This window comes from Amblyraja radiata, chromosome 9, assembly GCF_010909765.2.
Source record: "Amblyraja radiata isolate CabotCenter1 chromosome 9, sAmbRad1.1.pri, whole genome shotgun sequence".
Classification (NCBI taxonomy): domain Eukaryota; kingdom Metazoa; phylum Chordata; class Chondrichthyes; order Rajiformes; family Rajidae; genus Amblyraja; species Amblyraja radiata.
The window spans coordinates 64,528,100-64,657,984 of NC_045964.1; the positions used below are offsets into that span (position 1 = coordinate 64,528,100).

The 129,885-nt window shown below is 42.0% G+C and overlaps 1 protein-coding gene and 2 long non-coding RNA genes across 4 annotated transcripts; 2 read left to right on the plus strand and 1 right to left on the minus strand.

Annotated features, from left to right (window-relative positions):
• The first annotated feature begins 20,870 nt into the window (after positions 1–20,870).
• Positions 20,871–88,080, plus strand: ylpm1 (YLP motif containing 1). Of its 2 annotated transcripts, none has more exons than XM_033027656.1 (22): positions 20,871–21,492; positions 30,716–30,796; positions 31,990–32,262; positions 36,490–36,675; positions 37,745–38,760; positions 40,036–43,629; positions 45,852–45,966; positions 46,610–46,835; positions 48,300–48,389; positions 49,412–49,586; positions 53,655–53,806; positions 55,232–55,377; positions 56,533–56,595; positions 57,300–57,419; positions 58,916–59,092; positions 59,437–59,520; positions 63,596–63,679; positions 64,458–64,568; positions 66,923–66,974; positions 83,493–83,626; positions 84,856–85,033; positions 86,375–88,080. In XM_033027656.1, exons 1-21 carry the CDS (start codon positions 21,070–21,072, stop codon positions 85,000–85,002), a joined length of 7,449 nt encoding a protein of 2,482 aa, XP_032883547.1. In that variant the 5' UTR covers positions 20,871–21,069; the 3' UTR covers positions 85,003–85,033; positions 86,375–88,080. The 2 variants fall into 2 exon arrangements, with proteins under 2 accessions (XP_032883547.1, XP_032883548.1); XM_033027657.1 differs by having other exon boundaries at positions 40,039–43,629.
• A 1,918-nt stretch (positions 88,081–89,998) lies between these two features.
• On the plus strand, positions 89,999–91,144 carry LOC116977228. The gene is made up of 2 exons (XR_004413149.1): positions 89,999–90,219; positions 90,333–91,144. It is a non-coding gene; the product is annotated as an uncharacterized LOC116977228 (long non-coding RNA).
• A 25,084-nt stretch (positions 91,145–116,228) lies between these two features.
• On the minus strand, positions 116,229–128,888 carry LOC116977229. Its single transcript, XR_004413150.1, has 3 exons — positions 128,878–128,888; positions 119,387–119,388; positions 116,229–116,552 (listed from the first exon to the last, which is right to left on the minus strand). It is a non-coding gene; the product is annotated as an uncharacterized LOC116977229 (long non-coding RNA).
• Between the last annotated feature and the right edge of the window lie 997 nt (positions 128,889–129,885).

Sequence of the window (129,885 nt, forward strand, 5' to 3'; positions counted from 1 at the left end):
TTCTGAGGCAATGATCTCTAGTTCTAGACTCTCACTAAATGACCTTAAACAAATTGAATTAAATATTGAAATAGATAAAGATCATTTGATTACTTAATCTGTTAGACCAAATATTTTATTGATTTAAACACTCTACATCAATAATTTTCCAGTCAATTTCCCATACAAGTGCACAACTTTAAAAAAAAAAAAACCTTTCTCAAGGATATGCCTTTAAGATTGATATCAACAATATGTACAGTGCACTCCATAATGTTTGAGACAAAGACTCCTAATTTATTTATTTGCCTCTGTACTCCACAATTTGAGATTTGTAATAGAAAAAAATCACAATGTTTGGGACACATAAGAAAGCTCTCAGCACCCAGTCTTTCCTCCAGTCTTTCCATCACCTTCAGAAACTGTTATTGCTGTTGATCAACATGAGGACCAAAGTTGTGCCAATGAAGGTCAAAGAAGCCAGTATGAGACTGAGAAACAGGAATAAAAATGTTAGAGAGACTGGAGGAAAGACTAGGTGCTGAGAGCTCTCTTATACCTGCATTAAGGCGGCATTTAAACACACCTGAGCAATTACAAAAACCTGTGAAGCCATGTGTCCCAAACATTATGGTGCCCTGAAATGGGGGGACTATGTATAAACACTGCTGTAATTTCTACATGGTGAAAACAAAATGTATTAATATGGCCTTTATTAAAATCTGACAATGAGCACTTTAACCACATGTGATTTCTTTCTATTACAAATCTCAAATTGTGGAGTACAGAGGCAAATAAATAAATGATGGGTCTTTATCTACAGTGCTCTCCATAATGATGGGGCATTATGGACAGCACTGTATGAGGGCTAATCATACCCTGTCATATGCACCTCTGAGATTAACGTGACATTAGATTTGGCATGGTCAGGAGAAGTAGTCACCATTAGGAGATCCCAATGACAGACTGGCACAAGACCACCTCTTGTATTTAAAGTATCTGGGATTAAGTTAAAGCTCTGGGCACATTGCCAAGTTGTGTTTCTTAATGTTTATGTGCTTTTAAAACAAAGTGGTAATTAGTTAAATGTTTCTTATTTTTATTCACCTAGTTTCAAGAATCAAGAGTGTTTTATTGTCATGTGTCCCAGTTAGGACAATTAAATTCTTGCTTGCTGCAGCACAACAGAATATTGTAAGCATAATACAGAACAGTTCAGTGTGTCTATATACCATAGACCATATATATACACACACATAAATAAACAGATAAAGTGCAATAGGCTGTTATTGTTCAGAGTTTGTTTGATGGTGTGTTTAATAGCCTGGTGGCTGTGGGGAAGAAGCTGTTCCTGAACCTGGATGTTCCAGATTTCAAGCTCCTGTACCTTCTTCCCGATGGCAACGGAGAGATGAATGTGTGGCCAGGATGGTGTGGGTCTTTGATGATGTTGGCAGCCTTTGAGGCAGCGACTGCGATAGATCCCTTCGATGGTGGGGAGGTCAGAGCCGATGATGGACTGGACAGTGGTCACAACTGTAGATTGGTTATTGCATGTGAACCAATCAGAGTAATGTGATACCACTAATCCACCTTATTGAACACTTCATATTAACACTCACTTCCTATATTACGTAGTCGCACTAGTGGTAGAGTGGAACTAACATGTATTGTACTGTGACACTATGACCGATGATTAAAGCCGACTTAAACACCATACAGTGTCCGTACACTTGTTTACATTGTGTCGGAAAGCTGAAAACTACCCACTGCGTCCGTTTATTGGGTTTTATTTGTATTTTATTGATTTGACCTTTTGCTACGATGGCTCACTTGTGCCGACAGCCAGCCCAGCTAATCTTTGATACAGACAGACGCGAGCGATGGAGGCTCTTCGAGATCGACCACGAGCACTACATCAATATCGCCCATCGCAACGACCCAGACGAGGTCAAGGCATCTCTCTTGCTCGACCTGGCTGGACCAGAGGCCATGATTCGCGCGCAGACCTTCGACTTTGCGCCACCTGTACTAGACGTGAATGGCCAGGTGCTAGTCCAAGCTGAGACGAAGCGCAACACTATTGTGCTGCTACGAAAATTCCGTGAGTTATGTGACATACCAGTTAACCGCATTCTAGAAAGAGCTAAGTTTTTTGCACGGCACCAGCTTCCAGATGAGCCTGTGGAACGTTTCATGTGTGATTTAAAGTACATGGCCCCGCGATGTCGCTTTGGTGAGATAACCAATGAGTTAATACGCGATAAGATCGTTAGCGGCATGTTTGATCGTAAATTAAAGACAGAGCTGCTACGAAATGCAGACCTGACTCTAGAACAGGCTGTACACGCCTGCTGCATGTCAGAGGTCGAGGCCCCGCTAAGTGATCAGCTTGACTCTCAGCCTGTTGCTCAGAAACATTTTATTTATTTATTTTTTATTTATTAGAAGCAAATGTACAAGAATAAAACGATCGGCATATAAAATTATACAGTTATACTGCTTCAATTTTAACTTTTTAACTTTAAAATAGAGGAAAAGAAAAGAGAAAGTACAAGAGAGAGAAAAAGTGAGAGGTGCAAAGATAGGACCCCTAGACGACCAAAGTAGTGTAGCCAAAGATAGGACCCCTAGACGACCAACGTAGTGTAGCCAAAGATAGGACCCCTAGACGACCAACGTAGTTTAGCCAAAGAGTTGGTAAAAGAAAGAAAGAAAAGAAGGAAAAAAAAGAGAGAAAAAAGTGGTGATATACCTGCCTCTCGTCCCTCCCCACCCACCTCACCCAACCCATAGTTGGATTTAAATCCAAAGTTGTGTTGCGCCATACTATCCTTGTAAGAATTCGGTGAAGGGTATCCATGTCTTGGAAAAATTATCTGGTTTTTCTGCCAAGATAAGTCTAATATTTTCAAGATGTAATGTCTCGGATATGTTTGTAATCCACATCTTTACAGGCGGGACTGATGTGTGTTTCCAAAATTTATGTATTCGTTTTTTCGCCATTATCTGGCCATAATTAAGGAAACGTCTTTGAAATAGTGTTAGCTCAGAACAGGCTTCTGACGTACCTATAGTGATCAGTTCAGTGTCGGGGTCCAATTATATTTTTAAGTGTTCTAGAAAAAAATTTCAAAAATTCCTCTCCAGATATTATGTAACTTTATACAAGAGGCAAAGGAATGGGTTATAGTTGCTTCCTGCAGGAGACATTTATCACAAATAGGAGAAACATTTTGGAAGATCTTATTCAGTTTAGACTTTGAATAATAGTCTGTGTAGTATTTTAAATTGTATTAGCAAATGCCTAACGTTAAGAGAACAGTTGTGTATGTATAGAAGGCTTTCCTCCCATCTGCCTTTTAAAATTGTTAGGCCAAGTTCATCTTCCCAAGCTCGTCTAATTACTTCTGATGATGGGATTTGTATATTTAAAAGGGTATTATAAAGGTATGATATTAACTTGTTTGAATCCGAGTTTCTATTCATACATTCGTCTAGTGTCTGGAACCATATATTGATAGTCTTGGGTATATGATTTTAGATAGTCTCGTATTTGAAGATATCTAAAGTATTGGCTACCTTTCAGATGATATTTCGACTGTAATTCTTGAAATGAGAGAAGAGTTCCCATCTCATAAAGATCTCCCAGTTTTTAAATTCCTAGTCTTTCCCAGTGTGTGAACGTCTTGTCTAAGATAGACGGCTTGAACGAAGGGTTATTGGCAATTGGTGAGAGAAGAGATAAATTTCTCAGTTTAAGGGTTGACTTCACTTGTTTCCAGATTCGTAGGGTACTATGGATAATCGGATTTTTCTCATATGGTGTTTTCTTCAAATTTATTGGAGAGAGAAGAATCGCGCCTATATTAAAAGGCGAACAATCTTCTCTCTCCATTATTAACCATTTTACCTGTTGGCATGTGTTGTCCATCCAATAGATTACATTTTTGATATTCGTTGCCCAGTAATAGTACAAAAAATTGGGGAGAGCCAATACGCCAATTTCTTTGGGTTTACATAGATGTCGTTTATGGATTCTGTGTGTTTTATAATCCCAAATAAAGTTTGTGATCAGAGAGTCAAGTAGTTTTTTTTAATTTTAGGGTGATAAATTGGTATTGATTGAAATAAGTACAGGATTTGTGGAAGAAAGATCATCTTTATGGCATTTATTCTGCCTATGAGAGACATCGGAAGCATTTTCCAAAATTGAATAAGGGCATTCAGTTTGGTAATTAATGGAGGAAAGTTTGCTTGAAATAGAGAAGTGTATTTTCTAGTTACGTGAACTCCAAGATATTTAAATTTTTCGGTAGCAATTCTAAAAGGTAATTTTAGAAGGTGTGTCGGATCTTGAGGCTTTATTGACATAATTTCACTTTTGTTCCAGTTTATTCTATATCCTGAAAAGGAACCAGATTCCTCTATAAGATTCAATATGTTTGTAATGCTAACTTGGAAATTGGTGATATATAATACATCATCTGCATATAATGATATTTTATTATTAGAATATTTAGTATTATAGCTGTGAATATTCGGATGTACTCTTATACTTTTTGCTAAAGGTTCAATCGCAAGGGCAAATAACAGGGGTGATAATGCACACCCCTGTCTATTGCCCCTGGATAGCTGAAATTTAGGTGAGTGTATTTGATTAGTCAGTATTCTGGCAGTCGGCTTGTCATATAGCAACTTTATCCATGAAATAAAATTTTCTCCTAACTGGAATTTTTCCAATACTGTAAAAATATATTTCCATTCTACTTGGTCAAATGCTTTTCCTGCAAATAATTGATAAGTCTTCCTTTATCGTTCTATGTGAGTACATTATATTAAACAGACATCTCAAATTGTTAAACCAATGTCTCTTGGGTATAAACCCAGTTTGATCAGAATATATTAATTTATTAACATATTTACTTAGTCTTCTTGCCAGGGTTTTAGCTAATATTTTCTGATCTGTATTTAACAGGGCAATTGCTCTGTATGATCCCGGCTCTTCCAGATTTTATCTTTTTTGTGTATCAGTGTAATAGTTGATTCGGCTAAGGTTTGTGGTAGCGTCTGTCTTTAAATGCGTGTATATAAAGGTTTTGTAAACGTGGCGAGATTAAGTCATAAATGTTTTAATAAAATTCATTACTAAACCCATCTGGGCCTGGGGTTTTGCCATTCTTCAATGAATTAATAGTCTCTTCGATTTATTTCATTGTAATCTGTGCTCCTAATTCTTCACGTTCCGCCACGTTGAGTGACGGAAGATTACAGTTATCAAGGAAGTTTTTTAATATTTATCGTTTCTGCTGAAGTATTGGATGTATATAAATTTTGATAGAATTAGACAAATCTTTCATTAATATCTTTTGGAAGTGTGAACAGTTCACCTTTTTCTGATCTAATTTTTTGAATAGTATGATCCTTTTCCACTTTTCTCAACTGACGTGCTAGATGTTTATGCGGTTTGTCGTCGAATTCAAAATGTTCCTGTTTAGTAATTTGAAATAGCCTAATAACTCTTGCGGAGAGAATTCGATTTAGCTTGAATTTTAATAATGCTATCTTATTATGTTTATCCATAGAAGGATCTATCGCATTTTCTTAATCCAGCTGTCTGATCTGTTCTTCTAATACCAGTTGTTCCATCCTGTTCTTTTCATTTTGATATGCTTGATATGAAATGATAGAACCTCTAATAAAGGCCTTAAAAGATTCCCATAATAAAGAAGCCGAAATACCTGGAGTATCATTTGTCTCATAAAAGAATTCCATCTGTTGTTTTAGATATTCACAGCAAGCTGGGTTAGTTAGTATTTGGGGATTAAACCTCCAAAACGTTTTTTTATTGTACATTCCTTCCAGTTTTAGGGAGAAGGTTAGAGGGGAATGATCGGAAATAATACTATTATGATATTTGGGATTAGTTGTAAAAGGTATTAATTTTGTGTCCACCAGAAAATAGTCAATACGTTTATATGTTTTTTGTATGGATGAATAAAAGCAATATTCTCTTCCGGATGGATTTGCAATCCTCCATACATCTGTTATATTTATATTTTATATATATATATATATTTAGGAGTTCGCTGGCTTTTGATTTTGTGTTATATCTCTTTTGTTGTGAGGATTTATCCAAATATTGATCCAGAACACAGTTGAAATCTCCTCCAATTATCAGGTTTTGCTGGGTGGATTCTGAGATTATATTAAATATTTTATTAAAAAATTGTGGATTATCAAAATTGGGAGCATAGATATTCACCATAGTATGTGGGGTAGAATATATCTCCCCAGATACTATGACGTACCTACCCTCCTTATCTGCTATGGTGGCTTTATGTTTAAATGGTATACCTTTACGAATTATAATTGCAGTACCTCTAGCTTTGGAGAGAAAGGTAGAATTATATATTTGACCAATCCAGTTAGCCTTCAGCCTGTTATGAGCTTGATCTTTGAGGTGCGTCTCCTGTAAAAATATTATATCAGCATTAATTGAATTTAATTGGGCTAGAACCTTACCCCTTTTAATTGGCTTATTAACGCCCCTAATATTTCAACTATAAAATGTGATTCGTCCAGTTTTCTTCAGAGGGTCGTCTTGCATTAGAGCTTACATGGTTTCCCTTGTTTCAGATGGGGCAACACAATATATAGAATCAACCTTCTGGTTACTGGGTGGGTGAGCCCAATTTCAAAGCCCTGCAGGTATATCACAAAAAAAAGTTCCTTGAGAAGAGTAAGTGAAAAATGTGCTAAATAAAGTAAATAATTATAAAAACAGCATTTAAAGACACTGTGCGTGAAGCCCACCCCCTGGTGGGATATTTCTTGTGAGCTTCCGTGGATGTTGATTATTTAGCTCCGCCCCTTACAGAATAATATTTTTTTAAAAGGAACTGAACAAGATATTATGTAAAAAAAAAACAGAAAGCAGACTGAATAATTTCATCTGAGCTAAATTTCTTCTGATAACTTGCATCTAAGTGGGTATTTACTATTTAAATTGAAATATAGAGATATAAAAATTCTTAACTTGCTTATTGAAATTAGTATGTTAAATACATAGCCGGTTGAAAATCGTTAGGCTTGAAGAGGTTAATTAGAACCTCCAGCAGTCTCACAGGCAGAACAAGAACTCTCCCTCTCCCTCTCTCTCTCTCTCTCTCTCTCCTCCCCTATCAACAGCCCCACCGTTTTCCCCATCAATCTAATACTCTTTCTAAACATCCTCACTTCTTGCTACAACTTGCCCAATACCCATCTTCACATGCTTGACCCCTCTTCCTCTATTCCTTCTACCTGATCTTTCGACTTGCTCTCTTCTCTAACTGTCTTGCCCTACCCAAGTTCCCATTAGTCCACACGGAATCCAGCTTCCAATAACCTACTGTGTCCCCGTCCCACATCTCCTTCCTCTACCCCCTGCCCCCCTTAATCATGATTACCTTACCCCTCCTCGACCAACTTTCTAACATGTTCCCTCTCGCTCTGACCTGCCAACTGAGGTAAAGAGTAGGAGTAAACGGGTCCTTTTCACAATGGCAGGCAGTGACTAGTGGGGTACCGCAAGGCTCAGTGCTGGGACCCCAGCTATTTACAATATATATTAATGATCTGGATGAGGGAATTGAAGGCAATATCTCCAAGTTTGCGGATGACACTAAGCTGGGGGGCAGTGTTAGCTGTGAGGAGAATGCTAGGAGACTGCAAGGTGACTTGGATAGGCTGGGTGAGTGGGCAAATGTTTGGCAGATGCAGTATAATGTGGATAAATGTGAGGTTATCCATTTTGGTGGCAAAAACAGGAAAGCAGACTATTATCTAAATGGTGGCCGACTAGGAAAAGGGGAGATGCAGCGAGACCTGGGTGTCATGGTACACCAGTCATTGAAAGTAGGCATGCAGGTGCAGCAGGCAGTGAAGAAAGTGAATGGTATGTTAGCTTTCATAGCAAAAAGATTTGAGTATAGGAGCAGGGAGGTTCTACTGCAGTTGTACAGGGTCTTGGTGAGACCACACCTGGAGTATTGCGTACAGTTTTGGTCTCCAAATCTAAGGAAGGACGCTTAGAGAGGGAGTGCAGAGAAGGTTCACCAGACTGATTCCTGGGATGTCAGGACTGTCTTATGAAGAAAGACTGGATAGACTTGGTTTATACTCTCTAGAATTTAGGAGATTGAGAGGGGATCTTATAGAAACTTATAAAATTCTTAAGGGGTTGGACAGGCTAGATGCAGGAAGATTGCTCCCGATGTTGGGGAAGTCCAGGACAAGGGGTCACAGCTTAAGGATAAGGGGGAAATCCTTTAAAACCGAGATGAGAAGAACTTTTTTCACACAGAGAGTGGTGAATCTCTGGAACTCTCTGCCACAGAGGGTAGTCGAGGCCAGTTCATTGGCTATATTTAAGAGGGAGTTAGATGTGGCCCTTGTGGCTAAGGGGATCAGAGGGTATGGAGAGAAGGCAGGTACGGGATACTGAGTTGGATGATCAGCCATGATCATATTGAATGGCGGTACAGGCTCGAAGGGCCGAATGGCCTACTCCTGCACCTAATTTCTATGTTTCTAACTGCTGGGAATTCCAACCCCCCCAATCGGATAGATATTAACCATATTTTAAATATAAACAGATTCATTGATCGTTACCTAGATTTAGTAAATCTCATAACTATTAGGTAAAAATAAATGGCTTGGTACGTTTGTTAGTATTTTATGTGATTATCATAGATTGCTCTCTCCTAAATTATATAATTTGTTTGTGTATTATATAATTACCATAAGTTTAAATTGTTTTCAAAGCTGAGTTGTTCAAGAGATCTTGAACAATCTCCTCGTAAACAAGGGGACCTTGAACAGTCTCCCCGCATACATTCCAATCTATCTCTGATAAGTAAGTCTAAACTTAACTGCCTATGAACCTGTCGGCCATCTTATATGCACATTTTTATATATATTTTTTAAAACACATATCACTCTACCCCCTTATAAATACATATAAAAGGGGTAAATTAAACACACAATATAACACACAGGTTTAGTGAAGGTTCAGTAAGCCATAGCCCTGCTAGTAATCAGTTGGAATCAATTCATTTTCATACAGAGCTATGCCAAATATTACTTATCTACTTGTCCTGTGTTATATCCTTTTTTAAATCTTGCGCATATTTAAATGCATCTTCTGGGTCGATGAAGAAATGCTCTGATTCTCTGTATGTGACCTTTAATTTGGCAGGATACATTAATCCATATCTTAAGTCTGGAATGTCTCTGAGGATAGCAGGCGACTTGGTGAAAAGTGTCGCTTCTTGACAACCTCTGCTAAATAGTCTCTGAAGATTCTTATATTTTCTCCTTCAAACATCAGGTTTCTTGCGCTTGCAACTTTCATCATGATATCTTCAAGAACTGATGGGTCATGTAGTTTAAGAATAATTTGTCTTGGTGGAGCTCCAGCTCCTGGTCGGGCTCTCTGAACTCGATGTGCCTGGTCAATTTTAGATCTCTCAGGCAGTTTAAATACCTGTTGAAGTAAGTCAGCAGTGAAGACCCGAGAATCTTTTCCATTTTCCTTCCCTTCCTTCACTCCAACAATTATTAAGTTTTGGCGCCTGGACCGAGCTTCGAGATCTAGGCATTTGTCGGTCATTCTGGCCAATTGCCCAGAAACACGGTCTAGATCTTTCTTCAGTCTTTGCGTTGTCTGAGAAATGTCCGTAGTAACAGCCCCGAGTTCTCTGATAGCGTTGTTTTGTTTTTTTTTGAGGTGAGGAGAATGGGTTCCAACTTGTTGCTGATGTCTTCTTCGACCTTTTTAATTTCTTCTTTCAAAGAGGAATTTACCTCTTCAATTCGAGCTTGTAGAATGTCAATTTATCTGCAGATTTCTGTTTTCCCAGCATTAAGTTTAACATCAAGTTTTGATTCTAAATTTCCAAGCTTTTCAGTCAGAATTTCTCCAAAGTCTTTTACCATAGCCAGTCTTAAGGCTTGTTCTTGTACTTGCACTTCCATGGTAGAAATAAGGCCGCCTTCCTCAGATTCTTCAGAAGTTTCTTTCTCTTGCATAACCTGCCTTCGGGTTCTGTATCTGCTCTGAGGTGGAGTAGGCAGATTCCTACTGTGAGTCCGTTTTGACATTAAAAAATGTCGGTATTTGTGTCGATTTCTGATGACGTCACTTACGTGACGTCGGGCATCTGCCGGTGAGTGTTTTTCATTCGGTCCGTTTTTCTTTTTCAGTTGTTTTAACGCGTTTTTCGGAGTGGAGCTAAATGGAGCGCCTCTTACTGCTCCATGGCGCCACCGGAAGTCCGTTGCTCAGAAACGTAATGTCAATCTGACCAGTTTCAGTAATTGCACCGAGTCGGCCGCAAATAAAAGATCCGTGAATGAGCCACCACAGTGGTGCGCAAATTGCAACTATTTCCATATTAAAGGTCGACAATTCTGTCCAGCAAACGGAAAGCCTTGCAATTACTGCAAGAAACTTAACCACTTCGCTGCCTGCTGCTGTTCCCGTTCCTGTGGGAACCGTAATGCAAAGTCAGAGTCTAATCTACACCTGCTGCAGCAAGACCCTACATTCTTTGATTCCCTTGAACGGTTTGAAGCTGTCCACGACACCGAGACAATTAGCTCACAAGACGAGTCTACTGTTCACACTCTCCTACGCACATCTGGGAAGCTTCTGGACCCTTCTGTTACTGTGCACATTAATAACAAGTCTCTACAAGCTAAATTGGACATGGGGGCGCGTGTGAATGTGATGTCCCTGAAAGTCTACAAGATAAGGAATAATGAGACCTTGGCTAAGGATTCCTCCACCTTGCACGCCTGCGCGGGGGGCGGGGGGGGGGGGGGGGGAGAGGGAGAGTAGAGAGGTTCTGCACCCTCTCGGAAAAGCTGATTTCAAGTTTGTAGTGGACAATAGCGCTAAAAACCTGATTTTTTAATGTTGTGAAATCAAACTCTGAGACTTGTTAGGCATCCATGCATGCCAAGACCTGGGACTGGTTTCCTTTGGACGTGCTGTTCACAAGCTGCGCCTATCTGACGAACCGACACAAATGTATCAGGATTTGTTTGACGACAAACTGGGCAAATTGCCAATAACGTACAAGATCATTATTGACCACGATGTTGTCCGAGCAATTCGTGCTCCTCACCGCGTACCCCATGCTATGCGTGACAGAATTCAAGCCGAACTTAGACACATGGTGTCCATGGGGATATTGGCTGAAATAAGTGAACCCACAGACTGGGTCTCCACCATGGTTGTTACAAAAAAGAAAGACAAAGACGAGCTCCATGTGTGCATTAACCCAAGGGACCCGAACACAGCTATTAAACGACCACACTACCCGATGAGGACCATCGAAGACGTTGCAGCCCAAATCGGTCGCGCAACAGTGTTCTCGGTACTAGACGCCAAAAGCTAGTTTTGGCAGATTCCTCTGGACGACGCATCCTCAAAACTTACCACATTTGCCACACCATTAGGCAGATTCAGGTTTCTCAGGATGCCATTTGGAATCAACTCAGCCAGTGAGGTTTTCCAAAGAGCTATGGAACAGCTGTTCACAGGCTACCCATGTGCCATCATCGTTGACGACATTCTCATGTACGGTCATGACCTAGTGGAGCACGACTCAAATTTTAAAATGATTCTAGACCGGGCACGTGAGATCAATCTAAAGTTCAACCCAAAGAAGTGCAAGTTCCTTGTCTCAGAGGTTACCTATGTCGGATATGTGTTCACCAGCGAAGGGTTAAAACCAGACCCCAAAAAGACTGCAGCCATCAACAAACTGCCTGCTCCCACTGACGTGAACAGCCTTCAGCGTTTTCTGGGTATGGTTAACTATCTGGGGAAGTTCATACCCAATCTCAGCGAACTAGTCTCGCCACTAAGACAACTCACTCACAAGGGCACAGCCTGGGCCTGGTACCAGCAACACCAGCAAGTGGCTGACTCTTTAAAACTGCAGCTGGCCAGCGCCCCCACCCTAACGTATTTCGACCTCTTGCGGCCGGTCACCATCACCTGTGACGCCTCGCAATACAGTTTAGGCGCAGCCTGCCTGCAAACAACAACCGACGGTACCTTGCTACCCGCATCGTATGCCTCTCGAACCATGACAGAGACCGAGCAGCGTTATGCCCAGATCGAAAAGGAGCTGCTAGCTGTCGTTTTTGCATTATCCAAGTTCAGAGACTTTATCTTCGGGAATACTTTTACAATTGAAACCGACCACCAACTGGTCACCATCCTGAATAAGCCTATTCATGCAGCGCCTGCACGATTGCAGCGCATGATGATGCAGCTCCAGCGCTATGATTTCCAAATTGTCTACAAAAAGGGCAAAGATATGCTCATCGCTGACACTCTCTCTCGAGCGCCACGGGCGTCCTGTGAACAACACCCCTTTGATTCTGACGAGCTCGCCGTGCTTAAAGTCGATTTCGTCCCAACGGAACGTCTGCATCGCCTTGCAGAGCACACAGCTGCTGACAGAACGCTGCAGCTGCTCTCCTCCATTATCAAAAGGGGCTGGCCTACGAAATGATCCAGCACGCCACTGGCTGGTGGTACAGCCATTCTTCTTAGTTTGCGATGAACTGGTAATACAAGGCGGGATCATCGTCAAGGGCCACAAAGTTGTGATTCCCTCATCCCTGCAGGAGGAATACTACAAAAACGTCTACAACGGCCACCCATGTACTGAGGCCACGCTCGCCCATGCCCAAAGCATGTTTTATTGGCCAGGAATGGTCAAATACATACGTGAAAAAACAGCATCCTGCTCCACTTGCAACAGCTTGGCACCCCACCAACAGAAACAGCCTCTCCTGCAACAACCCGCTCCAGCGCTACCCTGGACTTCCCTCGCTGCGGACATTTTCGAATGGCACAACAAACACTACCTAGTTCTAGTCGATTCCTATTCCAATTGGTTTGAACTTGATCTGCTACCTACCATTACGTCTGAGAAGGTGATACAAAAGCTTCAGAGACATTTTTCTGTATTCGTGTACCGGTTCGATTGCAAACTGACAACGGAAGACAATTCACCAGCCAAGCATTTAAATACTTTGCGAGACAATGGAACTTTCAGCATGTCACCAGCAACCCCGAATACCCTCAATCCAACGGCCTCGCGGAGCGTGCTGTCAGGTGTGCAAAGCAGCTAATGGAACATTCACATCTTGCCAAATCCAATGTCTACCTGGATCTGTTAAACCTAAGAAACATCTCCAGGGATTGTGTCCTGGGCTCTCCCGCCCAGCGCCTGATGTCTCGTACGACAAGGCCCCAGCTCCCGTTTGTTCAACAACAGCTGAAGCCACAGGTGCTCAAACCAGCTGCGGTCCAGAAGCGTATTCAGGAAAAACATGATGTCCAGAAGCGCTCCTATGACAAGTCGAGCAAACCACTTAATCCGTTGCTGCAAGGTCAAGTGGTTCGCCTGCAAACGGCAGTTGGACATACCAGACTGGGTTTCTTTGAGGGACTATCCAAGGAACCTCGTTCCTACCTTGTCAACGCCGATGGTGCTCTGTACCGGCGCAGCCGCCAACATCTTCTGCCTGTGACTGAGCCACGACCCGGTCCTCATGCCCCGCCGTTGGTTTTCAAGACGCCTGCTGCTGTTGTCCATCCACGACCCCCCTGATCCCAGCATGCATTCCCCACGACGCTCGGCTCCCCCACTCCCCAGTGCCCCGGGTCCTGCATGCTCGCCCTACCGTTCATCTCCAGGTTCCCCGGCTGCATTCTCATTCTCGAGAACGGAGGGGGAGGAGCTTGTCCGCACGCGCTCGGGTCAGGTTAGTAGACCGCCGGACAGATACAGCGAGTATGTTTAACCGCATGTATTCTAACAACCGACTAACAACTCTTTCCTCTACGGGGAAGGATGTAGATTGGTTATTGCATGTGATCCAATCAGAGTAATGTACTACCACTAACTCCACCTTATTGAACACTTCATATTAACACTCACTTCCTATATTATGTAGTCGCACTAGTGGTAGAGTAGAACTAACATGTATTGTACTGTGGCACTATGACTGGTGATTAAAGCTGACTTAAACACCATACAGTGTCCATACACTTGTTTACAACAATCTTCTGCATTCTTTTCCGCTCCTGGACGTTCAAGTTGCCGAACCAAGCCATGATGCAACCAGCAGCATGCTCTCTACTGTGCACCTGTAGAAGTTCAGGAGAGTCCTCCTTGACATACCGACTCTCCATAATTATCTCAGGCAGTAGAGGCGCTGATGTGCCTTCTTTATGATTGCATCAGTGTGCTGGGACCAGGAAAGATCTTCGGAAATATGCACGCCCAGCAATTTGAAGTTCTTGACCCTTTCCCCCATCGTCCCGTTGATGTAAACGGGATTGTGGGTCCCTATCCTACCCCTTCCAAAGTCCACAATCAGTTCCTTGGTTTTGCTGGTGTTGAGAGCCAGGTTGTTGTGCTGGCACAATTTGGTTAATCGGTCGATCTTACTTCTGTACTCTGACTCGTCCCCATCAGTGATTTGTCCCACAACAGTGGTGTCGTCGGCGAACTTCGAGTTCGCACTATGTCCGGCTACGCAGTCATGAGTATAGAGTGAGTACAGCAGGGGGCTGAGCGCGCAGCCTTGAGGTGCTCCCGTGCTGATTGTTATCGAGGATGATACATTTCCACCAATACGGACAGACTGTGGTCTGTGGATGAGGAAGCCGAGGACCCAATTGCAGAGGGATGCGCAGAGACCCAGATCCGTGAGCTAGGTAACCAGCTTGGGGGGGATGATGGTATTAAACGCCGAGCTGTAGTCTATGAACAACAGCCTGACGTACGTGTTTTTGTTGTCCAAGTGGTCCAGAGCGGAGTGGAGAGCCAGTGAGCAGAGAACTGGCTCGCAAACAGGAAGCAAAGAGTAGGAGTAAACGGGTCCTTTTCAGAATGGCAGGGAGTGACTAGTGAGGTACCGCAAGGCTCAGTGCTGGGACCCCAGCTATTTACAATTTATATTAATGATTTAGACGAAGGAATTGAATGCAACATCTCCAAGTTTGCGGATGACAAAGCTGGGGGGCAGTGTTAGCTGTGAGGAGGATGCTAGGAGGCTGCAAGGTGACTTGGATAGGCTGGGTGAGTGGGCAAATGCATGGCAGATGCAGTATAATGTGGATAAATGTGAGGTTATCCACTTTGGTGGCAAAAACAGGAAAGTAGACTATTATCTAAATGATGGCCGATTAGGAAAAGGGGAGATGCAACGAGACCTGGGTGTCACGGTACACCAGTCATTGAAAGTAGGCATGTAGTTGCAGCAGGCAGTAAAGAAAGTGAATGATATGTTAGCATTCATAGCAAAAGGATTTGAGTATAGGAACAGGGAGGTTCTACTGCAGTTGTACAGGGTATTGGTGAGACCACACCTGGAGTATTGTGTACATTTTTGGTCTCCAAATCTGAGGAAAGGCATTCTTGCCATAGAGGGAGTACAGAGAAGGTTCACCAGACTGATTCCTGGGATGGCAGGACTTTCATTTGAAGAAAGACTGGATAGACTCGGCTTGTACTCACTAGAATTTAGAAGATTGAGGGGGGATCTTATAGAAACTTACAAAATTCTTAAGGGGTTGGACAGGCTAGATGCAGGAATATTGTTCCCGATGTTGGGGAAGTCCAGGACAAGGGGTCACAGTTTAAGGATAAAGGGGAAATCCTTTAGGACCGAGATGAGAAAAACATTTTTCACACAGAGAGTGGTGAATCTCTGGAACTCTCTGGCACAGAAGGTAGTTGAGGCCAGTTCATTGGCTATATTTAAGAGGGAGTTAGATGTGGCCCTTGTGGCTAAAGGAATCAGGGGGTATGGAGAGAAGGCAGGTACAGGATACTGAGTTGGATGATCAGCCATGATCATATTGAATGGCAGTGCAGGTTCGAAGGGCCGAATGGCCTACTCCTACTCCACCTATTTTCTATGTTTCTATGCATCCACCGTTGATCTGTTGTGGCAGTAACCGAACCGCAGTGGGTTGAGGTTCTTGTCGAGGTAGGAGTTGATATGCGCCATAATCTCAAAGCACTTCATCACCACATACATTAGTGCCACTGGTCGATAGTCATTGAGGCACATCACCTTGCTCTTCTTGGGAAACAGTATTATTGATGCCCTTTTAAAGCAGGTGGGAACCTCAGACCTCAGAAGTGAGAGTTTGAAAATGTCCGTAAAAACACCAGCCAGTTGGTCCGCACAGGGTTTTTGAACACGGCCGGGTATACCATCAGGTCCAGGCGCTTTCCGAGGGTTCACCCCCCGAAGGATTTTCTGACGTCAGCCTCTGTGACTGACTGAAATACCATCATGGCGAATGGGGGCTTGAGAAGGCACATCAGTATTCTCCCTATCATAGCGTGCATAGAACGTATTGAGCTCGTCAGGGAGTGATGCTTCGCTGACATTTGAGCTGCCTCCTGATTTTGCCTTGTAGGCGAAATTAGTTTTATAGAATATAGTTTTATAGAATATAGGCCATAGTACTACATCACTACATTACATTTTCATTTTTAAACATTTCTTTAGACAAAAGAAAATGCATAATTGAACACTGCTTAGCCCACGTACTTAAATGTTTCTAATTCTTATTTCCTGACATTTTGTTCCCTCCTGTTTTGAGTTTCATCCTCTAATAACATTTACCTAAACATTTTGTGTTTTGGAGTCTTTTTCTTGAGTAGATGTGCACTCTGCTCTCGGCAAATGAATATTTTCTGTGTTGGCCTGAACTTTATCAGCTCTTTTTTTGGTGGTCCATTTTTGTATTCATGTCTGGCAATTTTGGTGTATTGAGGTTTTTTTCCCCCCCATCTTTGGGCAATTAATTCGGCTGTTTCTCAGAAATCACAGATGAAGTTACTGAAAGAGGAAGCTTTGCATAATTTAACAATGCAGTGACATCATCGATAAAGCATAGAAAACAGGGAAATAAAAATAAAGTAATATTCAGAGTATTTATTATTTTTTTACATAGACTGGTTTTTTTCCCCCGCAAGACCATAACGCAGGAATTCATCCGTCCCTATGGTATTTGTCAGAACAGGAGTTTGGTAAGGTCACCAAGCTGTTACTGAGCCCCATGTTCCTCTCCAGTAAGAAACTAGTGGTAGATCATTCACCATCCAACAATATGGGGAGGAGGAAAGTGGCAGGTTGTTTGAAAGAATTCCTTTTTTTTTTTTTTAAACTTTAACAAAAACAAAACATGCAAACACATATGCAATATAACATATAGCAATTACAGCACGGAAACAGGCCATCTCGCCCCTTCTAGTCCGTGCCGGACACTTACTCTCACCTAGTCCCATCTACCTGCACTCAGACCATAACCCTCCATTCCTTCCTCATCCATATACCTATCCAATTTATTTTTAAATGATAAAAATGAACCTGCCTTCACCATTTCCACTGGAAGCTCATTCCACACAGCTACCACCCTCTGAGTAAAGAAGTTCCCCCTCATGTTGCCCCTAAACCTTTGTCCCTTAATTCTCAAATATTTAGCACTATACGGCCTATATCAAGTCATGTTAATAACTCACATCTTGTCTGCAAATATAAACATGTTTTGCTTTTTACTCTTTCATTCACCTAAACATCAAGTGTTCATTTTACAAGGAAAGTAAAATAGAGCAAATGTAGTCCATTTGAAATTAAAATGGAATTGCTGATGGATAAAGAAATAATAATGCTTTTAGATTAACTTTGTAAGAATAAAATATAAGCAAAGAATGATGGAAACATTCAGGACGGCATCAATGGAGAAAATACTTTTTTCATTGGAACTGGAAAAGCACAAAAAAGCCTGAATATTAAAAAAAAAAGCAATACAAATGTTGAAAGAAAACCCAAAATGTTGGAAACAATCAAGTCCAGCAACACCTGCAGAAAGAGTTAACATTTTACATTTGAGATTCTTATCAATTATGACTTACCATGACAGTCATTTTCGTTGGATGAAATTGTTTTATTAAATATTTATAACTGATATATCCATAGTTTTAAGTTTATGTGGGACGGTGCTGGGATGGGGAGAGTAAAAGAGATTGCCTGTGATAGAAGGAATGGGTGACGTCTCAACTCAAAAGGTCACTCATTCCTTCTATCCAGAGATGCTGCCTGTCCTGCTGAGTTACTCCAACATTTTGTGTTCATCTTTGCTGTAAACCAGCATCTGCGGTTCCTTCCCATACATGTTGCCTGTGATAGTATGCAGAATCTCACTGGTGCCATTTATGGGAGAATGCTTTCAATGAAAGCAGATCTGTTCAGTGCCACGTCTAGGTTCAGGTGCAATTTCTTCCCAACAACCATCAGGCTGTTGAACACTGGGAACTCCAACTAAACTACAGACAGTAGACACAAAATGCTTCGCTCATTCCTTCTATCTGAAGATGCTGTCTGTTCCGCTGAATTATTCCAGCATTTTACATCAATCTTTGGTGTAAACCAACATCTGCAGTTCCTTCCTAAACTACAGACTGCCTTGGGAGCAATGGTGACTTGGGACTTTGTTTTTGCCATTGTATTGTTATTTATTTATATATTTAACTTTTATTGTTTATTCTGGTGTCTACTGTGTACTATGTTTACACATCTGTTGTGCTGCTGCAAGTTAAGAATTTCCGTGTTCCTTTTTGGGACATATGCCAAAACACTGGAGATGCTGACTGACCCGCTGAGTTACTCCAGTGATAGAAAATGCTGGAATAACTCAGCGGGACAGGCAGCATCTCCGGAGAGATGGGATTTAAAATTCCATTTGGAATATTTTGGAGGACCAAGAATGGGTGATGTTCCGGGTCGAGACCCTTCTTCAGACTGATATTCAGGGGAGAGGGAGACACCGAGATATGGACGGGTGTACACAAAAATGCTGGAGAAACTCAGCGGGTGCAGCAGCATCTATGGAGCGAAGGAAATAGGCAACGTTTCGGGCCGAAACCCTTCTTCAGACTGATAGGGGGTGGCGGGGAGAAGGAAGGGAAAAGGAGGAGGAGGAGCCCGGGGGCTGAGGGATGGGAGGAGACAGCCCGAGGGCTGAGGAAGGGGAGGAGACAGCAAGGGCTAACAAAATTGGGAGAATTCAATGTTCATGCCCGCAGGATGCAGACTCCCCAAGCGGAATATGAGGTGCTGTTCCTCCAATTTCTGGTGCTGCTCACTCTGGCCATGGAGGAGACCCAGGACAGAGGTCGGACGGGGAGTGGGAGGGGGAGTTGAAGTGCTGAGCCACCGGGAGGTCAGGTAGGTTCTTGCGGACCGAGCGGAGGTGTTCGGCGAAACGATCGCCCAACCTCCGCTTAGTCTCACCAATGTAGATCAGCTGATATCTAGAGCAGCGGATACAGTAGATGAGGTTGGAGGAGATACAGGTGAACCTCTGTCGCACCTGGAACGACTGTTTGGGTCCTTGAATGGAGTCGAGGGGGGAGGTAAAGGGACAGGTGTTGCATATCTTGCGGTTGCAACGGAAAGTGCCCGGGGAGGGGGTGGTACGGGAGAGAAGGGAAGAATTGACAAGGGAGTTGCGGAGGGAGCGGTCTTTGCGGAAGGCAGACATGGGGGGAGATGGGAAGATGTGGTGAGTGGTGGGGTCACATTGGAGGTGGCGAAACTGACGGAGGAAACTTGTTGTATGTGACGGCTGGTGGAGTGAAAGGTGAGGACTAGGGGAACTCTGCCCTTGTTGCGAGTGGGGGGGATGGGGAGAGAGAGCAGTGTTGCAGGGTATGGAAGAGACCCTGGTGTGAGCCTCATCTATGGTGGAGGAAGGGAACCCCCGTTCCCTGAAGAATTAGGACATTTCAGATGCCCTGGTGTGGAACGCCTCATCCTGGGAGCAGATGCGGCGTAGACGGAGGAATTGGGAGTAGGGGATGGAGTCCTTACAGGAAGCAGGGTGGGAAGAAGTGTAGTCCAGATAGCCATGGGAGTCAGTGGGTTTATAGTGGATGTTGGTCAGAAGTCTATCACCTGCGATGGAGATAGTGAGGTCAAGGAATGGTAGGGAAGTGTCGGAAATAGTCCAGGTGTATTTGAGTGCCGGATGGAAATTGGTGGTGAAGTGGATGTCAGTCAGTTGTGTGTGGGTGCAAGAGGTGGCACCAAAGCAGTCGTCGATGTAACGGAGGTAGAGGTCGGGGATGGGGCCCTGGTACGTATTGAACAAGGATTGTTCGATGTACCCGACAAAGAGGCAGGCATAGCTGGGGCCCATGCGTGTGCCCATAGCTACGCCTTGTATTTGGAGGAAATGGGAGGAGTCAAATGTGAAGTTATTAAAGGTAAGGACCAGCTCCGCTAGGCGGAGGAGAGTGTCAGTGGCCGGGTATAGTTTGCTTCTCTGGTCGAGGAAGAACCGGAGGGCTTTGAGACCATCCTGGTAGGGGGTGGAGGTGTAGAGTGACTGGACGTCTATGGTGAAGATGAGGGGGTGTGGGCCTAGAGAATGGAATGTGCTGGACGGGTATGGCGTGAAAGGGACAGATCAACGCAGACTACGCAAGGTGTGATAACGACAGATCAAAGCAGACTCTGCAGATCACAGTCTGAAACAGGGTCTCGACCCGAAACGTCACCCATTCCTTCAATGAGGAGATGCTGTCTGTCCCACTGAGTTACTCCAGCATTTTGTATCTATCTTCAGGTGTAAACCAGAATCTGCAGTTCCTTCCTACACGAGTTACTGGACCAGCACTTTGTATCCATTCGCATGGAGTGTGGGGGGGGACCGCCCCGCCTACATTACGACGTCAGAGCTACCCACCCCCCCAACCGACGTGTGACGCAGGCGCGTGCGTGACGCGATGACGTTTCAGCGTCTGTTGTAATTGTAATGGCGCCGGTCGCAGACAGAAGATTGAAGGAGAGAGTCTGAAATACTGACCGCTGGTTGTGGACGTTTCGGCTCTAGTTTCGCTGGGGCACCCTGTCAGAAGCGTAACCATATCCGTCCCATTTTACGCCCCTCGGGTTATTTTCGCTGGTGGAGAGTGTTTTGGCTGAAGGCAGATGTACCCGTCGTGGGGTCGCTACGGTGGGGGAGGGGCGCACATCCCGTATTATGGCGGAGCTGCTCAGCCTCCAATGCTTCCCGCGCCGCGGGTCCCGGCCCCGGGGCTGGTCGTCGGCCCCACCACCGTGCCCCCGCCTGTCCCCAGCACCGGCCTGGGCTCGAACTTCCAGACCCTGAGGGAACAGCACCTCCAGCAGATGCAGCAGCTGCAACAGATGCACCAGCAGCAGTTGCAGTCAGTGCTACAGCATCCTTCCCACCAGCATCAACCACCACCGTCAATACCGCCACCACCTTTGCCACCTCATCTGCAGCAGCCTCCACCAAACATTTGGGACACCACCAATACCCAGAGCCCACTCACTCAGACCAATCAATCCACTCAGCAACATCCTGATTTCTCCTCCGTGGCTTTACAGGTGAGGCGTAGAGCGTGAGGGGGGGTAAAAAGCATTTATACTATTGTAAATACGTGCTTATACGCGTATTGTCAAAAAAGGCAGGGCTACAATATGAGTTTTTTTTAAATCAGGTATCACATAATAATTATTCTGATTTTATAAATTGGACATGGCTTTTAAAATGCATTTGGACAAATATATGGATAAGAAGGATATAGAAGGATAAAGACGGATAAGGGCCAAATGCAGACAATGGGATTAGCCCAGTACACTAACTTGGGAGGCATAGACAAACGTGCCCGAAGGTCTTGTGATCATTCTTACAGCCCTATGACATGGATATTACCTGGAGACTATGTTCTCCTGTTTGAACAGTTGAAAATTGTTGAGGACACAATATGTGGTGGCACTAAGCAATGGGCAATCAGTGAAAGGACTTTGCATGTTGCTGAGTTCTTTCCAGCTCGGCAATTTGCAGTTTTGTTTTGGAGCTATGATAATGCTGTAATGCTCGCTTCTTCACCCTGGTAGTTGTGATGGAAGATAAAGTATAAAGTAAACTGGTGTCCAAATTGCCTTTACTTGCAATTGTTTCAATTCCAAAGGATTTCCTGATAGTAATGTGTCGCAATTCTGTTTTAAGGCCATTTATGTGAAGAGGGACATCAGATAACTCTTTGGAGAGAGTCTGATCTGTTGCTGCACAGTGATGGCATTGTTGAGATAAGAAACTCCTATGTGAAACTGTAACTAGGTCTACTATTTCATTTCATCGTTACAGATACATTAAGATTTTCTTTAGCCACCAGTTTGATTTGGAAAGGACTGAATTGTTACACTACTGTAAAAATGTGATTATACTGGGAAGCATGGTTTTCTTACTGTACACAGAATGCAATTTATTCTAAATGAATACTTGGATTAATTTGTGGTAGAAATTGCAGTTAATGTCAGTCATTTAAGAAGCACGAGCAATCATATGATAATGGATCTGCATATATTTCGTATCGGATATATTTTTGCAATCATTAGACTCCAGAATCGAATAAAGAATATTCTGATTGGTGAACCGATCCAGAAAAGATGTTAGATAAACACTGTAAGTGCAAATGAACGCTAATTAGACATGTGGCCGATGATTGGAATCTAAATCGATTATTTTTCCTTTATGTGGGCAACTTGTGATCAAATTTGGCATAAAAGATGTCTTCTGACCTCTTGTATCCATTGTTAGTCCAATTAAATGTTTGTTCATATCCTTGCTAAGTATCCAAACCAATGTCACTAAATGTTTTTTTGCGTAGATTGTTAGACCCTCTCTTGTTGCACAAGACTTGTGCTGGAAGTAATACTTGTCACATATCAGCCCATAGCTGAATGATAATCAAATCTTGCTGAGTGCTCGTTTACTAAAGAGAAGCTAATAGATTTAACATTGTGCTAACATCTGAAAACATCCCAATTTCTTACCTTTAAGGTGTAAGCCAAGTCTCTGATGAAGCAATTGCTTTAGCCTAGGACAATGTTTCTAGCTATATGCTCTGAATGCCTTCAAAGAATAATCGTCTTCTTCACATGCTGCTCTATCCATCTTTCAGCGTGGAGGTGCTTTTTCCTTCCATTAACTATTTACTTGTTCATCATCATTCATGGCCCATTGCCAGACTTCAGATCTTTGATCTGATGTTTTTATTTTTGCTTGATCTTTAGTCAATCTTTAGACAAATTTATTTGTCACATGCACCCGAAGGTGCGGTGAAATGAATTTGCCAGCAGCAATACACTTAAAAAAAGAACACACAATACACAATAGAATTTAACACAAGCATCCACCAGAAACGACATGGAAAAAGTTGCCTTTCCGTCGAGGGTGACCGAAAAACGGCTTCCCAACCCCCCCACACCAGATACACCGAGAAACATCCAAACAACACACATTGCAAGTGGTGGGTGGCTGGAACAGGAGTAATGGTGGAGGCAGGTACGATTGTGGCGTTTAAGGGGCTTTTAAAAGGCACATGGAAGTGCAGAGAATTGAGGGATATGGATCATGTGCAGGCAGCTGAGATTAGTTTATTTTAGCATCATGTTCGGCATAGACATTGTGTGCCGAAAGGCTTATTCCTATGCTGTACTGTTCTATAATCTATGTTTGGTTGCTTGTCGATTGCGTGCTCTTTTTGCTGCTCATCAAATTTGTAGCACTATGCTGTGCCATCACCAGGCTATAACATTAGTTTTATGTGTGTCGAATGCTATTCCAGATAGATTCTTAATTGAACTGGGGTTGATCCCTTGGGTCGATGATAATGGTAGACTGAGATTTGCCAGAGTATGAAGTTACAAATTTTGATGGGGTACATTTCTGTTGCTGCTGATGACCGCAGGTGTTGTAAATACTTATGTTTAAACACAGTTTGTAGTGGTAGTTACTCTGTGAAATTCGGCCATGTACAAATCTGTAGTCGTATGAGCTCAAATAATTTTCCAGTTATATCCTTAAGGTTATCTCGGGTACTGGTTATAATATTGAGAAACTTGGTGATGTGACATTGAAGTCCTCCATCCAGAGTTCTTAGGCCCTTGCAGCTTATACTACTACTTTCAAATGTCCTTTGACATTGGCGAGACAGAGGTGGTCTTCAACACTACTGTGTCTACATTTAAACTGATGCCATATGATGCTATGGAGTTTGAAGAAAATGGTTGAGCTAATTTATCCTTATGTATAGCATAGCAGTCATTTCTGGCCAACTTGTTATGGCTGTGGGACAAGGTGCACCTGCGGCTTGTCTGTAACATGAAACACAGGTCCTACTCCAGAGACCTGAGCACAACAATCCTCACTAACATTAAACAATATTGAAGCAGGGAAAAAGTGCTGGAGGTGGCATATTTTGGATGAGAATCCACTTCTGCCCTGGCCATTATTTATGAAGAAGGGTCTCCACCCGAACGTCACCCATTACTTCTCTCCAGAAATGCTGCCTGTCCCGCTGTTACTCCAGCATTCTGTGTCTTATCTTCTTATTTATGGTTCAATGGTTCTAAATTATCACATGTACCTAGGTACAGTGAAATTCCTTTTTGCATGCAGTTCAGTAAAAATCTTACTGTACATTGGCACAATCATACTTGAGTATAAAAGTGTGGGTTTCGTAGATTACACTGATCAACATCACAAAAACAAGATTATCTGGTCACTGTGACATTGCCATCTGTAAAAGTTACTGCTGATAAACTGGCTCAGGGATTTTCCACATTTCAGTAACAATTAGCTTTTTGAAGTAGTGATATTGGTATTGATTTATTATTGTCAGGTGTACTGAGCTACATTGAAAAACTTTGCATGTTATCCAGTCAAATCATTACTATGAGTATAATCAAGCACAGCAAGTATAAGAGAAAAAGACCAGAACGCAGTGTGATAGTTTCAGAGAACGTGCAGGTAAAACAAAGTGCAAGATCTGTAATGTCAAATAGTGCGATCGGAACTACATCCTAGCTTATGAGGGAACTGTTGAATAGACTGATGACAGAGTGAATCTGGTGATATGTGCTTTCAAGCTTTCATATCTTCTGGGTGAAAGGGAGAAGTGGGAATGAAGGGTGAATCTTTTGTCTGTGAATTATAAAATAATCTACATGTCTGTGGTTATCCTGGGACCCTAATTTGGGCTAGAATTTGCTTTTGAATATATCTTCAAATGAAGTATTTAATTTGCTGAAAAGCTCTTTACAATACCTTGAAAGTTATGTTTCTGTGTTACATGAAAGTCTGTCTTTATAGGATTTCACAGGATGAATTGTGAAATAAAAGATAATTTAATGGAGCTGGATGATCTCAGGATCGTTTGGGTGAATGAGAGCTTCATAGATATGAGTTATAGCAAAGTGGTCATGCCTAAGATACAGGACGAGAGTAGACGGGTGTCCACGAGGAAAGGGAGTAGGCAGAGAGTGCAGGTGACTTCTGTTTTGAAGGGGAAAGGGGAACCATTCCCCATCAAAACAGATATACCCTTTTGGACATAGTGAAGGGATGGCCCATCAGGGGTGAGCAACTGTGGGAGTTGGGTCCGTGGCACTGTGCCTGGCTCGGAGGCACTGTCAGGCAGAGCCATAGTGGTAGGAGACTCATTAGTTGGGGACAGACAGGAGATTCTGTGGCAGTAATCGAGACTCCGGAATGATATGTTGCCTCCCTGGTGCCAGGGCCCACCCAGAATGTCTCTGAATGGATGCACAACATTTTCAAGAGGGAGGGTGAGCAGCCAGAAGTCATTGTGCATGTTTGCACAAATGACATGGGTTGGAAAAGGGATGAGATCCTGCAAAATGAATATATGGAGTTAGGCAAAAAGTTAAAAAGAAAGACCTCCAGGGTAATGATCTACAGATAACTCCCTGGCTGGTGAGTGTGGGAACAGGAAGATATGATAGATTAATGCATGGCTAAAGAGAACGGGAAAGCAAACATTTATTTCAAGAGGGCTTGTATATCAAAACAGGGGTATAATGTTGAGGCTCTATAAGGCGCTGATAAGGCCGCAATTGGAATATTGTAAGCCATTTTGGGCATCATATCTGAGGAAGGATGTGCTGGCTCTGGAGAGAGTCCAGAGGAGGCTTACAAGAATGATCCCGGGAATGAGTAGGTTAACCCAGTTTATCGGCATTGGGCCTGTACTCGCTGGAGTTTAGAAAAATGAGGGGGGATCTAATTGAAAAATGGAATAGTGAAAGGCTTGGATAGAGTGGATGTGGAGAGGATGTCTCCCACTGGTGAGAGAGTCTAGGATTAGAGGTCATAGCCTCAGAATTATATTCTTTTAGGAAGGAGAAATTTCTTTAGTCGCAAGGTTGGTGAATCTGTGTAATTCTTTGCCACAGAAGGCTGTGGAAGCCAAGTCAGTGGACATTTTGAAGGCATAGATAGATTCTTGATTAGTACAGGTGTCAGAGGTTATGGAGAGAAGGCAGGAGAATGGGGTTAGGAGGGAGAGATAGATCAGCCATGATTAAAACATGGAGTAGAGTTGATGTGCCGAATGGCTTCATTCTACTATTCCTTATGACCTTATGACAGGGCTTCAGATTTTTGGACCATTGGGATCCCAGTATCCTGGCAGGTAGATAGTGCTACTTAGCTGGATTTAAACGAGATTGGCTGGCAGTGGGGGGGGGAAGATCTATTGGATTGAATTGTATTCAACACGAGAGGCCTGATGGGTAAGGGGGTTGAGCCCTGGGCATATATAGGCATACATAGGTGTGCAACTGGGACGTATTGGCTGTAAATTATTTATGGATCAGGACAGGAGTCTCCAACAAGCTAAAATTCTGAACTGGGACACGGCTAACTTTGATGGTATTAGACAGGAACTTGCTAAAGTTGATTGTTGTAGGTTGTTTGCTGGCAAAGGGATGCCCAGAAAGTGGGATGCTTTTGAAAGTGTAATGACAGGAGCTTGTTTTTGTTAGAGGTGTGAGTAAGGAAGCCTGGATGATTAGAGAAATTGAGGCTCTTCTCAGGAAAAAGAGAGAGGCATCCCATAGACAGCTGGGATTAAGTGTATTCCTGAGGATTTTCAGGGTCTGGAAAGCATACTTAAGAAAGAGTCGAGTCAAGAGTGTTTTATTGTCATATGTCCCAGATAGAACAATGAAATTCTAACTTGCTGCAGCCACAACAGAATATGTAAACATAGTACACTGTAAACAATATGATAAACGAGAGAGAAAAAAAAGTTCAGTGTGTATATATGCACATACTCACAAGCACACACACACACACACACACACACACACACACACACACACACACACACACACACACACACACTAAAAAACAAACAATAGTAGTGCAATAATAATAATAGTTTATTGTGGTTCAGAGCTTATTTGAGGTTGTAGTGTTTAATAGCCTGGTGGCTGTAGGGAATGTTACAATTTTCAGGCTCCTGTACCTTCTTCCCGATGGCAGTGGTGAAATGAGTATGTGGCCAGGATGGTGGGGTCTCTGATGATGCTGGCTGCCTTTTTGAGGCAGCGACTCCGATAAAAGTGTGCAGTGTTCACAATTTTTTGCAGTCTTTTCCACTCATGTTGCCGAACCGGATCATGATGCAACCAGTCAATATGCTCTACTGTACACCTGTAGGAGTTCAAGAGAATCCTCTTTGACATACCGAATCTCCGTAATCTTCTCAGGAAGTAGAGGCGTTGATGTGCTTTATCTATAATTGCATCAGTGTGCTGGGTCCAGGAAAGATCTTCGGAAATATGCACGCCCAGGAATTTGAAGTTTTTGACTCTCTCCACCATGGTTGAGATAAACAGGATTGTGGATCCTCATCCTTCCTCTTCCTAAGTCCACAATCAGTTCATTGGTTTTATTGATATTGAGAGCCAGGTTGTTGTGCTGGCACCGTTTGATCAATCAGTCGATCTGACTTCTATACTCTTACTCATCACCATCTGTAATTCATCAGCGGTGGTGTCGTCAGCGAACTTGAAGAAGGAGTTCACACTATGTCCAGCTACACAGTCATGAGTATAGAATGAGTAGAGCAGGGGGCTGAGCACGCAGCCTTGAGGTGCTCCCGTTCTGATTGTTCATGAGGAAGAAGTATTTCTGCCAATTCGAACAGACTGGTCTGTGGATGTGGAAGTCAAGGATCCAATTGCAGAGGGATGCGCAGAGACCCAGTTCCGTGAGCTTGGTAACCAGCTTGGAGGGAATGATGGTATTGAATGCCGAGCTGTAATATATAAACAATAGCCTGACGTAAGTGTTTTTATTTTCCAAGTGGTCCAGTAAGGAGTGGAGAGCCAGTGAGATCGCATCCTCCTTTTCTTCCATCGAACGTGTCCAAAGACAGGCAGCTCGATTTGTTACTAACACCTATGAGAGAGAGAAGCGAGTGTCACCAAACTTTTGAATTCTCTGGGGTGGAACCCTCTCCAAGACAGACGTGAAGCTCACCGTTTGACCTGTTTTTACAAAATGTTAAATGGTCAGCTCGACATAGACTACAAGACCTACACCAAACCCAAACCAATTAGGAGCAGACGAGGGCATTCAATCCAATTTGTGATCCCAGCTACAAAGACAGATGTATACAGCAATTTGTTCTTCAACAAGTTACTGAAAATAATTTATAAGTTAGTTTGAAGATGACACTAAAGTGGGTGGTATCATAGGTAGTGAAGATGGTTAGCAAATATTTCTGCAGGATCTTGACACGCTGGGTTAATAGAGTTTAATGCAGGTAATTGCGAGATTATACAATTTGGGAAGTCAAGCCAAGCAGAACCAGGGATGGCAGTGCCCTGGGGAGTGTTCTAGTTCCCTGAAAGTGCTGTCACGGGTAAGGAGGGCGGTTAAGAAGGCTTTTGGTACATTGGCTGTCAACGGTCATGGTATTGAGTATCGATGTTGAGATGTTATGTTACAGTTCTACAATATGTTGGTGAGGCCGCATTCAGAGTATATTTTCAGTTTGAAGAATGTTGTAAAGCTGGAAAGAGTGCAGTGAAGATTCACAAGGATGTTGCCTGGACTTGGAGGCCTAAGCTATAAGGAGAGGTTGCCTGGACTTGGAGGCCTGAGCTATAGGGAGAGGTTATTCATTGGAGCGCAGGAGGCTGAGGGGGTGATCTTATAGAGAGAATAGACAGTCTTTTACCCAGACTGAGAGGTACCAAGAACCAGAGCACATAGGTTTAAGTTGAAAGGGGGAACATTTTAATAGTAACCTGAAGGGCAACAATTATCACAAGGAGGTGGGTATGTGGATCAGCTGGCAGCAGAAGTAGTTGAGGCAGGTACTGTAACAACATTTAAAATACATTTAGGCAGTTACATGGATAGGAAAGGTTTAGAGTGATAAGGGCCAAACGCAGGCAGGTTGGGTTAGTGTAGTTGGGGCACCATGGTCAACATTGGCAAGTTGGGTCAAAGGGCCTGATTCTGAACTGAGGATTCCGTGCATGACCCTATGTCATGAATGGTTGCTTTTCACAGAGCAAAGTGGGGCTGAAGGAACTTCGGTATAATAACACATATGCTGCGTTGCTGGGATTACTATTGTTAGAGGTTTGAACGTCTATTAGACTTTCATTGGATTATGAATTTTTATCTGTTTTTTCGTTCAGAGGATTCTACATTTCTTTGCCATTTAGAGTAAAAATGAGATTTGAGGACGTTACCTTTACCAAGAGTATTGTGTATTTTTAGGAATCTCAGTAAAAGACAAAATAAAGAGAAAATGCATTGTGAAAGATAATTAAGTGTTAAATATTTTGTATATAATGGTTATGTTTGAAGCATACATAGTTTTTATAATGTTTTTGTAATGTTCCAGACATTTTGTGAGAAATAAATGATTTATTTCTTTCATCTTTAATGGCATTATAAAGCCATTATTTGTTAAACAATGTTAAACAATTTGTTAAACAACATGGAGATTTTGAATCGCATATTCAGATGTTTTGATTAGGTTGGACAAGGCAGAGAATACAATTTATTTGTTGTCATTTGAACCTCATTGAGGTTCAAACGGAATTTGGTTTGTGCAGTCATACACACAAGAAAAAGAACCAAGACACAACACAATTTACACAAACATCCATCACAGTGAATTTCCTCCTCACTGTAATGGAAGGCAAAGTCTTATCGCTCCCCTGCACTCCTCATTCTCCTCCCGATGTCAGAGTCAAAGACCCCGGCGGGCGATGGTAAGCAAGTCCCGCGGCCATTAAAGCCGCGCCGGGTGATGCAAGGCCGCGCTCCGGGTCTTGATGTTGGAGCCCCCAGCGGGCGCTAGCAAGTCCCGCGGCCATTTAAAGCCGCGCCGGGCGATGTAAGGTCCCGCTCCAGGTACTTTTCAACCCCGCAACTCGGGCGGGAGAAGTCGCCGTTGCGGAAGCCCCGAAAAGCAGTCTCCCACCAGGGACCCGCGGGCTCCCGGTGTTACTGTCCACCAGACCTGCGACTAGAAATTGTATGATTATATTGATGCATTGATTATAGTTTCCACAAAGAGAGAACGTGTATTAAGTGTTTTGAATATATTCTGTTCAAAATATTGTTTGACTTCCAAACAGAATAATGTATTTAAAGTCTTTAAAAATTAAATTTAAAAAAACCATGTTGGAATGTACACCATGAGAAAATCTGTTTATTCTAAAATTAAAGTCTCATATATTGACCGTTCTGGCTTTACATCTATTTCAGTCAACATCAGCAAGCACTGTGGCAGCATCTGGTGACAAAAAGGCGAATGATTACGCATTAGCAATGAATGGATCTTATCAAGTAAGTATGAGGCATCTGTGGGAAATCATTGTTTTTGATAAAGTGTTTGCATGTTCCTACTTAGAACGAGACACCTGGCCAATTTAATGTTAGAGCCCATTTACCTATCAGCACAGCTTGGCGTGCAGGAGGAAACTGGAGCGCCTAAAGGAAACCCATGTAGTCACAGGAAGAAATTGTCATCTCCCCGCAGGCAGCACTACATTTCGGGATCGAATATTGATCTGTGGAACTGCGAGGCAGCAGTGCTAATAGCTGCACCTCAGTTGAGGAATTCATGAACACAATATGTGATAATTTAGGTTTTTATAATGTTAAACATAGGCCCAAATAGTTGCAGACATACCATACAAGACTCAAAGACAATATTTGCGTCGTAGGGTTGTATAGCACTTCGGCCCACTATGTCTATACTGCCCATTGCACCTGCCTACACTAATCGCATTTACCCACACTAGGTCCGTCTCCTATATCTTGACGATTTAAATACATGTCTTGATGCTTCTTAAATGACAGGAAAGTATTTGCTTTCAACACCTCTTCAAGAAGCGCAACCCAAACTCCAATTTATGTGTCCAAAAAATTCGCCTTCAAATCATATGATGTCTAAAACCTTTGCCCTCTTGTTTTAGATTCCCCCACAATGGGATGAGGATCCACCTTATTCCCCCTTATAATTTTGTGTACCTCCATCAGGTCTCCCCTCAGTCATGTCCTTTCTAGGAAAAGCAAATCAAGCCTATCTCATTTCTTCTTACAATTTAAATGCTTCTGTCTACGCAACATCCTGGTGAATCTTCTATGTACCCTCCCCAGTGGCATTTCATCCTTCCTATATTGCAATGACCAGAACTGCACACAGTATTCCAGATATGGCCTATCCAATGTTTTGTAAAGTTGTAATATGGCGACCCAGCCCTTACATTCTTTGACGCAGGCGATGAAGGCAAGCATCCCATGTGCCTTCTTCAACATGTCTGACACTCCAGTGCCTCTCCATTAGTTTAGATATATAATGTGAAAATTGGCCCTTCTGCCCATTGAGTCCGCGCCGAACAACGATCACTGGTACACTAGTTCTATTCCACACGCTAGACAATTTATAGAAGCCAATTAACTTACAAACCTGCACGTCTTTGAAATGTGGGAGGAAACCAGAACACAGATTAATGTGACTCCTCTGCATTCTGCAGCAGCAACAACAACAATATTGGTATCAACAGCATCTGCAGAACCTACAGAAGCATGGAAGCAAACAGTATGGAGATCAGCAAGAACAGAGCCAGAGTGCAGAAATGAATCAGGTTAGCGATTCAGCACAGCAGACACCTGCAGAGGACAAGGATTGTTATGCTACACAGCCACCATTGCCACCAGCTCCACCTTATGAAGTAACCAAAACGCAGCCACCACCTCCACCTCCCAAAGAAGAGATGCCCCCACCTCCGCCACCTGAAGAAGCAAAGGTAGACAAATCACTTTTGTTTGTTTCATGGAATTTTGCATGTGCTGTGACATACAAGCTTGTAGGAAATATTTAAAGCTGTTAGATTTAGAAAAAGTAGATTTCTTGTTCCAGCTGATAAAACTCAAGGAAATAAGTAATATTTGATTGTGTGGGACCCATTGGGCCCTTGTCACACAGGAGGCGTGGTCCCACAATGCATTATTCCAAGCCCCCAACTGCACAGGCGCAGCTCATGCCCCTCATCCCTAGCACTCTTTCCCCCACCTCTTCACCCTCCCTATTCTTTCCCCTCAACTCTCCCTCTCCTTTCCCCTACCTTCAGTCACTCCCTCCCTCCATAACTCCTCTCCCCTCCCTACCCCTCCCATCCCTCTATCCCCCACCTCCCCACTCCTCACCTCCCCTATCCCCCCCAACTATCCCTCCTCACCTCCCCCACTGCCCTCCTCTCCCACTATTCCCCACCTCTCCCACTATTCCCCACCCCCTACTTCCCCTCCTCTACTCACCCCTCATCTCCCTCTATTCCCACTCTCCTCACCTCCTTTTCCCCCTCCTCATACCCTCCCCCAATCCCTCCCTCACCTCTCCTTTTCCCTACCCTCAGTCACTCCCTCCCTCCCTCCATAACTCCTCTCCCTTCCCTACTCCCCTCCTCTCCCTCTATCCCCTCTCCTCCCCCACATTCCCGCCTCACCTCCCCAGGATCTCGAGGTTGCCGCTCCTCTCCCCTCTTGCGTGTCCCGGAGGAGCATCAGCCATCGGTGCCCTTAGAGCCAGGCCTCGGATCCTCAGCTCGATCCGGAAGCACCAGCAGCTACGGCCGCGCCGGCGGGGGTGGGGTGTAGAGAGCTCGGAGAAAAGGTGGGGGTGGGGGGGAGAGAGCTCGGAGAAAAGGCGGGTGTAGAGCCAGCGAGGGGGACCATAGGGGAATGGGCTTGAGCTACGGGGCGTTGCGATGGCGGTGTGTTTGGGACTCACAGCGGGCGCTGGATGCTCTCCTCTGCCGGGATAAGACTCTCCTCTTTCCGTTTGACGACATCTCCGACTCCGCGCTGGGCCGGGCCGCTTCCGGCCCATCCAAAAATTGTGTCCGGTTGGAGACCTAGGCCAGCCATCCTCAGCGTCCCTCAGCTCCAGTAAAGATTCGATCGCGCAGGAAGGGGCGGACCGTCCCGGGGAGTGACAGGAGAAGAGACCAATCCGCGCAGCACTGACTGGCAGGAGAGGAGATCGATCTGCGCACGTGCGGTTTTTAAGATTTTTAAAAACCTTGCTAACTTTTACAATATACTACCGACCGAAACAAAATTTGTTGCACTCGCAGCACATGAGAACGACGAGTGAGCTGACAAAAAAAATGTAGCGCTATCGGTTAAGTTGATTGAATTGAATCTTTACTTCATCTGCATGTTGCATGTACAGGTAGCCTGCTTGTCTTAATGTTCTGCTCTCTTGATTGAGAACACCAGGTTTTACTATGCCATCGGGTGGCGCTGCAAGCTGTCCTTTCGACTTTTTTGTTATTTTTATATCTAAATGTATGTTTTCTCGGTGTGTCTGATGTGGGGGGGGGGAGGGGATAGGGGGAAACCGTTTCCAGTCACTTACCTCGACGGAGATGCGACTTTTTTCCTTGTCGCACTTCGCCCCCCCTCGCGGCCTAACAACTGGTTTGGTGCGGTCTCTCCAGACCGGAGACCGGCCCAGAGCTTCCACAGCGCGAACTTACCATCGTGGAGCCTGTGATCCTTTGCCGAGGGTCGCCAGTGTTGTAGCTCCGTCCGCAGGGGCCTGCGGACTGCAGCGGGTTTCGGAGCTTCTAGCCGCAGGCGCGGTGCGGACTTACCATCGCGGAGCCTGGGATCCCTTGCCGGGGATCGCCAGAAGAAGTGCTCCGACCGCTGGTCCGTGGTCTTTTATCATCGTGAAGCAGCGGTCTCCGGTAAGAAGCGGCCGATTCGGGAACTCCAGTATGGGCGGAAATCCTGATTGGCTGTCTCCCCCATGTTTTGAGAGGTGAGGGACAATCCCCCCAATGTTTTGTGAAACATGTTGCAGTAAAACTGCCCAGGAATGGCTGTAGCGCCCAGATCAGCTCGCTTTCCCCGGGACTGGCTGTAGCGCCCAGGTCAGCTCGCCTGCCCCGGGACTAGCTGTAACGCCCAGGTCGGATAACTTGCCCCGAGACTGGCTGTGGCACGCACGTCAGCTCGCCTGCCCCGGGACTGGCTGTAGTGCCCAGGTCGGCTCGCCTGCCCCAGGACTGGCTGTAGCGCCCAGGTTGGCTGGCAGCTCTGGCTGTAACACCCAGTTCTGCTCGCTTGCCCCAGGTCTGGCTGTAGCGCCCAGGTCAGCTCGCATGCCCCGGGACTGGCTGTAGCGCCCAGGTTGCCTGCGTGCCCCGGGACTGGCTGCAGTTCCCAGGTCGCGAAAACTAATTGGAAAAAAAAAGCCAGTGGGCCGGATGATTTCGGGTTAAGGGCCGGATCTGGGCCGTAGGTTCCTCACTCCTGTCCTGGATGTCAGGCCTCATTGTGTCCACCCCCCCATGTTTTAAAAGCTATTTCCGCTCCTGCCGCGGAGTGTGCTGATCCGTCCCGACGTCGGAGGTTTGATCATCCCGACAAGAGGGCTTGTACATCGGGCCTCCGTGGCGGTGACTTCGGAGGGTTCAAGGCCCTGATCACAGGTGAACAAATAGAGGAAGATTGACTGAACTTTATCGCCTTCCATCACAATGAGGAATGTTGATTCCACTGTGATGGATGTTTATGTTAAACTATCGTATATTGTGTTCTTTTTACTAGTATGGCTGTATGGTAACTCAAATATCACTGTAACTTAATTGGTGCATGTGATGATAAATGTGAACTTGAACTTTAAATATTTTTGAGATGAACCAAAGATCAAACCCACTGCTCTGCTGTCTCTTTGTGGGCAACAGAGAAAATAGAACTGAGATGTTCATGATCTTAAAAAACTAGTAAATCTCCATGGTGTCCTTGGGATGAAATAGACCCAGGCTTAAATTGTACCTATGTATTGACAAATGGATGAGAAATAGGAGAGACCAACAATGGGATCTTTGGTGTAACAGTGCTGGCAGGGGCTGGGAAGCCTTTGCAAGTAATTCTCTAGTTAAAATTTGGATAATGAAAAATAGATCTCAGTGTGTGGAAGCCATTTGTCTCCCTTCCAACGGCGTGATGAACCACAATCTGTCACAGTCGTAGATCCATCCCCGGTGAGCACAGTGGTGCAGGTTTTGTTTGTAAATGACAGGAGGATCAGCAGTCAGAAAGATTCCCATTGCAGCTTGTTGGATGTTTCTGCTTTGGCCAACCCTGTCAAAAACGGCATCTAGTTGAGAAGAATGAAAAGGGTTAGATTATTTTTATCTCCGTCACATTGACGCATGGTGACGCAGCGATTGATTTGCTGCCTTACAGCACCAGAGACCTGGGTTCGATCCCGACTGCGGGTGCTATCTGTACAGAGTTTGTACGTTCTCCCCGTGACCTGCGTGGGTTTTCTCCGAGATCTTCGGCTTCCTCCCACACTCCAAAGACGCATAGGTTTGTAGGTTAATTGGCTTGGTGTATGTGTAAATTGTCCCTGGTGTGTGTATGATAATGTTAACGTGCGGGGATCACTGGTCGGTGCGGACTTGGTGGGCCGAATGGCCTGTTTCCGCGTTGTATCTCTAAACTAAACATTGGATGCCGTTTGTGACTGAGATGAGGGCAGTTTTGGTACTGTAGCAATTTAAACAAGGATTTCCAGAATGATGAGCTCATCCTGGGGGGTGACAACACACAAAACTAAAATTGAAAATGCATTTTCAGAATTTTGGAATGAAAGGTTATAGATAAGGTAGAAGTTAGAAAAGGTGAGCAGGTCAAGTTTATGAGTATTGATAACGTTGGCTTTTTAAGATTTTGAGGAAAGAATAGTTTTCTTATTTTAAAGTGAGAATATTTGTAGCACATTAAAACTTAATCTCTGCCATATTGTCTGAGTTCTCTTACATTGTGATATTTGAGTTGTATCATTTGGGGGCATATCAAGCTTTTTGTCCAACAATTTAATAGATTTACAAGCATATAAGAACTTAGCATATATGACAAAAAAAAATGTGATGGTCATTTGCTTTAACTAAGTAATGTACAATCTCATAAGACTTATTTCAGATTTTTGTAATCATATTGTGAATTTTTCTTAGCCTACCATTCAACCACCAGAAAATCCAGAGGAAGCAGAGAGATTGAAAATGTTGCAAGCAGCAGCCGCTCAATGGCAGCAACAACGCATTGAGTATCAGCAGCAAACCATGATGCAACAACATAATCAACTTCAACAACTGCTGCAACAGTACCAGCTTCTAATGCAGCAAATCCATCACATACAGGTTAGTGCCCACCTGCTGTTTGGGAATATTGTGGAGAGTTTTTGTGTGTCAGCCTAACTTTTATCCAGGCAAGCACAGTGATGCTTTGGTCACCTTGCTTTCGGAAAGATGTTGCCAAGCTTGAAAGGTTTCAGAGAAGAATTACCAGGATGTTGCTAGGACTTGAGGGATTGAGCTATAGGGAGAGGTTGAGCGGACTAGGGCTTTATTCCTTGGAGCGCAGGAGGATGAGGGGTGATCTTCTAGAGGTATAAAAAAATCATGGGAGGAATAGATCGCACAGAGTCTTTAGCCCAGAGTAGGAGAATTGAGAACGAGAGGACGTGGGTTTAAGGTGAGTTAATGGGAATCTGAGGAGTGGCTTTTTTACACAAAGGGTGGTGGGTGTATGGAACAAGCTGTTGATGAGGTAGTGACGCAGGTTTAAGAAACATTTAGACGGGTACATGGATCAGATAGGTTAAGATGGATACGGGCCAAAGGCAGGCATGTGTGACAAGTGCAGATAGGGCATATTGGTCGGTGTAAGCAAGTTGGGCCAAAGGGCCTGATTTCACGCTGTAGGACTATATCTCAGTGTGATGTAAAGGAAATTGGGTAGTTCGGAAAATATAGTAATATTTTAATTTGGTAGAAATACCAGGTTTAATCCTGAACATTACTAATTGATATTAATGGCTCACTTAGTAGTCATACAGCACTGAATTGGCCCTTTTTGCCCAGCTTGTCCATGCTGACCAAAGTGCTTAACAGAGAAAGTCCCATTTGCCTGCATTAGCCTATCTTTCACACATGCAAATTGACTTTTAAATGTTGTTATATTACTCACCTACACCAATTCCTCTGGCAGCTTGTTCCAGATACTTTTGCCATACAAATTGTTGCCGTACAAATGTCTTTACTTTTGCATGTTATCTTGGTTTTGGATTTCTTGCATTCGCCAACGGTTATAATCTAGACTACCTTTCAAATGGCAACATGGTTTTTAAGTGAAGACGCGAAATCAGCATTGTTAAGTGAACATGAAAGTAATGCAAGGATATGCTATAATGGGTTTCTTTTTCTTTAGTCATTGCCTCTGGAAATGCAGCTGAGACACTTAGAGATGCAGCAACAGCAGTTCATCCCTCTGTATCAAGAATGGCAGCGACAGTTCCAGATTTGGAAGGCCCAGCTGCAAGTCTATCCTAACAAGGATCAACTCCAACAGTATGAAACTCAGTGGAACCAGTGGCAAGAGCAAATGGTATCAACGAACCAGCACTTCCAAGAAAGAATGGATGCTCTAAGAAATGTTCAACAGCAGTACATGAGCACTCAACCCCCAAATTACCTGGAAAATACATCAAGAGGATTGATGTCTCAAACTCTGCCGATGCCTCCAGTGCCACCCATGGGGATGCCACCTACACCACCATTAACTGGTTCTTCTACTCAAGGAACAACAAGTTCACCCGCAATCTCAGTTTCTTCAGATGAGAAAAGTCCACCAATTTCCCAAACCCCTACAACGGTGTCTCAGGCTCCTCCTTCCATGTCTCAGGCTCCTCCTTCCATGTCTCAGGCTCCTCCTCCTCTCATGTCTCAGGCCCCTCCACTGGTATCTCAAGCCCCACCACCAGCAACTCGGATGCCTCTGCCAATGTCTCTAATGCCTCCACTGATGTCAGGCCCACCACCGCCGTTGACTCTGCCGCCTTCCTTAATGGCTCTGCTGCCCCCGCCAATGAGCATGCCACCTCCCCCTCTGGCTCCTCCACCAATGACTATGGCACCACCGCCGATTTCTCAAGCCCCCCCTCTGCTGACCACTCCACCACCATCGCAGGCTCCTCCACTGATGACTCGGCCCCCTCCACCTATGACTCTGACCACTTCTTCAATGTCGCAAGCGTCTACACCATTATCTCAAAGTTCACCTGCTGTTGCAGAACAGAAGAGACCCTTGATTCCAACACCACATGACGAAGTCAAAGTGTCATCTTCAGTTTCAACACCACGCTATAGTCGATTTGGGCAATACGGGATAAAGCCACCAGAACAGTCCCAAAGTGGGCTGCAATTTGAAGACCTTGGAGCTCCAAGGTAATTAAAAACAATAACGATATGTTAAAACATGCTGTTGTGTTATGTATGGAGGCGTGCCGTCCAATTTGTACCTTCTTTCTTCCCTTTTGTTCTGTATTCATCCACACTTTATTAGCTGTTGATCTGAAAATACTACTTAGCTCAATAATTGATTGTTTCTGGGTTTTTTTGACAAAATGGGGGGAAATATCCAATTATAGAGCAACTCTTGTGTTCTATCAGGTTTGAAAGCAATTTAAGCATTTAGGTTGCTCCTGAATTTCAACTACATTTATTTTTTTTATTTTCATAAGGCAACATTTCATAGTGCCTGTAATATTGTGACTGAATACTTTCGTGATGTAATTTGCGAGGCAATCAAAGATGTATACTTTAGCTTTCATTCAGGGACGTGCAGTTGTAGAGTGGCCAGGCAGTATCTCTGGAGAAGTCAATGATTCATCCCTTCTCTCCAGAGATGCTGCCCGTCCCGCTGAGTTGCTCCCGCATTTTGTGTCTACCTTCGATTTAAACCAGCATCTGCAGGTCTTTCCTACAGATTATTTCTTAAAACTGGTTTGGAGTGAACTAGTTTGGTATCCAAAGATTAATTTCATAATTGGCTTTTGTTTTTTGTAATCACCAATTGCTGGTGTTTGGAGAGTAACCTGTATAAAACGCTTTTTAACTCGGGAACATTTTTTATTTAGCAAATTTGAGAAATTGGAATATATTTTAATATATTACATATTTTATTGGTTATGGGAAGCAAAAAGCACTCTGGTAGACATTTGCAGAAGTTTTGTTTTGTGATGATATTCAACATGCAGGCATTTCTAGGTTATGAATGCCCAACCAATGGATGTTCCATACATACGAACGAACTTTCATGAATATTATTAAATTCAAACAAGAACGTCTTGGGAGAAAAGACGGTTTACCTCTAACTACCATGCAGTAATCAGATACCATTGACTGTTCAGAAATGTGCAACACTAGAGGGTGCGAGTGGAAACGTTTAATGCATGGATTTTTACATGGAGTAGTGGGGGCCTGGAACACATTGCCAGGGGTGGTTCTGGAGGCAGCTATGATAGTGGCGTTTAAGAGGCTTTTAGATAGGCACATGGAAGTGTAGGGAATAGAGGGATATGGATTATGTACAGGCAGATAAGATCGCTTTTTTTCCCACCAAAGGAGAAACTAGTTTCATAGATTGTGTCATGTTGTTATTAAATACAAAACATCTTAAAGATCTTTAGGTCTTATGATCAAATATTTCCTTTTCTTCTGTAGGTTTGATGGACCCCGTGGAAGAGGAAAACGCAAATTTGAAGAGCCAGGAGCAAGAGAAGGTTCTCGGTCACGTTTTGATTCAAGAGGTCCTGCATTTCAAGGTTATCGCTATGAGGGACTCCAAGCAAAATTTGAAGGGCAGGGTGTAGGCCTGCAGGTTGAGAGTGAGGTTGCTACACAATGCACCAAGAATGAGGCTGCAGATCATCATGTTAAGGGTGAAATTAGAGTTGACAGTATTAAAGATTCGTCTGGTGGGGCACAGGATAAAAAACAAACTCCAGGTCATCAACCTGCGGCCAAGCCATCGAGGCAGGCTCCAGATAATGAACTAAAAACTCAGGATCCAAGTAGCTTCCTTGAAAAACAAGGGTTGCTTAACTGTCCTGGGGAGCAAGTGTCTGGAAGTCAACTTGAGAATGCTGAGAAGCAAGTTCTTGAAAAGCAGGATAGTTTCCGTCAGATTAAGGGAAATTCCTTTGAAACACAGAGTCCTATTAATTGTCTGGAAAAACAGAGTGCTGGTAAACAACTTGAGAAGCAGGGTGATAGTTTTGAGGGCCAAGGTCCCAATCGTTGTTTTGACATGCAGGGTGTAAGTAATCGCATTGAAAGCCATGGTCCTGGTCTTCACTTTGAGACCCAAGGTCCTGGCAAAGTCATTGAAGGCCAAAAGCCTAGCAATCAATTTGAAGGGCAGGTTCCTGGCAACAACATTAAGAGTGAGGGTCCCAGCAGTCGTCTGGAAGGTCCAGGTCCTGGCAGTTGTCCTGAAGGTCTAGCTCCCAGCATTGGCTCTGAGGGATATGGACCCAGCCATCACTTTAAAGGGCAAGGGCAAAGGGGTCACGTTAAGGGCCATGGACCTGGCAATCGTTTTGATGCCCAGTGGCCTGATGGTCACTATGAGGGACAGGGCCGGGGTGGCCGCTTTGAACGCCAAGGTCCGGGTACCTGCTTTAGCAACTTTGAGGGTCCAAGAGGCCATTTTGAAGGCCAGGGGATGGACAGTGGCTTTCAGGGTCCCGGTGGTCGGTTTGACAACCAGGGGAGAGGCCATTTTGAGGGCCCTGGTGGCGGCTTTGTGGGTCCAAGTGGTCCCTTTAAGGATCCCGACGGACACTTCGAGGGTCAGGGCGGGATCTTCGAGAGTTCTGGCAGATTGTATGACGGCCCCGGAGGGAGATTTGAGAGTCGGGGTGGACGATTTGAGGGACACGGCAGCCACTATGAGGGTCGAGGTGGGCGGTTTGAGGGTGCAGATGCTAATTTTGATGCACCAGGAGGCCATTTTGATGTCCCGGGAGTGCGATTTGATAGCCTGGGTTCTGGTGGGTTTGAGAGTCCAGGTGGCCAATTTGAAGGCCAGGGTCAGGGAGGTCACTCTGAGGGCCTAGGGCGTGGCGGTCACTTCGAGGGCCAGGGCAGGGGCGGTCGTTTTGAAGGGCATGGGAGGGGCAGCCGCTTTGTAGGCCAAGTTAGGGGTGGTCGCTTCGAGGGCCCGGGGAGAGGCAGCCACTTTGAGGGCCAGGGAAGGGGTGGGCGCTTGGACGGCCAGGGACATGGCAGTTGCATTGATGGCCTTGGGCGCGGTGGCCGCCACAAGAATCATGGACGTGGCAGTCTTTTGGAGGGCCCGGGTTCAGGCAATAGATTTGAAGATCAGGGTCCTGGTGGTCGCTTTGGGGGCCAAGGTCCTGGGAAATACTTTGAGGAACCGAATCCTGATAACTGCTTTGAGAATCAAGTTTACTTGGAAGGACAAGATTCAGACAATCGTTTTGAGAATCAGGGTTCAGGAGTTAATCGCTTTGATGTGCCAAAGGCCGGTCGATTTGATGGTCCAAGAGGTGGATACTTTGAAGGACCAGGAGGCAATTGCCTTGAGGGACAGGGTAAAGGCACCCGCTTTGAAGGGCAGGCTAAAGGCAATCGCTTTGAGAAGCATGGCCCAGGGCACCGTTTTGAGGGGTCAGGGCCACACTTTGAAGGACCAGGTGCAGCACAGCGATTTGATAGGCAGGTTCTAGGACAGCAATTTGAGGGACCTGGACAACGGATTGAGGGTTCTGCTGGACGACTTCAAGTGCCTGGATCACGGTTTGATGGACCACAGGGTCCAAGATCAAGTGATCCTCAAGGGCCATCTCCCAGTGGATCTTCCATACCTATCTCAAGATCAAAAGGACCTCAAGTTTCAGCTGGGCAAATCGGAAAAGATTTGAAAGGACTCCAATCTTCTCAGCCATCTTCAAAGCAAGATTCAGGACAGGTAAAACCTATTGGAGATGTGAAGCTGGAAAATACAGTAGAAGATAAAAATGTAACACAAAGTATTGGTACTGTACCACAGCCTTTATCTACCACAGTGCCGGTAGATGAAAATAATCCAGCCCACGGAATATTTGCTGCCACAGATCCCAAAGGTTCTGACTCTTTAGCTGGTAAAGATTTGTTGAAAACAAATGCTAATTTATCTAAATCACATGAAATTCAGAAGAAAATGGACGGTTCTGACGTTCCTTCAGTCACTGTAGGTCACGTCCAAAAAGATCCAGTGACAATGTTGCCTTCAAATTCAGCATCTACCACAAAGATCATATTTGAAAAACATGGACTAAAAACTGTAGAAACTGGAAAGAGATTTGAATCCACATCATTGTGTCAGATTAATGACCGAGAGAAAGGTCCAGAACACAGGCCACAGATTGGCACGGAGTACATGTCTATGCGCAAGGGGGACATTCCCATTGATGGTCCAGAGATGAGACCATATCAAAAGACAGAAATGCAAGCATCTTGGCATCAAGAAGGAGGGAGACAAATGGATGATCGTTTCTCTGGACCTAGAGGAGGTCCAGGGTATGAAAGAGAAAGAGCCGCATCCTGGGAAAGGAATAATTGGAGAGACACAGGCCCAGACATCTGGGATGAGCGAGATCCATTTAGGAGAGATGAACGGCCGCTTCTTCGCACCCCCATGAATCAGGAAATATCAAATCAAAGGGAAAACCGAGCACCTCCTGCAAATGAAACTTTTGACAGAGGATTTGACCAAGACTTTGACAAGAGTGGAAAATCACAAGAATATGGGTTTAACAGAGACAATGAGCGCAACAGGGAGTACTTCCACAGACCAGACGAATGGGAACATCATGGTCGTGGACGAGAATTCTCTCCTTTGCATCCACGACCAGACAGGTGGAGAGAAGAGCAGTGGAGGATTGAACCTGAAAGAGGCTATCAGCAAGAGCAACAACGGGAGTTGTGGGGGCGGGACTATCCAGAAAGGCAAGAGTGGAGGAGAGACGAACGAATTTATCCTCCGGACAGGCTTGCCTGGCAGAGAGAACGAATTGATGAAAGAAGGTATCCTGAAGCAGACAACAGGAGATTACCCTTTGACAATTTGCGTGAAATTCCATCCCAGACCGGTCCTGCTCATGTGTCCGCTTTACCTGAAGAAGCACCGCTGCCTTTCTCAGACAAACCTATGGTGGACCAACCACCCGGTGGGCAAAATATTGTAGCTTTGTCTGAGCGAGAACATGAAATCATTTTGAAGGCAGCACAGGAATTGAAGTTATTACGGTAAGTGACTTTATACTGCAGATATGTTCTTAAAGTCTGCTTATGTAAATATGTGGTCAAGTCAAATTTAATGTTTTGAATAAGTACCCTGAACAAGTATAATGACAAACTTTCTTACAGCAGCATCTCATGCACATAGAGCAGGACAAACGCAAAAATAAATGATATGGAAATGGTACAAATTATACATAAGTTATATACATAAATTACACAACATTTCTGAAAGAAAGAAGACTACAAAAAATAAGACATAAGCAAGAAAACATAGTACAAATACATAATTAATGAAACAACATGCCCATGGTAGTGCAAGAGGTGAATTGTAGAAGGGAACTGCAGATGCTGGTTTACACCGAAGATATACACAAAATGCTGGAGTAACTCAGCGGGACAGGCAACATCTCTGGATGGAAAGAATGGGTGGCATTTTAGGCTGAGATCCTTCTTTTGAATTTTGTGTCTATCTTCGGTATAAATTACCATCAGTGGTTCCTTCCTACACACTCTTCAGCCTCTTGTGTTCCTTTCCGTTGGAATTGCCGTGTCAGGTCTTGATGCAATCAATCAGGATACTATCTGCAGTACATGTGTAAAAGTTTATTAGAGTATTTAAAGATATATTTAGATAATAGAAGTCATTGAGAAAAGACCTTCACATTTGCATTCAACCATCAAAATAATCCACTAGGTTGGCTTGTCTCTATCCTAGTATAGTTTAATACTTAGTGCTGTATATAGTTTAGTTATGGGCATCATTTCCAATGTCACAGTATTGCCATCCCTTTTAAGCGCACGCCATTTTGCTTTTTAAACATAAAGTACTATTTTTGGCAATTGGTCCACTCCTTTAACTATTATTATTTTTGGCTTATTTTTGTACTGCTTTTGAACATTCCACTCACCATTCACCAATTTAAAGTCCTATTCATGTTAAAGTCCAACTCATTCAGTCTCAGTTCAAGTACAATAGCGGTATTGCTTCTTTGTACTTCTATGCTGGTGCCATTGTCCATGAAATAAAATGTCCCTTTTCCACATCACTCCATTAGCCATGTATTCACCTCCCTAATGTTATCCCTCTGCCAGTTTTCATCTGGTCCTTTAACTGTACCAGATTATAACTCTTGTAAAACCATTTAATAATTGCATTTAATGCTTTCCAAATAAGACCTGGCCTGCACAGGTTCCTCCCCCTTCCTTCTCCAAAATTTTTTCAGACATTTAAAAAGTCCTATAAAGCTAGCATCAGGCGGAGTGCATATCAAATTGGGACTCTTGATCCTGCTAACAAAGCTTGCCTTCAAAGGATGACATTTGTCTCCATAATTATGAATATTTCCTTATTTCCAACGGGAACAGCCAGTTTTCTGACTGTTCCCATGTCTGACTGGCTCATGCCAGTTTTCTGACCTTGTTGAGGAAGTATGATTTATGAGATACTTTTCCAATGTGTCTTCCTCTTGTCCTCATTCTTCCATTTTCAAGGGAATTGGCTAATTCGGCACTGCTTTGTACGCAGCAAGTCATGTCTCACTAACTTGATTGAGCTTTTTGAGGAGATGATGAAGGTGATCAATGGGGGTAGTGTGATGGATGTTTACTGCATGCTTTTAATAAGGCATTTGATAAAGACCTGCATGGTAGCCTGATTCAGAAGATTAAGATGATGGGATTCACAGTGACTTGGTCGTATGGGTTCAGAACTGGCTTCCTCATAGGAGACAGAGGGTCATGGTAGAAGGGCGTTATTCTTGCTGGAAGTCTATGACCGGTGGAGTTCTGCAGGGATTTGTGCTATTGTTTGTCATCTATATAAATGAAATGGATGTAAATGTAGGGGGGGTTGGTAAGTTTGCAGAGAAAATGAAGATTGGTGGAGTGCAGACTGTGAGGAAGGTAGTCAACGTATACAGTGGGATTTTTCTTGCGAAAATAGTCAAACCCCCCCCCCCCCCCCCAAAATGTTAAATCTGTGCCCCCTTTCTTGTGCTTGAAGCAGAGCAGGTAGTTTAACTAGGACATAAAACTTAAGCATTCTAGGTCACTGGGATCAAGCATTGTGTCTGTGATGCTGTTTGGAGGACTTGCAGCTTTCTGATTATAGACAATAGGTGCAGGAGTAGGCCATTTGGCCCTTCGAGCCAGCACCGCCATTCAATGTGATCATGGCTGTTCTATTATGTCTGTCTCCTTCATGATGGAACTAATGTTTTGCTTTTCAGAGAGTTGCAGGAGATTGAAAGAGTACCTCTACTTCCCAACAAAACAGATTCCACTGGAATTCCTCCAGTAATTCAAGATTATCAAAACTCTAAGACTGGTAAAGACTTCTACAAGGTGAGTAATGAACAATAGTGGATTTGAGTTAGCTGCAGCTATTCCATGAAAAAGTTCTGCACATTTGATGAAAGAGTTGCTTGTCACTTTCTTTTCTTCTTCGCTGTTTACATTAGGTCAAGCAATAAGGCATTTAAATCAAACCACCTGAGAAATATTAATATTCCACAACTTATTCTTATTTGTTTTCTGGTTTCCTTTCATCTTTGACATGATCTTATTTTTTAAACTGACCACTTTGCATTGTAAATTGCAGCATGAATTAAACTTGTGTGACCAGATTTGGTAATGACATGATTTTATTTCTTCAGGAGTTTTTTTGTAGTTATTGGACTTTTTTGACTTGCTTCACAGTTCTTCTCCCAACAATTTTCTGGTACAAGACAGCAAGTGACCACAGCGTTTAGTTTAGCTGTGGAATTTGAGTTCATGACGATTTGATTTATAATTCAATATCAGACTTAAATGAACAATAAATGTTCTATTATTCTGAAACAGTTTATTTGTGTTTTCTTGCATAAGGTAGTATAAATAAAATGCTTCTTAATTGGCATGGTGTTTCTAATACGTTGAGAATTGTGGTGATTATGTTCTGCCCAACTATCTTCTTCGTCTCATCATCTATTTGTAAATGTCATTGCAGGATATGGCGAGCACTGACAACTCATTACTTGGTCCTGGACCATCAGATGCTCCCGTTCAATCAGAGCGTTGGGACACTGACACATTCCATGGATTGTGGGATTCTGCATCTGATCCCAAAAATCCTGATTCTAATTATGGCTTTCATGAATCTTCACCAATCTCAACTACTCCTCTGAACAAGCCACCGCCAATTCAAAAAACCGTTGATTATGGACATGGGCGTGGTAAGCGAGAAATCTGGAACTACTTGCATGTATAAATGTTAAAAGTAGTAAAATATCCCAAGCCGCCTTACTAAAATATAGCAGCCAAGAGGCTATTCAGCATATATGGTGTACAACCTGAAGCATGGGGACAGACTTCTTGCAAGCTCCTTAGTGGAATGGAAAGAGGCAGAGCATGTGGGACCACTGTGATTTGGAGTATGGCCAATCATGGAACAATGAATGTAAGCAATCACAAGTGGCTGGCATAGTAAGATTGCAGGAAATGGATTGAACAGTTGCCATGAAGGCTGAGAAATCAGGACAAGTAATCAGACTACGCAGAAACACAAACCAGTGAGCACAATTGCAATTGGTGAGCAAAATTTGGTGAGATTTTAAAAAGCGCAATAGAATTTTGAATATCCAGATTTATGGAGAGTGAAAGATGGCAGGTGGATTTCAAGTCCACAGGTAACTTTTGAATGCGCAAGAAAGCAGATTCATGTGTCCCTTGATTAGGTCAACCTTTTGTTCCGGGTTTCTTTAGGGCACAGAATGTGTGCATTTCTTTCTCAAAGTTGTATTTGGCTAGGTTGACAGTTTAGACCAGGGGTGGGGAACCTTTTCATGTTGGAAGGCCGCACATTAAGTTAGCTGTAATCTAATAAGGCCGCATCCAAGAAACTTCAATTAGATATCGGATTGTTTCGTTGAATCTTCTTTTACTCTTTGGTATTTTAAATACGTTCATGTTGAGATTAAAATTAAAATAATATAAGACAAACAAAAACATATTAATAAAAATAAAAGGATTTGTTCTACAAAATTTGGATTCATTCAAAAGGCCGCACTTAATGGCCTTAAGGCCGCAGGTTCTCCACCCCTGGTTTAGACACTTGCACGGCTATAAGTTCAGTGTTTTTCTTTTAACAGTTTTTTTCCTTCTATTGGTACTATCTTCCAATAGCACCTTTTTTCAAAAATAAAATTCAATTTATACAAGCTGCTCTGTTGAGATTGTCCAGAGATTTGATTTAATCAAAAATTGCAAAATTCTCTGATTAGAATAACATTTGGGGCATGGGTAAAGTGAAAGTATGCAGTCTCTGCCCTGAATTAGGGATTCAAGAACTAGAGGGCATAGATTGAAAGTGAGATGGGTAAGGTTTAATAGGAACCTAAGTCGCAACTTTTTCACATGGAGGGTGGTACGTGGATAGAATGAGCTGTCAGAGAAGTGGTTAAGGCAGATACAATAATGCCATTTAAAAGTAATTTGTGACAGGTACATAGTTGGGGAAAGGTTTGGAGGGATGTCGAGCAAGCACGGGCAAATGGGACTAACAGAAGGAGTACCTTGGTTGACATGGACGAGTTAGCCGAAGGCCCACATGATTCTGTGACTATGAAAACGTAGCAGTATACACATTGAAAACATTACTTTTAAGTGTATTCTTCTTAAATTCGGTTACTTTTTTTCAGATTCAGGATCAGGAAGAATTGAACAGATCCCTTATGGAGAACGAGTTTCACTCGGTCCTGAGCCAATACGGGAAAGGATATTCGATAAAGGTAGGTTCACATAGTGAAGATGGTTGTGACAGATAGTGAAGATGGTTGTGAAAAATTGCAGCAGGTTCTTGATCAATTGGCCAGGTGGGCTGAGGAATGGTTGATGGAATTTAATACGAGAAATGTGAGGTGTTGCATTTTGGGAAGTCTAACATGGGCAGTGAATGGAAGGGCTCTTGGGGGTATTGTAGAGCAGAGGGATCTAGGAGTGGAGGTGCATGGTTCCTTGAAGGTCAGGTCACAGGTAAATAAGGTGGTAAAAAGGGCTTTTGGCCTTCATCAGTCAGAGTATTGAGTATAGAAGTTGGGAGGTCATGTTGCAGTTGTACAAGATGTTGGTGAGAACACATTTAGAGTATTGTGTTCAGTTCTGGGCACCATTTTATAGGAAAGATATTGGCAAGTTGGAAAGGGTACAGAGAAGACTTACGGGGATGTTGCCAGGACTAAAGGGTCTGAGCTATAGGAAGAGGTTGAGTTGGCTAGGACTCTATTCCCTGGAGCACAGGAGTATGAGGGGTGATCTTATAGAGGTGTATAACATCATCAGGTAGATGCACAGAGTCTCTTGCCCAGAGTATGAATCGAGGACAAGAGGGCATAGGTTTAAGGTGAAGGGGAAAAAATTTAATAGGAATCTGAGGGGTAACATTTTCACATAAATCGTGGTGGGTGTATGGAACGAGCTGCCAGAGGCGGTAGTTGAGGCTGGGACTATCCCAACATTTAAGGAACAGTTAGGTACATGGAAAGAACAGGTTTGGATGGATATGGACCAGACGCAGGCAGGTGGGCCTAATGTAGCTGGGGCATGTTGGCTGGTGTGGGCAAGTTGGGCCGAAGGGCCTGTTTTCATCTTATATCATTCTATGACAACCATGAAAAGTACCAAAACATTTTATGGCATAGGGAATAATAGGTTAATTATTATTTTGCCATTCAATTTTGCTAGCACATTACTACATGCAGCTAATTGCTCCAAATAGCAGACTTTTATATTTAACTGTTTCTCTTTCATTTAGATTTAATAGGTCCCCGAGATCGTTACGGAGACAGAGATCCATTTTTAGAACGAAGGGGAGATCCTTTTTTGGATCGCAGAGATTTTGATAGAGAGCATGATCTCTACAGGGATAGATCGATCGGTGATTATGAAAGGGAAGGATTTGATCGTGAAAGATTTGGACGTGAAGAAAGGTAAGCATAATATTTATTTTGATATATCAAAACAAATTCAAGATGAATGATGCTGGGTAGAAATTTTTGCTTCACATCAAATAAATATTTGTTAACCCAAGTATGTGGCAACGTTCATCAATTTTTCGTGTTTGAAACACAAAGTGATGACTTCCAGTAGATGCAGAAATTATGCCTTCTTTGGTACGATGTTGTAGATTCAGAGATGGTATTTCCCTTTGCTGGAGTGTCTAGTATCAAGTGTCCAAGGAGACAAGAAGATATTTCTTCATTGACATGGGTGTATATCTTTGGAATAGTCTACCCAAGAGAGCTGTGGAGCTTCAATGACTGAGCATATTTGCACATTCAAGAAATCAAATCAAGGAATGGAATTAGTACATGAAAGTGACAAAATATTCCACTTGATCTCATTGACTGGCAGAGCAGACAGGGCTAATTCCTGCTTCTATTTCTTAATTACTATGGCAAAGGTGGAGGTTTTTTTACACCGTGAGTGGTGAGTGCCTGGAACGCGCTATTAGTGGTAATGATGGAGGCAGATGCGGTAGTGGTATTTAAGAGACTTTTAGACGGGCACATGGATATGCAGTGAAGTGCGGGATATGGATCACATGCAGGCAGAAGACATTAGTTTACCTTAACATCATGTTCGACAATGGACATCGTTGGCTGTAGGGCCTGTTCCTGTGCTGTACTATTCTAGTGTTCTAAGACCCTCATTCTGGTGAAGCACAGTATCATTAATCCAAGTTCATCTTGACCAACTGCAGATAATTTTATTTTTTATTTTTTATTATCATCATTGAAAACGTTAGCGATGCAGTGGTGCTGGTTTCCGACAGGAACAGTGACGGACGCACCACACATCTGTCCTCCTGTTCCTGCGGACTTCCGCCGCTGGAAGTATAGGATTCCGGTGTGTGTGCTTTATCATATAACCATATAACAATTACAGCACGGAAACAGGCCATCTCGGCCCTTCTAGTCCGTGCCAAACACGTATTCTCCCCTAGTCCCATCTACCTGCACTCAGACCATAACCCTCCATTCCTTTCCCGTCCATATAACTATCCAATTTATTTTTAAATTATAAAATCGAATCTGCCTCCACCACCTTCACTGGAAGCTCATTCCACACAGCTACCACTCTCTGAGTAAAGAAGTTCCCCCTCATGTTACCCCTAAACTTCTGTCCCTTAATTCTCAAGTCATGTCATCTTGTTTGAATCTTCCCTACTCTCAGTGGGAAAAGCTTATCCACGTCAGCTCTGTCTATCCCTCTCATCATTTTAAAGACCTCTATCAAGTCCCCCCTTAACCTTCTGCGCTCCAAAGAATAAAGACCTAACTTGTTCAACCTTTCTCTGTAACTTAGTTGCTGAAACCCAGGCAACATTCTAGTAAATCTCCTCTGTACTCTCTCTATTTTGTTGACATCCTTCCTATAATTAGGCGACCAAAATTGTACCCCATACTCCAGAATTGGCCTCACCAATGCCTTGTACAATTTTAACATTACATCCCAACTTCTATACTCAATGCTCTGATTTATAAAGGCCAGCACACCAAAAGCTTTCTTTACCACCCTATCTACATGAGATTCCACCTTCAGGGAACTGTGCACAGTTATCCCCAGATCCCTCTGTTCACCTGCATTCTTCAATTCCCTACCATTTACCATGTACGTCCTATTTTGATTTGTCCTGCCAAGATGTAGCACCTCACACTTATCAGCATTAAACTCCATCTGCCATCTTTCAGCCCACTCTTCCAACTGGCATAAATCTCTCTGTAGACTTTGAAAATCTACTTCATTATCCACAACACCACCTATCTTAGTATCATCTGCATACTTACTAATCCAATTTGCCACACCATCATCCAGATCATTGATGTACATGACAAACAACAGTGGACCCAACACAGATCCCTGTGGCACCCCACTAGTCACTGGCCTCCAACCTGACAAACAGCCATCCACCATTACTCTCTGGCATCTCCCATTCAGCCACTGTTGAATCCATCTTACTACTCCACCATTAATACCCAACAATTGAACCTTCTTAACCAACCTTCCATGAGGAACCTTGTCAAAGGCGTTACTGAAATCCATATATACAACATCCACTGCTTTACCCTCATCAATTTCCCGAGTAACCTCTTCAAAAAATTCAAGAAGATTAGTCAAACATGACCTTCCAGGCACAAATCCATGTTGACTGTTCCTAATCAGACCCTGTTTGCGCAGTACGCCAATCCTCCGGCACTATTCCCGTTTCTAATGACATTTGAAATATTTCTGTCATAGCCCCTGCTATTTCTACACTAACTTCTCTCAATGTCCTAGGGAATATCCTGTCCGGACCTGGAGACTTATCCACTTTTATATTTCTCAAAAGTGTCAGTACTTCCTCTTCTTTGAATCTCATAGTTTCCATAGCTACTCTACTTGTTTCCCTTACCTCACATAATTCAATATCCTTCTCCTTGGTGAATACCGAAGAAAATAAATTGTTCAATATCTCCCCCATCTCTTTTGGCTCTGCAGATAGCTGTCCACTCTGACTCTCTAATGGACCAATTTTATCCCTCGTTATCCTTTTGCTATTAATATAGCTGTAGAAACCCTTTGGATTTACTTTCACCTTACTTGCCAAAGCAACCTCATATCTTCTTTTAGCTTTTCTAATTTATTTCTTAAGATTCTTTTTACATTCTTTATATTCCTCAAGCACCTCATTTACTCCATGCTGCCTATAATCATTATAGATCTCTCTCTTTTTCCGAACCAAGTGTCCAATTTCCCTTGAAAACCATGGCTCTTTCCAATTTTTACTATTTCCTTTCAACCGAACAGGGACATAAAGATTCTGTACTCTTAAAATTTCACCTTTAAATGTCCTCCATTTCTCTTCCACATCTTTCCCATAAAACAAAATGTCCCAATTTACTCCTTTTAAATCCTTTCGCATCTCCTCAAAGTTACCCTTTCTCCAATCAAAAATCTCAACCCTAGGTCCAGTTCTGACCCTCTCCATAATTATATTGAAACTAATGGTATTGTGATCACTGGACCCGAACTGTTCCCCAACGCATACCTCTGCCACCTGACCCGTCTCATTTCCTAACAGGAGGTCCAGCACCACCCCTTCTCTAGTAGGTACCTCTATGTATTGCTGCAAAAAACTATCCTGCACACATTTTACAAACTCCAAACCATCCAGCCCATTTACAGAATGCGTTTCCCAGTCTATGTGTGGAATATTGAAATCTACCACAATCACTACCTTGTGCTTACTACTAATATCTGCGATCTCCTTACATATTTGCTCTTCCAATTCTCGCTCCCCATTTGGCGGTCTATAATACACCCCTATAAGTGTTGCTACCCCTTTCCCATTTCTCAGTTCCACCCAAATAGCCTCCCTAGACGAGCCCTCTAATCTATCCTGCCAAAGCACTGCTGTAATATCTTCCCTGATAAGCAATGCAACACCTCCACCTCTTGCCCCTCCAATTCTATCACACCTGAAGCAACGAAATCCTGGAATATTTAGTTTCCAATCACAGCCCTCCTGCAACCATGTTTCTATGATCGCCACAACATCATACTTCCAGGTGTCAATCCCGGATCTAAGTTCATCCACCTTTCCTTACAATGCTATGTACGACAGTGATCGCAACTTCTTCTGAAGTGTGGATGGCTGTTGGCTCGCTAGAAGCTCATCCGCCCTTTGACAGGTCTTGTTTTTGCTCCTGCTCGGGGTCCACAGCCCCCTCCTCACCTGGCAAACCATGTGGGGGAGACAGTTTAGTCGCCGACTATCTGACCAAGGAGCAGATAGCACGGGATTACATGGTACCCGTGGCGAGGGGAACTCTCCACAACCTAAAATCCATATATAGGTGTATTTAAAATTTTAACCGTTGTGTCAAATTATAGTTTAATTTCTGTAATCAAAACCAGTTGGTGAATCTCTGCTGAGAACATGTCAGATAGGCAATGCCTTTTATTTGATATTTTAAAATATTTTCTCAATTTGTTTTTGCATGCTTCACTTGCAGAATGTCTCACAGTCAACCTGGTAGGTCAGGTGGATATCACAACTATCAGGATAATAAAGACCCTTTCAACCGAGGGGGATTTGACAGGCCACCACAGTTTGATCGCTTATCCGATCGACCACCATTTGATCATGCACCCACTGGTTTTGGAGGTAACTTTATATTGTGGATATCATTATCTGCCAGATTTCTATACATTTATAAATTGCCGTTTGTTTTTTGCAATATTGAAGTGGCAACTCACCTGTTTATCAATCAGATGGTTGCATCTAATCAAAGCTACATCAAATGGGGCATCACATGTTTTTTATACACATTGGTGGTTTAAATTCCACATGCTGCTAAATTAAGCTCAATAGCATGCTTAGACATTCACGTATTGTTGATCGATTCTATTATGTTGGGGCCATCTCTAAATAGGTGTAAAACTCAGAATGAATTCATCCACTTTTTGGAGACATTCATCAGCTTTTATAACTGGGTTATGTTTCTGATTTTTAATCATGCTTAAACATTATCAGCATTGTACTTTTCTCATTGTTTATTCATTTTACCTTCTGGAGCCATGCTTAGCCGCATCAGCCATGACTCTTTAAAATAGATTAACTTTAGTATTGCTAAATTAATTTCCATGAGTGCAACTCTGTTTTGATTTAGCTTTCATTACAGCCTATCTTTCTAATTCCAAGACCCTTTCTATTGGTTTTCTCAGTAATCTCAATTGATCATTTAATATGTGTTTGCAAAGATAGCAGTTGATAATAAATATATATATTTATTATCAAGGTTAGTCGGGAAGTGTTAGGTAAATAGAATGGATTAAAGATAAATCCCCAGGGCCAGATAGGCTGCATCCCAGAGTGCTTAAGGAAGTAGCCCCAGAAATAGTGGATGCATTAGTGATAATTTTTCAAAACTCTTTAGATCCTGGAGTAGTTCCTGAGGATTGGAGGGTAGCTAATGTAACCCCACTTTTTAAAAAGGGAGGGAGAGAGAAAACGGGGAATTACAGACAAGTTAGTCTAACATCGGTAGTGGGGAAAATGCTGGAGTCAGTTATTAAAGATGGGATAGCAGCACATTTGGAAAGTGGTGAAATCATTGGACAAAGTCAGCATGGATTTATGAAAGGTAAATCATGTCTGACGAATCTTACAAAATTCTTAAGGGGTTGGACAGGCTAGATGAAGGAAGATTGTTTCTGATGGTGGGGAAGTCCAGAACAAGGGGTCACAGTTTAAGGATAAGGGGGAAGTCTTTTAGGACCGAGATGAGAAAAACATTTAAGAGGGAGTTAGATGTTGCCCTTGTGGCTAAAGGGATCAGGGGGTATGGAAAGAAGGCAGGTACAGGATACTGAGTTGGATGATCAGCCATGATCATATTGAATGGCGGTGCAGGTTCAAAGGGCCGAATGGCCTACTCCAGCACCTATTTTCTATGTTTCTATATATTTTTTTAGCAAAATTACTTTGTTCACTTTGAATGCGTGCACATTTTTGGATTTTTCTATCTTTACTGGAAATCTGATTGTTCAATTTGAGACTCTTCCAATCTCACAACATCAAATGTTCCAGGTGAAAGAAGGGGATTTTCTGATGAGAGGATACCTGCAGCAGCCCCTCATCCACCACATCCGCCTCCACGTGTTGAAAAGAAGCCAGAAAGTAAAAATGTTGATGATATTCTAAAAGTGCCTGGCAGACAAAGCCGGCCTGATAGGGTTAGTAAGTTAAATTGTTTCATGTCTTTTGTAGTCGTATGTACCCTGTATGGAACTTTATTTAAGTAATTAAAAGACACGTGAACAGGTACATGGATAGGAAAGGTTTATAGGGATATGGGCCAAATGCAGGCAGGTGGAACTAGTGCAGATGGGGCATCTTCGTCGGCATGGGCAAGTTGAGCTAAAGGGCCTGTTTCCGTGCTGTATGAATCTATAATTGTATGTAATGCTTGAGAGAAATTTTAAAACTAGGTAGCAATTGTGAAATAGATTGCAGTGTAACCCTCCCTGCTGATTTAATGAAGTCAGGGTTCAAGCCCTTGCAAATCTCTAAGATTACAGTCTAGACTGACGCAGCTACACTATGGAAGTACTGTCTTCCACATAGCACATTAAACTAAATCTTTGATGGCACCAATGGAAGAGCAGTGGAAGTTTCTGGCTGTCCTGGCATATACTAATTTCTCAAATAAGGTTACAAAACCAGATTATTGCATGACAACTCTGAAGCTGTGAGACCTTTATGCACAAATTGGTTTTAATTCCTACATTCAGGCTACCCTTCTTCCTATTACAACCCCACCAAACCTTTTAGATCTTACACAATATTATAATTAATTGTTCACTGAACCTGGGGTGGTAAACAAAGGTAGAGAATTCCAAAGAATCACAACCATCTGTGAGAATAAATTTCTCCTCATTTCCTTCCTAAATGAGCCACCTCTAACTTTGGGATTGACCCTTAATTCTAGGTTCCTCATCTTGAGAAAACATTTTCCCCTGTATCGACCCTATAGAGCCGTCTGAAGAAATTTGTATATTTGAATCATGCCACCTCTCTAGAAATTAGTGGCCTTGCCTCCTATATCTCTCCTCATAATACAACCTTCCATTCCAGAAGCCAGTCTGATGAGCTTTTGATGCTCTCCCTCTTTGGTAAGTGTCTCCTTTTTTTAGGTAAGGAGACCAGAATTGTACACAGTAGTATTCCAGGTGTAGTTTAATACCCTATAAATCTATTGTTAGATATATCTCTTGCATTCATATTATCTAGCAATAACATTGCAAATGTTTTCTTTACAACATGCTGCATCTGCATTTATGTATAGTGACTGGGAGCATTGGTTCATTTTTTTCTCCGATTTCTTACAGATTGTAGTTATTATGCGAGGACTCCCTGGCAGTGGGAAGACGCATGTTGCAAAACTCATTCGTGTGAGTATAATCATTTGACGTCATTTGGGAATTTGATACGATGATTAGAATTGTATCCACTGTAAAATAATTGAGTTGGAGCTCCCTTCCTATTTGTGAGACTGAATAATTTAAGTGATACAAGACAAGTAGCGTCATGTTGGAGTTCAGAATTTACCTTTGGAGAAGGAAATATTGGGGACAATAGTTACCTTTTGCTTTCTGGCAGATCCTGCTTGCGTATCTCCAATGCAATGTATCATCATTAACTAAATTTAACCTGTTACGCTACAAGCTGCGATGCATGAAGTATGAGATCCCAGCTGAAATTTGCTGGAGAGCAGTCAGTTCCAACACAGAGTCAATGCCTAAGTAATAGTGATATTAATCTGACAGGATATTTGCCTTGAAAATCAAAGCAGTTAGAAGATTTTGCATGTCTGATTCTGCACATAATTGCATTTTAAAGTAATATGTAGGCGTATAATGTGTTTGTTCTGCCGAGGTTTAATGAACTCGTGTTCTAATTCATGTGACTAAATAATTTCAAGTTGTTAAATAAGTTTGTTTTGTTAAGACATGGTTGCATTTTGCTATGTAAAGACGAAAGATTAATTCGTTCTCGAGTATAATCCTATCAGCTAAGAAGTGGAATCCTTTTTGCACAGACTCTGCATTAGCTTGTCATCCATCCGTATTTATGTTTGTTGTGCTGGTACTTTCAGGATAAGGAGGTAGAGTATGGAGGAGCTGCACCACGGGTTCTCAGCTTGGATGATTACTTCATGACTGAGGTAGAAAAAGTGGTGAAGGACCCAGACAGTGGCAAACGAGTTAAAAAGAAGGTATGTGGTAAAATTAAAAACAAATGATCTTGCATTATACAGAGGATTTCATGGTTACATGTAGGAACATGTTATATTCTCTGATCATTCAAGCTTGCCGAGTATATAGCTGTAGGCGTCTGAGACTGATTTAATATATGTGTAGCTATCCTTCATTCTCAGCATTTTACTGGAGAAAGTATCCTGCTGTTATTGGGAGGGATCTCAATAGTTTGTTTCCTTTGCTCTTTAAAAAGGCCATTTGCTTGATAATCTAACATTGTTACCCACTGATGATTTATTGGGAGTCATGTGTCCATCCTTGTTCTAATTCATTGACTGGTGCAACAGTGGGGATAGGTACTGTATAATGTCACTGCATAATGCGTGTCCATTTTGGGTAACAACATGACCATTTGGCTCTAGACCTCATATCAGCCTTGATCCAGCCATGGACCAAATGGCTGAATTTTTAGAGGTGAGGTAAGAGCGACTGTCCTTAGTCATAAATCTGTCAGGCAAGGACCATTTTCAACAGGAGAGCATCCAAGCCAGGGGTTCCCAACCTTTTTCGTCCCGTTTACCCCAGGCAACTTTAATAGCACATAACAATGTTCTTTCACTTATTTATGAACAACTAATGATGAACAGATACCGGCATACCAGAACCAAACACAGTCAGTCAATGAAAAAAAATATGTACAAATCCAGAATCAACAAATTTACCCCCTGGATAGGTGAAATTTACCCCCTGGGGGTAAATTTACCCCAGGTTGGGAACCCTGGGTCTGAGCTCTTTAATTGGCATGCAATTACATAAATATCCTGTGGGTCACAAATGGGGATCTCAACTGGTCCAACCACATAAATGATAAAAGGATATTAAGCCTCTGGTCAGAAAAAAAGGCATGAGTCGGGTACATGCAGCTCACGTGAATTCCTGGAGCAGTATAGGAGATAAGAGTACAGAGAAGGAAATCCGTTGGGCAAAAAGGAGGCATGACGTAGCTTTAGCATTAAAGATTAAGTACAATCTAAAGGCATTTTATGTCATTGTATGTCATGTTGTCACTTGTGGGCGGAGCACCAAAGCAAATTCCTCGTATGTGAATACTTGGCCAATAAACCTATTCATTCATTCATTCATTCATTTTATAAGCATATTTTTATTTCAGAATTAGTTTTTTCCCCCCCCCCCACCTTTTTGACTTATGCTCTCTTCTTGGTCCCGAATATGATTCAGAAGCACCTCTGGCAGTGCTATGTGTACTGTTTTTTCAACTTATGTTTGACTGATCAGTTGCCAGTGCCCTTCCCCACCTCTGGGAATATATACAGTTTGTGTAATTTGAGACAACTTTCAAGCCTTATGTTTGGGCTGTGGGATGGATAGTTCTTCAAGTGCAGTGAGTTATCAAAATCGCAGATATTTGAAAGAAACTGGTTACCTGTTCTTCGTCTAATCAATGGTTTGTCTTTTATTTCCATCACATTCTCTACTACTGTCTGTCCATTAGGTTTTGGAGTATGAATATGAGCCAGAAATGGAGGACACATACAGAAGCAGCATGTTCAAAACATTCCGCAAGACGCTGGATGATGGCTTTTTCCCCTTCATCATTGTGGATGCCATTAATAGCAGAATCAAACATTTTGAGCAGTTATGGAGCGCAGCCAAAACTAAAGGCTTTGAGGTAAGTTAACTTTGTGCATTAAGGTGCTTCACAGAGTTGGTTTGGGAACCCAAAGGAAGGATAATAAATTCCTGGTCAAAGTCACAATTTCTAAGCATCGTCTTAAAGAAGGAGAGATTGGGAGGAAGTTTTAAGAAGGAAGTTACGGACACTGAATGCATATGGACCTAGTAGTAAAATTCATGGTCGTTTAGATTATGGATTATAAAAGAGAAAAAAATTTGAGTGAGCATTTCAGGAACGAATTAAAAATTAAATACAGTTTGGCATTTTTCCATTCTTGTTTTGAAGTCGCTGCAATTGAAATGTGAAATTATTAATAAGATTTCTGTCCCTTGGTCCAGGTTTATATTGCAGAAATGAGTGCAGATAATCAAACCTGTGTCAAGAGGAACATCCATGGTCGCAAATTGAAGGAAATCAATAAGGTGAATAATCTGAATTTTAATTTCTTAAAGTCCCAGAAAATGATTTATTTTTATTTTTATTTATATCTTTTTAATTAGAAGTAAGTACAATAATATAGCACATAAGTATCTAATACATAATGAGATATTACAGTTCATGTACAACTTCTTGTTTCAAATTTAACAGAATAGAACAGAAAATGAGACAAGCCAAGATAGAGAAGAAAATAATATCATAAGCCGTGATGATAGTGTTAGTTCGTGAGATAGTAAAGAAAGCCCAAAGAAAAGGTAGAAGGGGATAGAGTGGAAAAAAGAGAGGAGAAAAAAAAAGAGATAGAGGGAAAGAAAGGAAATCAAAATAAAGAAATTGAAAGAGATATACCTATTTAATATCTTTATCCACCCTTCACCCGATTCTGAAACATTTAATTTCTAAGGTTGTGTTGCACCATATGCTTGTAAAAAGTCGATAAAAGAGGACCAAATCATTAAGAATTGGTCTGTTTTGCCTAAAAGGAGGAGTCTCATTTCTTCAAGATGTAACATTTCAGACATATTTATAATCCACATTTTGAGCGTTGGTGTGGCTGCATTTTTCCAAAATTTAAGTATACGGTTTTTTGCCGTTATTAAGCCATAGTTAAGAAGAGATTTTTGAGACATAGTTAGTTTACATCCGTCTTCCATTGATCCGAAGATAATCAGTTCTATATTGGGGTTCAGTTTTGTGTTAAATAGTTTTGTAAAAGTTCCAAAAATTTCATTCCAGAATTTATGAAGTTTTGTACAGGAGACAAAAGAGTGTGTTATTGTGGCGTTTCGAGATGCACATTTGTCACAGATGGGGGAGACATTTGAAATTTTTTTATTCAGTCTAGTTTTCGAGTACAGAAAATGATACAGGTGCACAACCTTTTATCCGAAAGCCTTGGGACCAGACACTTCTCGGATTTCGGAATTTTTCGGATTTCCGAATGGAAGATTTTAGCGTAGATTAGGTAGGTAGCGCGGGCGGCTTGAAAAGTCTGGAGCGGCTGCCTCCTCCCCGGAGACCGGGGAATCATTGTAAATCATTGCTTAAATGTTAGTCGGTTAGTTTGGAGGGATTTTATGTGGTGGGGGGGGTGAAGGGGGAAACTTTAATTCTTAGTTCCCTACCTGGTCGGAGAGGCGGGGAGCGGGCAATGCCTTACCGGGTCGCCGTGCAGTAAGCTCCGGATCGCTGTGGCCGCCGACTCCCAACATCGCGGAGCTGGGGCTGCGGGCGTCCGGCCGCGGGCGGCGCCGGTTGGAGCTCCGACCTCGGCAACTCTACCCCAGGCTGCGCGGCGCTCCAAATCCAGCGCCGCCCGCGGCCGGACGCCCGCAGCCCCAGCTCCGCGATGTTGGGAGTCGGCGGCGTTGCAGCGCTGGGATACCAGCGGTGAGCGGGCAATGCCTTACCGGGTCGCCGTGCAGTAAGCTCCGGAGCGCTGTGGCCGCCGACTCACAACATCGCGGAGCTGGGGCTGCGGGAGTCCGGCCGCGGGCCGCGCTGGATTTGGAGCGCCGCGCAGCCAGGGGTAGAATTTCCGGGGTCGGAGCTACAACCGGCGCCACCCGTGGCCGGACGCCCGCAGCCCCAGCTCCGCGATGTTGGGACTCGGCGGCCACAGCGCTCCGGAGCTTACTGCACGGCGACCCGGTAAGGCATTGCCCGCTCCCCACCTCTCCGACCAGGTAGGGGACTAAGAATTAAAGTTTCCCCCTTCACCCCCCCCCCCCCTTTCACATAAAAGCCCTCCAAACTAACTGACTAACATTTAAGCAACGATTTACAAATGTTTAAGTGTCTCCCCGGTCTCCGGGGAGGAGGCAGCCGCTACAGTAGTACAGACCTGGGTTGACCGTGGGTCGTTTCGGGTCAAGTTTGGCGCCAAACGCGAGCTTTGGTGTGCAGACGACATCCTGGAAAAAATGTCCGGTTTTCGGAGCTTTTTGGTTTCCGGAACTCCGGATAAAAGGTTGTGCACCTGTATTTGTTCATGGTTTAACAGCAAGTGATCAAATATGAGGGATGATGATTGATCATTGTCATTTTTTAAATCTCTTTGAGAGGACTTGTGTGCAATGTACTTCTAACCATCTACGTGAAGGTCAGAGCAGCCCTGAGGATGGCATTTCAGTTGCATCTACCTGGAAGGAAGCTTTACCTGTTTGATTTGTCCAAACATAAAAGAGCTTGAAGCAGAATTTTTGTCATTAAATTTTAAGAACAAGGAACTTACTTTTATTAAAATAAATAGCAGGGCTGAATTGAATAGAATTTTCTTTTAACTAGGTTTACATGTTTTCCCAGGATCACATTATAATTGTGAATGAGGTATAGAGTCATACAGCAGAGAAACGGGTCCTTCAGCCCAACTTGTCCAAAATAACCCATCTAAATTAGCCACATTTGTCCAGATTTGACACATATCCCTCCAAACCTTTCCTATCCATGTACCTGTCCAAATGACTTGCAAATGTTGTTAATGTACTTGCCTCGGCTACTTTCTCTGGCAGCTCAAAACATATACCCATCCTCTGTTTGAGAAATTGCCCCCCAGATACCTAGTAAATCTCCACCCTCTCACCTTAAACCTATAACCTCTAGTTCTTGATTCCTTCATCTTGGGAGAAAATACTGTCCATTCACCCTGTCTAAACCCCTCATGATTGTATACATGTATAATATCACCACTCAGCCTCCTGCGCACCTGGAAATAAAGTACTAGCCCTACCCAACCTCTCCCTATGTCTCTCAAGTCCTGACAACATCCTCACAAACTGTCTAAATGCACCACATTTACAAGTTCCCCTCTGTGACTCTATTTATTCTATCCTGAAAGAACTCAAGTAAATTTGTCAAACATGATTTATTTTTATGTAAATTTGGTTTGATTATATTAAGCTTTCCTAAATAATTACTTATTCCATCTTTCATTATTGAGCATCTTGCCATCATTAGATGTTAAATATACTGGCCTATGGTTTTCCATCTTTGCACTTCCTTCCTTCCTTCCACTAAAGTATCACACATGCTGTTTTCAAATCCACTGGTACTCTCCCTACTCTCTGAGTTTTGAAAATCTTCAACCAATGGGTCCATTGGCACTGAGTCTACTTTCTTTACAATTTTTAGGTGCAAGCTATTGTGTCCTGCTTACTTGTTTGCCTTGGGTCCCATAAATTTTTCTGACAACGTCCTTTATAATTAAGATTTTTCAACTTTTTACATGTTATTTGCTTGTAAAAAGTAGCTTTTTCAGATTTTTAGTGGAAGGTGACTTATGGAGCATGACCATCAGATAGTATGTTTAGATCTAGTAAGTGTTTCTCTGTTGATTTTATAGATTACTCATCTCTGCATTGAACCTTGACATGATTTGCAATTTAATTTACTTTAGAAATACAGAGCGAAAACAAACTCTTCAGCCCACGCCAAGCAGAGCTCCCCGCACACTAACACTATCCTACCCACTAGGGACAATTTACTGAAGAAAATTAACCTACAGACCTGCACGCCTTTGGAGTGTGGGAGGAAACCGGAGCACCTGGAGAAACCCACATGGTCATGGAGAGAGTGTACAAATTCCTTACAGACAGCACCCGTAGTCAGGATTGAAACCAGGTCTCTGGTACTGTAGAATAGAATAGAATAGAATTACCTTTATTGTCATTCAGACCTTACGGTCTGAACGAAATTTCGTGCCTGCAGTCATACATACAATAATAAACAACAATAAACACAAATTAATTCTGCTGCCATGCCGCTAAATATTGGGTCTTATTCGCAGTTTACTTTGAATACACTTATTTAAAGTTGGAAGTGTCACTTCCCGGTCTTTTTGCTTCATTGAGTTACTACTATGCTATAAGAAAGACAACTCTGTTTCATCATGAACTTTAAAGACCATGCTGGATCATAATCAAGTTTACTCTGACATAATTCCCTAAAGTTAACTCTCACTGGTGCAAAATACTTGTATAAGCAAATTTCCTTGTCAACCTGGATACTAAGTAAATGATCAGTTGCTGAGGCTGTTGATTAACATTTTGTGTTGCTTTATAGATGGCTGATCATTGGGATTCAACTCCACGCCATATGTTGCGTTTAGACATTAGATCGCTCCTCCAAGATGCTGCAATTGAAGATGTAAGAAGCCCAACATACAGTCAGGCTCAGTATTTCATGATAATATTATTATTTATTTTTTTTGTTCCTCTGGATTTATTGCAAGATTATAATTATTTTTGTATGATCTGTATATCAGTTGTAATTGGAGATAAAGTCAAAGGGGAGAGGGAAAGATCAGAAGATTTTTAAACAAGTGCAGAGATTTTCCTTTCAGAGGTATGCTGGTTACTGCAGTTAATTCTATCCTACAAGTTGTCTGTTTTCTCTTTACAGTCGCTATTTTTGTCCCTCTATGAATGTAGGTGGCTTCAATTGTAATCATTTGAATGGTGTGCCCAATTCTTCAATTTTACATCTCACGTAGATTCATGGTTTCATGGTCTTTAATGTTAAATCTGTGCTTCATTCCTCCAACTGTCTCATTCAGATTCAGGAATTTAATTTGTTTCCCTATTTTTGTTGAAAACTAAGTTTTATTGCAGGTTCCATTCAGAAGTGTATATTGTATCGACATGCCTGAATGATGCAAGTGGATGATTTCTGATATTCATAAGTCATGAGCTGGTAATTCTGGAGTTCAAGTCAAAATAAAGGAAAGGGGGTTGACAAAACACCTGGAGTGCATGTTTATACTTACTAATGTTCTACAATTGTTAATCATTTGGATGGTGTTCTTTACATGGACCCACAAACTCCACTCTTGAGTAACAATCCTTAGTGCAACGAACCATGGAAGGAAAAGGAATTCTTAACACCTTTTTTTTAACCTTCAATGGTCTAATCTTCTACTCTTTAGGTAGAAATGGAGGATTTTGATCCCAGTACTGAGCAACAGCCACAAGAGTCTGAAGAGCAACAAGAAGATGAATCTACAAAGGATGCTGCTGATGAGGAGGAATACGAAACGGTAGGAGATGTCGTCACAGAACTGAATGCTTTACCCTGACATGGAAACCTCTTCCATGTGTATTTTACACTGGTATGCTTGTCAGTAAGAAATTCATTGTGTTCCCATCAAAAAGAGAAGACAACCGATGGTGCGGAAATTGTTGGGGTGTTTTGCAATCATCATTTGTGAGATGTTGGTTGTGAAACCTTCAACCTGTTGGCTATGCCCTGCATGTTTTAGGTTTGGTTAACAGTGGTTATATGATTATTTTTTTTTAATCATGTGATGTTCAATTTGGAGTAAAATTATTCTTAAATAAAATAATATATCTCTTAGATTTAATGACATATTAGATAAATTTGCAGTATCAATATTCAGAGGCAATAGGTTAATAAAAATAATTTTCAATTAGATAATTGGGGCCGCATTCAAAATTAGATTGTCTTTTTTTTAAGGAAAAAGCTTGTTATTGTTCATATTGTTGAATCTTTATGTGAGTTCTACATTATTATTGTATTTATGAAGGTGTACAGGCTGAAAATGTCAACAACAAATTGAATATCTTCCACTTGGGTGTCAGCTTGGGTCCACTTGTGTATAGCTGTCTGTCGAGCATGATTCCAAGAAGTAGTTCTTCTAATGCTGACCAGTATCAGTGATATGCAGTTTGCAGAAACAATGCTGTTGACAACTGGTCTGAACGTTATGCATTCAATTCATTGTCATGGAAATGGTTTAATTTTATTTAATACCTCTCATGACCTCAGAATATCTTGAAATGCTCTATACACAATTAAATACTTTTGAGGTGGTTATTGCAGTAATGTAAGAAAAGCTGCAGCCATGGCAAGATCCCACAAACAGTAAAAACATAAATCTGTGTTGTATCTGTTTTGTTCTTCATTTGTATAATAAATGTTAACCAGTTTGTCATTAGATTTCCCCTGCACTCTTCCAAATAATTACACAAGTGGTAACTGTGCAGTGTCTAGGTGATGTGCACAGATTGTTGTGGCAATTTTCTACGGTTAGGGATGAATGTTAATACAGAGGCAAAATCTTCATGCTTGTTAGCTGGTTAGTGGTTGGAACAGAAGCTCTGTCTGCAGCAGGTTAAGGAGTAGTTGTTGAAGATATTTGGTAATGCAGTGGGGTAAATGGGGTTAAGGCTACTTGATTGCATGGAGGACAAGTAGCAATGTGATGAAGGTGGCCCAGTTGGTCTTTTATAAGATTGTGTTGTTTGTCTTTCTTTGTAGATGCAAAATTTAGTCATAATTTAATCATATTTGTTCATTTTGCATCTACATGCAACTGATGCTTAACGGGCAATGTAACATGTCTCTATTTCTTACTGACATGAATACCTAACTAGAACTTACTCTGAAAGATACCAAGCTACATGAATGTTTTTCTTTCTACAAATTAAGTATCTATCTTCTTTGTCTAAACTATCATGAAATATTTGCAGTGGATGATCCTATTTAAGATGAAGTATTTGGATCTTATATAAAAATATAATGAAAATTTAAATATTGTAAATTAAAAATACAATTTTGTGTTGTACATTAGCGAGTGGAGATGTAGTCATTTTTGTATTAAGGGTGTTACTTTCATTTAGTTCTGGATAACCATATGCAGTTGAGATTTTGAATTAACTAAAAACTGAAGCCTTGATATTACGTTGAACAAAGGACTATGAGGAAAGTGTTACAATGCAGATTCAATACAGGGTTGGTTCACATGTTTTGCTTATTTGACAACTTTGCTAGTGTTTGATCTTATGGCTATCAGTTCCACTAATATCTGTTCTTTGACATGAAGAAATGACTTTTTTTGATACAAGTATAATTCCTAAATTATCTAGCCACTTATGAATTTTTCTCACAAATACTTAATCGTTGTTTAACGATTTTAAACTGATATGATAATTGGAATGTCACTGTACTTTAGTAAATTATTTTTCAAGGTACTTGTTAGAATTTAGTTTTCTGCTGTTGTTGTATTCATTTATTGCCTAGTTAGTGAACTTTATAAATGGAGCAATATAAAATTAGAAGAGTAATTTATATGCAACCAAAGAAGTAAGTAGACATATTTGTGCCGAGAAAGTAATAAGCAACTTGATCAGTATAAATAAGGTTATGACCTTGTTCATGGAATTGTAGATAAATGCCTTTTTTGAAAAAAGGACATTAAGTGAAGCTCCATTCCTTCCTTTGTGCAATAGTATTTTGATTCTGTTTTTGCCAAGCATGTGTTTGATTTGTCTTCCTGCTGAAGCAAGATTCATTATCTTTCGATACAATATACCATTAAAGATTTCACTCTAACCAGATGAGCTTCTCTGTATGTGTGTGTGTATGATTTAGGGTTTCGTGACAAAAAGCAAATGGGAAATGGACACATCGGAGGAGAATCTAGGTAGGTACGATATTTTACGTTTATAAATTGGAAGGTCATGCTTTGAGAAATGCACAAAACTGTTCATGTATCATTACAGTCTATACTATGCAATGCTATAACCTATTGATGCTTGGTTTGATTCATTGGATGTGACTTACTGTCTATTAATGTGTTATTGTATACAATGTAATCAATTGTCTGTGATTCTGTGCTATAAGAATACTTCAACGTCTATGTACCTATGCTGCACATAGTTAAACTTGCAAACTGAAAGAACATCAAACTGCACTGAGAAGTATAAACTTGTCATAAGTAGTGGATATTTCAAGTGTAATGCAAATACATTCACATCAATTTGCTGAATGCACAAGTATTTAATTGCATGCTTTTCCTGGTTTAAGAATTCAAAAATATTTGAAATGAACTTATTAGGGCAGAGATTTTAGGCATTGAGCATTCAGAAAAATACATTTTTCTGTCATGGGACCTCATCTGAAGCCATTGGATTACTCATACACTCAGCCATGATCACATTGAATGGCGGTTCTGGATCGAAGGGCCGAATGGCCTACTCCTGCACCTATTGTCTATTTAATCTGGTATTAAACATGACCTATCAAAGCACCTGTTACTCTGCTCCCTACAACAATCTTGGCAGTGATTAAGATGTTTTTATTAATTAATGGATTTGAAATTCAAGCAGAAATTCTACTAACTCTGCCATCATCCTTGCAGTTGGTATCTAATGATGTTTAAATAAATCCAACTTTTCTGGAATGGGAACTGTCCTATTTAGCTGGTGGTCTGATTTATGTATTTGTATTACTTCAGTACCTAGGAAATAGATTTATAACACGGTCCTTTCAAGTTTAACGTTCATTTAACACGTTCATTCAACAGTATTCTGCTAGTCAATCACATCGAAGAATTGAATTTTAATTTGGTAACATATGATAACATTGGATCTATGAAAAATAGATCGATCATCCACTTGTCTTCTTTAGTGCTGCAAATCATTAGTGTGAGATCTTTTAAACGGTATCATATATGGAAACAATTTTGATAAAGAAATATTGTACAGCTTTGTAGAATATTGTTAAAATTTGTCCAATGATTTACAAAGTTACCAATGAAGACCACAACTCGTATTCTCATATAAAGTGGTTCTTTTCAATTTATATAATTACATTCTAATAGAAAAAGAATCGGAGAAGATAGTGGACCAAATTGCACCCTGCAAATATAGGTTTTCCTATTTAACAGACATAAATAACATACATTTTTGATCTTTTGAAAATATGCTGCTCATTACCTTGAGTGGTTTGATTGTTTTGAGATGAAAGAATTAAGCTTTGTGACGATTTTTACCAGTCTTCCACTTAATACATTGATTCCTTCGAGTGTCAGCTCTTCCTATGTGCACTCCGGGGTTTGCTTTTCAGTCATCAGAGCAATCTGATACCCTTTCTGTATTCCAAGCATCAAGACTAGCGGTGTTCAAATTTTCAATCAAATGCCATTTAATCTGTGGTATCTTGAACCAAACATCTGCATCGTGTTGGTATCTAAAGTTGCAATGTTTTTTCAGTGATGGATAAATTCTAAATCACCCCAAAATCAAACTACCAGATCTGATATCTATTACCATAAAACTAACTGGAATATTAATTAATTAAAATGATGATAGTTGAAGTTCCAGTCCATCAAAGACTGATGGTCTTTGAAGTTCCACTGTACATATGCAGTGCACAAAGACAAATGCTCAATCATCCCCTGACCAAACAAATTATAGGAGTGATAGAGTCGTAGAGCTGTACAGGACGGGAACAGGCACTTCAGCCCACCTTGTTCATGCTGACCAAGTTGGAATTCTGGGCTCATCACATTTGCCTGCAATTGGCCCATATCGCTCTGAATGCATCCCGTCCATATATTTTTCCATATCTATCTATTATTATATAAAAGTGTGTGGGTGTACGGCGTATTGCATTTGATTCGTTACTCCTCGCAAACCACACGCAAAAACGCCGACATTTTTACTATTTCGCTAGCGATTTTACTTTTAGATTCGCACCAACTCCTTGGTCAATTATTTCCCCGGATTTTGAGTAAAATTGATCACAAAACTCGAACAAAACTCAATATTTAAGATCTGAACGGCTCTTACCAGCTCTGACGTCACAATGCCCTCATGCCGACCAATCCAAGCCGCTTCTCTCTCTTCATTTGGCAGCCCGGCTCTCCTCCACTGCCCTCCACCCCCGCCCCGCTCGAAGTACGCTCGTGCCACGCCTCCTGCAGCTCCCACGCCCGCCCGCTCAGGGCCTCGCGACCAAACGTGGGGCCGGACCCAATTCGAACCGCGGAGGCGTATGGTCCCGACATCATACTCACCAATCAGCTGGGCGGGAGGCGGGCAGAATGAATTTGGACGTCGCACTGCGTCGGGCGGTGATGTCATCACGCAACGGCACGCCGGGCGGTGACGTCATCACGCAACGCCACGCGCTAGGTGTACGACGTCATGACGCTGCACACGCTCTCAATGCGCCAACGGGCCGACAGGCCGTTGGCGCGCAGGATTTTCAGACAGTGCAAGATTTTTGGAGCCCTCCTCCCTATCCCTCCTCCGTCTCTCCCCCCTCTCTCTCTCCTAACCCCCCCTCCCTCTCTCCCCTCTCTCTCTCCTACCCTCCCTCTCCCCCCTCTCCCTCTCCCCCCCCTCCCTCCCTCTCTCCCTCTCCCCCCCTCCCTCTCCCCCCCTCCCTCTCCCCCCCTCCCTCTCCCCCCCCCTCCCTCTCCCCTCCTCCCTCTCCCTCTCCCCCTCCCTCCCTCCCCCCCCCCCTCCCTCTCACTCTCCCCCCCCCTTCTCTCTCTGCCCTCACTCTCTACCCCCCCCCCCCTCCCTCTCTAGGCGCGCCTGCGAGTTGGGGGCCATGCGTCAGTAGATAGACTGATTATGGGGTAAAAGGAGCAAATTAATAATATTAATATATTAACAAGGGGGGTAGTTAGCGTGTGTGCGGGGGGTAGTTAGCGTGTGTGACACCGCATGCCGCCCCTCCCTCCCCCTCAACCGCACGTTGGGGGAACAGACCCAACGGGTCTGCACTTGGTCTAGTGTCTTTTATGTCATAATTATATGTGCTTCTATGGCTTTCTCTGGTTGCTCATTCCAGATACAGGCATCCCTCTGAGTGAAGAAGTTGTCCCCGAGGTCCCTCTTAAATCTCCCCCTCTTTCACCTTTAGCCTCCAGTTTTAGAATCCTCTGCCCTGGGAAAAATACTTCACTTAATCCATGCCCCTCATGATCTTGTACACCTCAATAAGGTCACCCTTCAGATTCCTATGGTCCAAAGAAAAAAATCCCATCAGTGGGAGTTGTGGTTGTGGCTGGTGGTGGTGGAGTCAGGGTCGAGTGTTGGTGGAAGCAAAGACTGTATCCCAAAACAATATATTTGTAAAAACATGTATGAAAAAAATCTACCATTGAAGAACAAATGTTTTTACAATGTTAGTCTGTCTCAATGCCAATGCTTATAATTTCAACAATTTTTCTATCTATTTTTGGAAATGTTTTCTTGTACATATTTTCTGGTGTTTAGTTTGATATATGTTACACTACTTTGGGTAACTGCTTAATGCAAGATGTGATGTGCAGAATTGGAACATGTGGCATCTGTGCACAACGATGGCACCTGTTATTGTTTGTTAGTTTACTGACGTGGAGTTAAAAACTATGTCAGGTAAATGTTTTACCTTAATTGTAATGATGCAGTTTATACAATTGAAACATTATTCCCTCCCCTGCTCCTAAACCACAATTTTTTGAAACATCTAGCTTAAGTTTAACATTAATGAAATGTTAATAAAGATGAATTCTGCATTCCATAAAACACAAAAGCGTATAAACCAATTGTCTTGTAATCACCAATGAATAATAAGTCATCTACTGTGTGCAAATATATGCATTTCTGAAATGGAATATTAATCAGCAAAATCATTTCCTTATACATGATCGCCAGCTGATGCATTCATTCAAAATGAGCTAAAATATCACACATTATGTACCTTAATCAGCTATTGATGATCTAGGCTGTGATGAATAAGAGCACATAATTGTGTTAAAGGCTGTTTTTTGTTGCAGCCATGATCACATTGAATGGCGGTGCTGGCTCGAAGGGCCGAATGGCCCACTCCTGCACCTATTGTCTGTCTATTAAATATCTGATCAATCAGAACAATTTTGTACATCTGATAGAAGCACACTGCGAAAAGTTTCCTTATGATATCCAATTTTCTTGGTATCTATAAGAACTAAATGATCTAATTCCTTCCAGGATAATAAAACAGTGTAATTTTCTATTTGATACTACTGTGGAGATGCAACATACTTGCTTCTACCCAATAGTCATGAGCTAATTTATGGAAGAAAAACATAAAATTGGTCCTTTGGTGTTGGAACGGCTGCTGTGCCTTTTCTTCTATCTTGGACTCAAGACAATATTCTGTTTTGAATAAGCATACGTCCTTTTTTGTTTTCGAGGATGATGTTTCTTGGCATTTTTGTCTCTCGATATATACATGATCATTATTACTGTTTGTTTATTAAAATGTTTCCCTATTTATGGGACCAAATCCCAAAGTATGACTTAAATGCTTAATGTTCAAGGTTTCATGCTGGTATTTCATTAGATTTCTACGGAGCGTGGAGAAGTTTTATACTAACAATCGATTTTTATTAATATGTATGAGCATTTTGTTTTATATTGAACGTTACCAATTTTTCAAACTGATCAGTCTGAAAAGGGGTCCCATCCCAAAATGTCTGTCATCAATAACGGCAAGCATAGCATATGCCTTCTTTACTATTATCTGTGTGCTGCCATGTTCTGGGAGTTAAGGGCCTGTCCCACTTTCACAACCTAATTCACGACCTCTGCCGAGTTTGCCCTTGACTCATACTCGCAGCATGGTCGTAGCAGGCCGTGATGCTAGTTGTAGGTACTTGTGGCATCAAGTAGGTCGGGGCGTTTTTCTAGCATGATGAAAAATGTCCACGAGTAAAAAAGGTCGTGAAAGTGGGACAGGCCCTTTATGAACTTGGACCCCAAGATCCCTCTATTCATCAATGCTGTTAAGGGTATTGCCAATGATTGTACATTCAACCTCCTAAAGTGCAGCACCTCATACTTACTTGGATTAAACTTAATCTGCCTTTTCTCCGCTCATTTCTGTAGCTGATGTATATCTTGCTGTATACTTTTGACAGCTTTCCTAAGTCTGTAACCACAGCAATCTTGGTGTCAATCCACGTCCCGAGTAATCCTGGTGAAATCTTTATTTCACATTTGAACAAACTCTGGTCTATGTGACATGACTGCATAATATTGCTGAAAATCAGAATAATTTACTCCCAATAGCTTTAAAAGTGGCGGCACCGTGCACAGCTGGTTTGATCCTTAACACAAGCCCTGTGTGTTAAGTTTGCTCTGTGACCGCGGTGGGTTTCCTTCAGATGCTCAATTTCCACCCACATCCCAAAGACGTGCAGATTTGTAGATGAATTCGCCTCTGTAAATTGGCCTCTGATGTGTAGGAAGTGGATGAGAAAGTGGGATAACATAGCACTAGTATGAATGGGTGGCCAATGATCATCATGCCTGTTTCCCTGCTAAAGTTTTCACTCAATCAAAAGTGGCATGTTGTGTGAACAACTAATGCTCATCTAAGCAAACATATCAGTGCAGAAGTACCGTGCCATGATTCCCATGTACCTGGCTAAATGTCTTTTAAATGTTGTTATTACACCTGCCTCCAGGGTTTCCTCTGGCAGCTCTTTACATATTTCCACTGTCCTCTGTGTGAAAAAAGTGTCCTGAAAGTTTATTTTAAATCTACCCACTCTCATCTTAAATCTATGCAGTCTAGGTTTAGACTCCCCTACACTGGAAAAAAGACTGTGAACATCCTCCTTATAATGTTAAGCATATGGTTCTATAGGGTTACTTGTGAACTTCCAATGTCCCAGCTCTTCCTTTAGCTCAAACCCTCCAGTCCTGGTAACATCTTTATTAATCTTTTCTGCACCCGTTCTGGTTTAATAACATCCTTCTTATAGCTGGGTGACCAGATCCAGAGCTCTTTCCCTTGTTTACTGGCATGTCAATGCATTAGCCAAAATGATACTCTGTTATCTTGTTCAAGCAATTCTTTCTGGGATTTTGTTTTCTGTTACTTGTAGAAAAATCACAATTTACTTTGGACCAACACCATAAAAAATAAACTAACTTAATTTATTTAGGTTCTCATTACAGTTGGCTGTCTAATTAGTACATTTTATAGAAAACTAGTGTATGCAAAAATTTGGATTATATCTGGCAATGTGATTTTGCTTTGATTGATACAAATACATCGATAGATGTTCCTGAACACATCATCAGTGATGTAACCTGGGGTCATTGGGTGTTTCGGGTCTTTCAACATCAGACACCCTCACCCAGGCGACCCAGCCGTGGTTGATCAGACCACGACTTGTGTTCAGGTGGCATTCGCTCCTCCCCATGGACCTCCTCTCCTGATCCAGAGCCATCTCGAGGCCTTCTCCGCTGCCTCTGTGGTGTTCTTGATGGCCTTTCTCCTCGCCACTCTGTTTATGCCCAGTGCACTCAAAGCTTTGCAGAGCGATTGCCCTGCAAAACCTCTGCAGCCAACCTCGATGGGTATACACCTTGCCTTCCAGCCCTGCTTGCGGCAGTCTGACCAACTCTTCATACTTGGCCATCTTCCTCTCGTGGGCCTCCTCCAGACGGTCCTCCCACGGCACTGTGAGTTCCAACAAGACGATGTTTTTGGTCGCCTCTGAGACCAAGAGGATATCTGGCCTCAGGGCCACATTGTATAGAAAACTAGTGTATGCAAAAATTTGGATTATATCTGGCAATGTGATTTTGCAGTATATATATTCAGGATTCTTTTCCCACTATTTTTTCCAATTTTCTACTTGTAAATCGTGCAGGAAATATGGATGTGAACCTGCAAAAATGCTGAATCACAGCTTCCATTTTTTTTTCATTAATATCAGAGCAAAGCAAAATATTTTTCTTTGTTTACTTATTTCTATACAATGCAGCCATATAGTCTTCATCACATTGGGGAATGTTCAGGCAGTTTATAAATGTGAAGTGAATGCCTTGTGATTTATAGAAAATGTACCATTTTCATAATGATCACAGTGTCCTTATTAAGATGCAATATTATCAATTATGTCTCATTATTAACCAAACCACCTGCTTTGGATCAGAGTAGAATTATAGTGTTAAAGATTCAGTAGATTATATTTTCATGATGATACACTTCTTGTTTCCATCGCTTAAGAAAAGAATTGGATTTCCAATGATGTTTTGGTGGTATTAGATTTCCAGTGAGGGACTTATGAATGAAAATCAAATAAGGACTGCAGAGGAAAAGGACTTGAAATAAAAACATATTGAAAAATCTCAGCAGATCAGGCAACATCTGTGGAAAGAAATGTTTCAGGTTGAAAATCTTTCATCAGAACCATGAAAGGGAAAGCAAATGTCTAATTGGCCCAGGAAGTCAGGAGAAGCCATGGGTGGATAAAGGGAATCTCTTCATTAGGTTGAAATTATGTAGCCATTGAACTAGAAAGGAGCTTTATCAGATATTTCAACCTATGACAGCTATTCCTTTTCCACGCTTTGCCCTCCCGCACATTTTCTGCTACTTTGGTCTACTTTCAATTTCTCAGTTCTGACAAAGTCTTAGACCTGACAAAACATGCTCAGTTTTTCCAGCATTTTCTGTTTACTTAAAGGACTTGCATTGCTTAGCTGTTCTTCTTCTTGCGTATGGCGTGCACAGCCTAAAGTTGGAGGACAACTTGTTCTATTTGATCTTATTTGATTGTGCATGCCGGGTTGATTGCATTCGTTGAAACAGGGTAGACCACGTGAAGGTTGCAATCTTCCACCCCGTTTAGCTGTTGAAACGGCCACATTGCAGTTTACCAGGATGGAATGCATGGAATTGATAGCTGTATTAAGCATCTAAATTGAACAATTGTAGAAGTTGTCTAGGCTCACACTGGAGAAAAGGCGAGAGTTTTCAAGATTTCAAAAGCTACAGATAAGATAGAAGTCACAACTTTGAATTCACAGATTTTAAAATTGTCTGAGCTTCAAACTTAGATAAAAGGTGATGAAAAAGAGTTATGAAGCAATTATGCAGAATACAGCGTCTGGTATGGACTTAACTGAGGAAACAAGAATATTCAAGAGAGTGCTGCATTACAGTGGTAATGACAAGAAACTTTGCTTTGTAAGAGTAAATTCAAAAGGGATAAATGAATGAAGAACAATTTGAAATTGATAGATGGTTATTTTCTGGGAGTGGTTCTATATTTATTAGTCTGATGTGCATGACCACAGTTACATATCTAACAAATGTGTTCTTTCAATTGATGACTGGGTTTGTTGCACAACATTAACCATGAACTTGTCAGCAAGGAAATCTGCACGATACGTAATTGCTGGACTTGCTGAATTTATGTGATATCAGATCAACAACTAATCACTGGTCGTGTTAGCAGTCAGGACAATGCACACTTAAATGAATTTAAATGGAAGTGTGGCCTGGAGTTTATTAATTGGGGTACATGGATGGAGTTGAATTAAACTCCATATCAGATTGATAGGTTTATGGATAATTCTTGTTACCAGCGCACTGGGAATCTTCAACCAAAAGTGGGAACTTTCCGTTTTTTTCTTTTCTTGTGTTGTCAAAATAGCAATTTCATGCTTTGTGTTTAAATGTTTTATTGATTTCTGTCAAAAAACATGATATCTGATATTAAGGATATTATTCACCAAATAAGTAATTGCTTTATTTTGTTAGATCTAAACATGATAAGTGAATTCAAGTGTTTTTTTTGCTGTTAAATATACTTAGAATTACTGGACATAAGCAGGATATTTAACACGAACTAGGAATGTTGAATATTGGATTAACTTTTGGTAAAGATTGGGATTAAAGGATGGTAGAGATATAATCTGCAGAATATGAGACATTAGACCTACACAAATATCAGGAGTGAATAGCAAATTTGGATATTTTGATGTTGCTTGTTTTCCCTGTAGGAGAAGCGTGCTAAGACATTTAGTCCTTGGGCAGTTCAGTTGGTTTGGTAAAATGTGGAAGAATTAAGATTCTCGGAACTGTTGTCCCTATTTGCTTTTTTTCTGCCTTGAAAATTATTGACAGCTTTGTTATTATAGTCCTCCTGTTTATTGATCTAAAATAAAGTAAAAGACCTTCGATTGAGGGCATTAACATTTTTGATAATAATGTTCTCAAAAGCATTTAACTGCCTTGTGTAAATAAATAATTTAACTTTTGGTATGTTCACCAATTTGTTTAAGGATCAAGTTGAGGCAGCGGATACAGTGCCCTCCATAATGTTTGGGACAAAGACCCATCATTTATTTATTTGCCTCTACTCCACAATTTGAGATTTGTAATAGAAACAAATCACATGTGGTTAAAGTGCACATTGTCAGATTTTAATAAAGGCCATTTTTATATATTTTGGTTTCACCATGTTGAAATTACAGCAGTGTTTATACATAGTCCCCCCCCCCCCCCCCCCCCCCCCCCCCCCCCCATGTCAGGGCACCATAATGTTTGGGACACAGTAATGTCATGTAAATGCAGGTAGTCATGCTTAGTATTTTCTTGCATATCCTTTGCATGCAATGACTGCTCGAAGTCTGCGATTCATGGACATCACCGGTTGCTGGATGTCTTCTCTGGTGATGCTATGCCAGGCCTGTATTGCAGCCATCTTTAGTTTCTGCTTTTGTTTTGGGGGCTAGTACCCTTCAGTTTTCTCTTCAGCATATAAAACGCATGCTCAATTTGGTTCAGATCGAGTGATTGACTTGGCCACTCAAGAATTTACCATTTTTTAGCTTTGAAAAACTCCTTTGTTGCTTTAGCAGTATGATTGGGATGATTGTCTTGCTGTAGAATGAACTGCCGGCCAATGAGTTTTAAGGCATTTGTTTGAACTTGAGCAGATAGGATGTGTCTATACACTTTAGAATTCATTATGCTACTACCACGATACCACATTAGCAGTAGTATCGTCAATGAAGATAAGTGAGCCAGTACCTTCAGCAGCCATACATGCCCAGGCCATAACACCCCCACCACCTTTTCACAGATAAGGTGGTATGCTTTGGATCTTGGGCAGTTCCTTCTCTCCTCTATACTTTGTGCTTGCCATCGCTCTGATATAAATTCATCTTAATCTCATCTGTCCACAAGACCTTTTTCCAGAACTGGTTGCTCATTTAAGTACTTCTTGGCAAACTGTAACCTGACCATCCTATTTTTGCAGATAACCAGTGGCTTGCTTCTTGCAGTGTAGCCTCTGTATTTCTGTTCATTAAGTCTTCTGCAGACAGTGATCATTGACAAATCCACACCTGACTCCTGAAGATTGTTTCTGATCTGTCGGACAGGTGTTTGGGGATTTTTCTTTATTATATAGAGATAATTATTTTGTCATCAGCTGTTGAGGTCTTCCTTGGCCTGCCAGTCCCATTGCGATTAATAAGCTCACCAGTGCTCTCTTTCTTCATAATGATGTTCCAAACAGTTGATTTTGGTAAGCCTAAGGTTTGGCTGATGTCACAGTTTTGTTTTTGTTTCTAAGTCTCATAATGGCTTCTTTGACTTTCATTGACACAACTTTGGTCCTCGTGTTAATAAACAGCAATAAAATTTTCCAAAGGTGATGGAAAGACTGGGGGAAAGACTAGGTGCTGAGAGCTCTCTTATACCTGCATTAAGGAGGCAATTAAACACACCTGAGCAAATACAAACGCCTGTGAACACATGTGTCCCAAACATTGTGGTGCCCTGAAATGAGGGGACTATCATGGCTTAACTTCCCTCACTTACTACAGGTGCATAAATGTTCGATCAATGTACGACATACTCTTATCCAATTCAAAACATTACATAGACTATATTATTCAAAAACTAAAATAAATAAATTTTTCCCTAATGTCTCACCCATCTGTGATAAATGTCTGTGTCAAGAAGCTACCATAGCACATTCTTTCGTTTTTTGTACAAAAATACAAAAATTCTGGAATGAAATATTTGACATCTTTACAAAATTAATTAAAATAAAACTGGTACCAAAACCAGAATGGATTATTTTTGGAATATCGGAAGGTAACCCTGAACTAAACGTGTTACAGAAGAATTTACTCAATTACGGGCTAATAATGGGAAAAAAGCTCATACTTAAATTCTGGAAAAATGCGCCTACACCAACAATAAAAATGTGGATATCAAATATGTTTGAAACACTACATCTGGAAGAGATGAGATTCCTCTTAGCAGGCAAAGCAGACCACTAGACATGGTCTACGTTTTTGGAACTATTATAAGCATAAGGTGCAATAGTAATTTAAAAAATATATTATAATAAATAAATAAATAAATAAAAGGTACCAGGATCTGGTAACGGGGTGTAAAAAAACAAGACAAAATAACAAAATAACAAAAACAGACTTGGTTGGTAGTCCCCTTTCTGCGGAGTTTAATGTTATAATAGAGCGATTGTTTCTCCTTTCTTTTTCCTTCTTTTCTAGGGTCTTCTTTCTTTCTTTACTTCCTTCTCTAACTTCTTTTCTAAGGGGCTTTCTTTTCTCAACACTCTCTTGCACCTTCACGACTCTTGCGCACTTTCTTTACTTTCTTTACTTCTATCTTTTTCTTAAAGCTCAAAAAATGTATTAAGACATATGTGTTGTGTAGTATTCTAATTTACCGACCTAGGCAGCTTTTTAGGTTGCCAAATGACAGTTTAGGTGGTCATTTAAGACGGCTTGCATGACACGTGCGATAATGTGCTCGGACGAAGTGCGTAGTTACCAGTCAGAATTATGGTCAATGAAGCATTCACACATTATTTCTGCTTCAAATAAAGTCACAAACTAAACATATTCACCAATCAAGACATGATATATACCACAATGACATGCAGCAAAATTACAATACAGTATCTCATCTCTATTTACACATTGCAATGAATGCAATTTCTATTATTTCTTTCCACTTCCAAACAAAATTCTGGTTGGATTATTCAGCGTATGATCAACCTCGGTGAGACCAAGTGCAGGCTTGGCGATCGCTTCGCACAACACCTACACTCAGATCGCAATAACCAACCGGATCGCCCGGTGGCTCAGCACTTCAACTCCCCCTCCCATTCCAAATCCGACCTTTCTGTCCTGGACCTCCTCCATGGCCAGAGTGAGGCCCACTGCATATTGGAGGAGCAGCACCTCATATTTTGCTTGGGTAGTTTACACCCCAATGGTAGGAACATTGGCTTCTCCAATTTCAGGTAGTCCTTGCTTTCTCCCTCCTTCCTCTCCCAGCTCTCCCACAGCCTACTGTCTCCGCCTCTTCCTTTCTTTTTCCCGACCCCCTCCGCCCCTCCTGACATCAGTCTGAAATAGGGTCTCGAACCGAAACGTCTATTCTTTTCCTCAGATGCTGCATCACCCTCTGATTTTCTCCAGCTTTGTCTACCAACGAGATCCCACCACTGGCCACATCTTTTCATCTCCTCCCCTGTCGGCTTTCTGCAGAGACCATTCCCTCCGTAACTCCCCGGTCAATTCGTCCCTTCCGACCCAAACCACCCCCTCTCCTGGAACTTTCCCTTGCAACCGCAGGAAATGCTACACTTGTCGCTTTACCTCCCCCCTTGACTTGATTCAAGGACCCAAGCTGTCTTCCAGGTGCGGCAGAGGTTCACCTGCACCTCCTCCAACCTCATCTATTGCATCCGCTGCTCTAGGTGTCAGCTGCTCTACATCGATGAGACCAAGCGTAGGCTTGGCGATCGCTTTGCCCAACACCTCCGCTTGGTTCGCAATAATCAACCTGATCTCCCGGTGGCTCAGCACTTCAACTCCCCCTCCCATTCCGAATCCGACCTTTCTGTCCTGGGCCTCCTCCATGGCCAGAGTGAGGCCCACCATAAATTGGAGGAGCACCACCTCATATTTTGCTTGGGCAGTTTACACCCCAGCGGTATGAAAATTGACTTCTCCAATTTCAGGTAGTCCCTGTTTTCTCCTCCGCTTCCCAGCTCTCCCTCAGCCCACTGTCTCCTTCTCTTCCTTTCTTCTTCCCACCCCCCCGCACCCTCACATCAGTCTGAAGAAGGGTCTTGACCCGAAACGTCGCCTATTTCCTTCGCTCCATAGATGCTGCCTCACCCGCTGAGTTTCTCCAGCATTTTTGTCCACCCATTCACACAAGTTCTGTTATCCCACTTTCCTCACCCACTCCCTACACATTAGGGGCAATTTTACAGAGACAAGTTAACCTACAAAGCCAATGTGTCTTTGGGATGTGGGAGGGATGCTTGCAGGGAGAATGTGAAAATTCAACACAGACAGTGCCCGAGGACAGGATCGAACACAGATCTCTGGCATGTGCGGCAGCAAGTCCACCAGCTGTGCCATTATATTTTAATTTCCAACACATAAAATATTATACGTTGATAACTTTGGTTACTAAAAAAAAAAGAAACTTTCCATTTTCAGTCTTAAATCTCTAAGTGACGCTATGTCCCCCTTTACAGCTACTGTATGTTTTAATTCAGTTCAAGACTATGGGGCTGTACATTGGCCATAAAGTTGCTGCCTAAAATTGCCAGAGACCCGGAATTGATCCTGAATGTGGGTGCTGTCTGTATGCCTCTTTTCCCTTTGATCACATGGGTTTTCTCCGGGTGCTCTTGTTTTCTTCCACATTCCTGTGCTGCTGCAAGTAAGGATTTCATTGTTCTAACTGGGACGTGAGAGAATAAAACACTCTTGACCCTTGACTTACGTCGCTAATGTGTGGGATAGAACTAGTGTACAGGTCAGCGTGGATTCGGTGGGCCGAAGGGCCTGTTTCCACGCTGCATCTTTAAATTAAACTAAAAACACTAAAACCAGAGGAAATCTAAAGAAGGGTCTCTAACTGAAACATCACCCAATTTCTTCTATCCAGAGATGCTGGCTGCTCCATGGAGTTCCCCCGCACAATTAAAGCATGGAGTAGTCTTCACCCTACTATAGGTACCCAACCAGACGCAATTAAATTTAAGGTGGCTCTTTTTTTCCCCAAGAACCCTTTTTTACTTGTCAAGAGTCAAGAGAGTTTTATTGTCATGTGTCCCAGATAGGACAATGAAATCCTTGCTTGCTGCAGCACAACAGAATATGTAAACATAATACAGAACAGGAGATAAAAGTTCAGTGTGTCTATATACCATAGACCATATATGTACGCAATAAATAAACAGATAAAATGCAATAGGCTGTTATTTTTCAGAGTTTGGAGTTTGGTGGTTGTGGGTCCACTCCTGATTAAATTCCATTTTGAATATTTTTGGAGGACCAGGAAACCAAGAAGCAAGACTTACTCCAGGGAGTTACTCCAGCTCCAGCGAGTGATTCTGCGTTGGTTTTCAGCGGTCGTGGCGAGGCGGTGACCGGACAGCAATGGCGGCCAGATCTCCAACAATGCAAAGGGAGGGAGAAAGTGGCCGACGCCGACCAGTTGCAGTGGCAGTGCGCGCAACCACGGCCGATGATGTGCTGGCCAAAGATCCTCGCTATCGGATCTTTGGTGCTGGCCGTGGTTGTGTGCATGTGGAGGGTGAGGATGTGCAGGCCGTGGCAGTGAGAATGTGTAAGGCGGCCTGCCGTGCCGGCGGATGAGGAGCGAGCGGAGAGCGAGACCCGGATACGGACACGGATACTGCCGGCGGGCGGAGACGGAGAGAGAGAGAGATAGAGAGGGGGCCCGCTCAGAATTAAACAATAGGTGTCCCGGGTGCTTGCCAAGCCGGGCAAAATGGCTGGCATGGCTTTTAGGTTGCCCGGCGGGACTGTAGGTTGCCATTGGCAACCGGGCAACCGCTAATTTCGAGCCCTGACTATGTATAAACACAGCTGTAATTTATACATGGTGAAACCAAAATGTATAAAAATGGCCTTTAATAAAAATCTGACAATGCACTTTAACCACATGTGATTTTTTTCTATTTCAAATCTCAAATTGTGGAGTACAGTCCGAGGCAATTAAATAAATGATGGGTCTGTAGGGCACTCTATATGTCATTTGTTTTGTTGTTTCAATGTAATTAATTTTAAATAAATTAACCACTAATGATCATTTTTATTGTGTAGTTTATTTTTATTAACTGAAAAGTGTATTTTGGTAATTGTGCTGAAATGACATTTCTAAATGTCTTTAAGTTAAAATACGTTCATGCATTATTGCAACTGTCCTTTCAAATCTCCATTCTTTGACTAGACTTTTGTCTTGTACCTTTTACACATGTTCCAGAATTTTAAAAACAAAAGTTTATTCTTTGAGTTCACAGATCTACTTAAAACTGTCGTCCACCCCCCTCAATGTATAATAGACATTTATTTTACAATATTTCCAGTGTAATAGCAAGTTGTGTAAAAAAAAGTAATTTTGATTTTAATTGAGCATAGGAAACCATATGCAAATATTCCTTGTGTAAAGCAATATATCACTTACAGTGTGAATTTAATATAGTCACATTGTTTGGCAAGATGCAGTGCTTGAATTGGCATGCAAATTGCCTGTTTGTGGAAGATTTTCAAAAAGTGTCATGTGGGTTCTAATACATGATTTACTTTGGTATTATGGGACTAATGTGCTGTTTGGTGATGTAATCGCAAACTATTTGCTGATGATTGTGATGTTTTTAAAAAAAAGGCAGAATGTCAGAACAATGTCTGCCACAGAAACAAATGGAGGCATCATTGCAGTTTCAACGTCACTCAGTTTCTAACTGACTGGCACTGTTGTTTTGGAAATATCCACTGAAACTTCCACAACTGCACTGTGTACTATGTGAATCCTACAAATAGGTCTTTGAAAACGAATAGCGTACACAAACGATGTTTAATTTGCATTTCTGAGATGCACATGATGTTTTTAAATCACATGCCTGTCGGCTCAAATTAAGACCAATTCTTTTGGCTTAAATGTCAATGGAAGAATAAAAGCTTTAATAGTTCAAACATTGGGTTGGTTTTCTGTCCCCTCAGTGCATCTATTTGTGAAAACCTTGCTGTTTGTTGAGAAGCTTTCTACGGGGAATTAATAATCAGTGAGAATTACTTTGATACAGTACACAAAATAGAAACACTGATGGGTTTAAGGAAGAGTCTGACTTGTATGTTAATGAACTACATCAATGATCTATTTCTTGCCATTTTAATGGTCAACCAGCCAATGCTGTGCATTAGATACAGCAAGGGTGTTCAACTGTCAGCTCAACTTTAACACCATGTACATGTATGTATATCTGTATGCATATATACATATTTTTTTCATCTTGTGCATTCACTCCAAACCTGACTACAGAGCCTATGTTTTTGTTGTTCAGACAAGCTGGATGGGTTGAGGAGCGGCAACAAACGGAAGCGAGGTTGGCATGACAGTATTGCAAACCAATTGGAAAATTACCTTCAACTTCCTGATGACTATAACTCTCGTTCTTCAGAACCTGGAAAGAAACGGGTAAAGAAAATAATTTAACTTAACTGCTCTTGTTGTATATACTGTATTGAAACATGTGAAATACAAAAGACTTATTTTGGGATCGAAGCGTTTCTGGAAAAGCCTGCATGGATTTGCCTGCCCCCAATTGCCCTTAGAAAGTTGATAAGCTGCCAAATTGTGCAGGAAAGAACTGCAGATGCTGGTTTAGTTCAAGGGTAAACACAAAATGCTGGAGTAGCTCAGCAGGACAGGCAGCATCATGATAAGCTGCCACCTTGAACTGTTACATTCCATTCGGAGCCAGTGAACTCACTGACAATATCCACACTCACAGTGACAGGATCTAATACTTAGCAGTCGACAATAGAATCTGGAATAACAATTTTATAATTTTATCTTCAATGCTGCTTTTATTCATGTTATCCTCAACAGTAATCTCATCCAACAAGGCAGTTTATCTTTCACCACCACACATCTAAATGTTGGAGACTTACTAGTTTAAGGCATTCCCATAAAGCTTCTGGGCAATGATCTCTGAGATTTAGGCTCGGCAGTGATGACATTTTGAATAATGTTTCAAAGTCAGAATATTGTGCCACAGATGTGGTTTACAAGTACCTTAGTTCTTGTCCTCCTTGATGGTACAATTCACAGGTTTAGAAAATGTTGCTGGAGTAGCCTAGGCACATAACTGCCTTCATATTGTAAATTGTATACATTCTAACTACTGCAAGCTCATGGTTGAGGAAATTTATATTTTAGGTGATGAATAGGACTTGGATATTATTGAACCTCTTCAGTGCTGGGGCCTGACTCATCCTGGCCAACTTACCCCTCGAAATATACTTTTTATGATCAAATGTGAAATGTGACAAATGGCCTTCTGCAACAACATGGTTGGAGCTGTACTCATGCAAACATACGTACTTTTCAAATTGTACTGCATATGGTCAAAAATCAAACCTAAAAATGTAGGTTTGATTTTGACTTAATGTATTCAGTCATTTTAGCAGTGGGATACATGATTAAAAAAAATAATAATTTTAACCAGTGAGAGTTACTTCTCCATGTCTTTATGATAATACTAAATTCTACCAATGAAAAACATTAATTTTGTAGAATAAACAGTGACGTGAATTATTCTACAGTATTTTAGATTAATGATATGCTTCTGGTGGGGAGGAAGAAAAGTAATATTTATCTGAATTCCTCCCCCCTCCCCTCCCTCCCCTCCCCATCTGCTTTAGGTGAGATGGGCAGATTTGGAAGAGGAGAAAGATGCTGAGCGCAAACGAGCCATAGGATTTGTGGTTGGACAAACAGACTGGGAGAAAATTACAGATGAAAAAGGCGAATTAGCACAGCGAGCATTGAACCGCACTAAATATTTCTAAGGAACAGTTTGAATTGTTTTTTTACAATGAGGTAAGTAATAATCCGAAACAAATTATGTTTTAATTTGTGGCAAAATATGTACTATAGTTAAGTAGAGGTTCATTGTATGCTTTTAAGTAAACTCCATTGCTTTGTTGAACATTTTACTGTTGTGAAGTAAAATTTCTAATTCAATTTCCTTTGAATTTAAATTGAATGCGGCTTGCTACGTTAACTCATGACGGGTTACAATCTTGCAATCTAACCCAATTTGTTATTAGCATGAAACTTTGATATCTGTCTTATACATACGCCTAATTTCCCCGTTCCATTGGGTGTCGAGGGGAAATAAATTAAAGCCCCAGACCACCACCATTTGAATTATTGAAAATTGAAACATCGGCTATGGAAATTGCACATATATGATGCTTAAGTTGAAAGCCAGTTACCAGAAAGTAAGCAAATTTCCTGGATTTCTTGCACACTGCACATTGTGAGCAGCAATTATCTGAAATTGGCAAAATTTCTTGAGACAATGTTTTCTACAACAAATAAATTGTAGAAGTAACTTTTGAATATGGCTCCTGAATTGTAATATTGTGGTGAGATTTTTCTCTCCCATGAAAGATTTTCTCCAGTAAAAGCTCCAGCAGACTTGAGTTCCATTTCTGTGTGGAGTGTGCAGAGTCTCCAATTTCGTCTGGTTTTCTCTCCCATCCCAAAGTTGATAGATCAATTGGCTACTAGATTAGTTTAGTTTATTATTGTCACAAGGCACAGTGAAAGCTTTTTTTATTGCCTGCTATCCATTCAACAAAAAGACTGCACATGAATGCAATCAAGCCGTCCACTGTGTACAGATACAGGATAAAGGGTACTATAAATGATCCTGAGTGAAGGAATTAAGCACGTGAGAGAATAGGAAAAGGTGTCAGACCTGTTATATACGGTGGATGAAATGGCTGCCATCTATGTCCTAAGAAAATATAAAATATAAATGCAACTATCAACATTCATGGCACAACTTCACTTATGTTTTCAAAGCCATGCCTGGATTTCTGCTGTAAATCATACTTTTCTCTGTTATGCAGAGGGAGTGTATTTTAGGATTGTGCATGTGCTCATTTGGCTACAATGCCATCACCCCAGGGGCCATGGATGGGACATTTATTAAGTTACCAGCTACACTGAATACTTTGAATGCAATGTCAACTTAATGAAGGAAGACAAATGTATGATTCCTCTAAAGTCAGATCCCATGCATGCTATTGCTGTAGCCACTGGTAATTGCAGATATTTAATGGCAATCAATAACTTAAAACTATTCAGCTTTCTTAATGGTTTTAAGAATTAATAGGATTAAATGTAATGATTTTTCCATTTCCTCCGTAGGCTCTGCGATAGCAGTGGAGAAAAAGGGCAAGAGATCTTTCGTAATGGTTGGGCATACAAGAAATTTCACAATTTGAGTTTTTTTGTTTTATTTACTGTTACACTGAATGTACGAGCAACTAGACTATTGGTGGTTGACTTATCTTATTAGTGGCCTGTGAGAATTTTTTTTTAAGTTAATCGGTAGTGTCATTAAAATCTTAAGTTGAAACCACACTAATTGTAATCCAGTGTGTCCTGAGCCTGCTATCATGGCTTTTCTTCATCAGCTCGTTTTTTAAAAATATATTGTATTAATGTATTGTTCCTTGCTCTGTCCATACCAATTGTAATTTTAAGGAGCAATAAAGTTAATTTGAAACCAAGGAACAGTTCATGTGTCTACGCAGCATGGGTGTTCCAACATATGTGTGTTTATTAAGTGTTCAGCATTTCTGTTTTTACTTTGAGATATCATTCCAGCGTTTTTATTTTGGACAGTGAATGCCCCGATCTTGCTTGACATTTGGAAGAAGCGGTAGCTAGTGTGTCCATCATTTCTGATGGCGCTTGGGGAAGTGCACTTCAGAGTTCTGGAGGTGTGTACTGTTCCACATGATACCACGCGGCTGGATTGTGCACACTTCCAGCACCAGTTATACATTGTTATCAAAGTGCGAAATACCAGAAATGATAATATCATCTTATTAGAAATGTTAACAATTACAGTTTATTTTGTGCTCTGCTGTAGATGTACCACATTTACTCTCACAATGCAGCTGCGAAAAGGGGTATGACTGAGAATGAAAAATTGCAATTTAAATGTATAATAGAAATTTTGCAATATTTATTCTGAGTTAAACTTTAAATTCGTTTGAATTGAAGAAAGCTATTATTTTAAAGCTTTTTGAAGTCTATTTTGGGAAATATATGTGCCAAAATTATATTTTTCAGAAGGGAGAAAAGTGTGATTTTCCAAGTAATTAAATTCTGTATGCTTTTCTGTTGCTGATAAAAATATTTGTGAAGATTTCAAATTTACAGAAGACAGCCTCTTAATATCATTTGGATTCAAAACATGTCAAAGTATTAAATTAATTTAAATTTTGGTGTAAAGCAATTAGATTTTGGTATTTGTGATAGCGAAAGCTGCAGCTGTGATTAATTTCACTATGCGTGCTAACTGAAGAACCAATATTATTAAAACATTCTAATGGTGTTACACTGTTGGACAGAAGGAAAGCATTTATTCTATGCTATTCTTTCACAATAATTAGAAAATACTTTGGCTGTTGGTTCATTGGAGTAGTTTAAAAAATGAGTGTGTATAGAACTGTTAAATATCATTGTCATGTTTTGGTACAAATCAATTGTAGACCAGAGCTTTATTTTTAAAAAATATGCTCTTTTTAGAGTTCCCTATTGGAATTTAAGATAGTTTCTTTTGATCTGATTTCTTTACATCTGGTTGCTGTTTTTATACCTCCTTACAGAATGATTTATTGCTCAAGTAGGTTTGTTTTCGAGATTCTGTGGTTTTGCTTTGTCCGACCTAAAACCAGGACAGATTTCTAACAAAACATCAACTATTGTCCTACGTATTGATCTAAGTTAACTAAAATGTAATTCGCTGCCTTTTTGGCCTAATCTGTTGTGAAATATTTGCTTTTCATTTGCAGTAATTGAGTTCCTACGTATCTTCAGCTTGCTTCGTAAATAAATGTCTTAAAAAAAACATTTGTGCATCGGTCTATACGCTGAGAGAAAAACATTCTTTATTACCAACTTACATTTGTTCTTTGTATCCATTGTGTTAATGTTTTCATGCTACCCTGTTGGACTTATGTGAATTCTAATATGGGCTAAATATTGAATACTGAATTAGGATAATTGGAAATCTTTTGCCTTCATGTGTGTTTTATTATGATTTAAAATCAAAATACATCATTAGGATTATGCAGAACATGTCCTCTAGGATTGTAAAACAACACTGAATTACCTGCATATGACATTGATATAATCTGGTATACTGCTAGCAAATTCTATCGTCTTTATCAAGCCGTTATAATAGCACAAACTGTTAAAGTTGCAGTTCATTATTATGAAACAAACTATACAAGAGTGTTCTATTTTCTCATGCTTTGATGGCAAGGTTACCACAAAATGTCTGTCCATTAATTGCCACTTTGAGGCATTATGGTGTCATCTTCTTAAACTACTGCAGGCGTGTGGTTATGATACCCCCTATGCTGTTGGGCTTTGAGTTCTGGAACTTGTGAAGATGCCAAAACGGTGATGTATTTGGAATGATTTATGATATAGAGAAGAACTTGCAGGCAATGATGCTTCAAAGTGCTTACTGCCATTTTACTTTGTGTCTCACTGGCATTATCTTGTCTTCCCCAAATGTTATCTCTTCCTCCTGTTTAAGAAAAAAATCTAAATGTATTGTAACAAATGAATTTTGTGAGCCTCAACTAAGAAGCACAAGAACTTCTAAATGGAATGGATTGACTATATCACTTTGATTGCAAACTGAATGTGGTGTTTTATCCAAGAATGCAAATATAAAAGATTGGTGCAACATATGATCACTAAATATTTTATAATAATTTGCCAATTTGCCAATGCTATATATGATCTGGAAATCAAAATTATTCAAATATTTTTGTCCTGAATGAAATAACAAGGATCCACTGATGCTCCATACCGAATTACATGAAATTATTTTAGTTCCTTCATAACAGTTGTAGCACACATCAGTGGTGCTGCTAGGATAAGCAAACTATCTAACTATTTGGATTAAGTTACTTGCAAACTTTGCATGGAGTTTTATGGATCATATTTGCACTTGTACCATTTGTAAACAACTGGGTTGACAAATTAATGAGAACTAAGATGTTGTAAATTAAACAGTGTGTTCTTTTTAAAAAGGAACTTTCCAGATTTCGCTATTTCATTGTATAAAATAGAGGCTGCTTAAGCATTTTTCTAGAGGTACAGAGCTGGGTGAGAGTACAAAATCTGTTTTGCTAAATCTGTTTCAATCTTCCATTTTTGTACAAAAGGAACTGCAGATGCTGGTTAATGCACAAAAGGACAAACAGTGCTGGAGTAACTCGGCGGTTCAGGCAGCATCTGTGGAGAATATGGGTAGGTGATGTTTCGGATCAAGAAGAAGGCTCGAACCGATACGTCACTTATCTATGTTCTCCGGGGATGCTGCCTGACCCACTATGTTACAGCACTTAGTGTCTTTTTCTATTCTTTGTTGCTATTTCTTCCTCCAATTTTGCTTTATTGTTGTTGAGTTTGCTCACTTAATGATAATTGGCAAGAGTAAGAAAGATTGATTCTTTTTTACTCAAGCCTTATTACTGGCCATTAGTTTTTGTTTTATAATTTTAGAGATATAGCGTGGAAACAGGCCCTTTGGCCCTTTGAGTGCAAACCAGCAATTATCTACACACTAGGGACAATTTACAGAAGCCAATTAATCCAGAAACCAGCACGTCTTTGGAATGTGGGAGGAAACCGGAGTACCCAGAGGAAGCCCACGCGGACACAGGGAGAACGTACAAACACCGTACAGACAGCAACAGTAATCAGGATCGAATCCGGGACTCTGGCACTGCAAGGCAGAAACTCTACCGTTGTGGCACCATTTTAATTATTTTTTTTAAACGTTAGATTTGCAGCGTTCATCAGATTCTGAGTACAAACTGATCTACATTGATCAATAACCAGTTACAACCTACAAGCTTTAAATGAATGAATAAGATTCCTTCCAAAAAAAATGGTTATTACATGGTAGAAAAGCGAGTTTAAAAAGATTATCCTCGGGAGAAGCCAACTAATTCCTGGAGGTACACAAAATTGCTGGAGAAACTCAGCGGGTGCAGCAGCATCTATGGAGCGAAGGAAATAGGCGACGTTTCGGGCCGAAACCATTCTTCAGACTGGACCCTAATTCCTGGAGCTCTTGTTAATGAAGATTGATGCAATTTAATCAAATAGATGAAGTACTTTTGAAGTACCTCCATCTTCAGAATATAACTAATTGCTAAATGTATGCATCCTTAAAATGCTTAATAATTTATGGGAGCAGATGTTTTTCAATGAATTGATATATTTAGTTACTATACAGCATAATGAACGTACAATATGACCTGAACGAGATCATTGCATTGTTTTCTGCAATACAGAATCGGTTTTATTGCTGGTATGAGATTTTACTGGCAAGCCAATTGTGTGGTTTCAGTATCTCTGAATATTACAGAGTTCCAGTTCATTTGCACTGTCGTCAAGAATGAAATTTAAGTGAACTTTGAAATTATGGTCTTTATTAGAGATGGCCAATGTGAGGCTTGAAAAATGGATATGGCTCGTTTATGGTTCAAGTGTGCCTCTAACAAGTTGATGGCAAACGCATTCTTTGGTACTCTTAATAATATCATACAAATTGTGGCAGGACAATGATATTCTGCACATATTGGTTCTGGCAAAAGTGCCTTGGGAAGGAGGGATGTTGGGGATATTGATGTCCAATACATATTGGTTTCTAACCACTAAACTGGCCATAAGGTATGGACTGGGCTGAGGTTTCAGAAGGCCACGGTCAGATTATATTCAGTATTGGTGAAAATTCCTGGTGAGCTTCCGACCTCTCAGCAGAATATATTTGTCAAATATATCACAGCTTCATTGTTCAGATGATTTAACTGTTAATTGGGCTGTTGATTCCATTGGTGACAATGACATAATCTAGACTGCAAGAAAAACTAGTATGAGGAAGGAAACAAAGGTTTAAGGGAATAGGGGAGGATAATTTTCATGTTCATTGTTGATGTCTTCCTGGTATACATGATAATAAATTAATAATTGTACTTTGTCCAACATGACTCACTAAGAAGAATACATTTGAAATGCGCAAAGTCAACCAAAAGTTTTCGTTTTCATAACCTTCGAGATCGGAATTAAAGAAAGGCAAGGTATTAAAATTATGTTTGAACAGCCAACAGACATTCATTTCTGCTATCGGCAAGGAAGCTGACAGAACACCTGAAGGTAGTTTTCTTTTTTGAATGAATGAATGAATAAGTTTATTGGCCAAGTATTCACATACAAGGAATTTGCCTTGGTGCTCCGCCCACAAGTGACAGTTAGGAATGACACATAAAACACTAAACATTAATAATAAAACATTATCGAATAAACATGTGAATTAAATAAAATACCAGAGCAAAAGGAGGCTACAGATTTTTGGTTATTGAGTAAAGCTACTAATCGTGGGGGAAAAAACTTTGTCTGGCTGTGCTTGGCAGCTTTGACCGTCCAGAGTCGCCTTCCAGAGGGAAGTGATTCAAAGAGTTTGTGGCCAGGGTGAAGGGGTCAGAGATGATCTTACCCGCTTGCTTCCTGGCCCTTGTAGTGTACAGTTTGTCAATGGAGGGAAGGTTGCAGCCAATAACCTTCTCAGCTGCTCGGACGATTCGCCGCAGCCTCCGAATGTCGTGCTTGGTAGCTGAACCAAACCAGACCATGATGGAGAAGGTGAGGACAGACTCTACGTTGGCCGAATAGAATTGGACCATTGCCTGTGGCAGATTGTGCTTCCTCAGCTGCCGCAGGAAGTACATCCTCTTTTGTGCCTTTTTGACTGGAGTCGATGGTGGCCGCCCATTTAAAATCATTGGAGATGATGGTTCCCAAGAACTTAAAAGACTCCACAGATATGACTGGCGTTGTTGATGGTGAGGGGAGGGGAGCTCTCCTAAAGTCTACAATCAATTCCACTGTCTTAAGAGCATCGAGATCCAGGTTGTTGCAATGGCACCAGGACGCCAGCTGTGTCACTTCCTGTCTAGGCAGATTCGAGAAGTATCATTCATCCTGAATTTCCAAACTCTGAGAATGCAGGAGGATGTAGCAGAGTAGCTACAATTTTAGATGTAAATAACACAGCACTAAACTCCATTAACTAATTAAACAAATTCCACTTTCCAAAAGACTTATGACTGGGGCAGAGACTCAAGGCTGTAATTTGTGCAACACTAGGTGTTCAGTGATTTTCTATAATTTTAGGTTAGAATGTCAGCAATTTAAAAAGGGTAGGATCAAAAATTGTGTGCGACTTGCAGCTTTTGAATTTGAATATTATCATACGTCTCTCCAAAGGCTGGCCTGCAGGTTTGCCATTCCTCGTCATTGCTACAGTGTCTGTCACATCCCACTATCTAAATTCACACGAATTGTAGCCACATGGTACCAAAGAGCTGCAGATATTTGAAGAGCTTTTAACACCATGAGAAAAACGAGGCACAGTACCGGAATGTGTGGACCCACGGTTTCCTGATGCTGAAGGACTTGCTGGAGGAGGTGGGGAGGAAGCGAAGCCCTACGTCTATACACTCAGAAGGCAGTAGGAAGTGATAGCAGTGGTGGACAATCCCATTAATCAAGTTCAGCTTCCCAGGAGGTTGAAGCTATTTGCCACAAGGAATTCAAAAGTGATGAATGATCAAGGTAAGTGAATGCACCCTTAAAAATGCAGCCAGATTATCAAGCTGCTCAATGTTTCACATCATTCACTTATTAATAATTTTAACCTAATTATTTCTATATTACATTCTTATTCTCGACCTCACCCCACCCCCCACATATTGCACTGCTGTGTCAGGTACTCTACAGTTTGAATGCACTCCCTGCTATTCACCTATGAATGCCACGTCATTCAAATACATGTGAAAGATGCACATCTGAAATGTGCACAGATCTGATTCCCCTATCTATGGAAGGTGATACTCCTCGTGTATCAGTTGGTATTGTCATTTCATTGGATTTAGAGCAAGATCAACACCAATGATTTGCAGAAGATTAGTCATGCAGTACAAGTAACACTGAGCCAAGAGAAGAAGTAAATGTTCTCTATTTGGAGAGGTTGTCTACGGTTCGGTAAGAGATGTCAAATGAAGACTTCAGTGGAGCAGCCCAAGTACACCCAACCCGAAACGGTTGGGTGTACTTAACGAAGGTCTTGGTCATAGATTGATACAGTGTGGAAACAGGCCCTTCGGCCCAACTCGCCCGGCCATCAATGGTGAATTAATAAATCTCCCAGAAAGCCCGCCTCTGATTACCTTTGAGTAAGAAGGAAACCAACATCAACGTTGAAGAGCTTGCCATTATTTTTTACTGTGGAAGTTGTGAATAAGTGCATTAGCACCAGAGGTTCAAATCATCAGGAATCATCTGATAGGTAATGTCTCAGCTTGAAGGGGGAAGATGCCCAATGTCCAGGTGCTTCCATTGCTTCGGGTCAGTTTATCAAAACTGGGTACTACGTACACCAAAGCTTACTGGATATCACAGCAGTCGAATATGTTACTAAAATTGCTGGAATACCATTCCAGAAAAACAGTGATGGAGCATCTCTTGCAGTATGACAGCATTTGTGATTCCATCACTGCTTTTACAGCAATTCTTCTCCGGTCAACAGCTAGCCACTCATTGGCTGTTGTACAAGCTGAGAGTGCAATTTGAAGCCTGGTATTCTAACTCCAGAATAACGTCCAACAAGGTCACTGCTGTCCGCCATTGTAAGTCTTTATACTTCCACCAGTCTACTAAAACTAATGGGAAAAAGCACTAGAAATGAGGCAATGCATGGCAAAATATAAAAATAATATGTTTGTATTTAGCATTCTTTAAGACAAGATTTGGAATGTTATGTTTTTAAAGATGATATTTTGAGAAAACACACTGATCAGTAACAAAGAAGGTAAGAATGGGACTTTGATGGAGGGGAGAATTGGGTGATTTATTGGATGAACTAACCACAGGCAGCCCGGGCCAAAAAGGGCTGTCTTTATGACCTATTTTCTGTTCTTCCTCCCCGACCTCTTGCTGTATGTCTTTTGACAAGGATTGAGTCTTCACTGTGCTCAGATTGTACAACATATAACAGACCACTTTATTTTTTACACCTGCTCTATAAGGATGTCCCAGATCTATCCAGCCAGCAGAGTGTTTTGAAGGCAGGAATGATTTGCTCTACTATAATGAGCATTACAACAGAGCATTTATTATCACAGGATGATCACGTGTGGGTTATTCACCTGAATCAAAGGCGATATTATCAGCAGGGATGCCATTTAGCTTATTGTAGTATGGATGCCACAGTGTACTATGGCATAATGGATGCATTGTGGTTGCTGCCAGGACATAAAGTATTAATCTGCTTGAAATACAGTATACATCCACACTACCTTGTCCCTAGATGGAGTGAAATCACTTCTATATGTGGTATATATTGAGTTGAGCTAATATGCTTCAGACATTCACATCCCTGTGTAGTTGCTATCTTGTAAACCACAATGGAATTTATTAAATTAATTTAATTAATTCTCTAAACTATTGGGAGTGTGTCACCTACAGTATCTCTTGTGCAATGATGGTTAATGAACTGCTGCATTTTAATAATATCTTCTATTCTAGATTGGACGGTGTGGATGTGTTAGAAAATAATTACTTCTTTGGTGGTCTTTGCTGTCACTGGCAGAGAGTTTCATGTCTCTGAAACTGCTCTTGTTACTAAGTATGTGTTTCAGTGAGGTCATTCTCAACCCTATATGTCTCGTGCACTGTTCCCGAGCTTCAGGTAGAGTTATTCCCCCTGAACACCGCGGGTGGATATATGACATGCTAAACCGTAGACGTTACTGCAAAGAACAGCATTTAATGATCATCTTTAACATTCACATCTGCATTACTGGAAACAAAATCTTAATTTACTTACAGGATCAATAAAACTACAGTGGGAATATTGTGATCAGGTGTGATTTTCCCTGCTAAACCTGCAAAGATTTCCCAGATTGATTCTTGAAATGGCAGGTTTATCACATGAGACAGTACACAGACCAAGCCTATACTTTCCTGAGTAGAAAAATGAGGGCAAATTTTAGCCGCTGTGTACATTTAAGAAAAAACCTGATTTTCTTAGGTGTTAAGGGAATCAAGCGATACGAGGTTAGTGCAAGAACATGACATTAAGATTAAAGCTCTGCCATGATGTTGACGTGTGAAAGAGCAGGCACGGTGACCAAATCATAGAATGGGGACGATACAAAAGAGGTGACTCGTGCTCCATGGGTTCTCCTAATAGAACAACTTTCTAATTCTATCCACCATGCATTTTTCCATTGCCTTACAAAATTTTCTCCATCATATATTTATTCAATTTTTTCTTGGCCACAATGTAACCTGCTTCCACTGTTAGTGCACACAACGCATTTCAGATTCCAACACAATTCTCATCATGACATTTTTATTACGTTTTTTTTATACCTGCGATCTCTCGTCTTCAAACTACTCACCAAAGGGAGCAACCCTCCAAATTCATCTATCCTGGCCTATCAGCATATTTTCTATCAAACCTCCCCACTGCCTTCTCTTTTACAGAAGTAGTTTCAGCCTCCGTTAACTATCCTTATTATCGTCCTGCATCCTAGGAACACTCATAGATCTTCTGTAATGCCTTCATATTCTGCCAGAATTGAACGTAATACTCCAACTGAGGCCAGATTGATATTTTTAAAGGGTTGGAATAACATGCCTGCTCTGTATTCTCTGCATCCATTGTTAAATGTCTAGAAATGTGCCCACTTAATTAACTGTTCTCTCAACCTGCCCTGCTACTTCCAAAGGTTTGTGCACTCATTAGGTCATTCTGCTCTGCCTATTTTTCAGAACAATATCCTTTATTCCATATTGCCCCACCTCTTTATCCCTACAGAATGCATTGCCTCTCATATCACCACAATATTCTACTCTTAAGGAGGGGTGTTGCAGGAGGAGATAACTGAATTCATGTTGGACATTTAGAATGTACATTTCCACATCTGTAGAATCCCATATAAAAATCATTTATCATCTTGAAAGTGATATGGGCACAAAACAAGATTTAATTGTATATTGGTCTGATTCAAAATACAGTTATGTGTTCAGTGTAATTAGCTAAAAAGAAACAATGGTAAATGTACCTGCAGCCCTAATAGTTTGTGACATAATGTGATGTCACTAATTATTTCTACCCTGCATACTTAGGACTCCACGACCTGATTACATGATGAGTGATTGTCTGACTGCACATGTAATAAGTAGCTTTTGATTAGTAATAGAGACTTTCTGTCTGTTTTTCCTCATTGAAATTGCATCGTCTTCAAAAGAAAATCTCCAAGCCACTAGCAACAAGTTAAAAGTGCAAAGGAGAGTTTCTAATTGCAACTCGATAGTCATTTGCCAGATCTAGCTCGGCCCTCAATGATTTTTTGCAGCTACTTTAAAAATTCCAAAGATTGCCTCCGAGCAAGTAAGAACAGAATATATTCATGCCACAAAATGCAGGGTTTACATTGACACTTGTAATCTGATTAATGTCAACAACATTCCTTGCTTTGTATGGTTCAGTTCAGTTGGTCCCATGATAAACTAAACAAGCTCTGAAGAGAGGAAGTGTTTATTTTGAAACCAGTACATATCAAAATATAAGGTTCAAACATCAATAATGTTTAACAAAGATTCGTAATCTCAGGAGATTTGTAATCTGCTGGTGCTAGATCTGCGGTGTTTAGGACTGGTTATCCAGTGCCATACAAGAAGTCCACGTACGATCTCCAGAGGGCCACCAAGAGCACGAAGAGATGCTAAACTGGAGTCGCAGACAGACCTTCAACATCTGTGGCAGGGTTTGCAAGCTGTCACCTCCAACAAATTGAAACCATAGCATTAGTGGCAATGCACATCTTCCAGATGAGCTCATGCCTTGAAAGGGAAAATAGTAACAGGAACACAACCCCCAGAACCCCTGCCGAGCTTGTGAACTCAGTTTCTGAGTTGATGACAGAGCATCCTACAGGAGAGTGAAACCAGGTAAAGCTTCCAGCCCAGATGACTACTGCCCCAGCGCATTAATATAACCACAAAGAAGGTTTAAAGAGGTTCAGCATGTCACCAAATACTCTAATAAACCACTGCAGAAAGTATCCTGACTGTTTGAATAATGGCTTGGCACACAAACTCCAATGCACAGGAATCCAAGAGACTGCAGAGAGTTGTGGGCTCAGCCCAGTTCATCACGAGCACAGCCACCAAAAGCATCAACGTGAAACCCTGCTTCAAGAAGGCATCATTTATCATCAACGATCCCAACCATCCTCCGTTCTCGTTACCATCGGGCAGAAGATACAGAAGCCTGAGGTCCCATACCACCAGATTAAGGAACAGGTACATTCCTACAACTATCGGGTTCTTGAGCCAACCTAATCCTATCTTGGCAATGGAACACAGTGGACCACCTCTTGCACCACCCTGGATTAGTTTTTTGTTTGTGTATTTTTGCACAAATATCTTGTTTTTTCAACATTCTTTTTTTTAATTTGCCTTGTATAATTTATGTTTTTGTGTGTTGTCTCAGTTTTTGGTCTTATGATGCTGCTGCAAGCAGGTTTTTCAATATACCTGTACCTTATTGTACTTGTGCATATGACGATAAACTCAATTTGACTTGAAAATAATATGTGGGCATGTGATATGGACAATTGGCTATTGCCAGCTTCACATGTCTCTTGCAGCTATGACATTCTCTGAAAGTACGGTGATAATAACTGCTCAAGTAATACCTTAAAGATAATGTCCTGGTTGCAGACCACATGGCTAGTCCTTTATTCATGTAGATAAAACACATTAAGTGGTGAACTAGAAATTTTGAAATTCATGAATGCTGTAAATGATAAATGCAATACATCAAGTGGTATTTGAATTTTTTTTGGAGCTAGGGAAAAAATGTGATTGAAATAAATTGGGAAACAGCCCTCGAGTTTTGATCACCATGATTACGCCTAAAAAATATTGTGCTTTGCAAAAAATTGTTATAGATTTTAAAGATGCCTATTATTTCCAGATTACTAACTGTTGTCAACGTGTACACTCTTGCCATTCACTCGGCTTTCTTTTTTTTTCTTTTTTTAAATCAAGCCAATGCCACTCTTTATTGCTCTTCATTAGAATGTTGGCCTCGGAATTGGATTCTGAAGCACTGTTTCAATCTTTGTTACTATATATTACAAGTGATCAAACTAATTGTAAATGTATTCGCGAGAGAGAGATATAGATATAACTCTTAGGGCTAATGGAATCAAGTGATATGGGGTGAAAGTAGGAACGGGGTACTGATTTTGGATGATCAGCCATGATCATATTGAATGGCGTTGCTGGTTCGAAGGGCCAAATGGCCAACTCCTGCACCTATTTTTTATGTTAAATTGCTATTAAACCATGTCTCCCACCAAGTGTTAAATTGAGTCTCAAATCACACGCCAGACGATTCATGTTCAGATTTGTTTATTGTCATATAGACCAGAGTGCCATGAAATTTCTTGTTGGCTTGAAGCTCATAGAGTGAAAAGTATACAGTTATAGTCCGTACAACAATAAATATAACAAAGAATGCAACAAGCAGACTACTGCAGAGATTGTAGTGTATGCTGAAGTATACAATGAATAAAATACCAAAATGCAATTACTGAATGATGTGGAGTTAAGAGTAAGAGTACCTGGGAGCACCTCCAGGAATGGGGTCTGAAAGAGGTGATTGGTTCAGGAGTCTGATCGCTGTGGGGAAGAAGCTGTTCTTAAGATGGAGGTCTGGGCTTTCAATCTCCCATATCTTCTCCCAGAAGGCAGTGGAGGGAATTCGAAAAGGGTGATATGCATGACCATACTTGCGGTCTTCCTGATGCAACGTACCATGAAGATAGATTTGATGGATGTGATGAGCCTGTGATGAACTGGATAGTGTTCACCACTCTGCAGGTTCAGAGACCACTTGCCATGCCAGACTGAGATGTATCCCGTCAGAATACTGTGTACAGCACATCTGTAGAAGTTTTAGAGAGAATCCTCGTGGACTTGCAGAATCTTCTCGGAAACCCAAGAAAACAAATCTGCTAATGGATTTTGTTGATCACCACATCAGTGTGAAGAGTCCATGTTAGGTCGCTGGTGATGTGGATGCCCAGGAACTTGAAACTGTCAACCATGCCTGCAGCAGCTTTGTGGTTGAGGGCAAATTTATATTCACCTCTCCGCTTTCTTGGGTCAACGGCACACTCTTTCATCTTGCCTACATTAAGGACAAGACATCATGATGCCAGGTACTCGTTCCTGTACTCAATCTCATCATTGTTATTGATCCTACCAACAATGGATGTATCATCAGTGAACCTAAAGATTGAGTTGGTGCTCTATTTGGCCATTCAGTCATGAGTGTTCACGGAGTAGAGCAGGAACCTTGACCACCCTGAAGAGCACCAGTGTTGAGGGTCAGGGTGGAGGAAATAGGAATTGAGTCGGCCTTGACTGGCAAAGAGTGCAAGTGCTCAGTGCAATAGTTTAAGTTTGGTCTCGCCGATGTAAAGGAGGCCACATTGAAAACACCAAATGCAGCAGATGAGGTTTGAAGAGATGCATATGAACCTCTGTCTCACCTGGAAGAGCTGCTGGGTTCTCTGGTTCGAAGTGGAAGATGAGGTGTAGGAACAGATGCTACTTCTGTAGTTGCAGGGGAAAGTACCCGGTGAGAAGGTTATTTGATTTCCTGTTTGTGAATCATTCTAGCTCCCTATCTCATACCAAGCTTTAGGGCCTGTCCCACATTCACAACCTCTGCCGAGTTTGCCCTTGACTCATACTCGCAGTATGGTCGTAGGTAGATCGTGATGCTAGTCGTAGGTACTCGTATCAAGTAGGTTGGGGCGTTTTTCTAGCCTGATGAAAAATGTCCACAAGTAAACAAGGTCGTGAATTAGGTGGTGAAAGTGGGACAGGCCCTTTTCTGTCCTGTGCCTCCTCCATTTCCAGAGTGAGGCCACACATAAACTGGAGGAACAGCACCTCATATTACACTTGGGTAGCTTACAGCCCAACTTTATGAATATTGAATTCTCCAATTCCAAGTGGGTGGGAATTAAATGTGACATCTCCAAGTTTGTGGATGGCACAAAGCTGGGTGGCAGTGTGAGCTGCAATGAAGTTGCTATGAGGCTGCAGGGTGATTTGGATAGGTTTGGTGAGTGGGCAGATGTATGGCAGATGCAGTATATGGATAAATGTGAGGTTATCCACTTTGGAAGCAAGAACAGGAAGGACGATTATTATCTGAATGGTGTCAGATTAGAAAAAGGGGAGATGCAACGAGACCTGGTGTGCTTGTACATCAGTCACTGAAAGTAAGCATGCTGGTACAGCAGGCATGTTGGCCTTCATTGCAAAAGGGTTTGAGTTTAAGAGCAAGGAAGATCAAATCTACTTAACCTTATCCACTGCCTCGAGGATATAAAGTGTTGGATGGCCCAGAACTTCCTCCAACTAAACGAGAGTAAGTCTGAGGTCATCCTTCTCGACCTCTCTGACTCAATCAAAACGATAGCAGGCAGCCTTGGAAGCCTTACCCCATTACTCAAACCTCACGTCAAAAACCTTGGCATGATATTTGACTCAGCATTGAAATTTAACAAACAAGCCAATGCCGTGGTAAAAGCCAGCTTCTTCCAGCTTCGGATGATAGCTAAAATAAAACAATTCCTCCAGTTTGATGACCTCAAAAAGTTCATCCACACATTTATCTCCTCCCACCTCGATTAGTCTGATGAAGGGTTTCGGCCCGAAACAACGCCTATTTCCTTCGCTCCATAGATGCTGCTGCACCCGCTGAGTTTCTCCAGCATTTTTGTGTACCTTCGATTACTGCAACTCCATTTACACTGGCATCAGCCAATCTTCCCTGTCCCGCATGCAACTGGTCCAAAACGCCGCAGCGAAATTCCTGATGGGCACCCGAAAAAGGGAGCACATCACCCCGATTCTGGACTCTCTCTACTGGCTCCCTGTGCAGTTCCGAATAAATTTCAAGATCCTTCTTTATGTTTCCAACGCCCTTAATGGGCTTGCCCCCACCTACATCAAAAGTCTGCTTACCCACCACACCACCTCCCGGTCCCTCAGATCAGCCGACTTGGGGTTACTGAACATCCCGCGGTCTAGGCATAAGCTCAGGGGGCGACCGCGCCTTTGCGGTTGCAGCTCCTAGACTGTGGAACAGCATCCCTCTTCCCATCAGAACTGCCCCCTCCATCGACTCTTTTAAGTCGAGACTTAAAACTCATCTTTACTCTCAAGCCTCTCTTGACGTCCTCTGAGGGAGGGCTATATGTATGTATTTATGTATGTACTTAATCTATGAACCACTGTTGTATAACGTTAGTATGCAATGTAAAGCACTTTGGTCAACGAGAGTTTTTTAAATGTGCTAAAGAAATAAAAGTGACTTGACTTGACTTCTACTCAGATTCAGATTCAGATTCAATTTTCATTGTCATTGTCATTGTCAGTGTACAGTACAGAGACAACGAAATGCAGTACTGCTGTTGTACAGGGCCCTGGTGAGACTGCACCTGGAGTATTGTGTGCAATTTTGGTCTCCGAATTTGAGGAACATTATTGCTATTTAGGACGTGCAGTGTAGGTTCACCAGGTTAATTCCCGGGATGTCGTGGACTGACATATGATGAAAGGATGGGTCGACTGGGCTTGTATTCACTGGAATTTAGAAGGGTGAGAGGGGATCTTACAGAAGAATATAAAATTCTTAAAGGATTGGACAGGCTTGATGCAGAAAAAATGTTCCCGATGTTGCGGGAGTTCAGAACCAGGGGTCACAGCTTAATAATAAGGGACTTGGATGATAGATGATCAGCCATGAACCTCTAAAGGGCCGAATGGCTTACCCCTGCACCTATTTTTCTATGTTTCTATCCCCTCCACCCCAGCCCAGTGTGCACCCATTCCTCCCACCCTTCCCCCAGTCACCCTATTTCTTTCCGTTCCCTACTGCACTCAGCTCCTTTCCCGAGTTCTCCATTTCCCTTTTATCTCCCCTCTTTCCACCCATTTTCTTCTTTCTAGCATTACATTTCACTCCTCTTCATTCCTTATTTCACACCAATTTGTCTCCTTTCACCAGCCATCTGCCAGTAATCTCCCCCCCCCCCCCCCTCGGGACCCTCATTCAAATCCCAAAACAAACTCAAAATGTAAGCAAAACATTTGTTGTTGCTATTAGATTATTGTGTCCAAATTTGGGCACTCATGTTCAGAAACAATGTCAAGGCCATCAAAGGGAACATAAAAGGACGACAATAACATTTATGACGTTAGAAGAAGTTGGAGAAGGCAATACTTTTATTACCAGAAGGTTAACTAGTCTTAAACAATTATTAAATGTCAAGCATTGGGAAATTATGAAATCTAATCTCCACTGAATATTTAAGAATATTACCAAAGAGTAAAGGGACGTTCATTGGAGAAAGTTTCCAATGTGCAGGGATATAGCAAGAACCAAAAATCGAGTCTGAAAATCTGATTAGCTTTTCTAAAGAAATGGATAAATGTTCACAAATACACAGGACACAGATGTTAAAAGTCCAAAGTGCCAAATATCAGCTTATTCCCGATGGTGATGGGAGCCTTCTGCAATCACCTATGCTCCTCTGATGTTGAGAAAGGCTAGGCAGACACATCATTGGGTTTATCAAGTGGGCACCTATTTTAATCGACATTTCGCTGATTGAACCCACGACGTCTCCAGTCGGCTCAGCGGTGCATTCTGGCGTCCCAGAACCACCCCCCTCTGCATCTGTCTAGTCGGTTATTTGGGAGACCAAATGGGGTCTTTCCTCTTCAGCCAGAACCACTGGCTACTCCGCTCTGCCACCCGTGATGTTTCTTTGATGGTCTGGCGTAGGGCTTGTCCGCTGATCCCCAGGTCCTTCATCAGTCTTAAGGGAGATGTTGCCACGAATCCTCGACATCCAACTTCTACCGGGCAGATCTTAGCTCTCCAGCCCTGCTGTTCTGCCTCCGCTGCAAGCTCTGTATATCGCAGTTTCTTTCTTTCGAAGGCTTCCTGCACAGCATCCTCCCAAGGGACTGTGAGCTCCACAAAATACACCATGCACTGAGAGTTCGACCAGAGCACAAGATCAGGCCTCAAGTTGGTGATGGCTATCTCTGATGGAACTGTAAGCCATTGGTCCACATCCATCAGCATCTGCCAATCCTCCAGCTGTCCAAACCTGGTCCTTGGTGGAATTGCCTTTGTTCCCGTCCCCCCCCCCCCCGAACAAAGGCAATTGCCTTAACTGGGTTGGTTGTTCTGGGCGGCAGGGCATTGTTGGTTGTTCTCCTGCTTTCCAGAGTCACTGTCCGGCATTTGAGCACTTGATTATGTCTCCAGGTGTACCGTCCGTGGGAGAGGCTTACTTTACACCCAGTGAGGATGCGCCTAAATGTGGCTGGTGTTGAACACGGGGGCATGATGGATCTTCGCCCAGCCATTGGTTGAGATTTTTTGTGCTAGGAAGGACATCATAGGTTGCCCGAATTAGGAAACTTATCCTGCTCACCTCCATCTCCCACATGTCCTTCCAGCTGATCTTCCTCTTTTCCACACTCTCCCATCTCATCCACTGGCCCTCTTTAGCTTGGGACACAACCTTGGCACACCTACTCAACTCCTCCTGTCGGCAGACTTCGGCCGCGACCAACTTCCGGCGCTCCAGTGATGATGCCTTGTTCCAGCAAGGTCGCTTTCCGCCAAGCCCCAAGCTACTTCTTCCATGTTGGATTTGCCCTACCATGTCGCCTTGGTGGAGAGCAGATTTTGCCTGCTGTGTCGCATTCTTAGCCGTCCACTTCTTTCCTGTTGCCAGGGTTGGAGCAGCAGCTCAGATGACAGTGTCCCTTGATTCTACCAGGGTCATCTATAGTCTGACTTTAGTGCACTTGTACTCCTCTGTGAGACTAGAGAGAGGCAGCTGGAGTACCCCCTGACCGTACAGGCCTGCACTGCTCAGGCACCGAGGAACCGAGGAACACCTAACCACTTTCTCACGAAAGAGCTGATTGTTCTTGCTATCTTCTCGACTCTTGTGAGGGTGCTGTCATACATGGTTAGTGGCCACATAAGGCGAGGTAGTAAACCAAACTGCAGGCACCAGATTTTCAGCTTTCCAGGCAGCATGGATCGGTCGATGTTCGTCAGACCTTTGATGACTTGCCTAAACTCGTTAGCCTGATCAGTGTCCGTCAGTTTAGAGTTATACCATGTTCTCTTGAAGCTTCCCTAAAAGGGGCCTGGTGCAAGGTGCTGTTGTTGTTATGATTGTCATGTCATCCATGTAGGTCCTGATGGGTGGTAGATGGACTCCAGACTTCAGCCGCTCGCCACCTACTACCCACTATATAAACAGAAAATGTGAGAAGAACGAAGCATGTCCCATGTTGTAAAATTATTTGCTTTTCTCGTGTGTTTCTCGTTAGTTAACCTCAGTTTTACAGAAAGGTATCTTGTGAGGCCTACTGGCATCCTGTGGAAAAAGAAACCGAATGCTCCTGATTTGTGTGAAAAATGACCCTAAAAGACCCACCAATCCATCCAGTCCATTGTGTATATAATGAGGTTATCTTGAATATCACAATAAATATTCTTCACTCAGAACAAATGTAAAATCTTTGTGAAGAAGCAGATGTAAACCCAAACCAGCTTGAGGGGAATAAAAATATCCCTTCCTGGCACACGGACAATTAAATTAGTTCAGAAAACAGATTTAGGTTGGACATGCATCTCCTGTAGTAAGTGATCCCTGGAAATACTTCCTGCTCCATTAATTAGTCCTACTGATGATTCATGGTAGTAGTGAAAATGTGTTTTTTTTAATATTGCGCTATTTTGGATGAACCTGGAACGGCAGCAAAAGGGAGATACCAATAGAGAAATATTTATTTTAAAATCACGCAAAATTTTGTCCTCTAATTAATAAATTGTTTCAAGAAAAATGTATAAATTGTCACAGCATTTAACAATTTGTCTTTTTAGATGATGCAGAGTTAACGGATGGACATCATATGATTACAAAGAGATGGAAAATGAATACAGAGGTAGGTGATCCCAGAACAAGATGCTGAAAGTGAAGGAAATTTAAAACGGGGCTTTACTTTCCTTTACTCTTGAAATGGTGTCATTTTCTGTCACCAGATAAAAGTAGGGAAGTGGTTAAGTGCACATTATCTGAAGAAAATATTCCAATGCACGCAACAATCAAAGCTGGCACGTAACTGTGTTAAATGTATTAATGAGTTAACACCAAAATAAATTAATCATTTGAAACACTTCTGTTTGTAAGAAACAAATTATTTCTGAACGCCTACAGAGTTTTGGGCTACAAATGGAAGAGAGATTGTTAATCGAGTACCCAGCCAGTCCTGAATTCCCAATGTAACAGCAAGATAAGTCCAGGGAAACCAGGTAACAAGTTCCCACCATCCTCCTGTGCCCATCTCTCTATTTAGATGTCCAACAGTCTCAGTTGTTTTATGAGCAGTCTATTTTGTTCCATTCTGCAAAATGTAATATGAACGTGAGTCTGAACAAGGGTCCCGATCCGAAACATCACCTATCCATGTCCTCCCGAGATGCTGCCTGACCATGCTGAGTTACTCCAGCACTTTAGGTTCAGTGCAACATGGAATGGGTGGCCGCAAGAAAACATAATAAGGTGAATCATGCAAGCCTGTTGTTGCAGGACATGCTAAATACCAAGAAGGCGTTTGATGGCGAAATGCATTAAAACACCAAATATCCATGGAAGGGAATGAAGTAATACGAGATATCAATCCCTCCTCCCTGCTCATCCGCTATCCCGAGATCCTGCTCATGGATACAACAATGTTGGTTGTTCACATTCAGGATGATTATTGACTGCGTAAATAAGAGTGAATAATCAATCCTTTTGCTCTAGTCGAGGGAATGATATAAAAGTCACAGAAATGCAGAATAATAGGGATTTTATTGGCATTGTGACAGTGAAAATTAATTACTTGATACACTTTGATGTTGGTGCCCAATAAGCACCCTTCTTAATCAAGACCCAACCTGCAACATTCATGAATCTCAACAGTCCTTTATTGTCCTTGTTACAGACAATACGTTGGAGAGAATAGAAACATGCAAACATTGATTGAGTAATTTTTTTCTCTGTGGCTAACTAAATACATATGCTTTCTTTATAAACCTGCAATCATTTGTGAATTAGCACACCCAGATGTATTCATGAGCCAATGTTGCCAGTCTGCAGAAGAACAAAATATTGTGCCCAAAGCTGGACGTTCATTCCTTATTCCTGCCTTCCTTTCCAAGTGATCCATTGTTTTCTGTAACATATGAAAACATGGGCTACTGACTTATGTATATTTTTATTTCTGAAATATCACCTGGGTATAAATATTCTAAATTCAGATTCATTTTTCACGTGTTAAATTTAGATTTAAGAAAATATACTTTGGAAAATTAACTGTAATTGGAATTGATTCTTTGTTCTGCAATGTGAAATAAAAAACTTTCTGGAAAATGCATTTTTTTGTGTCTCTTCTGCTGTTATATTTTATGATATCTCAATAATCGAAGAATACCATTCAAAGTAAGTGACAGCAGTCATTAGCACCCACGGACTCTGTGCTAGATTTACAGGTAATAATCTTGTGAAATTAGGCATGTTTCGGAGTCCACGTGGGTTACCCACAGGAAAGAAATAAAGATAGGTAGTTTTCAATATTGTCCGTGTTCTGTAAAATTCTTACAGGAGTGCACTGCCACCTTGAGGACATGGGAGTATTTCAGAAAAATGGAAGTGATTCCAGTTTTATTGCCTTTATTGTTATAACACATGGCTGTGGAACGTACGTAAATTGGTAGGAAAATGGCACTCATCATTTTAAATTATGCGACCACTAGAAGTGCTGAGGCTGATGCTTTCAAAAAATCTGAAGAGGGGTCTCGACCCGAAACATCTCCCATTCCTTCTCTCCAGAGATGTTGCCTGACATGCTGAGTTACTCCAGCATTTTGTGTCTGCCTTTCAAAAAATAAACTCCTTTTAAAATTCTCTTGAGAGCAGCTTTTCAGAGAACTCCGTGAGTGGTACTGGAGCCCTTTATTAAAGATGTTAGAGCAGCACATTGGGAAAGCAGTGACGGGATTGGTCAAAGCCAGCATAGATTTATGAAGGAGAAATCGTGCTTGACTAATCTTTTGGAATTTTTTGTAACAAGTAGAATGGATAAGGGAGAGCCAGTGGATGTGGTGTATCTGGATTTTCAAAACGCCCTTGACAAAGTCCCACACAAGAGGTTAGTGTGCAAAATTAGAGCACATGGTATTGGGGGTAGGGTATTGACACAGGGCCGGCCTTAGGAGGTGCGGGTTTCAAGTCGAATGTTTCAAAACAAAAAAACGGTATTGAGCAACGCGAATTCGTATTTCCGTACGAAATACGGAAAATTTGCGCGGGGCCCCCCATTGGCACGGGGCCCAATTGGGAACAATCGGTCCAATCGGCTTAGGGCCGGCCCTGTCTGGACATGGATAGAGAACTGGTTTTCAGACAGGAAGCAAAGAGTAGGAATTAATGGGTCCTTTTCAGAATGGCAGCCAGTAACTTATGGGGCCCCACAAGGCTCAGTGCTGGGACCTCGTTGTTGACGATATATACTAATGATTTAGACGAGAGAATTAAATGTAACATCTCTAAGTTTGCCGATGATCAGCCGATTCGGAACTCCAGGCCGCTGAGAGTGTTCTTCCGACGCCGGAGCTCCGATCATCCCGGCGAGAGGGCCAGAAACATTGGGCCATCGTTGCGGCGACTGCAGAGGCCTCAATAGGCCTCGACCACGGGTGAACAAGAGGAATGTGACTGAACTTTGTTGCCTTCCCTCACAGTGGGTAACGTTGATTCCTCTGTGGGGGATGTTTATGTTAAATTCTATAGTGTTGTGTTATTTTATTTATGTGGCTGCATGGTAACTCAAATTTCACTGCACCAATTGGTGTATGACAATAAATGTAACTTGAACGACACAAAGCTGGGTGGCAGTGTGAGCTGCGAGGAGGATGCTATGATGCTGCAGGGTGACTTGGATAGGTTAGGTGAGTCGGCAGAAGCATACAGTATAATGTGGATAAATGTGAGGTTATCCACTTTGGTTGCAAGAACAGGAAGGCAGATTATTATCTGAATGGTGTCAGATTAGGAGAAGGGGAGGTGCAAAGAGACCTGGGTGTGTTTGTACATCGGTCACTGAAAGTAAGCATGTAGGTACAGCAGGCAGTGAAGAAAGCTAATGGCATGTTGGCCTTCATTGCGAGAGGATTGGAGTTTAGAAGCAAGGAGGTTCTACTGCAGTTGTACAGGGCCCTGGTGAGACCACACCTGGGGTATTGTGTGCAATTTTGGTCTCCTAATTTGAGGAAGCACATTATTGCTATTTAGGGAGTGCAACGTAAATGACTACCGCCCTGTCGCCCTGACCCCAATAATAATGAAGTGTTTTGAACGCCTGATGAAACCCCACATTACTGCCAGCCTCCCCTCATCGTTAGACCCCCTCCAGTTTGCCTATCGCCCCAACCGTTCTACAGAGGATGCCATCTCTACCACGCTGCACATAGTACTCACGCATCTAGAATACAAAAACACATACGCCAGAATCCTGTACATTGACTTCAGCTCAGCGTTTAACACCATCATCCCACAGAGACTTGTGGAGAAACTAACCCTGCTGGGCCTCAACACCACCCTGTGTCACTGGATCTTGGACTTTCTGACAGAGAGACCGCAGTCAGTCCGTGTTGGCAAGAACACTTCAGGCTCGATCACGCTGAGCACCGGCTCCCCTCAAGGCTGTGTGCTCAGCCCGCTGTTGCTCACACATGACTGTGCTGCCAGATTCAGGGACAATAAGATCATAAAATTCGCGGATGACACAACAGTGGTGGGACTCATCAGCGGAGATGACGAATCAATGTACAGGGAGGAAGTAAAACAACTAGTGGACTGGTGCGGCAAAAATAATCTAGAATTAAATGTCGACAAAACAAAGGAGATGGTTGTCGACTTCAGGAGGGCGCAGCCAAAGCATACACCCCTCAACATCAGTGGCACCACAGTGGAGAGAGTGGAGAGCATAAAGTTCCTCGGTGTGCAAATTACAGGCAGCCTCACCTGGTCCAGGAACACCACTGGGACCGTCAAACGGGCCCATCAGCGACTGCACTTCCTGAGGAAACTAAAACAGGCCTCACTCCCCACCAACATCCTCAGGACTTTCTACAGGGGTACGGTGGAGTCTGTACTCACGTACTGCATAAATACGTGGTACTCCACCTGCAACTGCTCAGACAGGAAGGCTCTGCAGAGGGTAGTGAGGGGAGCAGAGAGGATCATTGGCGTCTCCCTACCCTCGGTACAAGAACTGTTCCAGAGCCGCTGTCTGAAAAAAGCTCAGAGAATTGCTAAGGACAAACTGCACCCCCTCCACATACACCTGGATCTCCTGCCATCAGGCAAGAGATATCGAAGCATCAAAGCCCGGACTACAAGACTGCTAAACAGCTTCCTACCACAGGCTGTGAGGCTGCTAAACAGTCACTCTGTACTCACAGTCACTTGATTCTGCGGCTTGGCACGGACACTTTAATAACTGGCACTGGCCACTTTAATAACTGGCACTGGCCACTCATATCAGCTGCCCCGGACATTTTTATGATTGGTTTATTGTATTTTAACGTTGTGTTTTACCTGCTTTTAACTATTTATACTGTTCCATCAGGGACTGGATTGTTTTTAGTGTTATTATGTGTGAAATGTTTTAAATTTCATGTGCGATGCTCCGCTATTCCCTGGGAAACGTCTTTTCATTTTGCACTGTACAACTGTTGCTTGCAAGATGACAATAAAGGTTGATTGATTGATTGATTGATTGCTGGAGAAACTCAGCGGGTGAGGCAGCATCAATGGAGAGAAGCATTTATGGAGAGAACGAAAAGCAGCATAACAGACCCGAAATGTGGTCTTTTCCTTCTCTCCATAGATGCTGCCTCACCCACTGAGTTTCTCCAGCATTTTTGTCTATCTTCGATTTTTCCAGCATCTGCAAAAAAAGTTCATCAGGTTAATTCCCGGGATGGCGAGACTGGCATATGATGAAAGAATGGGTCGACTGGGCTTATATTCACTGGAATTTAGAAGGATGAGAGGTTATCTTATAGAAACATATACCATTCTTAGAGGATTGAACAGGGTATATGCAGGAAAAATGTTCCTGATTTTGGGGGAGTCCAGAACCAGGGGACACAGTTAAAGAATATGGGGTATGGACTGAGAAGATGAAAACCGTTTTCACCCAGAGAGTTGGGAATGTGGAATTCTCTGATACAGAAGGCAGTGGAGGCCAATTCACTGGATGTTTTCAAGAGAGAGTTAGATTTAGCTCTTAGGGCTAAGGGAATCAAGGGATATGGGGGGGGAAAGCCGGAACGGGGCACTGATTTTGGATGATCAGCCATGATCATATTGAATGGTGGTGCTGGCTCGAAGGGCCAGATGGCCTACTTCTGCAGCTATTTTCTATGTTTCCAGGAGATAGATGACCTGCCCATCTTTACAGGAAAGAGCTGATGGCCTGCAGAGAACTGAAGAGGAGAGGAACAAATAGCTTGCTGCAAGCCCAAAGCAGGTTTATGAATAACAAGGGAATTGTAGAGAGCCACATCATTGGATACTGTAAGAAGCTAATTACATTAGTATATTTTTAATCCAGTGTCTTGGACTAATAAATCAAAGAAAATTAGATAAATGTAGTCTGAGTTGTTGAATCTCTTAAGATCGATTACAAGAAAACTGGAAGTGTTCATGAATCTATTGGATTGTCGTAAAAATACAACTAGATCATTCGTGTAAGGACACCCATCAGTGCTGCATCTGGCCAACATGTTACTCCAGTCCACACTTCTGTGGTTTATTTTTTAACTTCCACACCGAAGACCCGCAACAAGCCACTTGCATCAAAGGTTATCAGGACAACCAGGGCTGGTCAATATCAGGCAATATCATCTAAGGACCACATCACCCTGGTAACACTCGTTTCGCTCCTCCCATCGGGATAAAGGTGGAGTAGCCTGTTTAGATGCCGCCAGCAAGTATTTCATTGTTATATTGTCAGTATCTATGACAATTAAACACTCTTGAAAAGGTACCGTAATCTTTGCTTTTTGGTTTGTACTGGAGCAAATCAAGATCATAACATAAGTTTTAGCAGTAGAATTAGGCCATTCGGCCTATCAAGTCTACTATCACTTATGACCTTATAATATATTCAATCATGGCTGATCTATCTCTCCCTCCTAACCGCATTCTCCTGCTTCCCATAACCTCTGACACCCATACTAATCAAATGGCAATCCTTCCTTGTTTCCCAAAGTTTTCAGATTTAGTCTGTTCCTATTTTGATTTTGAAACATACTTAGCAAAAAATGCAAAAAATATATTTGGATTTGGATCTGATCATGTAATAAAATTGGAATGTGGGAAATATGGTTTATTGTGTCACTGACTATTTGAATTGAAAAATAGAAAATCATTATGAGGTACAGCTAATTTGTCAACTAATTGCCTACCAGTTTTCTTGGATCTATGACATTCTGCAAGAGAAGGCAATGATTCCAGTTTGCAGCAGACCTACTTTGCTACACACTGAGTAATGATATGTTGTTACCAGATTATGCAATTCAAACTGCATTCTATTAATTTTAATTTCAACTTTAACTGAATGAAAGAGAATTAGCATTTTTATGAGCCCTTTGACAAGGATATTTAAAATGTGTTTCACAGGCTATTGACTACTATGAGGTGCAGCCTGTGTTATACCCTTCTTTGCCACAGAAGGCTGTGGAGGCCAAGTCATTTTTAAGGCAGGATAGATAGATTCTTGATTAGTATGGGTGTCAGGGGTTATGAAGAGAAGGCAAGTGAATGTGGTTAGGAGGGAGACATAGATCAGCCATGATTGAATGGTGGAGCAGCCTTGATGTGCCGAATGGCCTAATTCTACTCCTATCACTTATGACCATATATATGGAAAACCAGCAACTGATATACCTGCAGCAAACCATCTAACAGCAGGAACGTATATGAACAGATCTCAAGGATTTTACATAGGTAATCACAGTGGCGCAGTGGTAGAGTTGCTGCCTTACAGCAAAATTCAGCGCCAGAGACCTGGGTTCGATCCCGACTACGGGCACTGTCTGTACGGAGTTTGTACGTTTTCCCAGTGACCTGCGTGGGTTTTCTCCGAGATCTTCAGTTTCATCCCACACTCCAAAGACGTACAGGTTTGCAGGTTAATTGGCTTGTTTAATTGGCTTGATAAATGTAAAAACTGTCCAGTATTAAAAATTGTCCAACTTCCAGTATAGTCCCTAGTGGACTTCGGAAGGTACAAGGTACATTGTGCGTCACAGACAACCAGTTAACTCCCAGCTGTGAAACTTGATTGGTAAGGGTGTCAAAGCTTACAGGGAGAATGCAGGAGAATGGGGTTGAAAGGGAAAGATAGATCGGCCATGATTGAATGGCGGAGCAAACTCAATGGACTGAATGGCCTAATTCTGCTCCTATAACTTATGATCTTATGAAGCTGCAGAGTGTTTGCAATATATGGACTGCACTGAAGCCCACCACAACTGGCATCTGTGAGAAGATTTCTAGTTCCTTTGCAGGATTATTTTGTTGTGCATGATAAGGAGATAAAGAAGCTATTAACCACAGCAATTGTGGACTGAAAGCACCTTCTCTGTAGCTGAGGCTCTATAAGGCGTCGGTCAGGCCACAATTGGAGCACTGAGAGCAAATTTGGGCCACATATCTGAGGAAGGATGTGCTGGAGAAGGTCCAGAGGAGGTTTACAAGAATGATTCCAGGGTTGAGTGGGTTAGCATATAATAAGCAGTTGACAGCACTGGGCCTGAGTTTAGAAGGTTGAGTTGGTACTTCATTGAAACTGAAAGAATAATGAAAGACATAAATAGAGTGGATGTGGAAAGGATGTTTACACTGGTGGGAGAGTCTAGGACCAAAGGTCATAGTGGGTGCTCTTTTAGAAAGGTGAGGAGGGTAGTTAATCTGTGGAACTCATTGCTACAGAGGCTGTGGAGACCAATGGATATTTTTAAGGCAGAGATAGACAAATTCTTTATTTGAACAGGTGTCAAGGGTTATGGGGAAAAGGCAGGAAAATTGGATTAGGAGGCAGAGATCAGCCATGATTGAATAAACAATCGATGGGCCGAATGGCCTAATCTCCTATAACTTGTGAACTTGTAGGATTGCAAGACCTTCACTGAATCATGGAGATCTTTAGCCTAATCAAACTTATGAAGGAGTGATTGGACTGGTATTAAGAACCATGAAAGAAAGATGGGGATACAGAGATAATGTTTGAGGTCTCTGTCTTGTCATTAGAACAGCAACAACCTTAGATGTGTTGTGATGTTCAGCAACATGTCCATGCCAACTTGGCTTAAAGTAAGGTTTTTTCATTGTAGATATGAAACTAACAAAATTCCACCACCATTATGTTCCATTCCCAATGTGAAAAGTAGGGGAGAACAAAGTCCTATAATAATTTTCCAACATTGTGGATCAATAGAAACATAGAAATTAGGTGCAGGAGTAGGCCATTCGGCCCTTCGAGCCTGCACCGCCATTCAATATGATCATGGCTGATCATCCAACTCAGTATCCCGTACCTGCCTTCTCTCCATACCCTCTGATCCCCTTAGCCACAAGGGCCACATCTAACTCTTTCTTAAATATAGCCAATGAACTGGCCTCAACTACTCTCTGTGGCAGAGAGTTCCAGAGATTCACCACTCTCTGTGTGAAAAAAGTTTTTCTCATCTCGGTTTTAAAGGATTTCCCCCTTATCCTTAAGCTGTGACCCCTTGTCCTGGACTTCCCCAACATCGGGAACAATCTTCCTGCATCTAGCCTGTCCAACCCCTTAACAGATGGCACAATGGGCTAAGTGTTCGGCTGGCAACCGGAAGGTAGCTGGTTCGAATCCCGCTTGGAGTGCATACTGTCGTTGTGTCCTTGGGGAAGACACTTCACCCACCTTTGCCTGTGTGTGTCCTTGGGCAAGACACTTCACCCACCTTTGCCTGTGTGTGTGGATGTAATTATGTGAAGCACTTTGGGGTCAATGCAAGTTGACTAAAAATGTGTTATATAAATAAAGACATTTAAATTTAAGAATTTTGTAAGTTTCTATAAGATCCCCTATCAATCTCCTAAATTCTAGAGAGTATAAACCAAGTCTATCCAGTCTTTCTTCATAAGACAGTCCTGACATCCCAGGAATCAGTCTGGTGAACCTTCTCTGCACTCCCTCTATGGCAATAATGTCCTTCCTCAGATTTGGAGACCAACACTGTACGCAATACTCCAGGTGTGGTCTCACCAAGACCCTGTACAACTGCAGTAGAACCTCCCTGCTCCTAAACTCAAATCCTTTTGCTATGAAAGCTAACATACCATTCGCTTTCTTCACTGCCTGCTGCACCTGCATGCCTACTTTTAATGACTGGTGTACCATGACACCCAGGTCTTGCTGCATCTCCCCTTTTCCTAATCGGCCACCATTTAGATAATAGTCTGCTTTCCTGTTTTTGCCACCAAAATGGATAACCTCACATTTATCCACATTATACTGCATCTGCCAAACATTTGCCCACTCACCCAGCCTATCCAAGTCACCTTGCAGTCTCCTAGCATCCTCCTCACAGCTAACATTGCCCCCCAGCTTCGTGTCATCTGCAAACTTGGAGATATTGCCTTCAATTCCCTCATCCAGATCATTAATATATATTGTAAATAGCTGGGGTCCCAGCACTGAGCCTTGCGGTACCCCACTAGTCACTGCCCGCCATTGTGAAAAAGACCCGTTTACTCCTACTCTTTGCTTCCTGTTTGCCAGCCAGTTCTCTATCCACATCAATACTGAACCCACAATGCCGTGTGCTTTAAGTTTGTATACTAATCTCTTATGTGGGACCTTGTCGAAAGCCTTCTGGAAGTCCAGATACACCACATCCACTGGTTCTCCCCTATCCACGCTACTAGTTACATCCTCAAAAAATTCTATAAGATTCGTCAGACATGATTTATCTTTCGTAAATCCATGCTGACTTTGTCCAATGATTTCACCACTTTCCAAATGTGCTGCTATCCCATCTTTAATAACTGACTCTAGCAGTTTCCCCACTACCGATGTTAGACTAACTGGTCTGTAATTCCCCGTTTTCTCTCTCCCTCCCTTCTTAAAAAGTGGGGTTACGTTTGCTACCCGCCAATCCTCAGGAACTACTCCAGAATCTAAAGAGTTTTGAAAGATTATTACTAATGCATCCACTATTTCTGGAGCTACTTCCTTAAGTACTCTGGGATGCAGCCTGTCTGGCCCTGGGGATTTATCGGCCTTTAATCCATTCAATTTACCCAACACCACTTCCCGACTAACCTGGATTTCACTCAGTTCCTCCAACTGCTTTGACCCGCGGTCCCCTGCTATTTCCGGCAGATTATTTATGTCTTCCTTAGTGAAGACGGAACCAAAGTAGTTATTCAATTGGTCCGCCATATCCTTGTTCCCCATGATCAACTCACCTGTTTCTGACTGCAAGGGACCTACATTTGTTTTAACTAATCTCTTTCTTTTCACATATCTATAAAAACTTTTGCAGTCAGTTTTTATGTTCCCTGCCAGTTTTCTTTCATAATCTATTTTTCCTTTCCTAATTAAGCCCTTTGTCCTCCTCTGCTGGTCTCTGAATTTCTCCCAGTCCTCTGATATGCTGCTTCGCTTTGATACTATCCCTGATTTCCCTTGTTATCCACGGATGCACTACCTTCCCTGATTTATTCTTTTGCCAAACTGGGATGAACAATGTTTGTAGTTCATCCATGCAGTCTTTAAATGTCTTCCATTGCATATCCACCGTCAACCCTTTTAGAATTAATTGCCAGTCAATCATGGCCAATTCACGTCTCATACCCTCAAAGTTGCCTTTCTTTAAGTTCAGAACCATTGTTTCTGAATTAACAATGTCACTCTCCATCCTAATGAAGAACTCAACCATATTATGGTCACTCTTGCCCAAGAGGGCACTTACAACAAGATTGCTATCCTTATGATGAAGTGATTATTCCACCAACTGCATTTTCCATCCCTTTTTCATCACCCTCTGACTTCAAATCAGCTAAAAAAGATGTATGTTTGCCTATATTAGGCTCTCTTTCGAGCATTTTCACCCACTGTGTCATACTGGCTCAAGAGCTCGACCGGTCAAATTAGACGTGAGGATGCAAACAGTCCGATTTAGACTTGAGAGGTTAAGAAGTTTATGGTCAGAATATACCTGTTTAAACGAAAATATTACCAATGCAAAGCAGCAGGAAACTGTGGCTAATCTGAAACTAGATGATGGGGAAGTAGTTTTAACATACTCCAAGGTAGTGAGAGTGAGCAGACTTTGAAATAGATAAATACTTTTTGGATTGGCAAGGTTCATGGGGCAAGTGTGGGCAAATGGGACTAATTTAGATGGACATCTTATTCACATGGACAAGTTTGGGCCGAAGGGCCTGTTTCTGTGCTGTGTGACTCTATGACTGCTTTCACATCTCTATATTTTGGTCCTTTTATCCCAAACGAGCTCATCCTTAAACATTTTATTATAATTTCTTTATTTTTTGAATACCTGGAAAGTTTCAACTAATTTTCACAGAACATTCACGATTCTCTAGTAAGCCTTATATGTTTTGTTAGGAAATAGGGGGATTGATGAGGTGGAAATTAAGAAGATAAAATGATTAATTGACCATATGCATTTACTTTTTTGAATGCATAACTTTCATTAATTTGGTAAAAATTACAAATGATCTCCTTCTCGCAGCTGACACCGGCCACTTATCCATCCTGATCCTCCTCGACCTCACAGCAGCCTTTGACACCATCTCCCACCCAATTCTTCTGGAACGTCTATCTGCCACCGACATCAACAACAATGCATTACTTTGGTTCAGGTCCTATCTACACGACAGAAAACAGTTCATCCAGGGAAATAAAGTCACATCCACAACTGCCACAGTCACCCATGGTGTTCCTCAGGGATCGGTGCTGGGGCCACTGCTTTTTATCATCTATATTCAACCTCTTGGCAATATTCTCCGTCATTTTGGAATCAATTTTCACTGCTACGCCAATGATACACAACTTTACCTCTCCACAAAACCAAACACCTCATTTCCCCCAACTGCCCTCACCACCTGTCTTCAAGCTATCAGCAACTGGATGTCACTCAACCTTCTAAAACTCAATGGAAATAAAACAGAAATCATGCTAATTGGCTCAAAGTCCACACTCTCCAAAACCCACCCGTTCACCATTTCAGTTGATGGCTCACCCATACCCACCTCCTCCCATGTCAAAAGTCTCGGCGTCATTCTGGACAGTACACTTTCCTTTGGCCCCCACATCAGCAATATCACAGGCTCTGCATACTTTCATCTCTGCAACATCTCCAGACTCCGCCCCTCCCTCTCCAAAGACAATACAAAAGTCCTCATCCACGCTCTGGTCACATCCCGCATCGATTACTGCAACGCCCTCCTCACTTGCACCTCCAATAAACTTCTTCATCGCTTCCAATGCATTCAGAACTCTGCAGCCTGGATCATCACCCGCACCAGATCATCGGATCACATCACACCCATCCTCACTCAGCTCCACTGGCTCCCTGTGCACCACCAGATTAACTACAAGATTTTACTGCTGACCTTCAAAGCCCTACACCACCTTGCTCCCCAATACCTCTCTGACCTGCTGCTACCATACACTCCTTCCCGGTCACTTCGTTCCTCCTCAGCTGCAATTTTAACTGTCCCCACATTTAGACTCAGCACCATGGGTGCCAGAGCCTTCAGCTGCTCTGCCCCACGCCTCTGGAACACTCTCCCACCTCCCATCCGTCACCTGGACACTATCGATCAATTCAAATCACAACTCAAAACACACCTGTTTAGATTAGCATACCCGACATAACTTCCACCATGTTCACCCTGATTTTAATGACTTAAAATGTTTTGTGTATTTTTTGTTTTTTTTGTTTTTTGTTTTTAATCAACTTGATTTTAATATTGATAAATGTATTGTGATTGTATGTCCTGTAAGGTGTCCTTGGGTATCCAGAAAGGCACCAGCAAATAAAATGCATTATTATTATTATTATTAATTTGTATCTTCTATTCGCTTTTTAATATTTAGTGAGGATATTGTGGCCCTTGAGTAAAACACAATCGCTGGAGGAACTCAGCAGATCAGGCAGCATCTGGAGAGGGAATGGATAAGTGACTATTTCGAGTCAGGACAATTTAATCTGTTTCAAGAATGGTCTCGACCAAAAGCGTTGCATGTCCATTCCCTTCCCAGATGCTGTCTGACCCGATAAACACCTCCAACATTTTGTGTTTTCCTCAAGATTTCAGCATCTGCAGTTCCTCGTGTCGCTATATTTTGGCCTTTTATCCTTAGCTGCATTTTATATTTAAGTAACTTGAAATCTAAGGAATAAAGACACCTAAGAAAGATTAGAAGAGAACCTTAATTAGCCCAGTCTGAAGAAGGGTCTCGACCCGAAACATCACTCATTCCTTCTCTCCGGGGATGCTGCCTGTCCCGCTGAGTTACTCCAACTTTTTGTGTCTCTGAGGACAATACCTAGTTTAATTCCTATTTTTATTAGGAGCTATATTTCAACGTTTTTTTTCTACTCACAACATTTGATTCAAAATTCAAATTCAAATTCAAATTCAAATTCAAATTGATGTTTGAAAAGAAATATCTTCCACTATGAGATGCATTTTTTCTCAATGTTGGAGTTGGACGGCAGTATGTGTGACCTTCGCGTAATGGAACAAAAACCACACTACTTTACCAGTGTTTCTTTAATTAATCTACCACTACTCGCTCAATGGTTTGCTAATAGCATACCCTTAATATAGCGCAAACTGTGGCTTTGACTGCATTGACTATGATGCTTTTATTTTAATTCTCTCGGGGATATAAATGCAAATTCAGCATTTATTGCCCATCCCTAATTCCCTGTGACAAGGTGGCGTGGAAGGATGTTCCAGAACTGTTGCAATCCATGTGGTGAAGGTACCTCCACTGTGGTATTAGGTAGGGAGTTGCAACCACTGGCGATTTCCATGTCAAATGTGATAGAGAAGCTGAAAGTAATGGACGGCACTAGAGTTGCTGCCTTACAGCGCTTACAGCGCTGGAGACCCGGGTTCGATCCCAACTACGGGTGCTGTCTGTACAAAGTTTGCATGTTCTCCCCGTGACTATGTGGGTTTTTCTCCGAGATCTTCGGTTTCCTCCCACACTCCAAAGACGTATAGGTTTGTAGATTAATTGGCTTGGTGTATGTGTAAATTGTCCCTCGTGTGTGTTGGATAGTGTTAATGTGCAGGGGTCACTGGTCGATGCATACTCGGTGGGCCAAAGGGCCTGTTTCCACTCTGTATGTCTAAACTAAACTAATGGCATTCCCATGATTTTGCTGGGGTACCTTTGGGGTGTAGGAGAGTAGTAGTTTGCAAAATGCTGTTGGTGAAGTCTAATTTATGGACACATTCATTCTTTCCAGCAGCAGTGAATATTTACTATCTTGGATTGGATGCTTGTTTAACCAGGCTGCGTTGTCTGATTGTAGAGACAAGTAACTGCAGTTGCTGGTTTAGAAAAAATGCACAAAGTCCTGGAATAACTCAGCGGGCCAGGCAGCATCCTTTTCGAAAGGGGATGAGGAGGAGTTTCTTTAGTCAGTGGGTGGTGAAACTGTGGAAATCATTGCCATAACAGCTGGGGAGGCCAAGTCATAGGATATTTTTAAAGTGGAGATTCCTGATTTGTAAGTGTGTCAAGGGTAATGGGGAGAAGGCAGGGGAATGGGGTTGAGAGGGAAGGATGAATCAGCCATGATTGAATGGTGGAGTAGACTCGAAGGACCGAATGGCCTAATTCTGCTCCTATGACGTGTGATTCTGGAGTCTGGATGCTCAATCTATTGAGAGCTGTTGAACTCTATTCGCTCAGAAGAGTCACACTTCTCTCTTTTGTCTTGTAGGGTCAATAGAGACTCTGGGAATCATAAAGTGAGTCACTTGCCAAAGAATCCAAGCCTCTGACCTGTGCCTCTGACTCTGACCACTTTGGTGGCAAAAACAGGAAAGTAGACTTTTATCTAAATGGTGGCCGATTAAGAAAAGGGGAGATGCAACGAGACCTGGGTGTCATGGTACACCAGTCATTGAGAGTAGGCATGCAGGTGCAGCAGGCAGTGAAGAAAGCGAATGGTATGTTAGCATTCATAGCAAAAGGATTTGAGTATAGGAGCAGGGAGGTTCTACTGCAGTTGTACAGGGTCTTGGTGAGACCACACCTGGAGTATTGCCTACAGTTTTGGTCTCCAAATCTGAGGAAGGACATTATTGCCATAGAGGGAGTGCAGAGAAGGTTCATCAGACTGATTCCTGAGATGTCAGGACTTTCATATGAAGAAAGACTGGATAGACTTGGCTTGTACTCACTAGAAATTAGGAGATTGAGGGGGGATCTTATAGAAACTTACAAAATTCTTAAGGGGTTGGACAGGTTAGATGCAGGAAGATTGTTCCCGGTGTTGGGGAAGTCTAGGACAATGGGTCACAGCTTAAGGATAAGGGGGAAATCCTTTAGGACCGAGATGAGAAAAACATTTTTCACACAGAGAGTGGTGAATCTCTGGAACTCTCTGCCACAGAAGATAGTTGAGGCCAGTTCATTGGCTATATTTAAGAGGGAATTAGATGTGGCCCTTGTGGCTAAAGGGATCAGGGGGTATGGAGAGAAGGCAGGTACAGGATACTGAGTTGGATGATCAGCCATGATCATATTGAATGGTGGTGCAGGCTCGAAGGGCCGAATGGCCTACTCCTGCACCTATTTTCTATGTTTCTATGTTCTTGTAACCACAATGTTTGCATGCTTTGACAATCGTTAGCCTCACAGTGGTTCGATTTTCACTAATAACTGTCAAGGGCAGGTGATTATCTAAATATGGTGGTTTTTGTCACCTTAGATGTTACAAGTATAGAGTCATATTTCACATTAAGCTTAATTCAGATCCTACAAGATGTATAAAGAAACATTCATGTCATAAGTTATAGGAGCAGAATTAGGCCATTTGGCCCATCTGGTCTACTCCGTCATTCAATTATTGCTAATCTATCTGCCCATTGCCTCCACAGATGCTGCCTAATTGTGCTCCTATCTCTTATGAAAGATGCCTGATGTTATCTGTCAGATTACTTGAGATAAAGAGCAGCTGTAGGACTGCAAAGCTTGCAGTTGTTGTTTTGCCTCGTCCAAACCAAAAATCACAATGCATCAATATCCTTCACTGCACAACGCAAACATTCCCATTCTAACGTGGGTGCAGAATGATCTGGTGCTCGGAAGATGCTTGCTGACATACACTATGCCCTGTGTCTGTCTTGGTGCATTGTGAACTCTCAGTATTTGCAATTCAAATTCCCAGCCAGTCATTCATGGCATGTCTCCATTTTTCAGGGTGGGCTTGACAAATTTGATTCTGCACATTGTTACTTGTGAGATATTACAAGGCGAGCCTTGGTAATTTTATAGCAGACTTGTACAATCTAATCCAGGCTACATTGCTTTTAATCATTGGCTTCTCTAATTTCAGGTAGTCCTTACTTTCTCCCTCTCCCTCCCCCCCCCCCCCCCCCCCCCCCCCGACCCTGACCCTCACATCAGTCTGAAGAAGGGTTTTGAGCCGAAACGTTGCCTATTTCCTTCGCTCCATAGATGCTGCCTCACCCGCTGAGTTTCTCCAGCATTTTTGTCTATCTTCTATTTTCCAGCATCTGCAGTTCCTTCTTAAAAATTGCTTTTAATCATGATTTGTGTGTAAAAAAATAGGAGTTTAGCTGAATGATTCTCACATTTTAAATGACTTCAGAAAGTATATCTGTTCCATGCGCTCTGCTGTGTTTCATGATGTCTTTGAACGTCTCGTGTTTCCACCGAGCAAGACTTGGGTATGTTATTTATATCCTCAACGAATATAAACACTGGCTTCAGAGTTTATGTGCAAGTTCCGATAATTTGTCTAATTGGAGCTGTGTGACTTTAGATGCCGAGTGCAGTTAAAAAGGGCAATATAAAATTTCCAGTGAAGACTCTTGTCAGAATTGAAGAACAATTGCAAGCTAAGATACCCTTTGTGAAAAAAATAGTCATTGATGTCAGGACTTGAGGATCTGAGCTATAGGGAGAAGTTGAGTAAACTGGGACTATATTCCTTGAAGCGTAGGAGAATGAGGGGTAATCTTAAGAGGTGTACAAAATCATGAGAGGAATAGATCGAGTAGATGCACAGAGTCTCTTGCCCAAAGTAGGATGAATCGAGGACCGGAGGACATAGGTTTGAGGTGAAGGGGAGAAGATTTAATAGGAATCTGAGGGGTAACTTTTTCACTCAAAGGGTGGTGGGTATATGGAACAAGCTGCCAGAGGAGGTAGTTGAGGCAGGAGTATTTAAAAAACAGTTAGACAGGTACATGGATAGGACTGGTTAGAGGGATATGGACCAAACATGGGCTGTATCCCACATTGTGTAGCTTGGGCATGTTGGTCGGTATGGGCAAGTTGGGCTGAAGGGCCTGTGTCCTTGCTGTATCATTCTATGACTATGTTCGTGTTAAGATTTTGTTTTTGCCCAGATGTTTTCCCAGGTATAAATTGTTTGGTTGAAGCAACATAAATGTATATTATAAAATCATATCATATCATTGAATACTATCACCAGTATGCTAAAAGTTTCGAGCTTAAACAAATCTGTACATTCAACATTTATAAATCTATATAATTAATAACATAACCACAGGCACCACATTGGTGTTATTTTGGTGTTAAACAGTACTTTTTAAAATTAAGTTTTGCACTAATCCCATGAAATCACTTCAAACTCAAACAAAAGGGGGGTAGGAGCTGGCAAATGATAGGTGGATAGACACAAAATACTGGAGTAACAGCGGGACAGGCAGCATCTCTGGATAGAAGGAATGGGTGACATTTCGGGTCGAGACCCTTCTTCAGAGTCTGAATAGGAAAGGCTTAAAAAGATATGTCCAAATGCAGATAAATGGGAGTAAGGCGCTATGGTTGGTGTGAACACTTTGGACCTGTTTCTGTGCTGTGCATCTCTTGAATGTGCTCAGATAAAACTAATACAAAGACTATTCTCTGTTTCCTGTAAAAAGATAGATATACGGTAACTTAGGCTCAAGAGAGTCCACAGCTACATCTTTGACCTGGAGACGGTGAGTGGAATGGAAGAAGTTGTTCAATATCAGAACATGTTCAGCCAAGTGAATGAGCGTGATAGTGAATGGGAACGGGTTGGGGTTCTGGGTCAGGGCGGTAAAAATGTATGACCTTCTGCCAAGTGTAGAGACAATAAGTATAACATACAATCTATCATAGAAACATAGAAAATAGGTGCAGGAGTAGGCCATTCGGCCCTTCGAGCCTGCACCGCCATTCAATATGATCATGGCTGATCATCCAACTCAGTATCCTGTACCTGCCTTCTCTCCATACCCCCTGATCCCCTTAGCCACAAGGGCCACATCTAACCCTCTTAAATATAGCCAATGAACTGGCCTCAACTACCTTCTGTGGCAGAGAATTCCAGAGATTCACCACTCTCTGTGTGAAAAATGTTTTTCTCATCTCGGTCCTAAAAGACTTCCCCCTTATCCTTAAACTGTGACCCCTTGTTCTGGACTTCCCCAACATCGGGAACAATCTTCCTGCATCTAGCCTGTCCAACCCCTTAAGAATTTTGTAAGTTTCTATAAGATCCCCCCTCAATCTTCTAAATTCTAGCGAGTACAAGCCGCGTCTATCCAGTCTTTCTTCATATGAAAGTCCTGACATCCCAGGAATCAGTCTGGTGAACCTTCTCTGTACTCCCTCTATGGCAAGAATGTCTTTCCTCATATGGAGGAAAAGGAATTAAAGATTGAATTGATACAGATCAGAATGCAAGGAAGGCTTCAATTGTGAATAATTATAAGGATGGATCAATTAGGCCAAATTAATTCTTATTTCAGCGTTGCGTTTTCTATGTAGAGTCATATCATTGTAGTTGATATTTGTCTTCAAATAACAATGCAATTCAGCATTGTGTTCATCAATTATTTGAAATGGTCCTTGTTTCCATTTCTCTCTGGATTCTGTTGGGAAGAGTTCTAGTACCAAATGGTTATTTTTGCTCAGCCTTTTCTATAAGGACTTACAGTTTACAAATGCTTTATTGTCTTTTCTTACTCCAAACAAATAAGCAAAGAGCTCGATAATTTGCTGCCACCTGATATGCAATGCTGGACTGTGCTACTCCACTGTATGCTGGAATTCAAATTCTTATCACCCGATGCAAAATCTATTTACATGTTGACTCAACAAGATAACAACCCAGAGCCAAGATCAACGAGAACTAAGCAACCTTTGCAGAAACAACATGCACAAAAAGTAAAAATTGTGTCCATTCAAATTAGAGTTAAAAATATCTTATTCTTATCTTACCTTGCAATCAGTTAAAATGCAAAAGGTATACGATGCTGTTCGAAAAATGATTGCAAATATGTTACATAGCAAAGCTTTGGCCCTCTCGGATGGTTGTGCTCTCACCTCAGCCTCAAGTGATTATGGATTCAAATACTCTTCTTGCACCTGAGCATATAATTGGCCCTTGAGTGTGTTTTGCCTAAGGCATGACCTTCTCTGTCACGTATAGACTGCTTTCTCCCTTTTACTGTTCAATCTGAAATGCTTCTCTATCCACAGACGCTGAGTGTTACCAGCATTTTATGTTTTTATTTCAAGTTTCCAGCCTCTGCAGCTAATTTTTTAATTTTGATCTCAGCCAGTAGCTTCTCGGACTGGAGGCCTTTGACTAGTGGTGTGCGCCTGGGTTTGGTGCTGGGCCCGTTACTGTTTATCATCTACATCAATGATTTGGATGAGAACATAAAGGGCAAGATGTGCAAGTTTGTGGATGATACAAAAGTGGGTGGTTTTGCAGATAGTGAAGATGGTTGTGAACGATTGCAGCATGATCTGGATCAATTAGCCAGGTGGGCCTAGGAATGGTTGATGGAATATAATACAGAGAATTAAATTGTCCATTTTGGGACATCTAACAAGGGCAGGACCTACACAGTGAATGGTAGGCCTCTGGGGAGTGTTGTAGAGCAGAGGGATCTAGGAGTGCAGGTGCATGGTTCCTTGAAGGTCGTGCCGCAGGTAGATAAGATGGTCAAAAAGGCTTTTGGCACATTGACTTTCATCAGTCAGAGTATAGAAGTTGGGAGGTCATGTTGCAGTTGTATAAGACATTGGTGAGATCGCATTTAGAATATTGTGTTCAGTTCTGGGCACCATATTATAGGAAAGATATTGTCAAGCTTGAAAGGGTTCGGAGAAGATTTACGAGGATGTTGCCAGGACTAGAGGGTGTGAGCTATAGGGAGAGGTTGAGTAGGCTGGATCTCTACTCCTTGGAGCGCAGGAGGATGAGGGGTTTTCTTATAGATAGAGGTGTACAAAATCTTGAGAGGAATAGATCGGGTAGATGCACAGTGTCTTTTGCCCAGAGTAGAATTGAGGACCAGAGGACATAGGTTCAAGGTGAAGGGGGAAAGATTCAATAGAAATCTGAGAGGTAACTTTCACACAAAAGGCGGTGGGTGTATGGGACAAGCTGCCAGATGAGGTAGTTGAGGCTGGGATTATCCCAACATTTAAGAAACAGTTAGACAGGTACATGGATAGGACAGGTTTGGTGATATATGGACCAAGCGCAGGCAGGTGGGACTAGTGTGGCTGGGACATGTTGGCCAGTGTGGGCAAGTTGGGCTGAAGGACCTGTTCCCACACTGTATGACTCTGAGTCACCTTACGAAAAGGAAGACTCGTATCAACTGTAGCGCACAGACATATACAGGTTTCTGCTCTGCTCTTTCATTGCAGGAATTACTATAAAATAGCGTTGGGGCAGTTCGGCATCATACAGCATTCTCACAGCTACACACAATTTAGCACTGAATTAGCAGTCACAAAGATTTAGCGTGATGACCCGGAGCTGAACTTAGAAAGTTGGGTTTACTGTTGAAACGAGAGAGGCGAAATTCCATTCTGAATCCAGCTTCTGCCATAACCAAAGGATTCTCCTGTTCTTCCACTGACATGTCTTTCATTTAGGTAAAGCCTAAACTATCAGTTCAAAACTAAACTAAACTCAAGCCTTCCCCCATTCAAGCAAAACAGACAGAAGCACCAGCCCCAGAAATCAGCAAGGACTCCAAGATGGCAAGTTTGGTTGAATAGACTTTATTTCTGCTTAGTTCCACTGTACATTGATTTATGGAACTGCATGAAGGTAAATTCATTCAAGGCAAGTCTAAAAGTACAAAATAATCACGCACAGAAAAACATGCAACCATTGCCAGGGAGTGTTGCCATTGGATAACGAGCGAAAAGAAAGTGGTCAGTTACTAGCAGAGAACAAGTAAAGAAATTACGATTTTAGGACTAACTACAATATTATAACCATATCACACCAACCTCCTGCAACTATTTTTTTTTTGAAGGAACATTCATAGCTGACGCTGTGACGTAGTGTGACATAGTGTGACGCTGATAGGCCCACAAGGAACATGCGATGTATTTACTCAATTTTAATAAAGAACTCTCCCCATTCAATGATGCAATAGTCACTTGCAGAATGGGTATAAAAAACAATAATAGACTATATCATCTCCCAAGCATTTTCCACCATTTAGCGCTGATCTATGATGAAATATATCCTACTTGGAGTAAACAAATATGTCAAACGAATTTGCAAGAATTGCATCTAAATAGCATGAAAAGATTTTCAGAAACCCATTTAACTTAAGTTCTATCATGCAGAGTAATCTGCCCTGGCAGTAAATTTATTGGGCAATCCTGTTGTACAAGCTATTTCAATATTCAACAAAAGATGATTTCCTTTCTTTTGTGTTTGATGTTGGATGTACTTTCTACCATCTTCAAAAGCGATAAAAGGCTCAAAACGGCCCCATGTATGTATCCAGTCGATAGTTGAGTGGCACGGGTGGTTATAGCCCCAGTTTTCAGAACAAGATTACTTGATACCAAATTGGCCTCACACTTGGAACCACCAACTCCCTCTGACCACCCCCATCTGGATTAAGGGCAGTGGAGTTAGATCAGGAGCAATGATTGAACTGGCTAATATTCACTATGCACTCTGGAAATGATCATTACTTAAGGAAGGAATTGAAGGACCATGTCACTTGCTATTTTCTATGGTGCCAGCAATGGGAGATTCATCTCGTTTCCTTCAACCAAGAAGCCTGGATTAGAACTGGCCTTTCCCCATTGACCAGCATTCAATCCTGACTATGGGTGCTGTCCGTACAGAGTTTGTACATTCTCCCCATGACCTGCTTGGGTTTTCTGGCGGTGTTCCGGTTTCCTCCCACACTACAAAGACATACCAGGTTTGCCGGTTAATTAGCTTCAGTAAAAATTGTAAATTGTCCCTCATGTGCAGGATAGTGCTAGTGTATGGGGTTCGCTGGTCAGCGCAGAATTGGTGGGCCAAAGTGCCTGTTTTGCGCTCTATATTTCAAACTAAACTAAACTCCGTAACCTGTCACCAGGTCGCGCACAGAGTTTCTCAGCAGAAACCGGGAGTTTGTCTTAGAATGAGGCTCCAACTCTCGCCATCTTTCCCAGGTAGAAGTTGGCGCCTTGCTGCCACTTGGAAGAGTATCTGATGAAGGGTCCACACCCTCTCCTTTACATGTGGAGTATCCTGATTGATCTGAGCCATGCAGCCTACGTTAAGGTTATAAGTGATAGGAGCAGAATTAAGCCATTCGGCTCATCAAGTCTGTGCCATTCAATTATGACTGATCTATCTCTCCCTCCGAACCCCATTCTCCTGCCTTCTCCCCATAACCCCTGATACCCATACTAATCAAGAATTTATCTCTGCTTGGCCTCCTCAGCCTTCTGTGGCAAAGAATTCCACAGATTCACCACCCTCTGAATAAAGAAATTCCTTCTCATCTGCTTCCTAAAGGAACATCCTTAAATTCTGAGGCTATGACCGCTAGGCCTAGACTCTCCCACTAATGGAAACATCCTCTCCACATCCACTCTATCCAAGCCTTTCACTATTTGGTACGTTTCAATGAGGTCCCCCTCATTCTTCCAAACTCCAGCGCCGTCAAACGCTCATCATTAGTTCACCCACTCATTCCTGGGATCATTCTTGTAAACATCCTCACGACCCTCTCCAGGGCCAGCACATCCTTCCTCAGATATGGTGTCCACAATTGCTCAGACTACTCCAAATGCACACTAACCAGCACCTTATAGAGCCTCAGCATTACATCCCTGTTTTTGTATTCTAGCACTCTTGAAGTAAATGTTAGCATTGAATTTGCCTTCTTTACGACCAATTCGATTTGCAGATTAACTATTTGGGAATCCTGCACCAGCACTCCCCAGTCCCTTTGCACCTCCGATTTCTGGATTCTTTCCCCATTTAGAAAATAGTCTACGCCGTGATTCCTACTGCCATTCCACTGGGTAGCACCGTCAGCGATGGCAGCCTCACCAACAGTCTGACTGTCTTTTCATCTTTTTTGTTATTATTAGTATGTTTTAAAAGTATGTGTTAATGTTCTCTGGTTTGTTTTATGTGGGGGGTGGGGGGTGGGGGTCGGGGGAAACTTTTTTCACTCTTTTACCTTGCCGGAGATGTGATTGTTTTCCGGATCGTATCTCCGGTCGCTCTGCGGCCTAACATCATGGAGCTGGCGGCCTTGCTCAGGACTGATTTTGAGACCCACCGCGGGGCGGTGGACTTACCATCGGAGCCTGCGATCCCTGGCCTGGGATCGACGTTCCTGCGGATTTGAACATCGACGGAGCTCGCAGTCTCGGGTAGAGACTGATGTCGGGAAGCTTCAAGTCGCAGAAGGTTCGACCAGCCCCAACCTGGGGACCGATCGCCCGGCGCGGGGGAGCTGAGATCCCCCGATGCGGGAGCTTGATCGCCCCGATGCAGAGGGCTCGACCGCCGCCTGTGGGAGCCAAGATCGCTCCGACAACGGAAGGTTGGAGTGCCTCGACCGCGGGAGAAGAAAGAAGGGAAGAAGATTGCATTTGTTTTGCCTTCCATAACAGTGAGGAATGTGGGGGAGTTGCTGTGGTGGATGTTCATGTTTAACATTTATTTGGGTGTCTTGCTCTTTATTGGTATGACTATGGAAAATCAAATTCCTCGTATGTTGCAAAACATACTTGGCTAA

What these genes read in the sequence shown, in the direction of transcription:
- ylpm1 (XM_033027656.1), top strand. Translation starts at nt 21,070, where the DNA reads ATGTACCCGTCGTGGGGTCGCTACGGTGGGGGAGGGGCGCACATCCCG. An exon ending in TGCACCCACTGGTTTTGGAG is followed by an intron (nt 53,807 to 55,231) that starts GTAACTTTATAT and finishes CAAATGTTCCAG; the next exon opens with GTGAAAGAAGGGGATTTTCT. An exon ending in ATGAGGAGGAATACGAAACG is followed by an intron (nt 64,569 to 66,922) that starts GTAGGAGATGTC and finishes TGTATGATTTAG; the next exon opens with GGTTTCGTGACAAAAAGCAA.